This window comes from Clinocottus analis, unplaced genomic scaffold (assembly GCF_023055335.1).
Source record: "Clinocottus analis isolate CAN_PGR_092001 unplaced genomic scaffold, fCliAna1.0.p SCAF_12, whole genome shotgun sequence".
NCBI classification, from domain to species: Eukaryota; Metazoa; Chordata; class Actinopteri; order Perciformes; family Cottidae; genus Clinocottus; species Clinocottus analis.
Genome location: NW_027175843.1, coordinates 9612353 through 9756531, shown reverse-complemented (window position 1 = coordinate 9756531; position 144179 = coordinate 9612353). Strand labels below are relative to the sequence as shown.

Genomic DNA, 144179 nt, shown 5'->3' with positions numbered 1-144179 from the left:
TATGTTATTTGTCTGGCCAACTTATCCAATGAACTTTCACTAAACCTGATCTGGACCAGGTTCGGGGATTTCGAAGTGTTGCTTTGGTGATTTATCTAAACTAGCTTTGTGGAACTGAAAAGCCTGATCTACGTCATCGTATCATGAAAATGATCAAGCTATATCAGTAAACCACGTACGTGGAACAGGGCCCAGGTGTGTCCTGGGGGAACATGATTTAGAGTTAGGGGAAAAGACCCCACTCATACCTTCATTGTTAATATGAAGCTATATTCAACAGACAGTTAGCTTAGCGTAGTATGAAGGCTGGACAAACGGGGGGAACCGTCAAAAGGAAGCAAAATGTATTTTTCAGCCCCACTACTGATGATTACTTCTTTATTCTGTACAAAAAAACTAAAGCCAAGCTAGCAGTTCCCTGTTTCTTTGCGCTACACTTAGCTAACCAGCTGCTGGTGCTAGCTTCATATTGAGCTTGTTCAAGAGTGTAACAATCCTCTCATAACTTGAAAAAGAAAGATGAACACATTTCCCAAAATATCCAACTATTACTTTAACAATACCTCCTAAGCAGGTACACGTGATTAAAGCATAGAATCATAGTTAAGTAGCAGACACATTTTGCTTATAAATATGTAATAATACCTTTTGCAGCTATATCAGGAGGCCCACTTAAACTAAAATGTACCTTAAATGTCACATTTGAATGTCAAGTTGAACAAGAAACACAAAAAGTTTGATGGAAAGAGAGAGACAGACACACAGCGAGAAAGAAGAGAGTCGAGACGGTCCTCTCTTGACTTCTTTGCGATCTCCTACTAGAGCAATATTCAGTTGAGCAGAGCTACACCACAGTATAATTTGCCTCTGATTTCTAATCTTTATAAAAGAATGTGGGGCTAAGTGCCTTCTACAAATGCAGACTATCATGGTATTTCTTCAGGCACATTATGGACCAGAGTGATTAGAGAACTTAAAATGCAAAGGCATCCGTTGAAACTGAATGCATTTACAATCCCATTAAATATGGAATTGTGTCTGTGGGCCAACAGTAAATTTAAAATATCTTTGCCTGGAACAGTTTTTTTTACTTTTTTTCACACACTTTCCATCTGCCACTTGCTTCCTCTGCTCTTTTGGTGAATGTTTGAGGCTGTGAATAAGCTGCTCTCGACACAATTATATAGCATTAATCATAAAAATTGTATCATGATTTTCTAACAGCATCATGTAGGCATTTTTTTATGACTGATGGTTTTGATAGTTGACTGCTTTAACCGAGTAACAACAGTTGAAATAATTGTAACAATGATCATATGTATATTAATACAAAATGTAGCTTGGATTAAAAGCATGCAAAGCAGTATTACATCATCCTGTGGAAATGACTTTGAGCTCATTTATTAAAATAAAGTATTTTTTAAAGCATCAAATTCTGCTCTCTGTGTTGTTTTCATTTTTAAAAGAAATCACTGCTTGTATGAAAATCATCAATGCAGTTTGAAATTTTTAAAAGGCCATGAGCAGAAAATCCATAACTGCAATAACTTTCAATGAATCATTTTTTTTCCCAGCACCTGATAACACCACCATGAAAACAATCATCTGCTAAATAACCTTCCCAACTATAAACAAACATTTGCTTATCATAAATTCACATAAACTCCTGGTGCCCCAGTTTAGCTGTATTGTAGTGTCATAATCTATCTATTATCAGAGCCATTTGACCTCGTTTAATGTAATCTAAGGGAAACCGTCCACACTGAATCTATGATCACCTCTGTTCTCATTAGAGTAAAAATCAGCCTGTAACATGTGGCTCTAAATTATCAAACTGTGCATTAATGAACCACTCCAGCATTGAATCTGACACCATCACTTGTACAAATCACAGCCGTATAGATCTTCCATTGTCATTTTGTTGATAAGGATGATATCAAACCAGCTTTCAAACACAATATAAACTTCCCCATTCAATATTTTAACCTCATAGGGGAGTTGAGTTTGTAATAAATTAGTTTAGCTATTTTGGGCAATGTTATGGTACCATGTTGCCTATGTACACATCCAGCAGACATAGAACATTAGCCTTCACTTTGTGTCGTGTGTGTCCACCCTATAAATATAAGTCCAATATGCACTCTGCTCTTAGCTCTGTCTGATTTTTAACTCCTTATGAAAACAGCTGTCTCTTTTGCTGCTTTACCAGTTACTGTATATGTCCGATGTTGTTGCTTTTGTTGTTGTTGTTGTTTTCTACTCTGGATAGCTGCCTGCAACTGCTGATATGACACTGATGAGAGCATTCAGGCAAAACAGTGAAGTTACACAACAAGGTTAGTTGATAATTATCTGTTGTTGTTTTTTTTTACTGCTCGCAACATTGCACATGTTCATTTGAACCATTGTTACTATTAAAATATGTTCAGTCCTTAGTTATTGTAACCAGTATATTCACAAAATCTCAGTGTGCTGTTAACTCCAATCATTTGAAAAAATTTACCCTTAGTCAAGCACCTCCAAGTTTAAACCTCTTAATGACCTCACAAGTTAAAGAAAATGCCCCCCACTTAATCATGTTTTCTGATATGTTTTCAACACATTTTAAAATCAGAAAACTTGTTTTGGTCCATTTGTATATTTCCCTTGAGTGGGTAGTTTCGACAAAAAAAATGTGCACATTGTGCTTCAATAAATCTTGGCAGACTGTGATACAGATGACTAGAAATATCAATTATTGTCTTTAGTTAGATAAATCGTACTACTGGATATTACCTTATTGATATACATAATCCAAACAGAATGTATTCTCCAAATGTGATAACCTTTGATGAAAGTAAAAAACACAATCTGTCACAGTAGTTTTTTCCATTAGCTGGAAGGCTTGTACTGTGAAATTGCTCACCTCCTTTGTTGTAACTGCAGCTTTTTTCCCCTCTCTATGTCTCTCAGGCTTTTTACAATGTTTCAAATCATTATTGCTATAGTGTTCGCATTGTTTTTCAGATTATTGTTAATGCTTCAACCGTAGCAGACTGTGGACTGTACGCCTGACTAAGAAAGTGTTGTATTAAAAATACACACAAACTGTAAACAACTCTCTTCAACGCTCCATTAGGATACTCTGTAGATGGAGAAGTTAGGAGTAAATAGTCAGAGACAAACTGTGAGCAGAGGCCCTGAACATGTGACTTGCATCCAGATGCTGGGTAGAACAATTATTCTTGGGTTTTTATCCTATGTGGTTTCCACAGCAGACAAAAAGGGCAAGAAACACATAATTATTCTCGAGAGAAAAAACACTCGATCAAATCTAATAAGCTTCGCTAGAGGTTGGACAGAGCATCTAAACAGAAGGGATGAGCGTGAACACGTTTGGTGAAAAAAACACATCCTTAGTGAAGATTTACAGATTTTTTTTAAATATAATCATGGTTTAAAAAAATGAGAAATTAGCTTAACCAGGGTTTACATGAATTGTGCAAAATATAACAAAATGAGAGCATGTGTTTCAATCTGGTAAGCAAAGTAGATCCTGTTGGATTGTGAGGCTGTATAGTATGCTTGTGTATAGTGCTCCACCTTTGCATTAGATGTATAGAACAAAAACATAGAGCATGTGGACCTGAACAAAGACAGAACAATCCAGCATCCTATTGCAACACAAGTGATTGTTGAATATGCAATTCCAAAACCATGGGCGTTAATACATAGAATTTCAAATTTGAGAAATTGTGCATACATCTTTTCTGCAACAATAACTTTAATGGGTTTGGTCCCTTGTGTTAAGCAATAAGTTCTGCAGACATTGTCCAATTTGTCAATATTGATATTTGAATGAAGGTGGTGCAACGGTAAATGGTTCATCAGTATCATGGTATTCTAAATATGAACCTAATATCATGTATGTTTTCAGAGTGTGGGGTTGTAGTCAAACCCCAGGAGATAAATATGTATTAGCTTACACATATTCACATTATCAGGTGAGATGCAGGATGTAAGGTCTACTAATGTATGATTGGAAAGATGAAAAAGCTCTTAATCACATAAATGAGAACATTTTCTCAGTCAGACTCTGGAAAGTGTTGCTTTATTCACTTGATGTTGTATGTGAGATGAAGGTCTTCCTTTTGTAAATGCAAAAGAAATATATAAAACAGATAAAAGTAAAAGTAAGTATGGCAATATACTAAGTAATCGATCAAACATCACTCCTCCCTCAGAAATGCTTTGGGTGCTTTTAATAATGAAGCCGGTTGTTGTTTTGTCGTTGTGTGTTTTGTTCTAATCAGTTACCTTGCGCCGGTCTTGTGAGTGCATAATCGCAAATGAGCGCACACATGCACACATCTGATTGTGCTCAGGCACGCTCAATAGACAATAAAACAAACATTAAAAGAAGAAGAAATAGGCTTTTTCTAAATAAAACCATCATTCGGTGTTGGCTGTAAAAAGACGATAACAAGTGCTGGGACTATCTTCAAGCAATGGCATATCTGTGTGCCCCTTTCTTCTATTTTGCAACTTCCTTCAGCGTACATTCTCAAAAACAGGCTTAGAGGTTTTTTTCACGAGGGGGTATTTTTTAATTCTAGAGCGAGGGATTGGTCACACTTTGTCTCATTAGCATGAGGAGCTGTATAAACCCCGCCACTGCAGAATTGTGAGCTGTGTTGAAGGCGAGGCAACAAGCGTATCTGACTCGCTGCGCGCAAGGACCGAGTAACTTTCACTTCCAGCACAGTTCAGTTCATAAAAGTGGGAGCTGTATGGAGAGCTCACTCCGGAGGTGAACTGGTCTCATCTGTTCAGTACACAATGAGGCTGCTTACCGAGCGACGGATTACTACGAAGATGATGAAGGGCAAATGTATAACTTTTTGGCACCGGTGGATTTTTATATTCTCAATCCATCAATTCTTATTTGCCTCACTGGCTCAGTCCGAAGGAAACACTATTCGGTACCAGACCAATGAGGAGGACGCATCAGGTACAGTCATCGGAAACCTTGCCAAGGACATGTCCTTGAGTCTGTCTCATTCCTCCAAGACCAATTTCAGGATGATGAAACAATTCAACGATTCATTCATCAGGGTGAGAGAAAGCAACGGGGAACTCACTGTCGGGGAACGAATTGACAGAGAAAGAATCTGCAGACACACTCTACAGTGTCTCATCACTTTTGACGTAGTAAATTTCTCCAAAGACCGCTACAGATTGATTCACGTCGAGGTGGAGATAAAGGACATCAATGACAACTCTCCAGAGTTTCCAAACAAAGAGTCTATAGTGGAGATCTCGGAGAACGCGGCAGTGGGCTCTCGCATCCCGCTAGACCCGGCTGCGGACGCCGATGTCGGATCAAACTACATCCAAAGCTATCAAATTTCTGTCAACAGTCATTTTACCATTGATGTGCTCCTGAGAGCGGATGGGGTTAAATATGCGGAATTGGTGCTAATGAAAGAGCTAGACAGGGAGACTCAGTCATCATTCACTGTGGAGCTGGTCGCCACAGACGGAGGAAACCCGTACAGATCTGGGTCAACAAAGATAATTATCAAAGTGACTGACTTTAATGACAATAGTCCCGTTTTTGACCAGAATAGTTTCTCAGTCAATCTGCCAGAGGACGCACCGGTCGGCGCTGTTATACTGGACTTAAATGCAGTTGATGCTGATGAAGGCTTAAACGGAGAGGTCGTCTACGGGTTCGGAAAACAGGTTTCTCATGAGATCCGAGAACTTTTCCAAGTGGATAATAAATCAGGTCGACTGACGCTCAGGAGCACTGTGGATTTTGAGGACAAAAACACGTATGAGCTTGACGTGCAGGCGACTGATCTGGGACCCAACCCGACCCCCTCGGTGTGCAAAATCATAATTCACGTCACAGACGTTAATGACAATGTCCCAGAAATCAGCATCACCCCGATGACCTCCATCACGACAGGCATTGCATACATCAGCGAGGCGGCAGACAAGGACAGTCTGGTGGCGCTGATCAGCACCTTGGACAGAGACTCGGGTGTGAACAGTCAGGTCCACTGCACAGTGTACGGCCACGACCATTTCAAACTCCGACAGGCTTACGAGGACAGCTACATGATAGTTACAGCGGCAGTCCTAGACAGGGAGAGGATTAGTGAGTATAACTTGACAGTCATGGCTGAGGATTTTGGGTCACCTCCGCTGAGAAAGATCACTCAGTACACCATCAGACTTAGCGACGAGAATGACAACGCCCCTCACTTTACCAAAGCTGTCTATGAAGTTTCAGTGGCGGAGAACAACGCCCCCGGGGCTTATATCACTACAGTTGAGGCCAGTGACGTGGATTTGGGCAATAACGGCAAAATTGCATACCGACTCGTGGACAGTGTTATCATGGGGTCCCCAGTAAACACCTTTGTGTCTCTCAATTCAGTGTCTGGCTCTATATATGCACTAAGAAGTTTTAATTATGAAGTGATGAAACTGCTAGACATACACATCCAAGCAAGTGATGGGGGGTCACCACAGCTGCAGGGCACAGCTGTCATCAGACTAAAAATAGTTGATCAGAATGACAACCAGCCTTCTATCATAGAGCCACCCCTTTACAAAGGATCTGCTGAGGTTTTCCTGCCCAAAGATACACCTGCAGGTTATGTGGTAACCCAGATAAAGGCCACAGATGCTGATGAAGGCATAAATGCACAGCTGTCCTATAAAATCACCGAAGGGGGACACCTGGGTTTCTCTATCAACAAAGACACTGGGAAGGTGCATGTGAGCCGACAGCTGACGTATGATCTCACGGACAATGTCAAAGTCACAGTCTCGGTCAGTGACAATGGATCCCCGACACTTACCTCCACAGCTATTATACACTTCAGCTTCATAGAAGGAACTCTACCCAGTATGCCTTCCTTGGCTCAAAATGACAGCGAGGAGCTCTTTGAATGGGACATATCCATAGCCATAATCATTGTCCTGGCAGGGAGCTGCTCTCTCCTCCTGTTGGCTATTATTCTAATCACAACCATTTGCAGCCGCCGGAAAAAAGAAACAAGTGAAGGGGGGTATGATGATAAAGAAGACGCACCGAATGTGGAAAAAGTGGAAAGTGGTCATGTTGATTCATTGATTGCAAACCACAACGGCAAAGTGTTTGATGCCCATCCATTTCCAGAGAACCCTCCAATGGCCAGCAGCAACACAACAGAGACAGGCTGTGAGGATGGCAGGCAGACGGCAGTCATCTTTGACTCAAACAGTAGGATGATGGACGGCAAATTAAAGGTAAGACATTTTTCAGAGATATTTTATTTATTTCACACTAATTGTCATTTTCTGAACCCTGACTCAAAATCTCTTTTGAATGTGTTGTCTCTTCGCAGGGTTACTCAACACTACCGGGATATGGGAAAGAAACAGTCAGACCAATAACAATATGGAAGGGTAATTCATTCACAACAATTTCAGCAAGGGATCCACACATCAGCGGCAAGGACAGTGGAAAAGGGGACAGTGACTTCAATGATAGCGATTCGGACATAAGTGGAGATGTGCATAAAAAAGAGTCGCCGCCAACAAACAGTGAGTGTCAAAAAAACATTATGAGAAATAATAATTAAATGGAAATTCAGAGAAATAAGCAAAATTTGAGGAATTGAAATCATGCAGTGATGTGATATGCTTTCGTTTTGCTTCTTAGAGTGCAGTTTATATTCATTATACAGACTGTACCCTGTTTGAATAATGTGTTTTCTAAAAACTGGATACTCAATGATTGATCCTATACTTGAGCTCACTGGGGGTTTTCAGCACCAAACACCTTCAACCAGGTGTTTCAGCAAATGTATTGGTATACGTCCTGACAGCACTGCTGTTTTCCACAGGTCTCTGGGCATGTACTAGCGAGTGCAAAGTGTTGGGACACTCGGACCGATGCTGGAGCCCTTCGGCTACAAGGCCCAACACCAGCATGGCCTGCGGACCACATCTGTCAACCTTCAACAAGACAGCCTCACTTCCCCGGAACACTGGAAGGGAAAATTATTATCCAGCTCAAATACCCAAAACTAACGGTCTGCAAAGTGTCTACGAAAAAGTTCAACACCGGGAATTTGATTATATTCTCGTCGGTCCATCGACGCCGGCTAGAATACAGGAAGCGGATGAGATGTCCATTCCAGAGTACACAAACTCTTAAACGTCAAACTTTGATCAAAAGGGATCCTATCTTTATACTGTACAGTACTTTTGTCTTAATTGAATCTATGTTGGATTGTTGAAGTGTTTTGTAGTATCATGTGTCTTTTGGCTCATATATGACTGTTTATTGTATCATGTGTAATATGCAAGATTTTGTACATTAATAATATATTTTTCATAATGATTCAATGTATAGAAGAATTTTATGATGAATTTTTGAGAGCATGTGTTACTATTTAAGGGGCATGAGCTATGGACATTAAGGCTTAAAGGGGCCTCTCTCCTGTGAAGAACAATCAATATGAAAGATTACCATGTTTGTGGTAGATTTTGTCACATTGTTGCACAAATAAACAATTACAAAACAGTTTAAAGTGTGAGCTATCTGGGCTTACAGCTCTCAAATGTAATCTCATAGCTAAGTACAACCTTTTTTTCGAAGGAAATATTCACAACAGCACACAGACTAACCTCAATTAGCCAACTGAATGCATTTTTAGTTGCCTTCAGAGCTTATAAACCAGAATAAATGAAATGTGGGTCCTTCAACGATCACAGTTTAATTGACAGAAAGCATAAGCCAATATCATATTCTTTTCACAACAATATAGTTACTAGACTGCCTTACTTTGCATACAAATACTACATTTCAAATCAAATGCTCTTACAATTATACATTTTTGGAAGGTCAAAGAATCCCCTCACCTTTTCTGATTGCCTCACAGCTAACCAATTATCCAAATACGTGGTTCAATCTGTTTCCAAGCAACAACAGCACTGCACATTTGAATTTATTTTCTTACTATCTTTCTTCTTTTTAAGTTAGGATAATGACAGAATAACCTTTGCCACCTTAATCCCATCGTCAAATCAGAAAGTTAACAATTAACAAAGGTTATTTCTGTGTGTGTTGCTCATTGTGTAACACAGCACTGTGTTTCAGCATTTTGTTGGAATATAAAGACGAAAGAGGACTCACTTCTGCATACTGGTTTGACTACATGGATTAGAATCTGCTCATTCCGCACCTGTAACCAGAAAAACATGAAAGAAAATCTGCACTGCAGTATTGACATAAATGATTATCATAATTGACCAACTGTACCAGGTAGGTGAATCAATGAAAGGTGTGATGCATAACTTACTAATAAGTCAGCACTTATAAGTTTTTCACCTAATACTGACTGAAAGATCAGCTGACAACCTTTTTACCAAACATTACATCACTGCCTGTGTGGAACCACAGGATGGCCACCTTGTTGTAGGTGAACTGAACCTACAGGTAACATTCAGACGAAGAATTTAGCTCAAAGAATTTATATCAACTGTGCGTCATTCACACTCAAATGTCAAAAAGCTTCCTGGGTAACCTGTTTCTCCAAAGTGAAGCAACAGCATTAGTGTAAGAATTATAGAGGACATCATAAGAGAGATGGACAAAATCCCAAATGGATCTGGGTGTTTTGAACACTGCATGCCTCCGGTAAGGTACAGGCAAATTCATATTTGATTAGTGATATAATTGACTTCCCAGACTAGTAAATTAATCTGCATATTTTGCAAAGTCTAAAGGTTTTCAGGAACATTGCGGTTGTTACCAATGTGTGTTTGTAATGTCTTACTCTATCTTCTGGACATTGTGAAGGAACAAACCAGCACACCGACTTCTGCTGCGGTCAGTCGCCTCCTGAGATTTGGAGCCGTAGCCCTTGTTGTTGGTGCAGTGTTGATGTTGTGTACATCAATGGCTGCTCTCTACCTGTGGAAAGTCAGCAATCAAAATGTAAGTGTCCACTGAGGATTATGCCTAAGGTATCACAATAATTACCCCTAATAGATCTGTAAGGTGAATGAAAGGGTGCTCTGCGATGCTCTTTTAATAATCATATTCATCTCAATTCAGACTGTGAAATTGCATCTTTAATTATGTTATGACATAAATTGTTCCAATTACTCTGCTCCATCTTATACCAAATAGCGTAATGTTTGTGTGTCCTGTTGAGTTTAGCTGTAGGGCAACCATTCCCATCAAGGTCTGCAACAGCAAGTGTGCTGCTCAATTCTTAGTGTGCTTGAAAATACACAGGATCTCTGTAAGCAACAACAATAATCATTGCACAGTCGGATTGCAGGAGCAGTTGGAAACTTGTTTTTCTGCATCTAATTTTTATTGTGTTGCATAACTTGTCTAATCTGTCATTTTTAATGTCCCACCTTCAATGCTGCCAGGTTTATAATGTTCGTTACAGTATGAACATCAATGGGGAGGTGAGGCAGGGCTCCGTGGAAATTGATTCAGACAACAACCTGGAGAGATTTAAAACTGGAAGTGGAGCTGAGGAAACTGTGGAGATTCATGACTTTCAAAATGTAAGTGAGTTTGTCCTTGTTCTATCTTCCTGAGGTAGTTCAGCTGGGACTTTGTGTGTGCTTAGCGAAGTGGCAAAGCTGTAAGTGTAAACATGGCATCTCTGTGATTTGGTGCAGGGAATAACCGGAATCCGCTTCTTTGGAGAAGAAAAGTGCTATATAAAATCCCAAATCAAAGCCAATCTTCCACACATGGGAGCTCACAACAAAGAGTCGCTGATGTTTGACCTGGTATATGCACTCTACAGAACTTTATAAAGTGGGAAAAAAATAAATGCCAGCGTTGATAGCGAGCATATTCTCATTTCTAATTCAAGGACATTAATAACATTGTGTACTTTTTTTATTTTGATGCTATAGCACTATTTATTTTGTGAGACTTTAAAGCAAGTAGAGCCAGATTGAATTGAATTGAATATTTTTCTTCTTGGCAGACTGAGGAAGTCATTCCAGTGAGTTTTGATGAGGAGTTCCTCATATGGGTTTCTGCAGAACAGCCGCTGAAGGACACCAGCTTTCTGAGCAACAAAATTATAAGTCTTTGCGAGGATCTTCCCATTTACCTGCTCCAACCTATTTATTCCAAAGGTTTCCATCTCTTCATTCTTAATATTATGTATTGCTTCACATCCAGCCCTATCCCACAGGGTCTATACAACTGGCCTGCTTCACAGAGCATGGTCCATTCATTTTCAATTATTATTGTATATTATTTCATAGTTTATTCAAAGCTTGGTTGTGATTGCCCTGCTTATCTGCTGACACACTTGTAAAATGTACAGCCTTGTCTGAGAAGTTGGTGAAACACTTGAACATCTTGAACATACTCCACATTTAGAGTACACCAAAAAAAGCTCTAGTCCTGTATTAAAAAAGAATGATCTTGAAATATGCAAGACTGCTTGAAATCACTGCTGCTAATTCAATTATTCAGGACATCTGAGACAGCCGTAGCTATGTAGGATTGAGCTCCGAGGACATGTATGGTGTCTTGTGGATGTTGACCCAAAACTCTTGCCTCTTGTGGCTGCTGTAACAGATGGGGAGAGAAGAAAGAGAGACACACAGCGAGCCAAACGGCAGTTTAACATAGAGGAGATAGAGACAGCTGCTGAGGAGAAGAACCCAGTGAGTCATGCGGAAGATGACACCTCCAAAGTCGTGGAAGAAGAGGAGGGGGCACACTCTGCTGCGGGGTCAGCATATAATCCTGAAAACCCCTACCATGTGAGTATCCCAACTTCTTCAACAACACTGTTTATAATAAACAACACTCCAGAGCTAGTACATTTTTGATTAACTATCAAGAGGCATATACTCAGCCCTGAAGCAACCCTAAAAGTAACATTAAAAACTAAAGTTTCTCTGTTTTGTCAACACTTTCTCAGATGACTTCATAACAACATGCAAAAAATGCCAGCCTTGTTAAAAAAAATGTATTTTTACAAAAATAGAAGTAGGAAATGGACTAACCTCTGCCAGCTGATGTACTGCTGCGGCGGTTGAGTAGGATAGAGTCATATCATTGCCTATGATTGGAGGTCATTGGGCTAACGGTTGCAAATGTTGATAAAGGTGAAGTTTCGAACTGAAGTGAAAATAACCAATGATTATAAAAATAAATGTGGTAAAAAAAAAAAAACAGTAGTCACATGTTTGGGAGGATGAGAAGTTTTTGAAAATATTTGAATTGCAAATGAGTGCAGATTTAAAGAAAAAAAAAATAACGAAAAAAAAGATTGCTCTTCAAAGTAAACATTGCTTCAAAACTGCAGCGCAGCGGAGAGACCGGAGAGGAGGGTGCCATGACCTTTGACACCATGTTAGACCACCAGGGGATCTGCTGCGCAGAGTGCCAACGCAGCTACACTCACTGTCAGAGAATATGCGAGCCTCTGCGTGGACACTGGCCATGGCCTTACAACCACAGAGGATGCCAGGTAGCGTGCCGGGTCATTATGCCATGTCGCTGGTGGGTGGCACGCATTTTGGGTTTGGTCTAAGAAAACATGCCCCACTCGTGAGAGAACATATTTTTCTTTTTTCTGAAGACCCCGAATGTCTATAAACTTTCAGCTTCCATCCTAAATAACTATTTAGGGTTTTACTCTAAATGCAGCTTGTTAGCATGAATTACAGATTATAATGGTTAGTATGATTATCTATACTATAATGCCTAAACAATGTCACGTTTTCATCTAGACAAAATGTGTTTCATATAAACAGATGCTTTTTATTTGTAGGCTGCTTCTTGTCATACAGTAAAACTGGAGCACACAAATGCTATATTTCTGTTGGCGCCAACAAATTCACAAATGAGCATATCCATTTTTGCATCATGTAATTTCAAAGCTTAATGCGCTGTACTATGTTTAATGGAAGGTATGGGACTGAATCCAAAGGCTCAGCAGATCATGTACCTTTTCTGACTGAATAGGCTTCAATAAATTCTAATTACAGTATACCCTGGCTTTGATGTAGATGTTTTTTATGCCACATCTTGTTTCCATGGTTCCACTGGGTGCTTTTCTGATAAAACTGAAGTGACAGCAACGGTTGCCATAACTTCAATTCACAGCTCAGAATCAGTTTGAGGGCAATGCAATTTGTGCACACTGACATCTGCATTGATGTGAACTAATGTGAAATGAGTGCCATGCCAATGATGGAAAATATGTTCATAAAAGTGACATTTTTATTAAATAAATAAATCCATCATTTTATTTTTATTTTTTCTATGAAAAGAGAAGTGTGTGGATTCTAAGCTACCAAATAACATGATCACAGAGTCAGGCCTTTTTGAGGCTTGTGTTGTAAGGTACTCTGAATACCTCCAAATCAAAAGAAATCTGATTACGATCTTTAAAGCCATATGCCAACTTTCTAAATAATTGAAAGGAGCCATGTTGCGATCAAGACGATTTCACAGAGGGTGATCCAGGCACATCAAATTACAACAGATGTGAAATTGCATCATATCTGCCACTAAAGCCGCATTGAAACTCTGAAGCTGTGTGAGGAAACAACACAAAGAGATGCTTGTCTCTTTGCTTGGAGATCGTTCCTGGTTTCATGGGGGTAGAGGTGCTTATCACATCTGCAGTGCTGATAAGACAGCCTCTGTGCTTCCGTAGGCTATATAATATTAATCCCTCTCCCACGTCTGCAGATGCACTTAAAGGAAGGTGACAAGCATGACATATCCAGGACCTCCTGATGGCTCGTGCTCTGGAGTGCAGCCGCTAAAAGAGCCCCAAGTACCCTCAAGTGATGTAAATTTGCAGGGGGAGTCCAATTTCCATCACAGCACTGTCACTGCCATGGTCATTAAACTAAATCATCCCGCTGTGTGTCACACAGCTCCCATTTTAAAGTCCCCTCAATAATGGAGTTATACTTGGACTGAAGATTGCAGCACAACAGTGAATGTCTGACCTGACAGCAGCTGGAAGAGTCCCCTGCACATTATTTCATCTTTAGAAATCAAAGGCAGACAATGTATATGGACGTATGAGATACCTTCAAGATATTAATTTTAATTGAGAGGCATTTTTATATCTTAGCACCAGCTGTGGTTCAACAGGACTATGCATAATCTCTATACTTAGCCAGTGCAGCTGAAATTCAAATATGATGTGTTATGTGCCTGTTGCTGTCGGCGGTTTCTTTGGGTTTCACTCAGAATATGTTGATACAGCAGCACAAGACAAAGAGCTCTGAGTCTAAGCTAGACAAAAGGAGATGAAAAGCACAAAGCAAAAAGAAGAAGAAAACGTATCACCACAAGCAACAACTCAAAATGGCATTTATTCTAAGACAAAAATACATAGCTCAGAACAACAGTATTTTGCTATCCTGGGGCCCTGTTTCTAAAAAAAAAAAACGTGTTTCCTTTTGCCATTGCTCTCCTAAGAAGAGCAATGTACCCCATTGAGTAGAAAAGACGAATGTGTTGGAGAGCAACTTTAGTGTTTGAGACAGTGGTGCCTTTTTGTTTGTCCCCCCTCTGGAGCCAAGCTTACCCTGGGAGCCCTGCAGGCCAGGGAACAAACAAAGCTTTGTGAGCACTGACCCACTGTGCCCAGCAGCCAGACTGCAAGCCTCCACTCCTGTGCTAATAGGAAACCACAGAAGAGGAGTATGCAGCAGCAGAGGGAGGGGAGCTTTCTCACATCCACCTGTGCTTTCATCATTGCCTATCAAAACAGCCCGAGCCAGGCAGGGGTCTGTGGTACTCTGGTGACCACTGAATCAAAAGTGTTTTCACCAACACCCTCTTGGCACTAACACTCAGCACAATACATTTGGGATACCTTAGCTGGTGATTTATTTTGTGGCATAGATTTGTGCTAATCAAGCCCGTGCACTCACTCGAGCTATAAATATGTCAATAGCCTGTCATAAATTTGCCTGTGGTTGCCCAAGAGGCATTAGAAGTGTGAATAGAAGTGTGAAGTGAACCACTCTAGAAAACGTGTCCTACATTTGATTGCATGTTTTCCATTACATCCAGACATGAATGAAATAAACAGTAGTGACAGTCCATTTTGCACCTAAACCAGAACACAGAAACGCTTTTAGGTAAGCTCATTAGGTTTTTCTGCAAGAAAGCCCTGCGATACATTTATAAATGCTGGTGCCGTGAATAACCTGTAACCTGCAGTTTTGCACTGACAATAACAACCCAGGCACTGAACATTTGTCTTTTTTTTTCTTCTCCTGAATGGCCAGAAATAACATGGCTGGACGAAAGAGAGAGTGAGAGGGAGGGGGATGCTAGTACAAGGCTTAAATGCTTTTTAATCCCATGGTTGAGTGACCACTTGCAGCTCTGCCCAGTAGTCTGACTCTGCCTGCCATTTGTAGGTTTCTCTGAAGTTGCATTGCCATTTGGCTGGAGTGCTCTCTCTCTCTCTCTCTCTCTCTCTCTCTCTCTCTCTCTCTCTCTCTCTCTTTCTCTCTCTCTCTCTCTCTCCCTCTCTGTCGTTCCCTTACCCTGCTTTTTTGTATGCAAGCCCCTAATGGCCATTAATTAAATGCCTGCGAGTATTGTAAGAAAGTCTGTCTTTTTTATTTCACAGAGTTAAAACTGTGAATAGTTTCTACCTGCATTCAGTAAATAATACTTTCTATGTCATCAAACATTAGAGTAATTCTCCTGTGTGACTCAATTACTCTGCACACACAGCAGGGAGTGTTTTTGTGTATTGCACTTGGGTTGCATTGTGTCCTTGTTACACTCAAACAGAAACCTGTAGTGTGGTGTGAGTCTAAATTGGACACAGTGCTACATTTGCGCCATTGTTTTTCTAGGAACACACTGAATGTGACAGCTATGAACACACTGTGTATGTGACAGCTAGTGTTGTGAGGGCAAGAGTTCCTCACATGAGCTGGACAGTCATCTTTACAACACAGCAGGCACAGCAGGTTTTATAACCAACAATGTAAATTATACTTTCTCGCCCATATCATTGTCTTTTACCATTATAGTGAAATTTAATTTGAAAAACCATGCCATGCCTGATGGGATCATTATTAAAAATGTTCTCTATCAAAATATGGCATTTGTCAAAGTCACCGTAGGATGTACCCAGGAACGTACACGTCCTCTGGTGGGGTGCTTAAAAAGAGCTATACATAGCTCAAAGCAGAATCAAATCAAGACTTCAGATCTACAAACTGTGAAAAAAAACAGCTCCTGCACAAAGCAATGTCAAGAGGCTTGCCACATGAAAGCAGAAGTTGTCCAAAGAGTTGTGGGAAGTACTGACAAAGTTTATGAGAATAAAGTAAATGTGTTTTTAATCTTCAGCAGCACATGCAACAATGGGGGAGCCTGAGCCCCACGATATGCCACCCCGGGGGCAGGCTCTATACTTAAGGCTTACAACAGCCTCATTATCTCCCTCAACTCACATCAGATCCTAGCAGCAGTTTGTCACAGGCAGGCTCCTCTCTGCCAGTAGGCATCAGACCAATCCTCCTGCAACACTACTGTACATAATTGCCATATGGACAGCATTTTGAGCCAGACTGAAGACTAAAAAGCCCTGCAGGCAGATTCCCCAGATAACTAAATGAATATTTTATCTCATTTCCATCTAATTTGCACCACATTATTATACAGAACTGAAAATTTTAATTAATTGATAGAACAGATCAAACACAGGTTTACACTTTGATTTTCGGGAGCTGTTATTTTGATAATTTGCATGACTTTTTTCCTATGCCAAGCTTTTTAATCTCAGAGAATTTCCGCATCTCTATATAGCAACAATATAATAAAACATACAGCAAATTAATAACTGTCAGCGCACATGAAATGCTTGTCTTGGTTGTGTGAGCAGTTCCAGTGAGAAGTCCTTTTACCTGCCACCCCACTGATTAATTAATTTCACACTGTTTAATTAAATCCACAGTCTGGGGAGTCTGGGCAGCACCGTGGGGAGCCCTATCTGAGCCTCGTGTGTACAGAGATTACTAAAGAAGGTCTCAGACACCCGCTCTCTCGCTGATGTTGACACTGACATCACCCTTCTCTGGATACCGGAGCTTGATTGTGTCAGTGTCATCTGGCATTTGTGAGCTTTTACTGCTGGGGACATGATAACGCTGCACCATTTGTTAATTATCTGCTGGCATTTACATTAACTGAGGAGAACTGAGTATTTGACAGCATTTGACACAAATTAGTGTCCGACAGAAGCGTCAGATGAAGTGTGCTGCTAAACATAAACCTTGGATTTCCATTAAGTGTGTTAGTTAACAGTACAAATATAAAGCAAAGCCATTTGAAATGCTAATGTAAATTTATTATAAAAGAGAAATTAGTTTAATAAACACACAAACAGGACAGCTTCCAAAATCTGTATGTACATATATGTATATAGACACATAAAATACATGAACTATGTTGTTACAGACCAAAAGTAGTGCAAATTGTCTTCCGTGCAAATGAGCATATTGAACTCCCATATCCTGTCCAACACACTGTTGTCTCCAACAGTCAAAGCCTAAGAGACACAGAGACGCTCTCTTATGTCAGAACAGAGAGAGGTGCACGAGTGTGTAGCGCAGCAGGTAATGTGACTGTGTGGGCTGAGAAGCATGCATGTTACACTCGCTGTTCTCATAAAACATTATTTTTGGCCACAAACATATTTTGAGTTACAACTTTAAAATATTTAGATTTATGGCTAAATATACAATGTTGAGGACTATGCTATACATTATGTAAATTTGAAAGGATTACATTGATTCTTGCTAATCTCTCATAATAACAAATAAACCTGATTCTCACTGCCGTATGCTCAAATATTGTGCTAGTATGTGGAGGAAAGCAAGGATAATCGATTAGGTACATAAAGATGGCAGCCTGCTGGTTTGAAGTGATGTGATGTGGAACCAGCATTTCTTTGTGTTCCGTATTTGATGTGTCAAGAGCTATCAGAGGAACAAACATGTTGTACAAAGTCACAATATTTAACAAAGTTGCCATATGGTTTCAATGCATATTTACGGTTTAATAACATCATTTTATTCCTACGTGATCATGCTACATGTGCTTAAAAAACAAAGACAAGTACCATAGGTTGACAGTTTTATTTGGGCTACATACATAACTTTACTGGAAAGTATCCTCAGGAAACATCACAAGGTCATGTGCTTATTATGCGTCTCTGCATCACAAACATCACACATATTCAAACACTTTTATTCCAACAAACAACTGCATATTTTCAAACAGTTGAGTGTTGTGCTCTTTACTTAGACAAGATAAACTTTTAATAGGCATTGCTGTGCACAGCATCAAGACAGTTTTGCCGACTGATACGGCATTAGTTGAAGAACAGTGCTCTATTTGTGCTTGCCTTGTCCTGTGACAGGAAGACCTATCAGGTGCTCATCTCTACCCCCCACCTCTCCCATCCGTCTCTCCTCCTGACCTCATTCTGTCATCTTCGTTTTCCTTCTTCCCCTCTCTCAGGTCTTTTATAAAGTGTCTCCATGCATTACACATTTAACAATGCATTAAAAATAGGCCACCATCAATCAGTCATTCAGTGGCAGAGAGAAACTACTTGTGGCACCAATTTGAAATGTTTTTCAAGGTTCAAGAATGAAAGGAATGCTATAAACTCTTTGCGTATACGGAAAAACTTACCAGAGATGAAAACGCACATTTATGTGCTAATAATACACCATACCCATGAAACCCATCGTAATAATTTTGAATTCTCATTTGCTTGATTTCCTACGGTATAATGTCTTAACATAATCCAGAAACAGAATGAAAAAAAATACATATGCAGGCGGTAAGCCGTGACAAGATTTGTGTTGATGGGTGCCAGGTTAGCGTCATGCCCAAAATAGTGATTTGAGAACTGTGATGCATGATACAGGATAGGTACTAGGTAAAATCTGATGTAATGGTTGGGAGTGAGTCAAGCCTCGGGGGCAAATAGTCTGACTCCAGGTTGCTCATACCAAAGCAGATGTTCAACTGACAAAAGAACAAAAGGCAATGTGGCATGTTATTCACAGGGTATCATACATTATCTGGACGGTAGTTGCTGAGCTACAGATAGAGCTGTTTTGGTAGCCATATACATATGATATAGAAATACTGTGTATTATTAACACGGTAAAGTGTTCTCAGGTAGAGGTGTGCAAGTTGGTTCGTGAGCTTTGATGTTGCAGCTCTGCTCTGAGGCTTGATCCTGCGTTCTGGACTTCAAAACAGACTCTGCCTCATCATGGGTAACCGCTTGAAGAGGTAAACACCAACTGCACAGACATGCCTGAAGGTCCACACACATGAACATTTGGTCAGAGAACACATATTTACCAGCAGCGTTACGTGGCGATAATGGCACATTACAAAGTGTATCTGTGCGTGTGTGTGTGTGTGTGTGTGTGTGTGTGTGTGTGTGTGTGTTCGTGTGTGTTGTTTTCACAGTATAATCTGAGTAGAATGCAGTTTTTGCCTATTTGTATAAAAAAAATTGTTACTTTGGTACAGAGTGGGCATAATAGAAAGCAATTTTTTTTGTTGCATATAAAAGCAATCTTAAGTTGGATTGTCTTTTAATGAAAGAAAATGGGATATATTAAAAGGAAAAGCCAAAAATAAAAATGGTGATATAAAAAATATTATTGCGGAGGAAGAGTAGTTATTGCGCCACAGTGTGCACACAACCAAAGACAAAAACAAAACAAATCAAAGTGTGTTTTAGGCATGTGCTTCTGAGTTAGAACTACAATAAAGTATTTTAAAGAAAGGTTGTTTTTTTTAAATTGCCTTAAAGCCATGTTTTCATCTTCCTCATAACACATCACTCTGATGCAGTGACAAACTGTCTGCTAGATTGCCAAGTGTCTGTTTTCTTCTGACAAGGTTTTTCCAGACCATTTTCACTTATTACCCCCTCGGGTGATTGCTTGCTCCAGTCTGGGCCTTTTGTAGACATGACTCCATATGTCCCTGATGACACATATGATAGCTCATCCAATGTGGATCACAAAGCTTTTCACCCCCACCAAGTGAATAGTACCCTACATAGGAACAACTAGAAACACAAATGTCCGTGACAGCATATCTTACCTTAAAACATCTGTTAAATCTCTTGCTGACTGTATACAATGCAATAGGGTTGATGCACGAGTTGATTGATGCCATATTAATGCCAAAATAGTCTAGCACAAGAAAGACACTGAAAAAGGATGGTGAACATTAGATAATAATCAGACAAAGGAGTACAGACCAGGTAAAGAACAATGGAAAAATTGTATCTAATTTCACATGCTCACCTTAGTAGCTGACACCGTTTTGGATCTTTCTCATCATATATGGTTGATTTCAAGATTCTGCTGAGGTATAGAGGCAACCAGCAAAGGGCAAATACAATCACCAGGCAAAACACAGTTTTGGCCACTTCTCGTCTCTTAAAAAAAGTAAAATATGATCAATGTCAAGGTGGATGTTATGCAAAAATATGAGCGATGTGAAATAAGAGAATGTTGCAAAATCTGCTCAAAAGTAATAACCTGCTTGGTGTGGTCGCTTAATGTGTTATCAGTATTCCTCAGCATTTTCCTGGTCATGAGTGTGTAGAAGACGGCAGTCCAAGCCAGTGGCATGCAAAAATAGAAGCCAAACAGCCACCAGTCCTTTACTGATTTATAAAACTGTTGATTAAACATGACAGAGGCCCACAGTCAGTCAGTACTACAGATGACATGATGCTCCGTTGTTGCTATGTCACAGCGTGTATAAAACAATGTCAGAGACATAGGTTTACAAGGACATCTACAAGAATATGTGAGCATCTATTGGACAAAGTTATGAGAAGTAATATTAGAGCCATTGTTCATTTCCTTTCCTGTCAACACTTATACATGTTGCTGTATGCTGGCTATGAAAAGACAAATCAAACACATGTTGATCTGTTTGTTTTTTCCTGTTGCGTTGGCTGGAGATTATTACATTACCTGCATGAACGGAGTGGTTTGCATGGGATGAAGCAGACATATTCTCAGATGCTTGTCTTTATAGTCCATTGTTATCATATCAAAGCCGACAACTTCAGGCAGAGCCAGCAGGATAGAAATAACCCATATCAGAGATATTTCTATTGCTGTCCACACTGGAACCCTGATGCCTTTGATTCGATTCCAGGATACTACAGCTCGGTATCTGCAAAATCAATGGGAAAATGTTATGGCTTGGGGGATTTTATGTCTGGAACAATAATTGATTTGTCAGTTAAAGAACATTTCAAGGGCTAATGCTAAACAAATCTGTCTGCTCGATAAAATACAGATAGTAGCCAGCCAACACTACTTCCTTGTCGGGCACAGGGCAGTGCAGCTTACTCCGTACCTGTCAACGCTCAAAGCACATAAGCTCAACACAGTAATTCCAACAGATGTTTTCTGTATGAAGGGAACAAGTTTGCACAGCAACAAACCAAATGGCCAATCTTCTGCCATGAGCTGTAGAAAAAAAGAGAAGAAAAAAACAGACCCACAATCAATTCAAGGTGAGATTGAAGTTTTAAAATGGATAAAGAGAGCAAAGGACAGAATACGGTGCAACATTGTTTTCACATTGCAGTTGTAACACAGCACAAGGTTAAGAGTTAACTCACCCTGTATGCGTTGATTGGAATGTCAATCACAATGTGGATCAGATCCCCCAAAGCGAGACTCGCAATGATAATGTTTGGTCCACTTCTCATGCATTTGTTTACATATATGATCTTCAGTAAGGCTGAATTTCCCACTATTCCAACAACAAAAACAACAGCAGAGACCACAGTATGGACATATTTGAAGGCGTCTCTGATTCCAGCAGACTCCAAGCACATAGGAGGGTGAGGTGTTTTTTGTCCTACTTGAGGTGGATGAATTGAACTGTTGGGTTTCTGCTTTGCTGGAATTAAGAGAGCAGGGGAGGCTGTTTCAGTTAGTTCAAACACAGGGAAAGGTTCTGAATGCTGATCACTGGCCTCCCCTCCCATGAGAATATTTGCCAAACAAAAAATGAGAGCAACAGTCCACATTGTTGATGATTTCCTAAAAACGCTGTGAAATGTTTTTCACCAGTCCTTGAGGGAAAATAAGGAAAAATAATTAGCACAGCATCTCAGCCTTGAGATTTGCATCAAAGTATTCAGGTGAGGTAAAGGATTAATTCCATTTATCGTAAAAAAAAAATTAAAAAAAATGTCATCTTACCTTCAAATGCAAACATACAATACAAATTAGTCTCTGGAATACCAAGAAAGTAGGCTGTGTGTCCAACACAAAGGACTGTTACACTGCTACTTTGTTGTAAATGTAACACCCAGCAGAGGGAAATCAGGGTTTTATAGACTAAGGTATTGTTGTCAGCATTAGTCATCGATCTGTCAGTGGTGACTGTAATTACATCCCTTGCTGCATCATCCTGAATGAAAGGATGGCACTGAAGTGTATTGTCTGTAATCACAGAGTGAGATCATTTTATAGGCTTTCGTAGGCATGTTATGTTACAGTTGTTTCCACTCTTATCACTAACAAGTTGTTTGTTGCAGCTAGTTTAACATAAAACTTCCAAATCTAAATGTTTATTTTTGTGACGAAATGGTTTCCTTTAAGAACACTAACGTTGGGTGATTTTCACCCGAGCGATTGTGGTTACGTAATTTGTATTGTGTTGTTTTTGTCTAAGCCTTGTGTTCACAGATGTTTTTGAAGGTGGGCGTGTCTCTCTGCGCCAATCCCTGTTTGTTTTTTTAACAGACTCGTGTTTGGGTGATTAGTGATAGAGGGTTTTATCAGTAAAGGGAGACTTTTCCTTCACCGGAACGGGTGGAGCAAAGAACTAGTTAATAGCTCCATTACATATATTTTTTTTTTATCAGATTTCATTGACGAGTCCCAAATTTTTCACCCGATTTTGAGCCTTCTTTTTAGGGTCCCCCAATGATACCTGTTTTTTGTTTTGTAAAAAGTACTATAGGATATTATGAAAGAACAGTACTTGAATTAGCCTTATACTGTTGTATTGTGGAATATATATTTTGATAAGAGGTATTTTTTATCAGATACATTATATCAGGTGGAATTATTTTTAACGTTAGTGTTCTAAGGTTAATCTTAGAAGTCATCATTAGTGAATGTAATGGGAACATGAAAAAAGTCTTCAGCAACTATATGACATTTTGGATAAATGAGATGGATGCAAAACTACTTCCAGTCAACTGCACTTGAACAATAACAAAAATGATACAAATGGAGCAGCGCAATGTTCACAGTGTCCTCTAGAGATTTTGCTTCAGTTGACATATCACGTTTTTAAAACATGAGTCAGTCTACATCCTTCCAGAGAGATACTGCCGCTGCATCTCCTGAGAGTCCTAAAGAAGGTGACTTCTCCCCTTGACAGCTTTATGACAACCTGAAGAGCCTGGAGGAGCAGGAGACATGTGACGACCAGAAAGGTCCCCTTGTTAACATCATAACCGACAACTACTCCAGCTCCGCTTTCAACATTCAAATCTGTACTTCGCTAGCGGCAAATGACCTTGGAAAACTTTGTGCTGGCATTCTTCCACAAGAACAACTGATTAAGAAAAGTGGGTTGGTTGACTATGTTGAAAAGTATGACAAACAGCCAGGCTCTTTATCTACTATATTACACCTAGTTTGCCCTTCTAGGTCATTGGAGAGAACCCAGATGCTTCAGTACATCACCTACAGAAAAGGAGCCGTAATTTATAATTCCATGACAAAACATTTTTAACATAACAATAATACAATGTTCTTCTTCAGTGACCGTATCGTTGACCTACAATGTTACACTTTTATCATTTGTAGTATTTTGTTTTGATCTGCAGTAACATTGATCAGAAACCAATCTCGATGCTTTAACCTTGGTCTACCATGTTCTTTGATGGTCAAATAATTATATGTTGCTGGTCTGACTGGTCAAACTGGTAAAAAAAAAAAAAAAAAAAGCTTTTATTTCTGCAGGAGAGAATAAGAAGAAAAAAATATGCTGCCACTGAGATCTGATTTTTTTTGTGTAGTGCTTCCTAAAGCCACCATTACTGCAGGGGCATAGTTAAAGCGAATGCACTTTCTCTTAAATATGAATGGTTGAGTCTACTACAGTAGACAATCACACCCTCCAATGGATAAAGGTGGTCTAAATGGGAATAGTACAGAGTCCTAAATAATATAATGGCATTGGCTTAAGTAGAACAAAAAAAATTGCTATCCATAATGTTATACCCTGTATACACTAAATGTATCTCCTTCAACTTTAGTCTCTTACCTTGTTAGCTAGTTTTAGCTCAGGCAGCACCATACTTCTACCTAGCTAGCCCCAAACAGCAGACTGATAAAGTTAGTGACTGGCTCGCTGCAAAAGAAAGTAAACTGATTTAAGAAGATATGTTCTTAAGAGTTTACAAAGAACAAAACAGAGCTGAAAGGTAAGTTTGTATACTTCCACTCCTCAGGTGACCAGAAACATTACTTTAAGTAACCTGAATTGTTGCTAATGTTGCTCCATGTCTGCGGATTTCTTCACAAAGGGACTGCCAAAACAACTTAATGAGATGTCAGCTCGTGTCAGTAGATTCATTACTTTGTTTAGCACTCAGACCCAGACAGATTGGGAGTGGGTGGAGCAGAGAATCTCTTTCAGCTGTCAAGGTAAGCCATGACATCATTTTGGGTGCAAAGGGGTCACATGTTCGTGCCCCCTTTTGCCTCTCATGACTGAAACATATGTCAAGTTCCCAATTATTTCTCTCTTGTGCAGTTCAAAAGGAAATTGAAGATCCCCAGTTGTTACAGGCAAAAGTGGTGAGAATAGACACCATAACCATAGCATTCTTCAGAGGTAACCTGCTCATGGCAAAATGTGTGTTGTATGCATATGTCAAGTGATAGTAATTGTGTTAATACAACGGAGTAAGTACTGGATTAAACTACTGAACTTTTTACTCTTGTACTTTGTGTGAGTGCTCTGCAGTAACATTATTATTGTCTCAAACACCACACTAAAGACAGAAGTCACTGTTATGTGATCCACCACACACATTACAGCATTTAGCATGGTAGCTAGTGCTAGTATGCGCGTGAAACAACATCCTGTGTGTGACTGATATGGGTCACTAAGCGTGGCGGCTGGGTGGTGCATGCAATCTGAGATTAATTATGGTAAATCCACATTTTACTCAATATATGTCAAGGTACACAACTGCCATGCTATACTCTAAAACACTTTTACAGATGTTTAAACATTGGCCTCCACGGAAAAAACAACTTTGTTTGAGTAAAAATAGTGAATATAATGTGTTTCTTCCAACCCTGCTTTTAAGATCAGAACCACTGTCACACCGCCAATTTCTTAAATTTGTCTGGATAAAGGCCACACAATATTAGCAATGTACAGATTGTAAAAGCCTTTAAAACAAATTTGCGAGGATCCTTTTATGCATTTAGGTTATATGTCGCGTATACCAACGATCTGTGCAGTCTTGGTTTTCTGTATTCACATCAGGATCCAGAAGATGAAATGATACCAAAGGTAGGTCATAAAATGTCTTGTGTGAGTCCACCTCGTCTTATTGCATAAAAGCCGAAGCCAAAACAAACGCCTCATGTTGAAAAGGTACAGTCGAGCTAGTCCTGTCTCAATATTAGTATCGTAGTACCATAGTGCTTGAAAATGATAGCATTTTCATTTTCTCACAGTAGCTTTATAACGAGTGGAGGCTATAATATCAGAGGTGGAGAGGTGATTGTGTCTATTTTCTTGTTGCTGCACTCTAAGTTTCAGAGGTTGAATTGAAACAGGATGTGCACCTTGCTCATTTTGACTCTTGCTAGCAGCTTTGTCAGACCGTCGTACAAAATACACTGCTGGAAAATGAAACAGACTTTGAGGGGGTGAGTGTAGATTGTTTACCTCTAACAATAAATTGAAAATAAAATAATTAGAATTAATGGCTGTTGCGCTAAGATTGACTAAATGATTTCCATTTGTGGTGAGAGAAGGTTCATAGGGGACGAGCACATATAAAATAAATGTTTGTTTGTGTACATTTACTTTTATTCATTTCTTTTGTTGTGAGCAAGCTAAGCAAATGATAAAACTTATATTGGGAGAGACAGAAACTGCACAGAAGGAGTCAGATAGGAAGATTGATGTGATCCCACCTGCCCCTGGCATGAGTGAGGAGGGAAGAAAAGCCTCTAAAGTGTAGTCAAAGGTGAGGTGAGCAACATGCTTGTCTGGATACCTTCCACATTCATTTTATAAGTTGGTAGGATTGAGTGGAAGACTGCCAAGGACATACAATTGTACTGTATGTTTATATTGATTGGACTAGAGTGTTTGCCATTAAAGAGTGGCCTCTCTTTGTGTTGCAGGAGCATGCATTATGAGGTGGTATCTGAATTAGATTTTTATATCCTTAAGGGTTGGGTATTGTATTGTACATGTTTCCTACTTTTGTAGAACATAATTTAAATCTACAATGTAGGTTGAGACATTTGCAACTCAAGAGAAAATCTAAACAAGAACTCCAACGACAACTTTAAGATATGCGAATAAGTATGCAACCTGGGGCCCTTTAAGAAATTAAATTTGCAATATTAAGGGAGGTAAGGGAGTGTTTTGTATCCCTTTAAGAATTGCACAAAGTGGAAGATCAAGGAATTGGTCAAAGTACTTTAACAGAGGGTGCACATTTGTTCCTTTTGATAAAAGATTTGCACAGTGTTAATGAGCCTTAATAGACAAAGTCATCCTTCTAGGAAAGCAGCCATTATAATATCCTCAGCGGAAGCTGCTAACTTCACTTACATCATCTTGGAGGACAAGGATGTAGCTCCCAGCATCAAAGACATTTTCACAAATAAAGGCCACGCCACATGATGTCATCCCAGTGGAATCATGTAGCAATTATTACTCTGTAATAACTGCTGTTATGACAATTTAAACAAAGTGCTTGCTAAAATAAGGCATTAAAGGAACGGCTCCACATTTTGGGAAAGATGCGTATTAGCTTTTTGGCATGGATCTTGATGAGAAGAGTTATACAACTCTCTTTTCTGTATAGTAGCTACAGCCAGCCGCTGTTTAGCTTACCTTAGCATACAGACTAGACACAGGGGACACAGTTAGCCAAGCTGTGTCTGAACCAGTGGCGGGCTGTCAGGGCCTTCTAAGCCTTCTCTTAGGGCCTAAACAGAATCACAAAGTTATAACTATTTTCAAATTAAAAAATAACAATAATACTTTTTATTTATTATAATTAAAAGTTATAGATTTTTTTATTGTAATTGTTTTTCACAAATACACTACATGTATTATATTATGTTTTTTTTTTCTATTTTGTCATTGCACTGTGCAGCTGCCTTTATCTGTTCCTCTGCTCCTTCAGGCCTCTTGTATGGCTTCTTGGGACTTGTTTAACAGCATTTAGCCTGGTTAAAATATATGGAAGAGCCTTCTCGAGACCCTAAACGTGTGATTGGTCACAGGGCCCGCGTGACCATTAACATGCGCTGTGATTGGTCAGTGAAGCTACCATCTCAAACCTCGAAGCTAGAATCTCAGGACTTCCTGACTGACCCCTTTCCCACAGAGGTTTATGTGCGTCTGGTGAGCGAAATACTGATGGGAGGGATGCAGCCCCCTGCTGCCGACGCGACTGTCCAGCGGTGTGCACTGTCCGCCAGGGCGGAGATCGGCCCACGTAAAGGGCGCCAGGGGTCTGTGGCGATGTAGGCAACTCACCCGACCCGTCTTGAAACACGGACCAATCAGGCTAACGCGAGGAGCATATTGCTCACGGCGTCTCTATTTTTTTTTTCTCTCGCCACTCATTGAAGGCCTAGGTGTGAATTCCACAGCCCGCCACTGGTCTGAACGTAGCAAAAGTTGCCAACTTTAATAATTAAATCTTGTTTGTGTGGTCAATACAAAAAACTAAGTGTAGAAATGTCATTTTGCAAGGGGTTATGTGCCAAGCTATTTCTTGCAGCAGTTGCTATGTTAGCTTATCAGTATAGAGCATCTTTGAAGTTAATGGGTAATTGTCATTTTTGGATTGTTTAATATCGAAAAAGGTATATTGTGTTATAAGCTTTATAGGTAACTTTAGAGTTAGCTGTTTTCTTCTGTTTTCAGTCTTTACACTAACTGACTGGCTGCTGCTGGCTGCATAGTTTGAATATGAAAGCTGAATTTAGTGTTATAAAAGAAAATTCTTGCACATTGCATTGTTCACTTGTTTATTACATTTTTGGAGCTGGTCTTCATAAGGCTAAGTGTGTGTGCTGATAATTTGTTTAAGACATTATCTTCTCACGTTCGGCTCAGCACACTCTTGATGTGGCTGCTTCATAGTGGTGGTATCAATGTTCTCATCCAACTCTGAATATGCACATTTCCCAAAATGTCAAATTAGTCCTTCAGTTAATTATGAAGCAAATGTGAGTGTCAAAACCAAATCTAAACTGTATCGTTTGTATCTTAGACACCAACTATCTAAGACCTCTTAGTTTTCTTAAATTACTTTTTGACCAGAGATTTTAACCAGAGGGATTAACCTGCTGCCCTCACGATACAGGTCTATTGCTAATCTCTCTGTGTGACAGGAGCTTTGTGCAGCCACTGGAATTGGTTGTATCGCTGTGACCCGCATGTGTGTAACCTTCCTTTCAAGTCTCTGACTTTTGCCCTGGGCACACACATGTGTGTGTGCATACACCTTCGCACAACAGCAAAACAACATGCACTTCAATGTGGGCTCAAAGCTACACTAGGTATTGATAAATGCACTTAAAATGTGTTTGCAGTGATTTACTGTATCCATTTTTCTTTGTCTTGACATGAAAAATAGGAGCCTCCATGCCAAACTATGCAGCAATAAACAGCAGTCATTAATGACTGCAATACGTGCACAGATTTATTTATTTTTTGACAAGGGACCTCTTGTTTCTTTTTTCTTTTAACGCAGCTCATTTATCCAGAGAGCCATGACAAGCAGGGCAAGATGTTCTGAAGAGATATATCCAAGTAAAGAGCTCAGAGATTCACTCTCTGCTTGGCCAGATGCAGACCTGCATGTCCCACCACTCTTCAAGCGTAAGTAACATTAAGCCACATTACTGTTTCATTGCCCAGACAAATGGGATAGGAGAAGTCATCCGAAAAGATAAAGGCCCATGTAAATTAAAAGAGAAATACAGAATTGGCAAAATCTTATTTTTTTTTGTTGCTATATTACGTTTTATAGCCTTATATTATTTAAAACCTATTGAGTATCTGGTGGTGCTTCTAATCTTTCATGGTTAAATTCAGACTGTAAAGCTTTATAGAAAAAAAGATTTATGGAAGATTTGGTCAATTGGTTTGGAGAACATAAAAACTCTCAGGGAAGAAGCCCAAGGTTGTATACCTTAAACATTATATCTAAAAGATAACCCGTAACACATTCATTTCAACAGATATCATGACCTAGATATTCTGTGATGGATTCAATGCTAAATGTATGCTTTTGAATCGAAGAAAAATGCTACACAGTTATTGCAGCGAGTTTTGAGTTGAACATAGTACATTTGACTTTCAAGGAGCAAAAGAACAGCGAGCAGCACTAGACACTTAACCATAAACCCACAGATTTGAACGTGCATCCCCTCACCCCCCTCTCCATCAACAATATAATACCGCATCTTCCACAATCATCAACATGCGCATTTTCCCAGTTGAAACGCTGTTTTGCTGATCAAATCTAACTAGCAGTTTGTTGGCATGTATGTGGAATCTAGCTACTGACAAACACTGAACAGTAGTTTAAATAACTGATCCTCTGCCCACATGCATGTTATGTTAATGTATTGTAACAAACACATTATATATTGATAATGTGTTTTATTAAATGCATTAGAGAACAATGGTTTTTGTGTACAGCTTACCAGATAAACAGATTCTCAGGGGTAGTATCATTTCCATTTTTTGCAACTTCTTATCATATTGCAGGAGTAACCTTTAATCAACGTAATACTGTTTCAATCAATTGACATTGTTTTTCTCTACCAAAGGTTTGAGGGTTTTATGTCGTTATTTTCTTTCAAAAACAAGCAAAGGCTGTGAGAGACCACAAGGGATAACTCAAGAATTCTCGTGATAATTAAACAACATTAGTGGCATCCCTCATCAAAGCAGAATACACCGTGGTATACTTCACAAAGCTTTTCAATCACCATATTAATGTGTCAAAAGGCACCAACAGTGTGTACATTGAAAACAAATAAACCTAGGTTTAAAACAGCTTTCTGGTCTTTGTTTGTCAATGCATTTTCAATTTACTTATAGCACATGGTAACGTTATTTTACCAATCTAAATTTGCAGACTACTCTAATGATTTACGTCCATTATCTAGTTACTATATATGGCCAACTAGAGGGCTGTTCATTTGCGTTATTCCCAGACTTTTAAATTATTGAGCTCATACAGCAGTTTAATGTGGGTGTGTGGCTAATTAACACTTACACTTAAGATTTTTACAGCAATTGCAGATGGTGATAACACCGTACGGAGATATTTATAATGTTCTCTGTCCCTACTTTTATCAGTCACAATGTACATTTGCTTTATCGGCATGAGTATTATGTACAGTATGGTTTGCAATGGTAATTCAGATGTTATTTAAAGAAAAAACATTACTATGAAAGAAGAAAAGGTAAGTATTTATACGATTATAAAGCATACTGTAAATATGATCAGCAAGGAATCACACATGTATGCCAATTGACATTTGTTTAGGTACGCTGCTCACACTGCATGTGTAGTGCTTGCTTTGTAATTTTAAGTCAAATTGCTCATAGTTTCTATTTTATAGTATACATTTTTATAGTTCAGCCATCATTTTATCTGAAATACTAATTATTTATTTTTTACTTTTCACTATTAAACTGCATTTATTTATGCCTTTTTGCCTGTATTCCTCCCCGGAGGCTCAGTAAAAGGCTTATCTTAAACAATTGAATGTAATAGCAGTGTAGGGAGCTATAAAAGAAAAATAAATCAAATAAAGGAGGAGTTATATGTTGTACAGTTCCTGCCATAGATAGTAGTTACTTAATGTGCTACGGTTGCTATGGTACATTCTAACCCTCTGTTAGAGATGAAGATTTAAACACTTGACTGAGAAAATCAAAATCAACTGAGATGGATTATACAAAAAGTTAATTATGCTTCCAATACAGTAGGCAGTACTTATATCAGTGTTGTATTGGGTTGTATTATATTATGCAGGTGCTTGAACTATTGTGTCTACCCCCTGCCAATTTGTGGGTTTATTAAACTGATTATATAGACCTGGTTCCAGTTAAAACTCAACTGAATATCTAACGATCCTTGCATTTGACCAGAGAATTGTCACTAATGTTATTGGGGATATGGGGAAGTGTAGGTAGTTTCTTCACATATATACACTGTGTATATATATATATATATATATATATATATATATATATATATATATATATATATATATATATATATATATATATATATATATATATATATATATATATTTGTTGTTGTAGCATTTGGAGATAACAAATAATAAATACCCAAACCAAGAAACAGTAAAAGCTTTGAAAAAAATGTAGCGTTGACATCTGAGCAGATGAGTGTGAAGGTGCATTCAATACTGGTAAGAGGATGTTTTACGGCAAGAAACTCAAAATGAGGTGCTCTTCTCCTCTGTCAACTGTAGTGATGATGTCCTTGACAAAGTAAAAGTGTTGTGAGGAGACTCAAGAGCAGGAGAGGCTTCTCTGAACTTGACTGAGTATCTTTGTCGTTTCAAAAACTAACATTTGAAACGCACTTTGCAGAGACCTTAGACAAACGGTGAATTGATGCAATTAGCATATATGAGGCCTTTTGTGTGTTTTAGAGATAATTTTACTATTGCAATAGAAATACTGAAGTTTTCTTTTCCTTGTCTCTGATATTAGACAATATGTAGATGATATGACATGGTATCCAGAGACATGGTTTTGATTTATTCATGAAGCACAAGTTAAAGACCTCAAAGAAGTTAATAAATTATGAAGTGTCTTTGTTTTTTCTCCTCAGAGCGTTCCTAAAAACATGAAGTCTGAGTTGGAGACATCCCCAGATAATTAAGTGTTGGATTCGCTCAGCAAAGAAATTCCCCAAACTCCTGCAACCTGCCAAGGAGAAACTGAGGAGTCTTTAATCTGGACAAGGTATGGAGGAATATGCTCTTTTTAAACTGCTTCTTTTTGCTCTCCTCAATAAATATGACTACATTTGTAACATGCAATTAGTCTGCGTTTGTCTTGTATCAGAACTTGCCTGTCACTGCTGCTTGTTTCAAACCATACTAGACCGTAAAATACTTTTTGAATACCTCATTAACTGGCATGTTTGGATACTATGCATTTGTGACAGTGTCTTTTTGAGAAATGAAATGGGATTTTCTTATTTAAAGAAATAAGTGTCTTCTCCAACAACATTTTCAGATCACATTCTCAAGTGGATGAGAGTCATCAGACTGTATGAAATGTTTGCTTCGAGCACTTCCAGCAGCTGAAGAAACCACCAGTGACCAACAACAGTGTTGTGTTGACCTCTCAATGTCTAGGGCTGTACCAGTTTGATAAAGAATGCAGACATATCTACTGGTTATGCTAATGACTCTACAGAAGTCAATACTAGTAATAATTATAAGCAACAACATTTGTTTATTGGAAAGGTTGGTGTACTTATTGTGCTTACCCTCTGTAATAGTTTTCACACTCTTACAATTCTGCCGATGACATGAAGTCATCTACCAGGGATTATCTGCAAAGTCAATAAAATTAAGCCAAACCAATGAAGACAACAGCCATGTTGAAAAGTTGTTTGTTAGTCAGGCTGTCTGTCGAATGTTTAAGCAAAACGGGCAAGGCTACCACTAGTGCTGCTGCCAAATGCACACCCTGCTGTCATTGGAGCTGATGGAGCCACCTGATTGGTTTAAACTTCCAAAACAGCAACGCAATCCATATTGTTGTGTAGGCAACATTTTGGCGAAACTGTGTTCATGAAATGTAACGAATAACGACACATATTGTAGGAATGTAGTAGAGTAAAAGTATAGATAATAGCTACAAAAATTAACGGAGTAAAAGTAGAAAGTATGCACTATTATTTTTACTTAGGTAAAGTACAGATACATACAAATTTACTTAAGTACAGTAACAAAGTAAAAAAATACTTTGTTACATTATACCAATGGACTTCAGTGCCATCATATGGTTGACGTTTGCGTTTGGACGACCATTGGATGGATTATCAAATTCGGTACAAAAGCCCACGGGTGCAGATTAGATAGATCCTGATGATTTTAATTTTCTTCTGAACTTCAACAAATCAAAGTTTACATTTCTCAAAATACTGTGGTTTATGACATTCAGCCTCAAATTTACATCTTGGTGTTTTTTTCAATGGATCCGATTTTCTTTCAGCATTTCTAGCATCTGAGCTGCCTGAAATAAAAGAGGGAAAAAGATCCTGGGTGGCCCGGTTATTATCTTGTATTTTGTTTTCAAAATTTTACTAATCCAATTTGGGCAATCTGATTATTTGATTAGATCAGAATTTGACTCATTGAACAAATTGAATATTTTTTTGGACTGAATTTGTGAACTATTCGTTCAGTCAAGTTTACTTTTCCAAGAAACAATTGAAATGGCCTACTTTACATCAAGTACATTTAGTATTGTTACAATTCGGCCGTTATGTGATTCCATAAGATAAGAGTAATAATAATAAATATGAATTTAGCATTTTGACATTTACTCTAGTTTTTTTCCATCGCTCCCTTCCTCTCTGCAGTTTTTCTGCTGTGAAAAGGCTCGGAAGTTATCAGAGATTCTGCTGGAGGGTGCAGCGGTTATTACCAAGGATACCGTGACTGACAGGGACCCAGCGATGCAGAAAGATCAAAGGTGAGGATTGCTCTGTTCCATTATTGGCTTTCACCATTAAATGGTTTTCAAATTAAATGTCTATGCCATTGAATTTCTGATGCTACATTTTATACCGCAGGTTGAAAGGTTTGGAATTTAAAAGCAGCTCAGATCGTCAGACCCCTAAAGCAGGTTACACACACAATCTATCACGGACAGATTTCTCACGCAGATTCCTTTTACTCATCTTTCCCTCTTGTTCATGCGTGCCGTTACACATTTAACTACATTTCGAGACACAGACACAAAGCATCTGCCACCCTACACTATTGATTATTAGATGATGCTTGAACTACCGTAGAAATCATGGATTCTGAGAACAGTGGGGCTGGCTGGACAAACGGCATGACGTCCCCCCCCCCCCCCCCCCCCCCCTCAATCCACTAATTCTATTAATCATTAATTACACTTTTCTTTATATTTCCTTGCGGTCACAGTCGAATCACGGCATTAGGTCCAAAGCTACCGGGGCCTGACATGCTTCACAAGTATCTGCAGCAGAAGAGTGCAGAGATCAATGTCCTGCTCCAGAACATCTAGTCCGTCATCACCTATCAAAAGACTGTCAGTCCTCAGAAGGTCAAACCCCGGCAAACCCCCATCTCACAGATGGAAAGATGGCAGCTGCCAATGAAACGGCAACAGTCTGCCAAGAAGACCCCCTAAAACTGACGATGTCCTTGAATGGCAGTTTCTCATTTGTGTGAAGTGACTCATACATTATTGTTGAGAAAATTTGAAATCAATGACAAAGTGCTTTCTAACAATAAATTAGAAGAACATCCATAACCTTTCATTTTTAATCAGTGTTCATAAATAGTACATCATTTTACATGGGACACACTAAAGCAAATGTCACATTGCCATTGTCCTGGTTGTTTCATTTGTTTTAGCTCTTAAGAAGACCATGAGGAAACCAATAAATCATACAGTGCAAAACTGCCAAGGTCAAAGGAGTAAAAGCATATTAGTTGCAATCAACCTATATATATATATTTATAAAAGAATAAAGTATAAACCATTGTATTTTTTTTACATATTTGCAACATAACAAAAACATTCACAAGAAACATATTTAAGAACACAGGACAAATAAAGAACTGAGTGGATTTTGCTATGATCAGAAAGAAAAACCTGTCGGACCTGAGAGTCCTGCAGTTCAGCAGGCCACCAGCGTGCGAGTGAACGTATCAAATGTTACATTTTTAAATAGAGGAATTAACTATTTTGCAGCATATTTCTCTTATCCTTCCAAACAATATAGGGAATTTAGACATCTGAATGAAATCCTTCTTATTGGCCAATAGCTACCGGGCTGATAAAAGACCCTTCAGTGCCTCTATTTGCACACCCAAAGGGTCCTTGTCCTCACTCTGTTTACACATCCCTCACCCATGCCTATGGTGTGCAAATGTGATCACAAATCTACCCTTCAGTTCCAGTCAAAAAAAATCATCATTGTTATTGACTTCAAGATGAATACCTGAACCTCAACACATTACTTAAGCCTCTGAGAATCTTTGGTCTTATCCAGGATTTTTTTTCCCCCGCCATCAATTCAGCAGTCCCGGTCAAGCTTGCCGCTCAGGTGGCGCGTCTCTGGTCATCTTGCATACTCAGCCTCACAGCTCCTGGTCATGGTTGGAGTTGCAATATCCCATTGCTATCCAAAGGGTGTTTTTTACCTGAATTTCCACGCCAAACTTGCACATTACTTATTCACAGACAGCAGCAGGTTAATCTGAAAGAGAGCCGTAAAAAATGATGAGTGCTCACCGTGGCTTAGCTGGCAAACGTTATCTAACGGTTCTCCACTTAAGTTGCTCTCAGCAGTTTTGGATGTTATCATTAAAACTATGTTAGGTGCCTTTGGGCTGTGACAGTCCCACAGTACTGTACCTGCTCCATCGACGGACATGCAATGATTTGAAGGTCTTCTCCGCTGTATTCCTCCTGAAGCGAGGCATGCAGTCTTTGGAATACCTGCTGGATGTTATTCTGTGGGAAAAGCCATCCTATTACCGAGTGCTGGAGAGAAATTAATACTACATTTCCATCTGGCCTATGTCCCCTCACTATCTTGTTTCCATGTCAACCGCAGAATTTAGTTTCCCTCTCATTCAGCTTCACCTGGCACATTGATTAACAGTACACAGGCGGCACAAAGATTTCTCTATTAGCACTTAACCACATAGATAATTTAGAGCTTAAGGAACAATTGTAAAGCCAAATGTAAATAAAAGGGTCAGCCCAACACTGTATGTCTCTCTAAATTGATTGACAGATCTTTCACTACAGTGACTAAGCCTTGCTAATGATAAATATGGATGCTGTGAGAGGTTCGTTTCCATGATTGTCTGCATACAACGCTGCACAACAGACCTACACTTTCAATATCTATGAGGGAAGAAAAAGACAATTGCATTTTTCAGTGATACATTAGAATAACCTCTAATTTACATTATTTCTGAAAATTACTGATTTGACCTTTGAGTGCAAACATGGGATCGCTGCTTTTCAAATATTGTATGGTATAATTGTTTGAGCTTTAACAAGTGCTTGCAAAGAAACTGAACAATCTACAACCTAGCGTTTCCACCACCCACCCGGACCGGCTTGAAAAGGATGAACTCTGTGTCTCTATTGGCCAGGTACAAGGACATGCTCTGTAAAGTGCTTGGCAGCTTGCTCTTCATCACACGGTAGGTAGTCGCCACTATATCGTTGATCTTGGCTGAAAAGAGGAAAAAGGACAAGCAGAAAAAAATCATCGACATACCCTCTAGCATGCGCTATACACGTTTTGATGAATTACAGTATAATACCAGTGGTGTTTGACGAGACAAATCTTACCTGGCTGTGCCCAAGGTTGCTGAGACAGACTGTATGTGGGACCCCCTTGGATAGCCATAGTTTTAAGAGCTGCAACCTAAATGCAGACATTAAAAACAAAACAATCTGAAAGTTCTTAATTGGTGCTGGTGTTACTATTAACCATGCAAAAAAAAAGCACAAGTGAATGTGATCCCAATTTGGTAAATTTAACACAGTATTGAATTCGACAAAGCGTAGTATTTACTTTTCAAATAAATAACTGAGGGAGGCGTGTAGAAATAAAAGACCGGCAACAAATTATTGCCGCACAATTGCGGCATGAAAAGACTTTAGAACAATTAAATATCAACACACACGCACGAGAGAAGTTAAATAAAACAACAGCCGTTTTATCTTCAGTTGTCCTTACTGTACCAAAACTCTCAGTAATTAGTGAATAAGCAAATATTTTTTTATTTATTTACATTATTAAAAAAGTAAAGGCTGAAGAAAAAAATGAAGGTCAGGATGAGCCATCAAAACCTGAGGCAAAGTCTGCCTTTATTTACCTTAGTGAGAAACTCCTCAAGGTTCCCCACAAAGATCTGAGTCTGTTGCTGAATGAACTGCTCACAACTGAACTTCAGGTGTCGGTCCACATCCTTTTTAGAGTCAATGTAGTGCTCCTTTATCTCTGGTGTTCCCTGTGGGCCACATAGACAAAGAGTTTAGTACTATCAAGTGCCGTTTGTCTGAGCAAGGGTGCAATCAAACACAAAGTGTATGGAAGGTTTCATAAAATAAGCACAAAAAAAAACGCTACCTCCAACAGGAATTCAAGGATGGCGTTGTGACTGTTAAGACGGAAGAATTTGGGAACAGCCTTAGGGTTCAGGATTTTGAAGGCAGCATCTTCACACAAAGCAGAGATTAAATCTTGGCTGATGTAGAATTAGAGTGCCCTCTAGTGCTACAAATTTAATATGACCTTGACTGAGATGAGGGGCAATAGAAGGAGCAAATCTGCCCTGTGAGCCATCAGTTAATTTACATTATGGTGTTGGATTACACTGTAATTTCCACATTAATTGTTGCCACCGGTGCATGTGATAGGCAGAAGTTGCTTAATGAGCATGAGAATGTAATGACCGGCTTTATGGAGCTGAACACCAATGTTCCTTCCACCTTTAATTATCTCACCTCGCGTTTTCTTCAGATCCAGTGAGATTTCCTTGATGGCAAAATCGGTGTGAAATGGGGCAATCTGTTCACGCACTATCAGCAGGTGCTTGATCAGGAAAAGTTGCCCGTCTATTTGCGTCTACAGAAAGTGATAGCACACTGTTAAATCCACAATGCAGCCTGCCAACACAAAAGGGCATCTGCTGACTATCCAAGCTACAGAGAACATAGAAAGCATAAGCTCAGAGACGATAAGGAATATGTCTAATTGATAACTGCTGATTAACCAAAGCTGGAAAGGGACTTAACTGACCAAAATAAGGCTTTTTTTAAAAAAATGTATTGCTCAGTTAGCGATTAAAACATTGGGAAACAGACATCATCAACATGGGGTGGGAACGTATCCTCTGAGATTGATGTTGCTGCTTTAATTTGAAGTGTTCGGTTGAAACGGGCCAGTTAGCACAGACAGACAGCAAATTTGAAGGTGAGAGAATCCCATAAATAAAGAATGGTCTGTTGAACAGTCTGTAGAGCATAATAAAGCACCCATTAAAATAAACTTTAAATGACATCCCAGCTGCTTTAGTTAGGGATCTGCTAGCAGAATGGAATTTGAATAACAGAGCACATTTTATTGAAGAGGGAACTGATCTTATTATGACTCAAAAGTAAGGCTTATTTTCAGCTATTCTTAAAATAATACAATTCTGGAACGTTCAGTAAAAATATAAAACCATACTCTGCTCTTAACCATGTGTGCCAACCTTGTTTTTAAGGATGATATCTGAAGCTTTAAGCAGGGACTGGATGCAGGCAGATAAGGCTTCTTGAGATAAACCCTGAAAGACTGCTCTCTGGAAAAAGACCAAGTCACAGTAAGAAACACATGAATAAGAAATGCATTGAAGAAAACAACTATGTCACACATTTTACCATATTCAAGGATGGGAGACTATAAACTAAATAAAAACTGGGCACGCACTCACATCTATACATCTGTAGAGCTTGGAAAGACAAACCAGTGTTCGTCTGACAGTAGGGTACCACATGCCGTGCAGATCAGCAGGAGAGATAGATGTCTGGAGGCGGGATGCTTCTACATTGCCTGTATTTTTTGTACAAAAGGGGAAGAGCGCTATCAGGCAACAATTACACCAAATTACACTATCTATCTATATATCTATATAGATATGTGTGTGTGTATATATATATATATATATATATATATATATATATATATATATATATATATATATATATATATATATATATATATATAGATAGATATAGATATAGATATAGATATATAGATATAGATATGTGTGTATATATCTAGATAGATAGATATGTGTATGTATCTAGATAGATAGATAGATATGTGTGTGTATCTAGATAGATAGATAGATAGATAGATAGATAGATAGATAGATAGATATGTGTATCTAGATAGATAGATATGTGTATCTAGATAAATAGATATGTGTATCTAGATAGATAGATAGATATAACAATAAACTTGAAAAACGAACCAGCATTACTGTTTCTTCTACCATCAGGATCCTCAAGCTGAACATCAGAAAACATGGACTCTTGTGACATCTGCTTCATCTGCTCCTCCTTCAAGCTCTGAGCAATTCTCTATTTGCAAGAGTTAGAAGATAGAATGTGTTAGCTTGTACTTTTCCAATTTAATTCAAGAAAGGAGTAATTAAATATAATTAGAAAATACAACTCAAAAGGTATTTAATAACATGTGCAGATGTTCACAAACCTAAAGACCAAGGCAACAGTTTGCATAATTAATTATGTTCTTCAAGGACCTAGGTAGAAAGTGTTATATGTTGGAAAGTCACTTTGTTTCTTTGCTTCATTAGGACAGCTACAGTTAAAAAAAAGAAGAAAAAAAAAGCCTTTAATAAAATAAAATTGAACTTGCTATAACCAACAAAACCATTTAAAATAATTTGACATTGAGGATATAGGGTACATGAAACACATTTAAGAGTTTTAAAAAAGTTAGTCAAGACGCATAGTTGTCTTTAACCACATGTGGAGACATTCAATATTGACTGTTTTATTATTATTATTATTATTATTATTATTATTAATATAGGCTTAAATTGACTGGAATTTAACTCGCAACATTAAGATAAATGTGCTTGTTACGTCGGACATAACATGCATTTTAACAATGAGGCTCTGGGAACTGTTAACGCAAAATGGCCGATTTGACCACACAAGGGCGGCCATGCGTGTCTTGCGTGCTTGCGTCTCTGTGTAAAACCCGTGTATAAATCAGCCTTAAGAGGCGCTCGGGTCTGAGCTCTCTCTCGCTCCCTCTTTCCCTCTCTCCAAGACGGCAGGTTGGGTTTGGGCACAACGATCAGGTTTGCCTCTGGTTGGTATAACTAAATTAACTATATTTGTTGGCAAATCATTCACTCCTGTGTATTCCCTCCTTTTTGTGATGGCCACACAGCCCGGTTCGTGACAATAGAAAAATGGTCAATACATGAAAAGGTAATATGAATTAGTTGCAGCAGGGTGAGTAGAACTAAAGTACAATTAGTGGAGGTTTCACAAAGAGAAAATAACATCCCTTTCAGCTTATAAAACTCACCTCCATCATTTCTAGTTTCTCGGGATAGGCCAGATCCCCTGGAGCTGGGTTGTAGCCTGTGATATCAGTCTGTATGTAAATGTGAGTCCTGTAGACCAGCCTCTCCTGGACGTCCTCGAGCATCTCCTTCACTACTGCGTCAAAGGCCCCCAACTGAGTAGCTAAATAGAAGAACTCAGGTAAGTTTACAGTTCATCATAAATCAAAATCACAACAAGGTTGTATTGGGTCTTAAGTATAAAAACGATCGATAGTGGATGGTGTGAAGCAAAGTGCTAAACCAAGAAGTCTGTTTCAAAAGGAACAGCATTAGCCTACCAGCACCTCTAAAACTCACTAATTAACATGTTGTACCATGTTTAAGCCAGAGAGCAAATGTAACATCAGAATCAGATCCATTTATTCTCCACATATGTTTGCACTACATATTCCTGTTTTCCTGGAGGTTATGCATCAGACTATACCTTAACCCTATACTTTATACCTAACCCTACTTATTGGGAGTAGTAACTTCTATGGGGTCTCTACTAGCTGCAACCAAGACATAGTCCAGTTCATAACCCTTGTAAAAAAAAAAAAAAAGAAGCAATTTGGTGTTTGTACACTTTGGTTTTTGGACATGTTATACATATTTAGTGATTTCATCATTTTTTTTCCAAAAAAAAGCACAACTTCAAAAGACATGGGGTGTGCATACTTTCTTGGGACTATATTGTTCCCCAAATGCCAGCACAGATGTATCTTAGTAACTCAGAAGTTAAAACTCCATGTGACAAGTGAGACAATTTGAGGAGAACAAAAGCTCCAACCTACCATTGTTATGAACATGGTCCTCCAGCATCTCATTCTTGAGGATACTGCAGAGCTCAGACAGGGTTTCCAGGTGGACGATGTGGATGATTAGAGGCCGTAGGACATCATACAGGGACAAGCATAACTTCTCTAGCAGCTCACTGATGAAGATGAAACACCATTTCATTGCTTGGTACATCTGAGAGAAGTCTAAAATTATACTTTCTGCTCAATTAAAGCATTGACGGTCATTCAAGTTAAGTTAAAGTAATGACTAAAAATAATTGTGCAAACTGTTGAATAAAGTTTTGCTTATAAAATGGTAATACAAATTGCACATGCTGTGTAAATTGCTATTTCAAGCACTCAACATATCAAGCCAAACTTGACACAGCTGTCTGACGCCCAATGTGTTCAGTGATCATGATAGTACGAAGGCGGGTGCTACTCACTCTAGTTTAGGTGAAGGCTTTGAAAAGAACTCATTGTACAGTTGGTGTTCATCCTGGCAGACGTGAACCATAAAGGCACAGCCACTGCGAACCTGTACAAATACACATAATGATCACCGGCATTGGCTGAACTTCAAACAAGCAAACACCTCCTCCCACATGAATGATGCAGGCACCTATTATAGCAATCATTAACAAGATGCATAACCTTTCAAGTTTCATTAAAAGAAAAATCTCGGACAGGTGATGCCGCTGTTATGACGTTTGTTGTATGAAGGTCTGACCTTTAATTGTAGCATCCCCATCAAGCCAATTAGTGAAGTGTTTTTAAATGCCACAACAGCATTAAAAAACACAGCTTGTCTGGGAGCCAAAATGATTTCTGAAATATCAAATTGGAATAAAAATGTTTTACCCCGAATTATTGAGCTAACCGTCAGGTCAGTTATATTTTTAAACACTAGAGGAATACAGCACAATAGTCACTGCTTTATGGATGAGGTTTGACCGAGTATACAAACAACACTGCACAGTAATTTACGTGTGAACAAAACAAGAGTAAGCTGTGGATGCATGCTGTGCACAATCTCAATTATCATGTGCACGGCTTTGAGTGCGCATTAACACTCCAGAAAATATCCCAGCGGGACCATACTGTGCATTCTCTGTAAGCTCAAATGTCACATTATTTCTAAAGGGCAGGTCTGCTTTAAACAAGTCATGCCTTACCAGAGCACAGTGGTCTTTAATGTTTTGGTTGGTCAGGTCAGTAATGGTGGATGCAATGCTGGGACTGAGGAGCAGCTCTCTCTGGTCAAGGTAGCACTGATGGATTTCATCGAGCAGCTGATGGTATCTGCTCACATTAATATACGGAGGAAAGAGTTCATTTAGTACAAGAAGAAATAACAGAAATGCTGCGACTTTAGAAAAGCCAACACTCACTCAGGAATCTTCTCTGCTCGCTGTTCTATCTGTTCAATCAGTGACTGAAAGAAGATCAAAATATTGTTGAGAATGTCTTATTACACAAAATGAGCCATGTATAGTGTTTGTGGGAAATAAAAACAATATACTCACTCTGACTTTCGGTGCAGCTGCTCTATACTTCACATAGTACAGTGTAAAGGCATTATCTGCATTAGTCAAGCCCATCGGATCCTAGGGGAGACAAAACAATTAAATCAATTATTGATATTGGAGCAGGCAAATATACTGTTCAATATATTTGCCTCACTTCCCCATTGTTGGCTTGTAAGAGGAGGAAATGTGACTTTTCCTTACCCTTTTTGTTAACTGGCTTGTGAGATGCTGCATTGTGTTCACAATGTGGATCTTCATGAAGTGCATAGCTTTAGAAAGACATTGTTTGAACTTGGCCAAATAAACTGGATAGTCCTTGAAATTGGGCTGCAATTAATAGATTTGCAAATGTTAAGACAGCTTTAGTTGTGCTCACATATCATGTATTGCATGCATAATCATACAGATTTATCAATTTAACATAATATTGCCATGGTCTTCAATCTAAAACTTCCCACTTTATGTGTGTGTATGTATGCATGTGTGTGTATGTAGGTATATATATATATATATATATATATATATATATATATATATATATATATATATATATATATATATATATATATATATATATATATATAACTGCCTTTTCTAAAAAATTTGGGCTTTTACTTTGAAAGCGATTAATTTAGCCGCGCCGCGTGCTTCCATAGCCTCGCCAGACGATTTGCTGGAGTTGAGCTTGACGCGAAAGCTCGTATTGTTCTGTAGTTTCTGTTCACTTTTGTATAAAGTTAATCAATTGCTGGTCTTTAACATATTTAAGTTAAGCAACAGACTGAACATGGACCAAAGAAGGAGTGGTTTGTCCCTCACTGTGTTAACACCTAACGCGACGTGAATTTGACGTGCGACCAGATTCAATGTGAAGTCAACGCAAAATGCGCTGCGGGGCGAAAAAGCGTTTTTTATCCATCCATCCACCCATCCACCCATCCATCACCCATCCATCAATTACAGAGCATGCATTTAATCATCTAGTGTTTAATTATTCTATATCTTGAAATAAAATTACATTTGTACAAACCAAATTTAATTGAGAGTGCAAGCTACTTACATGTGAAGAAACATATTCAATGCAGTCATCCAATTTTGACAGCATTGGTATAAAGCCTTCACTATTTACAGACAGGGTTGGTGAGTTCAGTTTCTGCAAAGACAAAGAAAAACATTGTTAAATTTGATTTAGCAGTTACCACTGCCAGAAATGTCTGCTTTCTATTTGGAACAAAGCAAAAGTAAAATCTGTTTAAAAAAAACAGTTGTACAGATTTTACTTTGATGTTTGAAAGGATTAGGAGATAAAACATTTAATTTACATAATGATATAGAAAAGGTAGCTGAGAGATAATTGATGATTTTAAGATTCATAGGACAATAAACATAAACATCATCTACAAGGCATGGATTTAGCTATCAAGATGTAGACAACCGAGAAAAGAAACCTACCGTGTTTATGTTTTCTAACTCATTAAAATATGACAGTTTCTGCTGTATGCTCTCTGCCAGGTCAACAAGCTCTGACTGCGAGGGAAAAAAAAAACACAGCCAACATAACAAACGTGACGTTTTAATTTAATTTCAAGTTGAATTCAGTTGAAGTCCCTCGAATGGTCCAATCAATTTATGAACAGAAGCAGCAGCTTTCTGCATTGAAAAAATAAATAAAACTACAGTGCCAATAAGATATGAAATATGTCCCAGCACAGATTTGTTTAATCTCCTGAATGCCTGCAAGCAATTCAGACAAGCTTGTATTTATTCCCACTATTCTGAACTTGATAGGGGACAGCGTTTACAGTCATCTTTGGTGACTTTTTATGGTCTTACCACAGTTATTTTACACAACTTTCTAATTTAGAACAGCTTCAACGTTTAGATCGTACAGGCAGATAATTCTGTAGTTTCTGGGTTTGGGAGTGATGTTAATTTTTGCTCATATTTAGCACTTAGCTTGTCCTAGAAAAGGTACTCACTAAAATTACAATTGAAACCAAGTGTCAGTGATTTGATTCATCGGTGACTTGGGTTAATAGCTGGATACAACAGAGTGCAGCTTACCTGCTCTTTTAAGAGCTGTTCGCAGGCCTCATGTAAGGTGCCAGTCTTATTGGACACAAACAGATACTGTTTCTGAAGAGAATCCAAGTGCTCCAGAGCAGTGCAAACATCTTTCAGGATAGCGTTACATTGTTCCTGGTAACAGTTTAAATCATCTCTGGTTTTCCTGGAGGTGAAAGCAGAAATATCATCAGTTTGCTTTCCAAGATGATGCAGTTAAGCCATGTCCAGGTTTGTAGAGCAAGTTGACAATGTTTTAATACTGAGCAGAAAGCAGATTTAGTCATACACAGTCAGATACACAGTCTTAGGATTTGCCACAACTGTGACTACTTTAATCTTCTTCATTAGGTTATGATTAGTTACATGGTCTGTGTATGTGTGTGTGTGTGTGTGTGTGGAGGGAGGGGGGGGGGGGGGGGGCTCTCAGGGTTTTATTCTAGGAGAAGAGGGAGGGGGGGCTCATGTGTTTCCGATACTTGATGCTAGTGGTCATAATATATTAATATCAATTGTAATAACACGTGTCAAAGTAGGTCGTTTGCAATGAACTCTTTTAAAAGTCCTCTAAAAAAAAGTGCATGGCCAAAACATTCTGCACAGTATCAGATAAAACCACTTAAACAAGCACGCACCTGTATTTTGAGCTCTCGTCCTGGTCCATGTTTGCCTGCAACTTAGCAAACCAGGCAAAAAACTGCAACACAAGTTGTCAGTGTGTTAAAACCATGTACCTTATTGTGATGAGAGTACATCCAACAGGCTGCAGCACTGTTTACTATCACCTGTTGTGCAGTTTCTATCCGGTCATTCCCCATGTCGAGCATCTGGAAACCCTTGAGCAGGACGTCCTCTGTTGACGCAGGCACTGTCGCCAAGAAGGGAGATTGCAAGGAACGCGACGAAAGGCTGCACAAGTCCTCAATAGGCAACTGCAACAACAAAGCGGGGCTCTTTAATCCTGAACGTATACGTTGACGTCGCAGTGCAAGCTTGCAGCTAAACCTACAAGCTAACGTGCTAATTTGTAGCGTTAAGCCTCAATTCTCGGAGAGAGAGAGAGAGAGAGAGAGAGAGAGAGAGAGAGAGAGAGAGAGAGAGAGAGAGAGAGAGAAACATTCAGGTTAGGTCGTCACACTGACGTTAAAGAAAGTAATGTAGCAACCCCTGTTAGCACGCTAGCTGGCTCAGGAGTCACAGCTCACCTCTGACGGGACAGAGAGCGTCTCCGCTGCGGTTCGGATCTCCAGGACAGCGTCCATTTGTTTCTCGGTGAGGGGAGCCATGGCGTCGGTGCGGCGGTCCCAAAACGATAGTTTCTCCCGTGTTTCTTTATCTGTTAGGTCCAGGAGGGACTGGTCCGTGGACGCCATCGTCACTTCGTACAGCGCCAACGTCAGCAGCGAAAAACGCGCAGGTACTTCCTGTTCCGGGAGTGTGGGCGGGGCTTGGAGAAGTAGCTGTCAGTGTAATTCTAAAGTAGTTAAATTTTGTAAAGCGTGTATTTTATTTGAGTACTTTTAGTGAGCTTGACCTGCCGCAGATCATGCAAACAATATAAACTATATGTGTGTGTTAATTGTTTATTGTCTATCTTCAATTTGGCATAACGTTCAGATTCAGATTCAACTTTGTCATTGCATAGTACAAGTACTAGTACAACGAAATGCGGTCTTAGTATTTGACCAGGGTGCAAAAAAAGCAGTAAAAGTGCAGTGCAATGTGCTGGATGACAATGCCAGCCTAAACAGTATGGGACAGTATATACAGTGGATATGAAATGCAGATATAAACAGTAAAATGGAAGTGTGTATTGTCATTGGAGGAAGGCGTGTGTGTGTGTGTGTGTGTGTGTGTGTGTGTGTGTGTGTGTGTGTGTGTGTGTGCGTGCGTGCGTGCGTGCGTGCGTGCGTGCGTGCGTGCGGGAGGGGTTGGTGGTTGTGGTGGTGATGGAGGGTTTGAGGCTATCACCGTGCTGCAGCGTTAAGGACGTAAACTCCGGATACATCCATGTTCGGTATTCATGATATCTATGCTTTTTTTGTAATGTTTTTATTTTAGTTTTTATGTTAGATTGGATATGTGTTTGGTTGTGTCTGTTCTTTTTGTTTCTTTTCTGCAATTATTATTACTCGCACCAATATGTTTTAGGTATGTTGGTTTTAGTGATACTCAAATTATTCTTTCTATTTAAATTACAGAAGGTTACAATTTTAATAGATCCATAAATAAATAAGTAAATTATTAAATTTAGCAGCTGTTGGAACAATATTGTCATTTTACATTAATCTAATTTTGATTGTTCTTGATCATATAAAATGTATTCTGTATTTACAGTGAGTCAAAGTTGCATCAGTTCTCATCTGGATGACACTTGCCTGATGACACACACACACACACACACACACACACACACACACACACATACATCATTCCTTCTTTTTGTTTTGCACCAAGGACCAGGAAAACACAATCATGTCCCTTTATGAGCTGAAATGATGGACAGTCTCTATTATCACTTATTTTCTCTTACCTTCTCTTTTATTTTCTTCTCTTCTCTTATCTCATCTGAGGCTAACTCTATAAGTATTACAAAGCTAACATCAGAAGACAAATAAACCAACATAATAGATTATATTTCTAGATGTGACAGACATGGCATCCAACACAATCGTTTATAATAGAAAATATAAATCCAGCAGGTGGAGCCCCGAGGCACATTTTTTTAAATTTCAAAATGAGATTTTCAAATTCTTGTTCATGTCTGCAAATTTAGATTAAAGCACTTAACGACGACAAAGTGCCTTATCATCACAAATACAGAGCTTAATTTTCATGCCTGCCAAAGACGTTTTTTGTTTCAAACAAAACTTGTGGGTTTTTTTTGTTTCGTTCTAGGTATTTTGTATGCATCATCATGTAAAGCAGACACTGGGCCCCTCTAACAACAGCCCTTTGGATTGGAATTTTTATTTTCCACAATATGCTTAGGATATAATAAAATTATGTGATGTTGAAAAAGTGATGCTGTGATCATATGGCTTTTTTAATCAACACAGCATTGTATTACATGATTGTGATAAAACATAGTAGTTTGGATTTTTTTTCAAATTGTTTTCTTTATGTCACTGTCAAACTGTATGGTTGTTGTTTGCATTTTTTAATAAAAATAAATTGACATAAAGCTTATCTTGGAGCTAAAAAAAACAGACCCACGTATTGATCCATTGTGATCACACAAACAACTTCTAGTATTTCTTTACAAACGTGTACACATCTCAAGATGCTGGTGGCATGTCATGTGGGAGGTATGGTGCTCACGTATTTCAGCTGTCTGCAGGGTGTCTCATAAGGAGGTCACACAGAGTTCAGAATTTTTCTTTTTTGCTCCTGTCTACTTTAGTTGAAAGGGGATGCGGCAGAATTCAAGCCATGTTACTCCAGAACAAAAAGAGATGTCAGAGCAAATCTTGTCAAAAGTTATATTTTGGCTCAGTGTGAGTCAGAGGGGGTCCTGTATAGCAAGACTGACACATTTTTCGATCATGGTGCTGTTGTTTTCTTCTCACTGTGGTGTTGCGAGAGCCTGTTCAAGCTTTAATGAGAGATCAAGTATAAATGAGTGTAAACAACAAATGGACAGCATATTAAATTATCATTTTACTGAGACACATGTTTCGCCTGCAGTACATCTTAAAACCAGAACAAATCACACAGCTAATCAAATTAAGTCACTTTTATTACAGCTTGTCGGAGAGAAACGTAAATGTGAAAATTGTGATTAATTATATCATAATGCTGAACTGCACACATAATAAATATTTGAAAATTACCAATTGATTTCCCATTAGTCTAAAACTCTCTTTTAATCTTTGTGAACTAATCTATTTAGTGCCTTTTTCCTTACGAGACAATGACAAGGAAACAGTGGCATTAAGGTGGCTTAGAAAAACATTGTATAGTGACAACTTCTCAAAGTAATAGGATTTAAAGAATCTTTTAAACACTTAACATTTAAAATAGCCAATAATAACCCTCTAGAAACCTTAACACCAGAGTCTGTTTCTCACTTGCATCTAAAGGTTTATAATCAAACATGAATGGAACGGCATGTAATAAACTTAAGAAATAAAAATAATCTGAAGCCTAATTAAAAATGCTTTTCAAACTGTAAGAAAACCCATAATTCCATCCAGCAGTGTAATGTACATACATATGTGCAAAGCAAAGAAATACATCTACAAATGCTTGTAAATCATTTCTTAAATAATTACAATACATTTCAATTTAGGCTTGATTAGGACTGCACACCTGGGCTATTAATTGCATCTTGTTCAGTTACTGTTGTATTTTTGTTTGTCAAAATGTATGTGGGCATCTAAGTCAATAAGGCGCAGGCAGCCTGATTTCTTTTTGGGTACACAAACAAAATAAAGCAGGACAGGTCTGTCAGTTGTTGTAGTCTGTCCCCTCCAAGTGATCTGGGATGGGCAATCCGGTGAGGACTGTTAAACACCTGTTCCACACATTGAACACTGGGCAGACTGGTTGAGCGAAGGCAATATCGAATGTATGCAAGTGCTGAACGCCGATTGCGTCATAGAAAGACAGCAGTCCAGCATCATAGTCCAAGAGCACTCCAAGACGACGCAGATGGGGTGAGGGCTCAATGGGCATCTCCTTACTGTTGTGACGCACCACCCATGAGTTGTTGCATCGAGACAGGACCCAGGAAGCAGAGTTTTTGCCGACCCACTCATGTTTTGGTGCTGATTTGTATGCAATACCCACTGCAAACCTGCATGCAGAACAAAAAAAACACAGTCTTAAATATCTTGTACATTTCTAGCATTGTAAACCCAACCTATTATTAACAAAGCATGCTTGGGGCTCCGTGAGGCTGGAGGTATGCACAGCAGTGCTTTGAGCTAAATGCATGTTAACAGGCTCACAATGACAATGTTAGCATACTGCTAGGTAGCAGGTATAATGCTTACCATGTTCACCATCTTAGTTTAGCATGTTAGCATGGTCAAATTTGCAAATTAGCAATAAACATGAAGAAAAGTTGAGACTGATGAGAAAACATGTTGCTCTTTGGAGGTATTTGGTCATAAACCAAACCCATTGGACAGATTTCAGATTTTAACCGGAAGTTAAGGGATGATCTAAGTTATCACAATTCCTTCTGTAGGGAACCGGAATGACAACGTGACATGTCATTCAGATTCATCTTCTCGGCAGCATGAATGTTTGAACAAAATGGCTGTAAACAAATAAATTATTTTACCATGAGCTTCCTCCAATCAAAGCTTCCCAGTAATGGCGGCCGCTGTCGATGTAGACGTTTCCTGTGACACCGTAGCTGCTCTGGCTTGTGAAGCGGTCCTGACTGTGGCTCTTCTTGGACGATGTCTCGTCCCTCTCCACCGTTAGGTTGTCATGGGACACTCTCAGCTTCCGGTGAGCTGACTTTGGGTCTAACTTGAATGGTTGACCTTGAAGAAAGGAATGTTAGTTTTTATGAATTACAATCCTCATGTGAAATGAATCGTGGTTTACACTCTCGGCATACTGTTGGTCTTGAGTTTCCCTGGTTCACTGCTGCGGCTTCCAGCCTGGTTTATCGCCTTCACTATGAAAATGTACTTGGTGCCACACTGAAGCCCGTGGACAGTGTAGTGATTTTGCTTGATGTTTGGTACAATCATCCAGCTGTCAGCAGAGTTGCACAAACCTGCAGCCCAAAACAGACAGAGTCACTGACAAAGAACAATACAATTTGGAAGTCTCCTCCTACTGAGATAGAGCCTCATTCAATAGAACAATACAGTGTAATTGTAGTCTTGCAATCTATAGCTGCTGTATTTGACTCATCAAATATAGTCACATTACAACTCATCCAAGTGTGCTTGAGCACTGAGGCAGATGAGAATAGATTGCTTCATCGAGCATTTGTGACCTTGTTAGAGCAATCAATTCAAATAGGCTGCTGCTCATTTCAACCCTGCGATAATAATATTGAGCTTTTGATGGGCATCTCAATGTAATGCAATGTCTGACAAAGCTGTTATTTCCCCCTATATCCCTTACTAGACACTGAGTATTTGGGTAATATCTCATTACCATGAGAGCCAAGACAGAGTTCTCCTCTCCTGCTGCTACAGTACAATATTAAGTGTGGATACTGTAACATGGCCCCCAATTAATTTAAGGTCCTTGAAAGAAATTCCCTTTTAAATCCCTCCATCGTTGTTTCCGACCACAAAATATTAAACTGCACTCCCTCCAGAGAGCTGCATATAGACTTACTGACAACATTGGATTGGCTGGTGAAGATGGCGTACTGAAGTTCATATGATACAACAGAGAATTCATCCTCTGATGTCCAGTGAACTGTGATTGTGTCGTATGAAGCTGTACATAATTCCTCACGGATTATTGGCGGATTTGGTGCTGCAATCAGAAGAAAAAGACAAATGTTTATTCTGAGAAAGAAATATAAGCTGAGTGGATTCAATTCTGCACACAACATAAACACACTCACAATATGATATCACTAACCATCTGTGTTGTTTTACTAACAAGTATCCTGACAAGTGTAATTAAGCTAGGTTGTTCTCCCAGCTATTACAGCTAACAGCCCCCATGCAGAGGTAAATTCACGCTGCATAACGGGCGCTGAGCTCAACTAATCATACCCATTTAATTCAGCAGAAAATTGTAGCCTTACATTTGTTAGCTTTTTAGTTTTCTGCCTCTAAGAGTCACATAGTTGTCCCTGCCAAAGGCTTTTAATTATATGTATAAGCCCGAGAATCAAAAATACCAATATTCATATGGATAATTCTCCAATACTGACTAAAATAGCTGGATACTATTATTTTCAATTCAGTACATTTATATACATGTATTTATTTGTCACTGGATATTAGGATATTTTGAATTCATTGTTTGGATAAAACATAAGCAACAAATCATCCAGTTTCAAGATTTGCAAAGTGAAAAACTACTCAAAAGCTGTACAGTGACTAAACTCATCTGGCAGTGAAAGACCACACTCACATGTGAGGTAATCCAAGCTTTCTAACATTTTCTTCTCCCGTGTGAAGTCCAAAGCAAAAGTATCAAAGGTGTCACTCAGGTTAATTTCTGGTAACAGGATTTGAGAGGAGGCCGTTGCCATGGACACTCTGTAATCGAGAAGTATATTAATAGAAGGTGATGGTTTTGTACACCATAGCTGTTGTCAGTTGACAGTGCTGGTTATTTTTGTTACCCCACCTGTCACAGGTGCTTTTAGCCATTTGGAGGAAGCGAGCTTGGTCTGTCTCCTTGAGAGTGTGGTCGGCCTGAGTGATGAGGGAGGAAGACCTCTCAATGCACTGCTTGCAGCTGGCTATCTGCTGGGCTAGTTTCCTCATCCGAGTGGACTAGACAGGAAAAAGAAGGAAAGGTTGATGATGAAAAGCTTGGTAAATCACCATCCAATGTCCTATTTACTGTCCTTGGCCCCAGCCTGCCAGATGCTAGATTGGTTCTTATCTCACTAATTAGAACACCCTCGTGGGGAAAAATCAGATTTACACCTTTGATTTTTCATTTGTGTAATACCCACAATATTGTGAGCTTCAACCAGTTTTACAAGCTACACTGGCACAAGAGGTGAATTTATAAAACTGCCATAGTAACCAGCCCCTCATATCCTGTATGTGTGCCATATTGCCTTAGTGGTTGAAAGCATAAGCAGGACCTGACACGAGGCACGTGGTGAGGAAGGAAAAAGTCCTCCTCCTCAGAGGGCCATCACAGGAAGCAGGGCTGATCTTACTCTGACACTGAGCATGGCACAGCATGCTACTGCCTCTCTAATGGCATCCAGCATGGGACAAGACATGTAAATCATTCAAGAAGCACAGAATGAGCTTATTAAATGTATGGACACTGTGCCAGAAGTACTCCGGTGTTCAGGGCTGAAGACAAAATACAGCAATAAACTCTGCAGTCTGGTGAATATTTCAGAGCACGTAGTGTACAAAACCACATACTGATCTGAGCACATGTCGCCACCAGCCCCCTGTCTGAGCTTTAAGGTTAGAAAAAGAGGAGGAGTGATTTTAAATTAGCTGACATTCCTTGATTGCATTGTATGTTTTTCTTACCACCAACACAGGTAAAAAAAAACAACAACCAAAAAGCAGAAATACCTGCAGAACAGCAGTAAATAACTTAAAATTAACTGGTTCTTTCAAAGATCAAATAAAATAATATGGGACAAACAGTAGGGTAGCGCAAATTAAGAAAGTGCCAGCATGAGCTACTGTTTATAAAAGTGAGCCTGTCGCAGCAAAACCTTTAACACACTGAATTGAGTAAAAGCATTTCAATTATTAATGGAATTAACATTAAGAACATATTTTGAGTGTCATTGGTTCTCAAAAAGTGACCGTGTTACCTTAAAAACTCATATTTTGATACGTTTTCCACTCAACAACAGTGGTTTTCTGTGGGTAGATTCAAATAAAGAACAACTTAACATATTACAACCTCCTCCAATGTCCTGAAATGGTATACACATCCTGACCCCTAAATGGGCAAGGCCTTTGCATGTTGGCCTTTCCCTGCGCCTTGTTTGAAAACATTTGTATTGATGGAGCATAAATTGCAAACATTTACACAGCTAATAGACATTTTAGTATTACAAAAATAAGTTTGGGTCATTCATTAACCTTAGTTGCCAGATCTCACAGAATCAGACTCACTACCATTTCTGTACTTTCTCTCATATGGGAGGGCAAGGTTGTCAACAGGTCATAAACAAATAAAAGTGTTTCAAGACACAAAAGGTTATAAACAGTACCTTTCCCTCCTTTATCTTGGTTGCTATGAGTTGTCTACGTTGCTGTATGATAGTAATTAGCAGGTCACACTCCTCCAGCAGCTTGTTTTCTTGTCGTGACGCATTTACCTAAACAGGAAAGAAGCATTGATAAGAGACAGTGTCATCAATTGTGGAAGCATTTTTGTGATTCCTTTGCTTTGACAAAATGTTTTGCTGCACTACTGCCGGTTCATTTGATTCAATATTTTATTCATATGTTTTACAGGACAATTAATTTTATCCAAACTCCATGCGATAGGAAAACCACAATAGAGAACAGTTCATACTTTTATCCCAATCACTAAGATGGCAATGGACATATACACAATGTTTTTTTGATTTTAAATATTTTTGAGGATTCACATAATAACTACTTTAAATGTATATTTCAAAGTCCAAAATTCTCAATTTGCAGCACATTGCCTGCATGTTACAGAAATGATTGATCTGTAGGCTGAAGAGCACTTAATCCTGTTCTGATGAAAAGCCACTATCAGATATAGTAATTCTTCACTGTGTTAATAATTTAATGAATTGTTGCCCCATGAAGTGCCACAGAAGCAAACAGGCCGCACCTGAAGGCGAACAGATACACAACCCTCACCTCCACATGTTGGCAGGTTTGGATGAGTTTCCCCATGAGACTTTCCAACTCACTGGTCCTCTTGATTAGACTGTTGAGGTTGGAATCCAAAGCTTGCTGCAAAACAAAATTGAAAATGACCATTTTATTACACGCTGCCCCCTCGTCAAACTGTAAATGCCTGAATACAACTTGGAGGAGAGTTAGGTGAATAGAAACACAAGGAGTGTATCCGGCTGGAGTGTAATGGGCACAGGAAAAGACACACAAGGATATGACTGGCCACATTTGGGCTCTGATCGTGAGGCGGCCCCAGTCCTCTCTGTGTGCCAAAGATCCCATCATACTGCCTGCTGAGGCCACAGAGCTTAGCAGAGCATCTGCCAGTGATTTGAACAACTAAACCCGGCTGTGTTAATCACTGACTCAGATCAAAGGCTTATGTTTCACACTTAATCTCTAACTGTAATTGGGCATGGTGACTGTGTACTGTGGTAATACAAAACATCTCCTGATGTGACGAATTCTTCTTCTAAAATAGAAGATGAATAAATAATTGCATTGTGCTATCAATTAAAACAATTAAAACAAGAGTCCCAATAAACGCAGAGGTGTGCAATATTCTGTCACTCTAATACACACACCAACACCAATCAGCAGAATCTAAATCATTACTCTCAGTAAGAATCCAACACTTTCAATTGATAAAGTTGGACGCAGAAAATACTTAAATGTATTAGCTCAAGCTAGGTCTGGTAATCTTGAGAAACAGCAAAAGTAAGATTGATTTCAAAAGATATGGAACCTCACTGCTTTTCCAAAGAAAGTAGTGAGCTTCAAGAAACACTTTAGTAAAGGACAAAAATATGAACGTGAGACTCGGGCCTGACTTCCCTTGATGAAAAACTAAATACTGAAAATGGTCCAAAGAAGAGAACAAACGGTTAAGAGAGGCATGTAAAGATCCAAAGTTTGTGGTACATACTAGCTAGACCTCTTTTAGCTTTGACGTCTCACATTGTGATTTCATAAGGTGGATGCCTCACTGTGTACTAAAATAGTGAACGCTTTATTTTATCGCTCTTACAAATATGATTTATTTATATGGAAGAGAAGGTGATGAAAGCCTTTACAGATGCTGAGTTGAAGGTACAGGTGAGGGGATATCAAAACTTTTAAAATGGATGCATGAAACATAACATATTTATCAAACCGATGTTGAATATAGCCGGATGTACACGGTTAAAACTTTTCCCCAACAATGGTGTTGTTTGAATATGACAAGTATCACATAAAGCCATGAGGCAAAGCAAATGGAAAAGGCAGAACACACAAGAGATATTTTGGTGTCCTGTATTTCTCACTGTGCCTAAAATACGGCTTCTTTTGCAACATTAATGCTCTTATGCGCGTGTTTAGACAGCTCTAATGGAGGTCTCCTTCCTAGAGCCATTTAGAGCTGATGAGAGGAAAGAATAGCAGCTTCCTTTCATATGTGAATGCTTCTGGTCCCACACCTTTGCTTTGGCCAGTCTCTCTTCCTTCCTCTCATAGTCCTGTCAGGTCACTAACAGGACTTTGAGTTTTATCCTGTGTCAACATTTGAAGTTCTATCCATTGTCAGAGTTTGTCACTTCATCCTGTGAACACCACAAGCCCTGCTAGTTTCTACTTTGTTGGAAGGCTTTTTAGGCTTTCATTCAATCAGAAATGCATATCATAGTGTGTAACTACACACTATTGTCAAGTATACATTAACTCAACGCCAAATGCACTTCATTAAAAGCCAATTTGAAATGTATTTTATGTAAGTATTATAGGTATATTGACATTTATAATCAAATTATTTTCTGCCTATTCTCTTCTGATTATAATTATAAATTAGGAGCCATCTTGAATATTATTAGTAATACCTGTGCTTTACCAAAGTCTAAAAGTCCTTCCATCTGACCCTAAATATGAGTATGTACATTGAGGATTGACAATGATGGATGGATAATAGCATATAATTTCAAACTAGGATCATGTCACATAGTGCCAAAAGCAGACTAAAGGAATTACTGCATTATGCATGCTTGCACACACAAACACACTTGCCAATGTCACAACATCCGTATGTGTGGGAATTTGGGAAAAGTCTGAGGCACTGAGGCTGTAAACATGTGTTAAAACAACCGACAACTATAAACAAGCTCATCTGCGCTCCACCTGGGTCCTGTCCTGCGTGACATGAGAAAAAAAGAGTTCTATCTATGATGGGGATTGCTATTTCCTCTTTTCTCACTTAAGGCTTCGAGCGAAGCAGCTAAGTGCATGTAATACAAGGTCAACAAGATGAAAAGATGAGCAAAAATGATCATATGAAAAAAAAAGGAAATTTTTAGAATATGTGTCATTGCTAAAATGACGTCAAGCAACTGAGAATATTATAGAAGAGAAAGAATCAGAACATAGCTCATAGGTCTTTAAGAAGATAAGGGATAAAGGACTCTACTCACCAACACGGAATGATAAAAACACAAAGCAGCAAGTGTCACATTATTAACCACCAAGGCTACTGTGGCTGACCAGTTGCAATTCTGTTCAACTCCTTGAAAAGCAACATTGTTTTCTTTGTTTTTCTCTGGTAAATAAATCTGTCCCTACATGTGGAATTTAAGAAATGATGCTGATCACCTGGTCTGCCTCCTGGTGTGAATGACCACGCCCCACCACACAGAGAAAGCGGCCAGACGATTTCTGCACAATGACAGCATGATCAAACAAAGGAGACAGGTTAAGACTGGTCCTCTGACCTATCTTTCTGAAAGTGTTTCAAAAGACTGCTTGCATCCCAGTTACACTGTGACTAAGCATTGTGGAAGAGAGGAACAGGCACACAAAAGGGTTTCGAGTGTTACCTGTGATACACACCCCCTTTTGTGTCATGCATGGACACTGTGGATGTTTGTGAAAACAAAGCAGATCCTCATTTATGTTTCATGCAGTGGATGCCATGCAATGTGGAGGATACACTTTCGGTTGAACTTTGACAGAAATGGAAAGCTCAAAACCGTTGTAATATATATTTTTGATGATACATATTTTGATGATTTGAGATTTTACAGACAGTAGGTCAAAGTTGTTATTGCCCAGTCCAAGGCTATACAATTATCCCCTGAGGTTACTGGAGACATGCAAGAAACCAACATTGTGTCGACAAAGCACTGACCTGTGAAGCCGAATTCTTTGTCTTAGGATAAAAGCTGATTCACGTATAATGGAAGGAACGCAGAGCCACCTTTTTATATGCTCCAGCTAACAGCATCTGCTCATGCCTTATTGATATCGCCCCATCCGCTGAAAGTGGGCACTTTCCACTTAACCTAAAAACTGTGAAAGCATTTTCTTGCTGTCATTATATTTAAAAGTGGTCAAGAGAGAAACCACCTCAAACTCACTTTATTTATACTTTTTCTTTAGCGCCTGTGATACATTTGGTCTTAAAGGCCAAGGCTGGCAATATTCTATATTTTTATACCGTAAACAAATCCTGTGAAAAGACTAAAATCAAGCCCCAAGCCCACATTGAAAATGTAAAGCTTTAAAAACAGGATACTTTCCTGAAATACCCGTAGATGTTAAAGGAAGTTTCTCAAACCGATGAAATAATGTCTTTGCCGGGAACCATTTTATTCACAGTAGAAGGACGATTTGTTTGGGATTGATTCAAAACAAACTCAGGGTCCTGTTCATTGTTTTGAGAGAACCCAGTGATGTGGCTCAGGTTTTTGGACAACAATGGAGGTCGAAGGCACAGTTGTATCAGGCACAGACTTGTTAGAGGAACCAATGAATTCCCCATTATGTTGTTAACAATAAGAAACATATTGAATATCACCAGACGCACACATTATTGTAATATATGTGTAATTAAAGTAGGTAATTTTGTATATAGTTATTTCATATATTATATCATATGAAATTAACAGTGTATGATTTTCATATTTGCAATAATACAACGTTTGTTTCACATTTGATTTACTATAATAAACATAAATGCCCCTCACTTGCCATAACGTTGAACAGCATTAACTTGTTTGTACTTGCAAGGAACATCCCATTGTATTTTAGGGGTTAGTTTAACAAAATAATAGAGTTCAAATCCGGTATCAAATTCCCTCGGAATGCGAAGCGGACCAAAAATGGAAAGGACAGTTGAAACTGTAACCTTAAAATAAATAATGATTTAACGAAGCTGCAGAGAAAACAACTAATGACCAATATTACAATGTCAGACTTTACTTTATTTAGTGAAGGAGATGAAACAAGATTTTGAGCATTAATCAGCTTTGAGCTTTGTGGGACTAGAATAAGTCGTAAATTAGTTTTCTCCAGTGCATCATCATCTTACAAGCGTTTCTCAAACTACAGATCATTTCTTACCTTGAGTTTGTCAAATCGGTCTCCAAGGGCAGCGACGTGGTGGTCCCGGTGTCGGCCCACCAGCTTACACAATGCACAGATCAACTGTTCATCTGTCACGCAGTACATGTTGACCTTCTCGTCCTCATGCTCCAGACACATGAGTCCTCGCAGGTGGGAGTCAAGCAAGGGCTCGATTAGACGGTGGCCCGTGAAAGGCTTCTTGTTGGGGTGGGTGGCCTTGAGACACTCGTCACAGTATGACACCTCACAGGTGACGCAGGTCTTGACAGCGTCCTGAGGAGGGTCCTGCTCACAGAACTGACACTGCACCCGGTCACCGGGACAAGTCATGGCTTTGCCGTCGGGGACGGCTCGCTCGCGCCGAGTCTCGTTAGGAGAATTAGGTCCGCTCAGAGAAGCTTTCTGGTAGCGATCGATGATGTTCTGTAATGTAACGTTGCGTTTGAGTCCCTCTAGGCCCCTCTGGTTGAGGGTAATGACATAGCGACAGGTCGGGCACTGAAAGGCGTTGATGGATTGTATTGGCTCGCTGGGCGTGCACTGTGAGACCAGAATACGATGGGCACAGTTGAAACAAAGGCTGTGAGCACAGGGCAAGAGCAGCGGGTCCTCGAAGAGCTCCAGACAGATTGGACAGGTCAGTTCTGACTCCAGCGTTTCCATATTTAGGCAACACAAAGTGAAGTCGGCAGCGAAATCCAGGGAAGCTGATCAGCTATCTGTAAAGATGACACAGAAATGTATTAGAAAATGTATTAGAAAATGGTGATAGCGATGAAAAGAGATACACTGTAGGAAGTTAGAAAGACTTCTTGAATAGGAGTAAATTATCACAGTTTTATTTCGAGCAAAAATACCAAATATTCCTTTATTTCAGTTTGCCTATTGTGGGGATTTTCAGCTTTAGTTTATCTCATCTCATGTGATAGTAAGTTGAATATCTTTGGATTTTAGACTGCCGGTCAGACACAACAAAATATCTTAAGACATCACTTTTGGCCTTAGGTAATTGTAACCAGCCTGTTTTACTACTTAAGGCTCTACACACCGCTTAATAAGGAAAATAATCCTTGCCTAGGTTGAGAAAGGTAGAATAAATAAAGGTAAAATAAATAAAGAATAAAAAAGCATGCATATTCTCTCACTATTTATTATCATAAGTATTTATGATAATATAACCAAAATTATTCATCCCAAGCTTTAGTGTAATTTGATTTCCATTGCAAATGAAATATAAAAGATTACTTTATGTAAATATTTGACAGAGATATCTGACTATGGAAATGAAGCAAATTGGGAAAATAAAACAATCAAATCTCAGACACAAATATTTGTCTGTATTTTACACACGTATCAAACTTCTGTAATGTCTATCTGGCTGAATTTACAACGTTGAGAATAGAGCAGTGGCTCATTTCAATTTGGCACAGGAATAGTTTAGCCTATCCCCGTGTGTCCCTCTCTGTACTGTATCTGTAGGCCAGCAGGCCAGTGAGGACTGACAGCTCAGCCAAGCAGAAGTGTATTGGCCTGCTTGCTGATGGCTGAGGCTCCACACTATCACAGACACTAAGCCTTTGTTCCCGGCCAGTCAGACACCCCAGCTGCGAGTGGACACACTGTGCTCACAGCGTCTAGCTACCTTCACTCATTATGTGTGAAGAAGGCAAAAACTCATTATCAGAACAGCCGGGCACAAGTAGCCTTTTGAAGTTGTGAGGGTACCGCAAGCTACAGACCTGGGTTTGTTCTTTCCATTCTATTCAAATCTTCACAGACATGCAGCCATCCCACTGCACTGTACAAGACAAGAGGTGATTGTTGCACTTGTCTCTAGCGACTATGATGCATCTTTGGGGCTTTGTTCATTTGCGTTTTTGTTCTTTAAAGACAAAGCGGCGAACGTATGTATTGAGAAGTTATTACAGAAGATCAAACACAGCCTCTTTAATATGCGAACCCTTTCACAACATATGGTAAATATCAAGTATTTTGGCACTGATATTGTTTGTATGTTATCATTCATTAACCTTATTCTCTTTTCAAAATTTGCTTTTAAAAGTAGCCTCAAACCAAACCAGTGAGAGTAACCAGACTGTGGAACATGAAACTACTAAACTACATGTATTTAGTTGTTTTTTTGTCTTTTTAGCCTGTTGTTTGACATTTTTTTACTTTGACACACACACAAGACAACAATATATATTTTTAACCAACAATATAGATGTTACTGTACTCGCCAAACAGCTATCCTTAATACAAAATGTATTACAAAGATAATGCAAAGACGCTAGTTCTCTGATGTCATTGCCTGTGGTATAAAATGCCATAAGTTACAAAGAGCTTGTAAAACAACACCATGGCAAAGAGCCACTGCAAACTGCATTACAGCGCCAAGTACATTACACCCTCCTGAAAGCTCTCCCATTCATACACAGTTTACTTTACCCACCGATGGATTTCGCCCCACTTTGCAATGCCGAGACATTTCTGTTGAAGGAAAACTTCTGTCCTAAGTCATGAAAACATATTTATGACAACACATGCACCAGGCATAAACCCCAGCATGCTGTGCAGATGGGCATCCAGAAGTCTTCACTGTCCCAGTAATCCGGCAGCAGAGCTGTCATTAGGCAAGAGATTGAGCAAGAGGTAGAAAACACAACAGGAAAAGTTGCCCGACAATTCCAGGAAAGCCAGCTCCACCTACAGCTGGAGCTCTGGCCAGTACTGGAAGAAGAGAGAGAGAGAGAGAGAGACAGAGAGAGAGAGAGAGAGAGAGAGAGAGAGAGAGAGAGAGAGAGAGAGAGAGAGAGAGCAGACAACAGTAAGAGTGTGTGTGAGAGAAAGAGAGAGCGAAAGAGAGAGAGAGAGAGAGAGAGAGAGAGAGAGAGAGAGAGAGAGAGAGAGAGAGAGAGAGAGAGAGGCAAAATCAGCAAAGCGAAGGCACAGCATTGTGCAGAGCCCCAGCCCATGCCCTCACAGGCAGGTTAGTGTCCTCTCGGCCCTACCCATTCAGAAATTCAAAAGCGTTGGGATCAGTTTCAGGTTTCCTTGTGTGACCGTCCCTCTACCTTCTAGCAGCACAATGCTGTAGATTGGAACTTTTATTGTCTTTGCCACCAGGGACTCGAAGAGCAAAGCTGAAGACAAACACATGAGAGGCAGACTGAGACTTATCTGTAAAATGTGGACCAGAGGTCTGTAACTCGGTCGGCAACTTGCCGTGGAATTACATCACAGTCTGTGTCTTCATAGGCTTGTGTGTATAATTGTAAAAACAAAAAGATTGTATTATTCTAGGACTAAAAAGTTTATAAGTGATACAATAAAAGATCGATGTTTGGCTTTTGTGTATACAATATCGCCGCGCAAAATATCGCGATACTATGATGTATCGTTTTTTTTCTCCCACACCGTGTAATACATATGAGTGCCACAATCTAAAAAAAAACACACATCGCTCAAAATAACTGTAATCAAAACTGTCTATTTTATAAAACCTATATTCAACTTGCTGACAGCAACAGTTGAAAGTCCCTACGCCTCCTCTCTGACAGCTGCAAATGAAGACAAACACCACGAAACATCATCTGCTACGAACAACTCATTCCCAGTTGGCCCTCATGTGGGAATCACCGGTGTACCATCTGCTTAGCATATGCCTCTATTTCTAGACACATCCCCGCTGGGCTCCCTTTGAATTCTCTTGTCATTCAAAAGGAGTCCCCTGAGTGGATATCCTCTCTGACAGACAGACACACACTGTAAATACTATAGACACCCAAAGACAGCGCAATGGGTGGGAGCTACATTGCTTGGGAGATACACATGGGAATGTGGCAGGCATTCCCAGGGAATCACAAATACATATCATGGTGAATAGATAGATAGATAGATAGATAGATAGATAGATAGATAGATAGATAGATAGATAGATAGATATTCACCCCCAGGGGGAAATTATTTTAGCAGCAGCAAGCAAAGTTAGAGTAAACATTAAAGTATAGAAAATACTCAATATATACAATACAATAAAATAGCAGAGCAGAACATATTTCATTTAAGAAAATTAAACAAAAAAGAAAATGTAAAGCATATACAGAGTATCTAAAGTGCATGTAATATATGCAGTGAAATATAATAGGTATTAAATTGTCTAACTAAATGACAAAAGCGGTGGTAGGGTTATTGATATTGCTTTATTTGAAGGAGGATCTAGCCAGAGGTGATTTATTATAAAGATATAATACCCAGAATCACGTATTGAATAGTCCTTCTTTTGGAGTACAAATTGCTTTTTCATTTAACGGTACTATCTCTTTTTTTAAAGAAGAACTATGCTTCAAGATGCTAAATGCTTCATATTCTACATGACAGGTGTGAGACATATGCTCTGAACTGTGTGGCTCTTTGTAAAATTATGAACTTAAGCATCGACTTAACATTTGGAGTTTTATTTGATTAGGAAGTAATGGCTCGTTTAGAGATGAAACAATTACACCGTCTCAGATAGGAAGACAATTTCCGACTGAAGCACTTTCTAATCCTTTTGGTTATGGTCTTTTATCACCTTTAATGATGGCTCTGAACCATGTACTCATCGACTGAGAGAGTGTGATTGCTCTTTGTCTTCTTTCCTGGGGCAGACACCTAACATATTTATCTGTAATCCTGTCTTCACAGCGTGGCTGTGACCAATGTGTGGCCTGTTGCTGCTCCCTAAAGCAGCCAGCTCAGCAGCGGCCCACTCAGGCCTAATGTGATTTTCAACTGTGGCAGCACAAGCCAGTTGATTAGACTGACAAATCTACCTGATCTGCGGCTGCACACATTACTGAGATTAGCTGCATGAAGCCTGGCCCTGACCGACATCCACTTATTACTGATATTTAAAGGATTGTGGAGGCCAAGTTAATTACAAAAACATTTAGGCGACTACATTTAGAACTCATGTGTCAAACAGGATTATAGGAGAAGTGTGGCTGTCTTATGTGCACTCATCTGATGTTAGCAGACATGAAGTTGTTTTGAAAAAAAAGATGACTCGAATCAACTTTCCATTAAGAGTCTCCAACTTCCTGCATGAGTGAACAGGATGTTTTATAATGAAGCTCCAGATGAGGAAATGGCACCAAAAAAATCTATAATGCACATACTGTTCGTAGCTAATGAGTTTCACACAGACTTGAATAGAGGTCTGAAGGTCGACTGAACAAGTTATTTTTTTCCCCTTTCTTTCATTTCTCTGTGTCCCTACTGTCTGGGCTGAACATGTCATCCTGGTCATCCTGGTCAGCGGCGCAGGTTGCATCAAGCTCTCATTTCCTCTCCGTGGCTTGGCAGGTGCCATCGGCGGGAAAACACCGCATCCTTTCCACAACCACAGGAACTTCACGGAATGTGACTTTTCAGGCATGCAACTATGCAGCCTGTAGCTCATTAGTGTGTGATCATTATTGGCCCGAAACTATCCCGAGGAAGAAGTTGGGAAGCATTCAGTCGCACTAATCAGTTCTTAGCACATGTATCTGTCTTACCTGCTGTCTGGATAAGCGGTTTGTAAACGGCATACAACAGTAAAGGTGTTGTATTACCGCGTTAGACATTCAAAGAGCGACACCATGTGGTGGATTTATATAATACAGCAAACACATTTATCTATCATACGTTGACGTTTTTTCTTCTACAGAAATAAATTGTCAAAATATGCAATGACATTTTTCGCAACAATAATGAAAAAAAGTAAATCTAAATTAAGTTCTGTGCATTTTGGCTTACTCATGTTTATGTTAATCAAATTCTACAAGCAAACTAATTGGAACAACAACAACAAACATCTTAACAATTAGTATTCACAGAGCCACCCTCCGATCATGAAACCAATGACACTGTTATTAATGAGGACCACCAAATGTGTTTCCATGGTGACAGCTTGATATATATTTGTCACACTAGCGATCAAAGGCAGCCACTCTGGTGGCAAGATGTATAACATTCCTCCTCACAGGAACAAGATAAGTTACTAATTAATAAGGGAAACAGCAGTGCCCCAGTCCTACTTTTTATTAGCTCCGAGTAAATGACTCCAATGTCGGCCTGTCACAAGCTGGGTCCGGATGTATTGCCAGAGTACACGTGGAGGGGAGAAAAGACAGTGTATTTCATCTCATCAATGGGGTAAATGGTCTTCTTTCGGTCATGATGAGGCTACCAGTTCATGGATGAATGGCAAGGTCTATCGCTCTCAGTGCTGCATCTCTCTGTTTGAGTAAAGTAAATAATATTAAAAAAAAACTTTTATGATGACTCAGAAAATGAAAAGCGAGAAACAAAATTGCAAGCCACACTCAAGTGATTGTTCTTACAAATTGTATTATATCATTTTAGATAGAGCCTGTGCAAAATTCTACAAAGCTTCTACCGAATAACTGCTTTGACACTGGAAACCTACTTCAGCTACTCCCACTCTCATTGATGCGTTTTAATCACAAAAAATTCCCCCCGGCCTTCTTACTTAGTCATCCCACTAGTATTATTCACAGTTCAAAACATGGAGGAATCTGTGAACACAACAAGACCAAACAACCTCAGCAGAACTCTGCCTCGAGGCTTGGAAACATATGATGACTCAATGTTTGGTAGCAAAACATAGAGGAGCAGTAATAATACAGACTTTGAGAATGACCCTCTGACTTACCCGCCACATGATTACATCCAGGAGAGGAAAGAGACACCTTTAAAGTTAGTCTGTGTTGATATTTGGGGTCCGCCAAAGCTGATCCAGTGTGGTGGTCTGAACTTTGAGTATGACTCGTATCTCCTGTTGTCTGTGAGTTTCTGACCCTCTAACCCTTTTCTCTAAGCTCACAGTAAACCAGCAGGAGGATCAAAACTTTCCACCCCCTTCTCTCCTCTCACTGAGCTCTGTACCTATCCCATCTACACACAGTGGGATGCAATTTGTTGCATTGGCCAATCACATGAAAGGGGCAGGACTTCTGCTGGTTTGGTCTATCACTGGAGGCTATAAGAGCATGGAGTGTTGCCATAAACTCTCAACAAAGCCTTTTTTTAATCACCCTCAACTAAACAACATCCACATAGCTGAAGCTGCACGCCACAAAAAACACATTCAGTGCATTGATAACACATTCTCTCTTGATTTATGCCTCAGGCGAGATTCCATGGAGCCAAATGAAGTAGTGCATAAGTAAACACAGGCATCAATAATGACTTTACTCTTCAGGAAGGACAGTGGCGTTTTGTGTCCGAGTCAATGTCCCAGTGCACACGCGAACATGGATGGACAAAGACATATTAACTTTGCCACACAGCAGCCGTGCTCTGCTGGCAGTTGGCATGCTCATTAGCACAGATGGTGATCATGCACACCACATTTAGTTGGAAGTATACATCCAGCAACCTTGTTTCTCAGAGCGATAACACCTCTTTTGTTTTTCCATGTGAATACAGTCACTGAAATGGAAACATGAATGTTTTGTAGATAGTGTTGAAAGTTGTCTCAGATTTGTGGCATCTGTTCACTACTCTTTGGCTATGTGGAGAATGTTCCCAGCACAAACGCATGCTGGCTGACGCTGCTGGCATCCAAACAGCATTGCTGATCACTTAAAGTTTGATCAGATTCTCTGCTCTGGATTTGAGCCTGCGTTCACTGTTTAAAGTTGAGGTATGAGTTATTTAGTTTGAGGCCATTACCTCGAACGACTTTGTCAGCGTCTTCAAGTCTGTTTTTCATACAACATCTTTGTGTATTTTCTTTTGTTATGTTGTAAAACCACAGCACATAAGGCATGTACAGATTTAGATCAGGAATAAGGCAGAGCCCCTGTCAGGACACCTTGTGTTTCAGGTTCGCCTGCAGGGTTCAATCTATAATAGCTTGGAGTTTAAGGTATGTTCAGCCAGCTGCAGACTTAAAGTAACTTACCTATTCAGAAATTATCTTGGTAATTGCATGATACCCAAATGCAAATGCAAAGGTTACGCCACTGTGCACACAATCTGCAATGAAGCCTTAAATATAATTGAATTCAGTTGCAGAGCAAATTAATTTGAAAAAAGACCATAGATGCAACATCTCCAATGATATATTTGTTTTGACTTTTTGTAAATCCAAGTATAATTAATTAATAAAAAGCAACGAATGCTTGCATAATACTGCAAAGATAAATTATTTTTGGCACACCAAAACTTTCTCAAAGTCTAACTTAAAAGTCTAAAAGAGACCAAGAGGGGAACAAGTCACCCATTGGAAATACAGATGGTCTCTTACCTCGCAGTCTGTTAGTCAGTCAACCAGACAGTCCATAGTCCGTGTGACAGATGAATGCAGAAATAAAGCCTTGGAAGAGAATTTTCTAAAAACACCGGCTTTCCTCAGAAGCCTCCCTTTAGCTCCTACTTTCAGTCTGGGCTCTGCTGCTTCGTCTGTCTCACTGCTATCTCTGAAATTCTCCTCACACAACCTCTTCTTCTCTAATCCTTTCTAAAGGAAGCCGAAACTGCTCCAAACGGTTCAACCAGGCACCGACTTCTCGAGCTTTTTCCTTCTTTGTATTATTTTGTTGGCTGGGATCATTAACTTAGTCCCATGAGAACGTAAGGAGGTAAATAACCCCCCTTCTTTTCTGTGGGAGGCTGTCAATCACAAATGATGATGAGATGGTGAAGGGGGGTGCATTTAGCAGCCAAGGAGAAACTGCTGATTGGTCACCGGGGAACAGAGGTGCCCTGCATGACAAATGGGAGCACTGGGATGGATGGGCCTTGTGGAGATGCTCATCTGAAATTGCGTGCACATTTATAATGTACTTCTATGCTCTCTCATTGACATATTATTCAAAAGAAAATAAAGCTATGTATATGAGTGAGTAATCAAAGCTGACAGCAAAATGTCTATTGAACACAGCTGAATTTGTGAAAATTAAATTTGCGCTGCCCAGCTAACTAGCTAAATGCTAGGGCCGACATGAGGAATCACAAGATCTTTAAATGACTCTTTGGTACAATCTGGAAGCTCAGTAGGGGGACTGGGAGGAAAGTATAAAGCTTCAGTTGCTATGGCGGTGTGGCAAGAGCCACGATGCATCTTGGCGTTCGAGCCAAATGCCACTCTAATCTTTTCATTGGCAAACCTTCAACTCTCTCTTCACAGCTTGTTTGTTTCTCAGTCAAGCCTACTGCTGTCTGTCACTCTCCAGTTCCTTCCTGCATCCCATGCCAGTCTGAAGTCATCTGCATTTAGTAAGGAAAAGAAATGTGTAAAGACACTGTTAGCAGGGAAACAATACCTGAGACGGGTCACTTTGCTCCCAGTGACCACAACTAAACTCTTCAGGCTGACAAGTACGAAGAGACTATGGACGAATTAAGCATGACTTCCACTCATTCTACACACATTACCCACACACTAATGGATTTGTAAACAGCACAGCACACATCCATTTCGTCAGTAAAACACACTATTCTCACATCACTCCGCAGTTGTATGCCACCTCTCTAGCAATTTACAACAGGGAGAAAATCTACAAGAGAGCGTTATTGCCACTGCCCAAGGCCACACATTGAAATTGACTTTGTAATAATGACTTTGCCTCTTCCCTCTCTCGCAGTAAGATTCATTTTAGTGCAATAAAATGCCATAAAACTCATGACATTTACATAGACTGTGGAGTCCCACCGACATTTGAGGCCAGTGCATTTTAAAGGTGAAAACTGTTTTACCTCTCCAGGGTCAATTCAAAGCCACGCCCCATTTCTGGACTGCAATAAACATAAAGGGGAAAAATGTCTGTTTCTGTTTTAACCATTCCAAAAAGAAAACTTGTCTGGTCGGCGGTTTAAGTAACTGTTCCCACTCAACCGCTGGAAACCCAATCTGATCCTTGATCCAGGCTAACACACACACACACACACACACACACACACACACACACACACACACACACACACACACACACACACATACACACACACACACATAGACACACGCACACACACAGTTTTTGTGGCTTCCAGTCCGGAAAATGGGAGAAAAACATTTATTTTTGCTTATTCGTGTGCCTCATTGGCAGTTTAACTTCCACAAATCAAAACAAATATGATATTGTTTAACTCCAAATATGTGACATCTACTATGCCATAATATATATTAACTTTGTCAGAAAATAAACTGACTGTTTCTTATGTTTTCTCAAATGTTTTTCATCATAGCCACAATTTAAATCCAGTCCAGACGTTATGAAACTGACATTAATAATTGTTTATGTATTTGAATAAGTAACAATCAAAATAATGAAGTCCCTGGTGTAATCCTATAACATTACTTGCAGAAAATATGTTGAATTATACTATACATAATATTCCCGTATCAATAAGTAACAGCACTGTTAAATAATGATTCAACATGAATGAATATTCATCCCCACTAAATAAGGCCATTTGCTGCCTGAGGCAGTTCTCTTGGTGGCGGTTGGCACATTAAGATGTTTTTATTGGACAAAGACCTGAAAAAGGCCAGAAAACCCCTCCTGAAGGAGAAGATAAGAAGTTCAAACAAAATGTGATGTTACATAAACGTTGATGAGTAAAAAAGAGGAGTCAAGCAAACCTTTATAAACTATTGTTTATACATATACATCATGATGTGAAAAGGTTATGCTTCACCTTGGTGCTCAGCCACTAGCAAGTGCAAACTCATTTTGCACGAAACAAAGGAATCCTGAATTCTGTATGTCATCTTAAATCTGCCCAAATCTTCCTTAAATAGAAAACAAAGCACCAGGAAACTGTTGTATACTGGATTAGTGTCCTATTTAATCAGCTGCAGGATATGAAAACAACATCACCAGAATTGCTCAGTAAAGAAAATCATCCCAAACTTTTCCATTCAATTCAGCAGCCAAACAAGAAGGCAGTTAGCCCTACTTACGCGCTATTGTTGAGTGTGATCCTTTGAAACACAGCAAGAAGATGCAGCTCCCATTGACAGCTCAGCATTCTAGTTCAGTAGCACATGGGTGAACGACTAAACAAAACATACAGTAGCATCCTGGCTAGTCTCTTTCCACACGCCCTCCCTCATTGCTAGAGATCCCCACCCTGCCCCAGCCCCAGCAGTGTGCTCATGCGAGCGTAATACATGCCCAGGAAGCGTCACTTCCACTGGGTCATTTCATGGATATTGTCTCCATTAATGCATGGGTCCATCAAGCCCCCCCGCTGTGCTCTCAAGGGTTGAGCTCTCGCCCCCGGCTCCCCCTCTCAGCAAAAAGACAAAGATGTAGCAAATGCAGAGACAAAGGGGGGTGCGTGAACCTTGGGGAGACCATTTTGATGAGTTTCTGACTACACAACCAGGCCCCGAACAGATGGGATCAGTCTCTAGGGCTCTGCTGCATGGTTGCATTCAATACGCAGCTCCATACATGCTCACAATAAGCGTTGCACTCTGCTGCTCACTAAATGGCACTCATCAGATCATACACCACATACAAACACAAAACTGAATATCTTCATCATGTTATGGTTGCCGTGAAGCCCTCAGAAACTATCAAAGCACGTGCCTGGTTGAGTTAGCACATGATTGTTGTCTTTTTGGACCTTTATCTAAGAATCAGTGATTGTTTTACTTGGACAGTCCGAAACAGCTGCGCCTCCTTTTGCCAGTAAACAATAAGATGAAACCGTAGTCTGTCCTCATCATGGCAAAGGTTCAAGGTTTTAATTGCTCTCATCCGCCAAGGCATACTGCCCATAATAACTAAGCAACACACAATCCAAACATTAAGCAAATAAATGAACACGTTACCACAAAGCCAATTATGACATATTGCAATTTAGCGTTAGCTTTCAACAGAAGTGTTGTTTGGTGCAATTTAAGAGAAAAGTCCCCCCTTTTAATTATTAAAGCTATTTATCACACGGCTGGGCTGAAGTGTGTCTGCTTTGCACATCACTTCAGTCAACGTCTACATGCATTTAATGTGGTTTATGATTAGCTGGCAGAACATATAGGGCTGTGAGCATTGACCTGGAATTAATTATTTTCCTCTGAGTGTGCTGCAGTTTTATTAGTGCTGTGTTTATGATTTTGCCAAGAACCGAATCAAATGTCCATTTAGTTCCTCTCTCTAATACGATGTAGACAAGACATACAATATGTGAACTTAACTGGGGGGATTGAAGTACTATCGGCACACTATTTTACCTTAACATTTTTTAATGGACATGTAAATTATGATAGTTCAGCTTTGATTATCTAAGAGAGCTTTATCAATATTACCCAATAGAATGTCTTCTTAAGGAGACTTTGGTCTACCATTATAGCCTGCTGTGCATCTAAAGTTGTAACATCATTCACCACAAAAAAACAGTTATACTTTGTGGCTGAATGCAACACAATGAAACGCTCCTGTCTGATGTTTTCTCACTGAAATGAAACAATGAAAGAGTTTTTGGGAAAGTATGGTCATGTGTTATGTTTAGTCCACACCACAGCCTTGTTGCCTAAAAGTCTTGGTTTTTTTTGGTTTTTTTTAAAGAATCATTCTTAAAAGGGTGTGGTGAACGCCTGCTGCATTCTGCAATTGCTCCAAGCTTCTGAGGGATCTCCAGGAGAAAACTATCGCATCACGTCTTTATCAAGAATCTCCCTTCAACAACACTAAACCTATCTTATCAGATATGGCAGTAAAGCACTTAATCACTCTCCCAATTACTAACTCTACCTAAAATCCACGCCCAAAATAAATAGCTGTTTCCTTTGCTAATAGCACTAGCATTTAAAGACACAAATACTCTTATATTTAGGACATATACGGCTTTACTTCAACACCTGTGCTGTTCATCCATCCTGCAGTCAGAGACTTCACTATGCTCCTACATCAAGAAATGCTGGAGGAGGACTGAACATCTGCTTTGGTGTGCTGTGTGCATGTGTCCAAGGAGACTGTCAGAGCCAAAGGCAGAAGTCCAGCTGTCAGGATCTGGGTCTGCTGCATCCGGACCAGGGGATGTTTTCAAAAACACTATCTTGGCCAGGATAAGGCACTTTTGACAAAGTTGCCACAGCTGCAGTTAGCTCTACCACTCATAACTACCAGTGTATAGTGCACACAGATACAACAGGCCTGTTTCTGTTGTGTTTCAGATGCTGCAAAGGTTAAGAGGCAGTCAAACTGATCAGTTTTCTGCTTTTGCTCTGAGCCTTGGCTCAGTGTAGCCCAACTATTCTCACTCTACATGTCAACAAAGTATTCCTTCAACACAGCCCAGGACACATTCCTTAATCTAGGCCTGTGACGCACATTCTCCGGAGTTTGAAATGGATTAAACATTTACTTTTCCCACAAGGGTATCACTGATAAAAGCATATTCTTCAGCTGTACAGTGTAGTGAGTCCACACACACACACACACACACACACACACACACACACACACACACACACACACACACACACACACACACACACACACACACACACACACACACACACAAACACACACTCATTTAGCTCATTTCCATCCACACCCTTTGCCTCTGACAATGAGACTGAACCGGCTCCACACTGTCACAACAAGCAGGTCCAGAGAACTCACAGCTGCTCGTTGAGCTGGCACTGCTGATGGAGGCAGTTCTGTTAACATGTTGCATGGACACTTAAGAATCAGAACTTTGTAAAGAGACCAAGAGTAAAATCAATCGCCACACATTGAAAGCACTCAAGGAAATAACAAAACAATTAAAAAGTGTCTTCCCCGACCAGTTTATAAAAGGATAAAAGGATGGTTGAACAATAATAATTCAATTCCGAAGCACAAAAGCTTGATGCCAAGAAAGAATCCTCTACTTTGAGTCTCTTAAAACAGAGGGAACGAGGGCGGTTACGAGCAATAGCAGAACCAGATGCTTGTATGAGGGAAAGTACTGAAAACCAAAACGAATTTACCAGAGTTCCCTATCCACAGTTATTTGGCACGATTACACATGCTGTTCTTTCTTAGAACAACATGGCATTGCTTTAGCTCTCGCCAAAACAAAAGTTAGGGGAATAACGCTACTCATTAAAGATAGTTTCTGTGAAATCTTGGATGACTAAAACAATATTTTTTTTGTTCTGTGCACAGGACATATTACTGTTTTTGCCAGTTCTATCATTTGCCAGGAGTTGTTTAATGAGGAAGCGGATATGTGTATATTCAACTGTCAGCAGATGAGATGCATGTGCAGACAAGACTGAACTTGTTATGTCAACATTACCGTCTCACCTCAAAATGTCATTGACAAACACATAACATGCGTGCTTCTTCTCCTACAAACCTGGTTGTTCACTTGTGTGCATCTATGCATGTGTGTCTCTAATGTACAGTCCTCACTGTGCAGCCTGCATGGTGGTTCTTGTGTCGTAGAAATCAGCATCCATGTATTATAAATAACGTGGAGTGATTTATGTGTAATACTTTCTATTTGAAGATGGAATTCAGCAAGAACCTTTTGCAAATAGTTAGGCCATCACAGTCACCTTGTTCTGATTCAAGACACAAGTGAAAGTAGTTCCTTCAAGTGTCCCAATGCTCACTCTGAGACAGTCAGCATTGCTACTCTGAGCTACAGAAAGTATATCTACGACATAGCGCTCACTCTCTCTCTCTCTCTAACTCTCTTATCCCTTAAAAGTGTTTCTTTCTCAGACCTTACCTGCTTCCCCATGGCTGCAGTGGTATCTGTCTCTCCTTGTGAATACAATCTATGCTAATGCCGAGCTAGTACTTCCCCTGAGGTAAAACAGACAGGAGACAGGAGGTTGAAGGTGTTCTGTCTGCACATACACTCCCCTTCAGGGGGGCGTGTACACACACATACCTAACTGACATACACTTTGCTTCTCATCTGCTCTGCAGGTTCACACAGGAGCATGGAAAGCTCCAGAGAAGAGTACTTAACCCTTACCCAGGCTGGAATAATGAAATGATAAAGGACGACATTCTTATCTCCATACATTACCATACAAATCATACAACAAGTTTTGGAATTCTTTCTTTTTTGCATCAATATCACTAGCACTGGTACAGTTAATGAGTAGCTTTCTACATTTTGTACAGGTAAGAGAAAGAAAAATGAGTGAAACTGTGGATCTGGACCTGGTACTGATACACTGCAAGTCAGCATCAGATAATAGGGATGCCAGGCTTTTCTTCTTTATCGCAGGCAGCTACATTGAGTTACCAGGTAGCGAGAAATAAGGATCAAGCTTCAGGATCCACAGCAGCCAGCAGGCAGAGAAGGACAAAGGCCTTGCTGTTAAAGCAAGAGAGAATTGGTTTTCTCCACCCTAATGAGAATTCATCCTGTGAGATAGATGAGTCAGTGTGAAAACACAATTCCATACTCGTAATAATGAGATCATGTTTGAGGAATTGGGTTTTCATCCCTCAAGTGAAAAAAAGTCAAGGTTACCAATAATTTCAGTGAGGAATTCCCCCTTTTTCAACTCCTAATAAAATAATGGTTGGATATGAAGATGTAGTGTGTCTTCATGAAGTGAACAAATCTCAGACAGATTCAGGTACTTCTCACCTTATTTTCCCCAGTCACAGCACACAAATCCATAAGGTCATTGTGTTGCTGTGTTGTGGCAGAAGCCGTAAACGCTACACTGGATGTCAAATCCTAGTGAACCATGCTGTAAGCAACTTTGGCCAATGTCCCTATACAGGGCAGCTAAAGGCCGGACGGAAGACTATTCATCTAGAAACCAAACCCCTGAATAGTGCTACACTTTTGTTCAACATCAGTGTTTGGGTCATCCTCATAGCTGAATGGTGAACACTGTTTTCCAGATAACGTCAATGTCCCCTTTGTAATCTATTTTGAGCCTTATTCAGTTTAAATCATTCAAGAGAAAATATGGTATCCACATGTTGCGTCTTTTGTTCATAAAGAGTTTGGCACAGCTTCCAAGATGTTGGGCTCTGCCTGAATATCATAGAATTAAAACAGTTTGGGATTAGAGGGACTTTTTACACACCTGTTATGTTGGGATGATTACACCTTTACAGCATGATTCACTCATATGCAGTTTGATGACCTCAGCACATTTCCAGCAAAGCTAACCCAAAGCATCAACCTCAGCAGATGTCTGATGGGTTGGACTGACGTGTGCAGAGCTGTGCCACGTTGACTGTAAATCTGCAGCATCGAATCATGGCCAATAGTCTTAAATGTATTTCTTATAGAGGATTAGTGTGAGTATTATTTTCCCATAAAACAATGTCAGACATGACACTGATGTGAATGCTTTACAATGGTGCATCTGTACTTTGCACTTGTTTTATACTGATATCAAACAGAGGGCTCACTTCGATAATTTGCTTTGAACATCGCGACAAATGTGCCGCCGAGAAGATTGTTGGCACTTTGGCCTTCTGAGAACAAAAAGACAGAGAGAAGGCTTCAGCAAGATGCCAAAAGGTTACAGCTCCATTTAGAAATCACTTCTGAAGCATGTGCTTCATTCTGTTGAGCAACTTCATGCTTTTAGTGCCAGAAATGCTATAAGGATATCACATGGTGTTTCTTGGTTATTTATTGCAAACCCCTTGAGTGTTCACTGCGGTGCTCTCTTGTTTGACATCTGTACAGTGAAGCATCTACCTTTGTATTGGTAAGTTATCTTCATACTTCCACTGGAAAGTCAACCCTCATTAACACGGCTCACACTTGATAAAAAAAAGACAGCTTTTGAACACTGAGCTTTTGAATAGTTGATTATTCCGTGTACACAGACATATTTTCCCTTCCAGTCACTTCCAACAGTTGAGCTCATGTTACTACTAGTTTGATTGCTCTTCATTTCTTTATGAATCATAAAAAACGGACAATACCTTTTACTATTGTATGCGTGTTTTTGCATGTTTGGTTTTTTTTTTAGTGTGTTATCTGAGACTGATATAAAGGAGAGGGAGTGATAGAGCTACACCTAGACAGTTTCCAGTGTGGGTGCCTGATTGGCTGGTTTGCCCATCATTGCAGCAACCTACAAGAAGAGAGAGTGACAAGTATGATGCAGCACATTATGGAAATTGGTCAATCAGCATGTTTCTGAAAACATATCTGTTCTATTAAGACGGGAAAAAAGGCAAAACCAAGATAGCAAGAGGGAAAAACAGTTTCATTTTTTTAATCACTCTGTGATAATTACCTAGGTCGATCCTCTGCTTAAGTATTAACTGCTGGCACTTTCTTTGAAGCTCAAAACAAACATGATTATATGTTTTATGCTTGATTTAATGCTACATGTCTTCTCTTGCGGTCAGCATACATGGGAAAATTTTAAGTTGCTCTCCAAGAAATCAACAACAATTTTTTCTGGTGAATCGCTTGTATTTTACTAAAATATAGATAAACAGAATGAAGAGTTACCAACTTGCCAAGGCATATTTGGAGCAAATTGCACATGATAATGCAGCCTCTTATTGATTGCAAAAAAACATTTTTAAACTTGACACCCTTCTCCGAACACAACAGAAAACACATTTATAAACAACATATGCAAAGTGTATGCTAAATATAAAAGACAGCATCAGTATGTGATCATAGCTGATCCATAAAATACACTTGATGACAATCAGGTTTCAAGAAAAACATCTGGATGCGCAAATTTAGTTGCATGGGAGTTGCATGGAGTCATTGCTTCACCCACGCAATGTGTTTGTTGCGCAAGTTTGTAGGCTGAACCAAACTGCCTGTTGAAAGCTCCCTTTTGGTGGCTGTCCTGAAGAATGATGCCAACACAATCTACACCCCTCCCCACACTCACACACACCACATGCATCCCAACTGAAACGCTTAATCATGTGGACTCAAGGAGAGAAGGGGAAAACTGGCAATATAAGCATACAAGCCGTGGTGTAATTGGGACAGTGCAATGAGCACACACTAACATACTGTTTCATAGTCTTCTTGTACAGCGATCAGTTGAACACAATCATCAAAATAACTAAATCAACACACTTTCAAATATTTTTGGGAACAATATGAGCCTTGTTTCAAAGTGTTGAATATGAATGAAATGTTTCCTGATTGGAGGATGCAGGCAGAGCATATTTTGGGGCTGCACAGCTCTGGTGTTGCTTCACTGAGATAGAAAACAACAAGAGGGAAGAAAATGTTTACTAGCCTGATAATCTGCCAACAGTTATAAATAAATCGAATAAATCGAAATTGAATACAAAATCCCCCCCCCCCCCTTGTTCCACCCCTCGCCCCTTCTCCCCCCCCCAAAAAAAAAGAAAAAAGAAAAAGAAAAGAGAGAAGTGTTGCAGAATTGCACCAATTTACAGAAACTGGTCTTATCAGTGAGACACTTGGTATTTAAAACTTCCCATTTCGTTTATAAGGTGTTGAACTGGACTAAGCTGAGAGACTTAATGCAATAACTGGTAATCCTTTAATCTTGAACATTTCTCTTTCTTGAAATAAACAGACTTACCCTGTCCTGACCGTGACTCCTATAAGCCACAGTTATTGACATGTTGGTCCTGTGTCACTCTTGCATTCATGCATAGTCTGCTAAATATTGTTTTGCACATTTTTCCATTAGTGAAATAATGTGCATTGTGTACACTCATTATTAACATACAATGTCCCTCACTATGGGATTTGGATGCACATTTCTAGATACAATGGAGGAAAAATATAATCATAAATCAGTACACAACAGCTTATTATTTCAACTTAATGTAAATACAACACAGTATCTCAACATTGATGTGATTGACATTGATTGATGGCAATAATTGTATTTGATGTGTTAAAGATACAGATTTTGTTATAAAGTTCAATAAAAATTATGGCCATGGAGTAAATGCTTCAGCACTGAAGATGTCAGGATACATCAGCACATTAAGTAGCTCAGAGTTGATATCCAAAATGACAGAAATAGACTGAAGCTTTGTAACATTGGATTTCAAAGTGTTTTGTGCCATAAGCAACAGCTTAATGAGCCTTCACTCAGCTCTATTTCTTCTTTGTAGAGATGTGTCTATCTATCTCGACCTTGAAACACCAGGGGCGGCGCTCCCTGCTTTCTGGACATCCAGCCTCATTTTGGTTTTGACCTTCCTCTGTCCTCCCTGCAGCTGCTCCTGATGCCAGTGAGCTACTCAGACAGGATGGACCCCCTGTTGGGAACAGTTGCAGCTCTCTGCCAAAGGATCAACTTACATCCACAAATGCTGCAAAGATAAGATGTGAAATTAAATGCTCGATCTTGATTGTTTGCTTTGGGGAGGCAGGTCACAAATGGAGGGGAAAAAAGCATCTCCAGGCTGTTTTTTCCCCCTCAATGCTTGGCCTGATAATGTTTCCATCATTCAATGGGATAGTGAAGGTAAACTGCTACATTTTCAGTGCAGATGCAGAAGAGTAGACACACGGCAGTGATTCTGTAAAACACAACCAGACATCCTGTTCTGTCTCTTCAGTCAGAATGGGATTGTGTGGTGGCCAAATGCAGCTTGGCTCACACAGATGTGGAAACAGATATGGCCTGGAAAGTCTTGGTGTTGAGGAAATCTCCAAGCTTTGTTTAACAAGGGAAGAGTTTTTTATCAGGGACAGGACGCCTATTGTCAAAACATAGTGAGATGACTTACTTTAAAACACAATCTCTTTAATTACAAAATTTCAGTAATCTCAATCATTTCCATCACTTTAAGGCAAATAAACATAATGTTGTATCCTCAAAACTACATTCCCAGATTGTAATAGTATCTGTAATCTGTGCCAGATTGTAATGGTAGCCATTCCCTGCATAATTAAATACTTATTGTGGGTACTTCTTTCAATTCCAGTACTTTAAATGTTTACTTAGTGGTAAATGTTACTGTTATTATCTCAGCTCAGATCTCTCCTTTCTTAGTCACATAAAGCAAGATTACTGTTGATACAAGTAAATGTACTTTTCAATCGTTGCAACAGAAGACAAAAGTGAAAGATGAGATTTTTACAAATATAAGATATCATCCATAACACATGAAATCCCCACCATCTCTATCATAGTGGAATAAGTGTCTCTTAAGAATTGAACTGCACTAATAGCTGTTCAGTGTGGAGTGAGTCATTAAAAAATCCACTGTATACCCACAATGCACAAGGATTACAGTTTGGGAATGAAAGGGAAACTGAAAACCATTTCCTGGTCTTATACTTCCCTCTTGTGGCCATTTCAGGTACTTGTGTCATTGTTGTTTGACTCAAGAGCAGAATCTGTCCTGCTCAGCATAACTAAATAACCATTTGATTGAACTTTATGACAATTCCTTAATTAACTCTGAAGTTAAAGGGTCAAATTTGATTGTTACATTGCACCAGAAAGCAGAGCTCCTTAAAGAAATGTATTATGCGCCTTGCAGATATTTACATTCTTTGGTGATTATATGTTTTACTTTTTTTAGCTGTGGACACTTAAATATATCTATGATATACATAATTACATGTCAATGGTAAAAAAAAAATAATAATCACAAGTGCTTGCAACTTTCCATGAAGGAAGAGTGGTCTTACTGTATTCTTAAGTATATTAGACAAAATATAACTTAAACATGAATGTATGTCCTGACCCACACTACTTTACAATCACTTCTCAATTCATGTTACATTTAGATTGTCTCATAAGATACTATAGAAATTATTCAAATTAATTTTATGCAGCCATTGTCCTTAATTTATGAACATTAGATATACAAATTCCTAAATTCTCATTCTGCAACATTTCCAAAGTTTATGATTGGAACTAGTATCAAGACTACATGTTAAGTAGCTAAAGTATATAATAATACACATCTAAATTTGACAACATAAATAGAAGTTATATCGTTACATTCATCTGAAAAACATTCAATTTAATAACATTCAAGTCTAATTGTGACATTCATTTCAAAATACAAGTTTGTAATGTTTGTATTTTAAATAACCTGTGTCAATAATGACTTATCATTCAAATATTCACCACAAAAATAATTTACATGTAATTACACATGTTAACAGACAACAATATGAATATATAAACAGTTATCATCATCTTCAATGGTGGATGATTTAAAGTCCCATCCCCCTATATATATATTTTTTTTAAAAATATCTTCCATATAACATAGTCACAAGGTGCATCACACCAATGTCTCCGGCAGGGCGTCTGCATTTTCTTTTGACAGTATAGTCCATATATGCCATCTCTCCGTCTGCCAGTTTGGTGTAGCCTTTCCTTGTCCGGGCTCAGAAGCATCTGCAGTATCTACAGTCTGGGAGGCCGGGCTTTGCTGGCACGGCTGTGGGGGTTGGGTGTCAGTCTGATACGTAAAGAGGGAGGGCGTGGAGTAAGAAATATGGGTCTCCCTCAGCTCTCCGGAGTAGTGAGGGGGAGACAAACCGTCCGTCCCAGTCTTAAGCGATGGACATGCTGGCTGTCTTGTCCTTTCTGCTAATGTGTCAGAGCGGACGGCTGCTGATTGGCTGCTCAATCCTTGATGTAATGATGGTTGAGGTTGTCTTTGTTCCCTCTGGTCATGAGGGCCACTGCAGCTGCGAGTCACCGGAGAGTGTGGCCTGATTTCCAGCACGCCCAATGAGGTCTGTGACTGTCTGACGGGCAGCTTTTTGTTACCTTGGTGACTGCTCAGCCCTTCTGAAGATCCATACGACTCACAGTCCGACACGTCTCCGAGGGAGCCTGGGAGAAACCATTTATTAACATCCAGCATTCATCACATGGACCATCTGCAGCAACATGTACAAATTATGTTTTTACCAGTAACATGATGGTCGGTAAACTCCTTGCTGAATAGTCCATGCCAGCTGTCCCAGAAATGATCAGTTGAGGCCTCTAAAAGGAACAAAAAATGGTGACATTGACTAAATGTACGACTTTATCTTCCATTCTTCTTTTTGCCAAATGTCAATAATACATTTGGTGTACTCTTTTGTCTTTGTTAAAATATTTATTATTAAAGAAAGGAAGAAAAACAAATTCATCAGTTGAGTCCAAACTTTTGACCTCCATTTGTGCTGCTGTTTTTATTTAACACACACACACACACACACACACACACACACACACACACACACACACACACACACACACACACACACACACACACACACACACACACACACACACACACACACACACACACACACACCAGTAGTAACAATATTTTCATCTAAATTTCATTACATTTTTATAAACTTTTCCAAAATGTCAACCTATTCTTTTAAGTTATTCTTTATAATACTAAAGTATATTTTGCAATACATTTAGTTCACCTTTATCCGTAGAAAGTGTAAGAGAGGTGCAGCCTGATCTGTCTTCAGAATGGCCACTGATTTTGTACTCCCCAGAAAGTCTGGGGCTCATGTCCGAGAGGGGTCCGCTATCCTCTGGGTAGGTACACAGCAGTCGATCCGACAGGACAGGAGAGTTGTTATCATAGGGAGACACCTCTCCACTAGATGCTTTGATAGACTCATTGGATATGCATCTCTCAGTCAGAGAGAAGGAACCCTCTGCTCTAAGAAGGCCTGGCGCACTGCTGAAACAGAGAACATGCAATAAAGATTATTGATCATCATCAGCGGGAATAATGCATTGCTCCTCTTAAATGTTTGGAGGCTTAGACTGAAGGAGAGTCCACAAGAACACACATACACAATGAGACAACAATGGACACTCACCAGTACGAAGAGGCCTTTTTCCGCAGTAAGTAATCCACAACATCAGGATCAGTTTCTTGCACACTCACCAGCACCTCATTCTGAAGGTCAGCAGGAACCTAGGAGAGTCAAAATACAGTTTCACTGAAGCTCTTAACAAAGGGATAATCATCATAAAACTGTATTATTTATCACATTAATTTCACTGTGCCTAATAATAAACCACACTTTTATTGAATCTCACATATATGATCCCTTCTCAATACTGACTATGGAGAATTGTATATGATGCATCTTTACTACATACAAATGACAGCATTAATGTGTGTCACCAGAGCAGATTGGATTGTTTAAAGCTGCAAAGACATCATGTCTGTATGTTAAAAGGTGAAAAAGATTAACAGCAGTTTAGAAAGGCTGAACTAATGACGCAGAGCAAGTATGTGATGGTCTTTTTTGCCCTCTAGCTTCCTTAAAAGATAATTGTCAGACTCTCAAATTTAGTGCATCTGCACTTAAGTTTCTAGTGAAGAGCAGAAAACATAATGCAGATGAGGATAAGGCCCTCACTCCCAATCTATAAACAAGACAGAGACTTGAATGCCAGATATTGACCTATCCAGAGAGGCTTCTCACTTCCCATGCACTGAAAAGACTATTCCCTGAACTTATTTTTATAAAGTTCACTGTTTTATTGTGACACTACCTTGTTTTATAGGAACCTATAAAGCTAATGTTTACATTTCATTTGGTGGCTCCACTCCGTTGATCTCAAGAATCACTCCCAGGCCTGACCAATCCTTGAGATTGTTCGATTAAGCCCAGGGCTGTCTTGAACTGTTCAGATGCCTTTTGGTTTGCAATAAGGAAGGCTTACCTTAAAAAGTGTATCATATGTATTGATCATCTTTTGGACCACGCTGATGATGGCTGTGCTCTCCTCTGCACGGGCAAAACTCTGGACCGCAAACTCTTTCTCTGAGTTTTTTTGCTTGTGCAAGAGGTTGGGTCCAAAGATGGTTGCTAGATTGAGTGATGTCATCTTGTTTCCTGTGATCTAAACACAACCAAAGACAGAATATATTTGTTCAATTTTGAACCAAAATCTTCAGGTTAAAGCAAACTAATTCAATGCAGCAGCAGTGCTCGTAAACCTCTTACATCACAGCCAAGTTGTTTTATGTGATTATTTTAAAAAGGTGACCCCTGCAATTTCAAGAAATGTGTTCTTGATATAAATAATTTATATGGTAGTTAACAATGGAGCTAAATTACCATTAATTTTTTTTTAATCTGCCTATGTGCTTACACACAAGAATGACGACGTGTACACAGAGTACTGCAATTATGGTTTTAAAAGTCTTTTGTTGTCGATAGACCCTCTTTGTCATCCTTGAAATGTTGAGTATGTGCACATAAAACAGTCCTGCCACCATCAATAGGGCCAGATCTGCCTTCTTTTGTTCAAGGAGACCAAGCGGACCTCCGGTTTAATGTTACAGTACCATGGGAAACAATTCATCTCCACTGTAATGATTAGTATTGAAAAAAATAAATAAGATTTAGGCCCAGACTGGCTTCATGGATTAGGAAAAATGTTTTCTATGGGTGCTAATACACTGCATAACTTTTTTAATTAAATTGTTTCCCTCTATGCTGCAAATTACTTCCACTAGAATTGTTTAAAAAACATAAACTGAAGAGATAAGTTATGAAAAAACAGTATGATGTATGTAGAAGCACAGAAGCAGTGGTGTGTTGTTAGTAACAGTTGTGTATTCCACAATGGATCATCATGCAAAATCACGCAGCACTTTGGCACATCATTTCCTCCAAACTAGAGGCTGCAGGTATTCGTTTTACTGATTTCAGATGGCAGCTGGGATTCTTCTCAATCACATAAACTTGGAAATAATTCCCTTTTGAATCAACAAGTGTCCAAATGTGTGACATACTATGATAGTTTTGGCTGTAAAACCCCCAATGCCATGCCAAAACATTGGCACCACGACCATATCAAAAGGGCATGTATAGTTTCTTTACCTCTTGCCCGTCATTGCGGTCTTCAGCATGTGCAGCCACTGTGGACAGCAAGCAGAGGAGGCGCTGCAGCGTGTCGCTGTTACAGGGAGGAAGCAGAAATATCAGGAGCTGGATGGCGCCCTCTTGGTCTGAATTATCGAGCACTGCAGGGGAAAAAAAGGCCACCACATTGTTGTAAATAAAAATAAATGCAAAACAACTGTCATTAATATGTACCACAAACATGGTGACTTCTTTGTTTGAGTGTATGTGTGTGTTCCTCACACATTGTGTTGATAAAGGCCGTGTAGAGTTCTCTTGTTAGCAGTGGGTCAGGCATGTCTCTTAAGAACTCTTTCAGCAATGCAGCGACGTCATGGACATTGTGCTCCTCATCCAAATGCACCTCCCATCCCTGGTCAAAGTCCTTGCGAAGCTGGATAAAACATTGTGACAATTATTACAGTAAAATGTTGCTCAGGGATGTGCGTTACAGGTGAAATTGTACCTGTCGTACTCTCTTCTTGGAACTTCCAACACGGAAAATTCCAACCGTCTTCAGGCCTGAAAGTAAAGATGACAATAATCAATTCGTTCCAACATTGTGGCGAATATATTTAGCTTTAAAGACATTCAAATTGTATGATTTACATGGTTATGAACACACCAATACTAAATCATAACCTCCCACAAAGATACAGTATGTTAGGTACTTTTTATATCCTATATTAAAACACCAGAGTGTCAAGGTTCAACTTTGATAATGTGTACCATATTTTTCCAGGTGCTGGCAGCAGAGATCCACAACCCTGGGCACCTGCCTATAAATAGGGTTCAGGCTAAGTTTTTTGTCATGTCGCTTCTTCCTGTCGCCAGCTGCCTCCACTGGCAGAGAGAGCTGAAGGGCCTCCAAGAGCCGGGACTGGTTATCATCAAGATCGGTGATGCAATCCACCGATACTCCACCCTGTCAAGCAGATGAGCGACAACCATACAGTCACATTTGTGGTAACATGTGGTGCAGTCATTTAATGGCAACTCACTGAATCAATAACCATCCAAAAAGGTCACAAACTCCCTGAGAAATCTAATGTGCAAGTTTAAGCCGACAGATTCCTTTTGCTGAACAACAGCCTGCGGCTTTATCGACAGGAGAAGCCTACCCTCCTGCGTGTCCGCGGGGCTGTGTCTGGTGTGCTGAGCAGAGGTGATTCATTAGGGGTCTCAGAAGTGGAGCTGAGGGACGAGTTGCTGCTGGAGAGCTCCTTGTTGCCCCTCTTGTAGCTGGAGTTGAAGTGGAGGAAGGACAGCATAAATTCACTGTGCTCTTCCCGCGGGGGATCGTGCCGCTGCTTGTGTGTGCGGTCGTTGGATATGACCTGCGACAGTGGTATGCCAAACGCCTGGGGCATAGTCTCTGTGTGAGGAGAAAGGGCAAGACAGGGAGATTTAAAGTTCATCGTGTTGGCTCCAAGTCAACTGGGAGATGTTGAATTAGATGTGTCAGTCATGTCAGCACATTATATACGTTAACCTTTGGAGCTTTTGATTTTCTGTACTAAGCACCACTAACTTGTCTTTGCGTTCATTCTTTATATTCAACGCTGACCTTTTAAATACATGCTGCCATTTATTGTGTTTGTTTGAATGTCAGCATATAAAAGGGGAACAATCCAATTAAAATATTTGAGGAACAATTGCAAAAATTTTACTCAAAATGAGTAAGAAAAAAATATTAAAAAGAACAGTAGTCTGCAGTGCACACAGTATTCAGAGTCCGAGAGTGCATACTTTCTGAAGTGCTTTTGTAAACAAAAGGGAAAAAGAGGAAAGAGGGGGCTGGCCGTGCTGGAGGATAGGCTGAATGAACCACCACCACTTAAGATTGTTTTTGTTATTTCCCTCGGCTGACAGAGAACATCCCTTTGCTGCCAGATTGTTGCAGCAGGGCGGGGCACCGTTTGGTGGTTGGAGATCACAGTTCCCTCTGGGACTCCTTTACCGGACTGTAGATTATGATCACTCAGCAGCTGAGAATGTCTGCTTCAGTGACTCTATACCGCTTCAGCCTAAAAGGATGAGGAGTGTGTTTTTATGTGTCTAGCTTGGCGGACTAGATTAGAAACTGGAAGGGGAATAAACTGACAGGACTCAGCGGCTCTCCCACAGACCTAAAAAGAACTGTTTATCTTCACTGGTTTGGAAAGACTAACAATAATTTAACTGAGTGTGTTAGACATTCTTATCTCAATACAATTCCCAATGGAGAGCACAAACATTCCTCTTACAGTATGGAGTGTTTCCAGTATATCGCACAATACCTTTGTCTCTACTCTTCTCTTTTGATAATGAATCCAACTTCCGCCTGAGTAACTTCTTGTGCTTGTGGCCATCTGAAGAGAAGCAAAGGTGTCACAGTTAAAAACAGGACCCAGGTAATTATGCCCCTGCTCTTGCTCCACTTGACATTCTTGGACTCATTTCCTAAATGGTGGAGACGCGGAATTTGAAAGTTAACTCATAACCCATTTACAGGTGTGCAACAGCTTCACCACAAACAATAATACCATATATTTAAAACATTCTTTACTTTATGACAATGTAAATTGTGTTGGATGTGAACAAAGTATAGAATGTAACAAAAGACTATATGACCGGAACAAGAGTGTATCTACTAAATAAACAATTTAGTTTACAAAAAAACAGTAGTCTGAGATTACATAAATCATTTCAGTATGTTTAAGGTATACATTATTCCACCGTGAAAAAATAATGTGTAAGCATTATTGTATTCAATAGGGAGCACGACACACTGGTCCGCACAAGGGACAGAGCAGCAGATTGATGAGATGACTAAGGGAGGGGCTATTAGTGTGAGTGTGTGTTTCAATACATTTAGGGATGCTGATGTGGCAGCCCGGGTCACGATTCCGAAGCAATCGTCTGAAGGCCACGTCTTGGAGACGAACCCTCTCCAACTCTGAGAGGCTTTGCAAAGGGACAGGCTTCAGGCCAACGTCACGTCCTGACACGCTGTTCCAGGTAAAGTCACCCTGCAGGCAGACACACACACACACACACACACATCAGGTACATCTATCATTGCTGTAACCTTCCACATTCATGATCTATCCCATCGTTTACAGACCCTTTGCATGACCTGACAAATACCTTTGCTACACTGAAAGTTATGACAACATTGATCAGTTTCCAATGACAAAAACTTACAGCTAAGACTTGATGTCAGATATGTTTAAATGATATTAATTCCTTGATTTTAATCATGCAGCATTTGTGCTGTACTTTTTTTCATAATGAAATATAACACAAACATGTTTTATTTTCTGAATGTAAAGCGAGGACTGTAAGTTGTTGACATTTGTACACTGTCTGGAAAAACTTCTGTGTCCCAGAATTAGGCCAACCGTCTTATCAGAGAAAGGAGCAAAAATACTGATCATGTGGCAAGAACATGCTTATTAATAATGCAAATACTATTTCATAATATCCTAAATATTAAATACCTCATCTTAATTATATCCCTGCTCCACTCAATAAAGTGTGTGACGCTGCACATAATAGCCACTGATTTATGGATAAGGCATCATCAATCTATAACAAAAATATTTTCTTGAAAAAAATAAACACTTTATTAGTAAATTGTACATTGCTGCAATTAAGTCATTCTGAAGATTTAGTACAGTGGGGCAAATCATTGATCTTAAATCCTCAACCTTTGAGCATTTCCACGCTGGAGATTACCGTTCTTTGATCCAGTACGGTCAAGCTAATCATACGAGCCATGCCCCAAAGAGGATTAGTGGCTCGTTATCAGGATCAGGCTTACACTGAAGTGGCTCACTCACATTAAATGAGAATTAGGGCTGTGCTACAGTAGCATACTATGTTCTAGTGCACATACAGCGGGACAAAGTACATCACAGAGGACATGATATTGCAAACAGGCTTTCTTTGGCCTGCTTTCTGTACAAAGACGGCAGTCACTGGCCTGTACTCTGTCTGCATTTGGGAACCAAGAGGCAAATAATCAGCAATAGATCAGCAACTGGTGTCTTCGATCGGGACAGAGACATAAGACAGACACAATACAGCTAGAGAATTGTTATTTGTATAAAAGTTATGTATCATGATATAACTCTTTTTACCTCAAAATCTTTATTTTTTCCTGAACATAGAATATACAGAAGTGCTACCTTTCAGTTTGATTACTCATTTGGCATACAAAATAAAATATTGTATTTCCTCAATACTTAATTCAGTCACATACTGTAACATAATGAAACAGGAAATCCTCACAATCCAGAAGCTGGAACTAAGAAACATTTTTACTTTTACAATTAAACAAGAATGATAATATCCTTGCTCTAAGCAGTGTACAGGCCCTAATCTTTTACTTTAACTGGTTTTCCTGTATAATTAGTCTGACTCACGTAGTCAGACAAAAAAAATAAAAAAATAAACTCTATAATAAAAGGTGTGTATAATAATCCCTGCACTAATGTATAGTCTTACTTAAAATATGTTAAAATGATTTCTATTTCTACGGCTTCGTATTAAGGTGTTTAATTAATAAACTAAAACAGTAACAAAAATCTACTCAAGCCTGACAGATTGGGCACCGGATGGTGGGGCACACACAGCATGAATCTGTCACAACTGTATTACATTATTCCTTTCTTTTGGCCTTTTTTTTTGTTTAGTTCTACCTCATCATTCAAGCATGGCAACAGATGATCAGGATATACATGCACAAGTAGGCACCTTCTACAGCCAAGAATATAAAGAAGTAACAGTGTTCAATGTGTGCCACTCTCTCAATTCTGTAAAATTCCCTGACAAGTGCCATACAGTCATGTTTGCAGTTATCTACCCATTTTGTTCAGACATTCCTCTTGTGTGACTATCTGGGAGTGGAAACTTTGCCCCCATCTAAAGATGGGTGAGCAATGTTCCCACAGTTCCTCTCTGTCAGTGAAGGGACATTCTCAAATGAAAGCTACCATGCATTTTTGGGGGAATTTTAGGAATAAGTTGCCCAGTTATTCCCAGAGACTGCATCGCAAACCACAGGTGTGTCGCGGGAGATTTTATTAGGGTCGTCAAATAATTTTGCTGAATTTCTTGCATTGACTTTCTGCCATTGACTTCTATATCTGCAGCACAAATGAGAGACTCCATCTAAATGCAGTTATTTGGTCTCATTTATGAAGTATTTAATGTGTATGTTTTTATTTATATCACATGCATGAAACAAAGCTGCAATTCGTCAAGTCTATATCTCTTTGAACCCTTTATGTATTTAATATGGGGATGACAGTAAAAATGGCCAGGAACATTTATTTGCACACATATATGCTCTTCTCATAATGAATAGATTGTGAACCTATACAATTGTACTGAATCTATTGTGAACTGGGTGGTGATGTTCCATCATTTTAAAAAAAAAAAGGTCCTCAGAATAAAAGTTTACACTGTTGTGGCCTACTGCAGTTGTATGGAATTCCATAATCATACGGTTGAGTTCATCACTTTGGTACACAATGTAAACTCATTTATATTATATATAGCTTGTGGATAGGCTTTTTACACCACATTTGATAAGTTTTCTGTATTTGTCACCGTGTAAGAAAGTCGGACCCAAACAGCAACTTCAAGCTGTTACAGAATAAGTCATTGTCAAAACTGGATGAAGTTATTGTTTCTCAACACACTAAGCTCACTAATACAACGGTCAATGATGATGCCAATGCTTTATAAACTTAAATTATTTGTATTAATCATTCATCTATACTGTAACAAGTCCAATACAGTAAGCATAGTTATTGAAATATATAACTTTCAACTCATTTCAACACTGCTGTGTAAGTTAATACATATCAAGGCACACGTATTTGCCTGTGCAGTGTCCTAACTTTAATTCAAGACCTTGTTGTAACACATTGGGAAGACTTTTCCATAACAACCCCGAAACTTTTGATTTCAACAGGAAATTATGTATAACGATGAATAAAAACTGTACTGGATTGCAGACATTTGACCCATGCTCTTCTCTTTATTTTCCAACCAATAGTATTGACCAAATCAAAATTACATTTAGGTGTCTTGGAAAGCTTGGAAATGACCAGCACAAACACAAGAACCCATTAAATTACACACATCCTTATTCTTAAAATAAGTCAAATTCATAAATCTACTCTGTTGTACAGCGTAATCCACGGCACATTTGGGCATTTTCCCCGTTTGCTTTTAAGGCAATGTCGACAACTAGCAGTTAATTATTACCAGCAGGAAAACATGAACAAAAGGTCGTTGTAGGAACAATAACACAACGGATGTAGATGCATTGGATATGACATACTGAACATGGGGAGTGGGGGATGGGGGAGATGGAGAACAGTGTGCAGTAACACTGAAAAGCTCAGTCAATGTTTGGAGCCTACTATTCTAATGAACTGCAATCAAAATGCACAGATCACTTCAAAAAAGACCGCAGCACTTTAATGTAAGGGCTTAACCTTTTGATTCCTACCCTGTCTCCTATCTCTGTAAACCATTTCCTCCACTTTTCTAAACTATTTGCGATGCAGGGAAACCTTCAGGAAGCCAACGGAGTCCTCGTGCACACAGTTTCAGCTACTGAGACAAACCGCCGACAGTGTCTACTCACGATACAGGTGATGTGTCGCTGGAGAGCTGGATCCCCCATTGCAGAGAGTCAAGATGGCACCCCTCCCTCAACTGTGTCTGCCACCACTGAACGCCAAATCAACCGACGCCATTTGACTTCGGACTAAACGCCCTGATGAGTCTACATGAGTTCAAAGTGGACCAAGTCCAGCGACTTACTGACATTACGGTGACAGGCGCAGTCCCGGTGAATATTACCTCTGCGTAATGGGGCTGGGAGGGGTTGGAGGAGCGGAGCGGGTCACTGTCGGGCCACAAGTTAACAAAAGAAACCCATCTGAAGAGAAGCAGCAGCATATTCTTGCCTGTGAGGAAGCTGAAGTTAAACATTGTTCATGCAGCACAGTAATATATTTGGGGCCTAAAAGAGTATTTGTGTAGCGACTCAATAGTGTGTGGCAGTTCAAATCATCGCTCAACGAAGTCTGCTAAAAAAAATAATTCGGCTTTCTATCGTTTTAAACACTACAACACCCACGAGCTTCAAACGCGCGAATTAGTGTGACAAACTCTTCTGGAGTGATATTACTAGACTGTACTCTAACTGTCCTGCGTTAGTGTAAAACAATTGTGAAAGTAATTCATAATAAAAACATAAACCAGTAGTGAACATAATTCAGATATTGAATGTTGTGCTGTAAAGCGTTAAGAAGCTGCCATATGTAATTTCCATACATGTATTTTAACTCACTGACTGGATGTTTGTTATCTCAAAACCTTAACTGCCTGCATTAACTACTGACGTCTACACCAATAGAGGGAAGTGAGAAAACTCTTTCCTGGAATTCGGGGTCAACTGTCTCTCCAAACTACTGCTGGTGGTGTCAAACCTCTTCACCACATACATTTGACTATATAACTATAATTGAAAGCAAGACAAGACAACTATAGAGCTATTACTCAGATAACTGTTTATGGATTTCCTATCTTGGTCTGTTCTGTAGGTATAATTCTGGGTTTTAATATTGTAACGGAAGCACAGTTAACAAGAGTTAAAACTGCTGAGAAAGTAAAAGCTATGCTGGGTTACTAAATCCACCAGGCTGGTATTGGTCATGGTTTAGCTTATTGCAGATATATTTAACTGCATATATGTAGGCACATAAGTAGCAAGGAATGGCATTGTCAGTAAAGAACTGTCAAAGGTATGAGCTCTAGTTAATCCACCAGAGAGCACTGAGAAGGTTATTTATTCAACCATAAAATGCCCTGCTCAGTACACATACACATCTTGTTCATGTTGAAGAAGGAATATTGGATGCTGTATGGTTGTATTTCTTTCTTTTTTTTTAACTCTAAAATATTGATAGAAGTGTTAAACAATCCAAACATTTTCCAGCTCTACATACATGATAAGCCCTGCACACCTATGTTTTGAGTGATTCAGTTTGATTACACCTCTCTTGTCAAGTTGAATATCACAGTAAACATTAGGACTTATCATAATGGTTAACACACATGTGTTACTAATAACATTAACAATGCCTCTGTATTCAAGTATCTTCATAAGTCAGGGTGACAGTGAGCAAGCATGCACAGTATCAAGTAACTGAAAGTGAAACAGCTGAAAGGATTTCTACTGTGACATGTTCAAATTGGTAAAATGACCAATTATCAAAAAGTACCTCTAGGGTTCTGTCATGGAAGACATTTAGACATGCCTGGATGTCACTGGTGTAAAAATGAAAGCAATGATGGCTGGATTCTACTTTGGTGCCAATTAGATGAGATGCCAATTAGGCACAGCCTACCTCTGGACCGATCCTGAGAGGAGGTCTGATCAAGCAGCATAAGTGAAAACACCTGTGCAAGTGGACCATAAATTATAATCAGACACTGATGCGGCAGATTAATTGATGTCAAGGGGAGACCAGAACTATAATAGCAGTCATCCCTCCACTAGGGGATTGAGTTTCCTCCCTCTAGAATACATGTAGCCAGCAAACATGAATTGATTTCCTTTAAAATTATCTGTGAGACTAGACAATTGTACAAGTCTGATTTGACATTTCTCTTCTATTGGGCTCTGGAGAAACTTTTAGTGGCTTTCACCACCTGGAGTGCTGGTATGAGGTTGTTAATAGTATGCATGGTGAGGATAAACAGAAAGCAGTATGTCTAACAAAACCAAACAATTTTGAAGGCAATGTTGGGTGGCGAAATCCTCATTAAATGTACTAGTTTTTAGGATTCCAGAAACAGAAAAGCTCAATGACATCTCATTAACAGATACAAAGAATACCACGTATAACCTAATATTAGTATACTAATAGCTTAATGTGTTGGACATTTATATACAGATAGATTATGACCTCTGTCTTGTGCTTTGACAGTACAGTTGACAAAATTGTAAATGCCAAATTCACATGGTTTTGATTCAGGACACAAATAAAACTTAACAGATATTCTTAATCATGCATGTAGTTACATTAGTTTGTATACAAATCTAGAGCATATGAGAACCTTCTTGCGCAGCAGCTGGGTCAGGTGCTCCCTGGATGCTTATGTTATCGTAGCATATATTGCGAGAAGACCAGCAACTGCATATAGCCTGCGGATGGGATTAAATACACGTGCTGTTGACTAAAAATAGCTTCTCAATTAGGAGACAAAACATAAATCAAATTCCACAAAAATATCCATATTTATGAAAATCCTATTTTCCGTTGAACGATTTCCCTTGAAGCATGGATGAGCTCACTAGCATGGACTTTCATTTGAAAAGTTTAGTGTCTGATGGTGGTCTGAATTGTTTCCAGTGCTTCTCTATGGTACTAAAAGGACAATGCTTGAGAACATACTGACAAAGAATAGATTTTGATGGGCCAATATATTTGTTAGTGTCTGCCTTTATTAACTTGAATTGCAGCCCTACTTTTAGCACCGTGTCTGAGTCTCCAAATGTAACATTTTCAGCATAATAAATGGCTCCCTCTAAAGGCTTCAGACATTCCTGCAATTTACTGGCTTCCTGAGACATACCTGAGCCAATGGAAACATATTGTATAGTTACATATCTGTTCTGGTTATTTAGAGTGACTTACAAAGTAATTTATTTGAAGGGATTTGCGTTAGATCAAATGAATAAAGATGATATCACATAGTGCCCACGGTCCTTTCAAAATCACTTTTTTTCACAGACAAGATTTAATGTGGAAAGAAAAGGACATTGAATGACAGTTAATAAGTTATGTTTTTACAAAAGGGATTTAACCAAAATGCAATATTTTACAATATCCCACAAGGTCTCAATTTCTAGTCCAATAACAACCCAAAATGAAAACCAAAATCAACATAAATGAATCCTAAACATAACTGTAACCAATACTGGGCACTTATGTGGATCATAGAAGGGCTCCACTAGTCATATTAAACAGTAATTGACTTGCAATGGGGCAGTCAGGCCTTCTGTCATGGTAATGAAAGGCATCCAAACTCATTCAAGAACAGTTCTAACGTGCATGATGCATCTAAAAAATAAAAACTGCTTCTGTCTCCTCTCCCACAATACAACGTGTCCATTTAATGTAAAACACTGTTGACATATTGATCTTATTTGATGGCCAATTGCATTGTTGAATAACAGGAAGTGTTTTATGCACTGTATGCCAACACTTGTGGAGACACATAATGGATCCTTATTTGAACTATATTATTAGTGCAGGTATCTTGCTACTGAGGCTGGGAATATCATTTGACAAGAAGCTGATTGTAAATGCCTGTTAACATTTGATTTATTTGAATTGACATGAAACATTGATTTATCGTCTATGTTTACATGTGACTCACTGTTTATTTGCCCTCTTATCAGACACAAGGTGGATGCTATGGTGCTTCTGTGTAAAGCCAGTAGGTTTGGTTTCTTGCCATGCAAACGGACAGTCTCCTGTGAGAAGAAATATGTGCCTTAGGGAACGTAGCCAAGGATCAGGTCGTGCTGCTCTACTGTGAGAAATAAGAGTTGAAGCTTCCTTCATCGAAACCAGATGTCTCTGCTTTCCATCTAAGCTCAGACTACCGTGACCCCGAGTGAGTACACTTCTAATAGAGTGATGTTCAACCTATGGAAAATACAAGGACTCTTGTACCATATATCAAAAATACCAATCTGACACTGCTTCTAAATAGGGAATAGGATGTGTTTTTATGCCAAGTTCTTGTTATAATAAATGATCGCTTGATGATCGTTTGAATTATCTCAGACATATACAAGTGCATACCCCTTGATTAGTGGACCAAACACATTTCTATAATGCATTTTCATTGATCATAGACTCATCTTTAGCGCACTGTGACACCAGGTATGTCTTGTACATAACCAGTGGTTGCCTATGTATTTTACTCTTTGCTAAACACAACAAATATACACTGGATGGCATTCAATAAACTAATCCACTAACATTTTCTTTTTAGAAGAGGCCTGGACAGTCTGGGTTATACAAGACATATAATAGTTACTGTTATTGGACAAAGATGCAGCAGAGTTTTGTGCAAAGGGCGAAACACTGTCATACTGACTTTATTAATGCTGTTGTGACTATTGTCCCTGAATTAACTGCTGGCTGAATATTCGCAAACCCAGAAAATGTGACTTTCATTATGGACTTGGAGTGAGGTTTGCTTACAGTGCAAGGCACTTACTCACTGTAGGTTTAAGCTGACAGCTTAGTCATGTGAGTCCCCAGGAAGGATCTTACACCTCAGATCTCAGTTCAACTGGCTGGACTTCTTCCAACTGTTGGAGCTCTAGAAATACAGGAGTAGAGCTCTACTGTCTACAAATACCTTGTATGATATTAGTAGTAAACATTACCACTATGTGTGGGGTTGTTATCTGCAGTGGAGGTAACGTTTACCACTTGAACAATGCTTGACAAAAACCAGGCTGGAGTTCAGCTCTCTGAGCATAACGGTGCGCACAAGCACTCCCCAAACTCATAAATCACATTAAATATCCTCTCTGACACAGAGCTGTCTCCAGTATTAATCATCTTCATTCAGATTTACTGTGATTACATTTTTAAGAGCTCTGGCTGTAGAATCTGGGTTTTTGTTGATGACTATAAGAGCCACCAGATACCTGGTATTCATTACAAGCCTATTATAATGTCAAGTCTGTAATACATTTCCATTATACTAAACACACAGCGTTACCATGAGGACCAACTTAAGCATAGCACTACAGAGTGGCTTGAATTATGATTTACCATGGGAGACAAAGGAGAAGAATACATCTGAAAATATGCATCCTTAACAATAAAAAATATGCAAATGGCCATTGTAATAGATTTGAAATATATGTTAAAACAGTTCCCCTCTTCTTGCTGCTAATTAAATTGTGAGGAACACCCTCATGGAGATAAACATCATCGTAATCTTATTATATGTCCAAGCATCTGATCAACAATTAGGGGATTTGTTCCCTTTGTTAATAAAGAAAGGCTACTATCAAAGAAATGTTACATTTACTGCACTTCTACAGTTGATTGTGGTCATACATACTGAGGCAACTAATAAATACATCCATCAATACATCTATAAAGTTATGTTTTACATTTTTGAACAACACAAGGCCAGTAAAGGTGTCACTTTAAATGGAAACAGGAAACTGTTTTGCCAAGATGGAATGACCATAAGTGTTTTCAGGCTCATTAGGAATTATATAACGGTCCAGAAGGTTATGCACATATTCACAATGCACATATTTGACAATTTGGTATAGTTATAGCATATCCCTGTTTGCCATGCTTTTACTTGTCAGGCTTGACGCTTCACTGCACAGGGACAAAATAAATAAGCTTCTCCCAGACTTTTTTTTCCAGAACCCCACCGCAAAGGTTGAATTATGATGTGAGAAAATCTGCTTTTTTTTTAGTTGCGTTTTGCCAAATGTGACAACATTTTCCAGTCGCACCTCTTTCAACATCAGCAAGTTGGCACAAGCAAATGCTTCAGCTGACATCATTTCACCAAAAGGAATGAGTTGAGTCACATTGTATGTGAACAGTCCACACTTAAAGCTTATTCTTTTCGTCATAGACTGGTAATGGACTTAGTTATGTTGCAATAGTGTCGAAACAAGCTTCTTTTGATACATTTCCCATTTGGGAAAATTAAATAACAGTTGCATGTACTATATGCACAGTAAAACAAGTTTCAAAATGTGTTTAATTTAGATCAAAGGGAATTAACGACACTCCCATAAACTCCGAAATAACTATATCATCCTTAGGAATTTCCAGTCACTTCCGGAATGTGGTTGCAGGCCATGAGCTTAAGTTTTGTTTGCTCTTGATCTCATCCCAAGCCAAATGTTAGGACCCCCTGCCCCCCCCCCCCTCCTCTCTCTCCCCCCTCTCCACCCCACCCTACCCTCCAGAGCTCCAATAACGTGCATAACCCTCATCATCACCACTGCCGTGCGACCCGATGTATCTCCGCTTCAAACATTTGGAAGAAGGTTGAAAAGTCAAGGTATCTTTAGTAACAAGTTGATGGATGCTCTTTGACATTTAAAAAAATCTAATCTGACAACAACTGCGATAGCACCGTGAAGCAATCCCGACCACTAACCTGAACCGACGTCTCCTCGGCGTCGGTACCGTAATGTCTCATCAACGCCGGGTCCAAACTCCTGGTCTGTCTTAGTCTCCGTTTGGAAAGCGTTTTGGGGCTCAGCGAGCAAGAGAACACACTGCTTAGTAAGCCTTGAGCGGACATGTCTCCTTCAGTTGGTCAATTTGTGATTAAAGAGCTGTGAACGAGATGCATATCTGCGCTGCGAGTCCAAACGGAGCGGAGGAGCAGCGGCGTCTCACAGCAGCGGCAAGTCACCAGCGCGTCATGCTGGAGGTTACGAAATCCTCGCCGTAAGTGGAGTCCCAGGACCCCCCCCCCCTCACCCCACCCCACCTCCCACATACTCTGACTCAGTACTTCCTACTTTCATGGTTTTAATAACGACATTAGTATGCTAATCCCAAAACAGACCAAAGCAAACAATGAGGCATACACCGAGACCTTTGAGCAAAACCCTAACCTGTTTAAGTGTGGATGTGGCACAGTTTGCGCGTGTTTATGTAAACTATTAGTTATCATGCACAGCAGTCAATGTGAATAGAAATGTAATTGATGAAAAAGTCGTGCAGTTTATGAAAAAGAAACCTGTAAAAATGACCCACAAAACAGAAAGAAAATTATAATATTAGTAAGTGTATTAGTGTGTATTAGTGTGTATCAAGTGTATTAGTATACACTTGAGACAGGACATTGCAAATGTATATTAAATTTGAATATATCATTTTTAGATTTTTAAATTTTCCCAGTCAGTGTTATTCAATGATTTAATACATACCATTTAAAAGTCACGCACATTTCACAGTTAATATTAACAAAGATGCATATTGTTCAATGTATATAGTGATGCTGCTTTTGGTAATCTTGTTATTTGATATTATCAGTTTCATGGTAAATGAGTCTGTGTTTTTGAAAGTGATAATAACAAAATGCAATAGTAGTAGTATAGTATGCTACATGCAAGTTTCTGATTTGCAAGGATTCACAGCATCCATGTTTTTAGAGGAGTCCTTTCTGAACCAGAATATATCCAACACACTTTTAAAGTATCCTTTTGATTATTCTAATTTGGTTCTCACCTGTATTTAATTGAACGGGACCCTTATAAAGAATATAGACATTAAACAGACCTTGCCCACTGCAGTTGTCTCTTGACCACACCACATGTTTCCTCACCGTAAGGCCGTTGAGCTACTTGGCATGTCGTGCCCTGGGAGCAGACTCTTCCTGTGAGAGCCCGTAGGAAGGGACCTGTGGGATAACATGACATGTGAACCAGCACTGTATGGACACGATAAGGATTCATCAGATGCAGGGTCGAACAAACAGACAGGAGGAAATGATGATAAGAGGGCGGCTTTGCGTTTGATCCACTTCATTTGGTGGTGGCGAGGTTTGGAATGACTCCAAACAGATTCTCATCGGACTTCCCGTTATGTCATTACTCAGGGGCAAACGTGCAGCTTTGGGAGCTCACATCCACTCACTAATTAAAGGATGTCAGAACATAATGTTAATGTGGGCTTTTTGAATAGCTCGCAAAATAGTGTTTGTTTTCTGATTCTTGTGCATTCATACTTCTAATGGAAAATAAAAAAAGTTGATATAATAAGCTTTTATTAAATGTAGTTCATGTGTCTAAATGCAAATGAGAATTGCCCTCTTGATCAGCTTAAGCTCTCTACTGCACAGTGCACATTTTGATAGGAGGAATATAATGAGCTGTACAATGTGCAGACAGAGATGCCGTTAGGACTGCTGTTTCATTGGAACCATATAAGTTTCAGCAATATATTGTAGGTGGGAGGTCATTTTTCATCGTGATGTATAAGGTCAATATATGATGTTGAGGGGAGTACATGCAAAAAAAGCAGCCTCTGTTGGAGTATTTAGATTGTTTTTGAGACTTCTCTACGTGAGGCTAATATGACCACTCTGTTGGTCTACAAAAAAAAGTAGAAAAACAATGTGTAAGAGACATTATGTGAATGATTACATCATAAAAAAAATAATTTCTAAATGTTAAATACAATGTCTGTGGCCACATCAGGCATCATATGGGCAGTTGTACTTTAGGACTTATTGGTTATTCGTGAAGGGCATTAATAGGGAACCTCTGCCTGTGTGTGGTTGGCAGGCTGTGAATGATTGTTTAAGTAAGTATGGCATGAGTTGAGACAGTATCCTCCTTTGGTGATAAACCCACCTCTAGACAATGGGCCACTAGATGGTGGTAGCACACACACATCGCTTTCTAAGCATCAACTGAGTCATATGTTTGGTACTTATGAGTCATTTGGAGAATCTACCTGGGTTGTTGCTGTTATGACTAGATTGAGCTGCTTGGGGTGTCTTGAGCAAACATGAGTCGCTGGTTGCCTGTTAACTCTCTGCTCAACTCCATTGTGCACTGTAACAGTATTGCAATGCAAGTGTATTACGGCCTCGGGTTTGCTGTGTGGTAATTTTATTTAACACAAATTGAATTTGAAATATGCAATTATAAGTACACGTATCATAAAAATGTAAGACTTTGACAGGGCCTCAAAATCAGGTAATAAAGCAGAACCCACCTGAAGGTAAATTTCATGCAAGTGAATATTGAAGTTTAGTGGTGTGTATGATACTCTCATATTCAATGACAAAATTAGAATACTTCATATTGCCACAAACTAATTGCAACGCAGTGAACCGAGGGAAAGGGAGCTTTTTAGGTCTCTGGGCAATATCTGTACAATGCAATGTAATCCTAAACAAAAGCAACACATTCCACCTTTTGTAAGGCATATAATATCTTAACTTAATTTACTGCGACAGATGTAATTGTTCAATGCATGTTTTGCCTCATGGACAAAATAACATGAAAAAAGCCAAAGCTTGAGTCCAATAATAAGAAATCGAATGTAATAAACAAGGCTGCAAATGTATATATCTGCCCTTGTCTGACAAAACAAACAGTGTGTTGTTTTTTTACTAAAGAAATGGAATTGTTTTTGATTTTACTGTAGTAACCCTGTAAGTTAAACATGAATTTTCTAATATGCCATCAAACAAATATATGTATTTGTTTTTGAAAGTCAGGAGCCATTTAAAATCTCTTAAGGTCAAACTCATGTGTCGCAACTATTCTACAACATATAGGCAAGTTCTGCTTAAAGTGCTTTTATAATGATGTCCCTGCATAATATACTGAAACTATGCAAACAATATAATATGAAGGAACATTGCTTTATTAGACTAACTTAATTTAGCCATGGTCAAATGCAGTGCCTCCTTTCTTTCACTTGTCTGTGCTGGTGTACTATCACACACAGACTTAGTGGAGCCCACGGCATCATAGTGTGTTTAATGATACACATTAAAGAGTGAATCAGTGCTAGTAGGCTACCAAAAGAGCCTTTGGAAATGTTGCATTTGCCATTCTATTTATGACACCTATTTCTCTTTCATTAGGTTGCAGATATTGAGGAAAAAAATCTGGATTCTGACTTAAATCATAGCTCTATAGGGAGCGTTTTAATAATATATGGTATGTAGGAGGGAGATCAGTTGCATCATTGTGCTGTATGTCTTCTTTTCTTTATTTAAGCTCTCACCAAAATGGCAGGCTTTACTTTAACACAGCAGAGATACAACATGTTTACTCAGTGAGTCATCACAGACATCCCATCATTTTCGGGGGACTATACAGTCTGAGAATGAGACTGGCTCATGTGTATACCTCCGTGGGGTAGATGTATTCGATGCAGACATGAAAAACACTGCATTCGTCTTCGGAAATCTGAGATGTGAAGACAAAACACATTCCCAACCCCTTTAGTAGAGTGCAGCTATATCAGATAGGTGACTGCTATTTATCATTTGATTACCATCTTACATTTGATAGCACGTCTCCTCGATACTGAAGGGGAAAAATGGCAGTAATGGAGAGATGGAAATGCAATCTGAATGTCAGACAAGCACAAGGTAGCAGATTCTTCAAACATTACTGGCCACAATGTATTGATTTTTCATTCCTCTCAATATCCCCTTGCTGTTAATAGCATTTACACCAGACTATCAATGTTTCAAGGAGGCCTCCCCTCCCCTTACAGTGCTGCCGGGATCTTACAACCCACAAAGAGGCACACTTGATGCTTGCCCTCCATTAGCTCCATTTGTGGCTACCTGCCTGAGAGAGAAGACATGGAAATTGAAAATGTAGGCAAACATGAAATTGGCTTTAGCAGCAGTTTGGACAGAAAAACAGGGCAGCAAAGGTGAGTGTAAAGCTGGGTCACTTCTTTATTTTCCCACGAATTCCAAAATTATTGAAAATGTTTAATGCTGTGCATTTTCCGATATTTAGGATTGAAACATGTTGGTCCCACACCATCTGTTTTTTATTTCATAGAAATTGGCGTAACAAATCTTATCTCTAATCTAACTTCACCATTATAAATTGTGGACCTTAAATTCTGCCTTTAGATTGAAAATGTGACATTCTGACTAAAAATAAATGCATTTCAAAATACATTTATTTTGTTTAAGTATTCTATAAAAACTAAACTACACTATAACTATATTTAACTATAACTACTAAACAAGAATACAGCTAAAAATAGTTTTCTTTTTAAGAACGGGGTATAAATAATTAAAAAAAAAGTTCTGTGAAATGATTTCTATTTAAAAAGATAGTTGTCATATTATTAGATGACTTAAGTTGGACATAATTTACCATTCTAACATGATCACATTCAAAAACCAATTATCTTACATATCGTCAGGCTAATAATTATCGTAATTCATGGCATTACAAATGATGCGTGTTCTCACAGATGCTGGCTGATAGGCTTGGAGCCCAGCCTGCAGCAAGGCAGTGCTTCTGATTCAAGTGGCAATGTCGGTTTGGTGACCTTAGCAGCTTTCCATGGGCACATTGATTTTTCTCCCACATTACAGATAATTGCTGGATGCTGTGAAATATATCCTCCCAGGCCAACAGGGAGGAGCTTCTGCAGTGTGTTGACACAAGAGTAGCTATCTGATTTGAGGAATGTGATATCCTGCAATCTCATTGACTGCCATTGACTTCTGTGTACTTCCTGTCTATGGTATGAGTATAAGTTTTTTTTCATGCCTGTTGGGTGTGTGGTGTGTGTGTGTGTGTGTGTGTGTGTGTGTGGATATATATATATATATATATATATATATATATATATATATATATATATATATATATATATATATATATATATATATATATATATATTGATTCTTTAAGTTTTCCACTTTCATGTGAATGTTTGATTAAAACAGCAAATCTCACTCTCATGAGAATAATTACTTTGTCTATCTGTTTCTTTCCCACTTCCTTAACTAATTACGTAATTGGGATTAATGATCTATTGACTTTTTTTGTGATGGCAAAAAAGATAATTGTTCCGATTCAAATTTGCAGCCAAATTGTCCAAATAACACTGTTGTAATGAATGCGGCGCCTTATACAAGTATGTCTGTAACCTTTAGTGAGAGCTAAGAAGTAGCCTTCATTATTTATATGCGTTGTCCTGTTATGTATGGAGCAAATCTCATCATTCTATGCAAATGACTGCATCTTCTGTTTGTTCTGCTCCATAAAGTAATGAAAAAGTCACTTCCTGCCCGTTATATTGTGAGGCACATATTTGCTTTGATGGACTGAAAATGTACTTGGATCTTTTTTGCATGTAGAAGTAGCTGCATCGTTTTCTTTTTAGTGTCAGACATCATTTATTATTTATTTTAGAGCTTTGGGATGTATTTGTTGTATTTGCCCTGTTTATTTTACTAATTAATCATACATTTATATGGCGTGTTGCTGTCTTATAAGCTGTCGGAAAAATTTGCAAGGAAGCATGCTGCGTCACATTGTTCTTAGGAAACAGATGAGCCGTCACCCACGCACAGTAAACAGCACATTAAATCAGAGGAGTCTAAGAACACACACTGACTATCACCACCATCTTAAGTCATCACTGTTTTGACCCCAATACAACATGCTAAATGTGATTCTCGCTCGTGTGACACTGTGCAGGGTTATTTCACTGTGAACATCCCCTAGCTCCGCTCTAAGTGGTGCGACCTGTGTGTCACGGAAAAACAGGCCACTGATGCAGCGCGCTGGGACCTAGGGGCGAGTGTTAGGCCACATGATTGGATGGATTCATGTGCAATATTTATTCCACAGAAAGGTCTGCTTTTGTCTAACCTCACAGACCGCTCCCTTGCGACCATATGGCCATGTATATGTGCACAGGCTGCACCATGTACAAATGACTGAGACACGTTTATGAATAGCACGTTACTATATATAGTAAGGAATGTTGTGGAGAAAAGCACTGTCTTTGTTGTTACACAAAGCTGAACTTTCAGTTGTCATAGGCATGGGATGTGTTATGCAAGCAGTTCTCCTTGCTTGCAGAGGCAAAGACACGTGCCTTGCTTCATAACTAATGGAAGACTGTGTATGCCATTCATGCATCAGAGAGTCTGCATGGTATAATCCAGCGTGAACTGTCATGATGTTAAAATACCATGGCGTTATGGGAGAATGCTCTCAAAAAAGCAAAAGAAAAAACTTGATACAAATATGAAATACACTATATTTATTGAATTTGAAATACAGAATGACAAGCCGCATTATATGACAATAGATGTGTGCAATTATGAATAATACAAATAATACCTAATGCTACTGTATAACATTTAGGTTAAGGTCTAATTCAGTGGTTTATATAGGATTTAGGTTTGGCTCTGGTAAGGGTGACAGTTGGCAGGCAGCTAGTGATAGAGTTTGGATTACGATTAAAGCTTAATTTTTAAGCTCTTCATGGATGATAAAAACACATGGCATTTCCAAATGCATCGTACAGGGATCAGATTAATATTTCAGATACAGCAATTTGATTGCATACTGAAAGGTTGTAAATAATACCATCGAGATAAAACTCTGATGTTTTAGTTTTGCTGTTGAAAACACTCAAATATGTTTTAACTCCCCTGCTATGACCACAAAATATGAGATATACAAAAAACACAGCAGGTGAATTTCACCAGAACAAAACTCAGTTTTTTTTTGTGTTTTCCACGAGAGCCTTGTTCATTGAGGCAGCCTTTACCAGCACGGCGACCCATTGGAGTCCAGCTGTTTAGCATTGATCCTTCTGTGTTTTCTGATGCACTGGCCCGGAATGTGATGTTATTTCATTACTGAGGCAGAGGCGACAAGCTCGGTCTCCTCCCCCGGGGCATCGGCCACGCACTTGGACAGGCCCACTGTATGCAATCATAACTGAATGACTTAGTCAGACAAGCTCAGTTGCCTATGGAAAGTCCAAATTAAGCAGAGAGAAACTTACAAGTCAGGAGGGAGGACGGGAACACACATCAGTGAAAGAGGCTTGAAAGGCCTGGACAGGAAAAACAGAGACAAGTACACTGCATTAAAGACCTGTCATCAGCAATGGACCCAGATGACAATGAACTCGGCATCTTCACGGTCATTCAGTGAGTAGTGTACTGCGGATTGATGTTCTGTGCTTACTTTATAATACAGTCAGAGCTGATTATATCTCTCAAGATGTTATTGCACAACAATGTTTGATGGTTATGAGCGTCTATGTATTAGAACGTAACAAAGACAGTCAAGTTTTTTACTTTGTTTGCCATTTTGAAGAATTGATATTTGACTCAATTAAGGCTATTGAAAAACTAAGACTTGATTTTGTGTTTGTTGTTGTGACTGACTGCCATGGGTCAGAAGAAGAGGAGTGTTCTAGAGCTGCAACGATTACCTAAGTCAATTAATCAACAGGGGTTCCAAAAACTCCTTTTCAATTTGTATTTTTAAGCAGACTTGGCACATTTAGCTGTTTTTAGCCTCTCAAATATGAAAACAAATCTTGTTTTTCTTTGTTTTGTAAAGTTGTGAATCAAATATTAGACTGTTAGACAAATATTGGACTGTTCAAGGCGACTGGAGCTCAGTGGTAGAGCAAGCTCATCCTTCAATCAGAGGGATTGGTAGTTTGATTACTAGCTCAGCTCGTCTATGTTGATTTGTCCTTGGGCAAGACACTGAACCCTGAACGTCTTCCGTAGCTGTGCCTCAGGTGTGAGAATGTTAGTAACTCCACGTGGGTATGTGGCACCTTGCATGGTAGCCGCTGCAATCAGTGTATGAATGTGAGCAGGTGAATTATGACAGGTAATTGTAAAGCGCTTTTGAGCGATTGTAAGACTAGAGAAGCGCAATCCATGTACAGTCTATTTACCATTTGCCTAACTCTATGCATTGTTCATAATAGTCTGACATGTTTGTGTAAGTGATTTATTGATTAGTCGATGGATTCATTTATAATTAATGAAACATAGTGCTATGATGAACTGGCTAATATCCACAATGTACCCGGCCTTCTACCCAGTGCATGCTGAGAGAGGCTTGAGCCCGGCGCAGCCCTTAACAGGATAAACGGATGAATGCAGGATGAATGTACAGTACCAAACGGGACCTGCCAATAACTCCAATAACATTGTTCTATATCCTTAACTCGCATTTTCGGCACATATAGGTGTCGAAAATCATGGCAGTATCTCACGTCATAGGCTTCTGCCTCCCAGTATTTCTTTAACGTTAGCAGCAGGTATAGGGAAATCAACTCCAAAATATTTTCCAGGCATCGCATAACTTAGCCAGGTAACACTTCACTTCTTCCTCCAATTAGTCACACCACTGAATATTTATGGAGAAAAAAAAACATTAAAATCTTTAAACTTCCCACTAAAGGCTGTTTAATTCACAGAATAAATCAACCGTGGCAGGGGCATAATTAGCGTCGCACTAACAAATTGGGAAAGTTCAGGTACTGAGGTGGCTCATCACGTTGACAAACACAAACAAATGAAATGCGGATAGACATTAAGAGTGGTGTCTGAGGGCAGTTTGCTGTTGTGGCCGCTGACACAACTCTGAAGTCCAGGGGCCACTAATGCTGTGTTGGGATCAGAGAGCAGTAAAAGCTACAAAGACACATAATCTCTTACTGCACTGACGTCTATAATGCAGCCCAATGTTGCATTGTAACACTTTACATGACAACATGATCTCACAGCCCTGTTTCTGTTCACTGTTGTCATGGTTTAGTTTAGAGCATTGACTGCATTGGTGCCCTTGCTATCCAGCATGGTTAGCAATTTATGCAAACGGTTATGCTCTGCTTATTTTAGCTTTTAAAAGCAACGTGATCCAAAGGCAGGACTTGCAAAATTTGAGCACTGCTGGGCTTTAAGTGGTCAAGTGTGCCAGAACGACTGAAATCAGCTGTTTTAAAGGGGACTCGGGGGGAGAGCAGAGTTAGGGATCAGCAGGGCAGCTGGGTTTTATCGGTCAAAGCCTCAGCCATAGTCTCCTTAGATCACGCTTCTTTCTGACCCTAATATCCCCTGCCAGTCATGTTGACCTATGGGCCACAAGCCCAAATGGACAAACATAACAGTCCAGAATACGCTGAGTCTCTCTATCCTCCGCCACAGGACACCACAAATGCATTTCAAGCAAATTGTCAGACATATTCCTCGCTCATCAGCGCATCATTGATGTCTTATGTTTACTACGCAAAAAAGATTGCTTGTTCCCTTCAAGAGATGCATCATCAGCTAAACTGTTTTGGAATGTGATTAACATAATGATTCACCCCCTTTCCCTTTTTTTTTTATAAACAATTGAACGACCCTCTCTTAGCAGGTTCAGAGATTTTAAGTACCTGTCAGAGACAATTGTGAGCTTCACCTTTTTACCCATGTAGTTGCATATTTTATATGGCAGAAAACAAATCTGAGTCTGAGTGGAAGTGACAACATTCTTTATTGCATGTATCACTCTCAGCAAAGGCACATTGACTCACCCTTCAGAGCCTTACAAGTTGTGGCATTTTAATATGGGATGGTTGCTATTCGACTGTGGAAGCAGTAACAGATCGTAGCTTAAAATTCCTCAACTTGTATTTGTATTCTATGTTTTTGTATTTATTTATCTATTTCTGCCTGACATTTTTATTGATTAGAGCGTTTCTTATTCTGTTAGCACCCCAGCAGAGATTAACAATATAAATAGGTGTGGAATATCACATTTCTCTCTTTTTAAGTTGCATTATTTGGACTCTACCGTGTTGTAAATGAACAAGAGGAGTACTGTGTGGTTCCACAGTTTATAGGCATTTTGAGCTATATTTATTGATGACTGTATATCTGTATTCAACCAGCTTTGTCTAGCTGTGTGCTTCATGTATGCACATCACAGAGCAGGATAACAAGGTAAATTGTCTGTATGAAGTTCCTTTTTATCTAAGCTGACTGATCCACCGAAGAAGTAGCAAACCTTCTTGGAGACCGCAGACTAATTGGCTCTTGGTGGGTTTTGATAGAGGTGCCTCACATGTGGTGTTTGATTTATGAAGGGTGATTCTTCCTCTTTGAGATAATAGACGGTTGGGGATTCTTCATCTGGAGATGGGGCTGGAATTGACAGTTACCCTTTGCCAAACTATGTCTGGTTTTAGATTTGCAGGTTCATCTTGCTCATATATCAGTGTACCATTAACCCTGGAATGAAATGGGAACTCCTAAACACATTGAAATGTCCCTAGATTTTGAACTAGATAGAGACATATATGAAAATGTATGCTGTATTCCAATCTAAAATACCAATGAGATTACATTGAAGCATCCATTAACATGAAGCTGACTACTTAAAGCCCCCATCGTCTCACTTCTGGACTTTGATTAATCACACGAATCTTAGTATCTATTATGAAATTCCATAATGCATGTAGCAATCTAACAACCTTATTTTAGCACTGTTGCATCAGCTCTGTTTGTTTGTGTTGGGCGGATTGCTAAAATGTTTGGAGGCCTCTCACGAGTGCCCTCATTGAGGGGAAGCATTTAGCAGCTGAACTGTTTTGAAAGGTCAAAACAAAGTGTACACTATGGGCATCCTAATGTGCAGCTGTAAGGCAGAAACCTCAGCTGGGGAGGGGGACACATTAGGTCCTCCTGTCTCTCCTGCTGCTTTCACTGCCCCTCTGTTGTTTTCACACTTTAGCACATCACGCAGCGTGTCTCGGTTATGTCATCTCTCTTATCCTGTTCACCCTTCTTCCCGCTTGCTGCAAAAACACCACATGGTTGGGGATTGATGAGGCTCGCCTTTGGGGAATTCTTGGGAGCTGGCTGCCTCCTTTAGTAGTAATCTGTGTGGCCCTTGCTGCTATACACATGCTCAAAACCCTCTCGCATTCCTCTTTCCTCTCTCTTCCACTCTCATCTCCCACTACCATCGGCACCCCTGTCTCTCCCTCCCTCTCTCTGCTCCTGGCGCTTTCTGCCTCTCTCCAAAGCTGTTGTTACTGTGCGGCTCCCGCACATCATTCCACCGCGATGGAAATTAAATGAAGGTGGCTTAACGCAGCTAACAGAGGCATGCTTTGAAGGATGTAACCGGGGGAAGCTGCTCTGCCAGATCCTTTTCCATGGGCTGTGGATTTGCGCTGCTGAGGCGAGGACACAGCAATCACTCAGCCATGCAGAAGCCCAGACAACAGGACTAATCTCTCCACCTGACTTGTGGAAGCTCCACTTTTTTTCCTGAATTATTTATTCCTCGCTGCCAAAGACAGTGTGGTACAATGGAGCCGGAGTGAAGTAGATGATAAATGTGTAGCTTTGACTGCAGTCTGCAGCATACATGGATGTGTTCAGCTTTGTGAAAATGCCAAAGCTGTCAGGGTGAGTCCGATGGATGCTGCTATGTATGTTCCTGTCTGTGTATGTGCCTGCTCGTTCTCTGGTGGTGTTTTGTGACGTACAATTTAGAGAGTGACACAGGAATCACATGTGGAGCTGGGTGAATACAAATGCTGAGTTATTGATTGCTCAAGGGAGCAAGTTGTGCAGTCATGTATAATGTGAAAGGAATGAGCAAGTGAGGGAAATGGGAGTGGGGGTGGATGCAGAAGCGGATGCAATTCATGCATCTAAACTGTCTGTATCTAAGTTCATGAATTTATTATACTGCAGACAATAGTCATGGTATCTTGCTTTATGTGGTGTCATGAAACCACACATGTTCTGAAACACTACAAAGATGGACTGCAGTTGTTTTAGATTTTAAATCACTTCTGGGAAAGGGCCACGGGCGATCATTAACAATTCACAGTAGAGGTGCGAGTTATTTTCCAACATCATATTTGGTTGTATAATGACAACATATCTTCTTTACGATTAAGCTTGATCTTGTTTTGGTCATTAGAATGAAGAGGTATTCATGGTAATTTAGTATGAACGGTCAAGTTCACATTCCTATGTCCAGAACAGGAGGATTAACACTTTGACATAGATGTTTGACAATAAAATAGAAGAAGAAAAAAAATCTATGTTGATGTTTACATTCTTATGGCGACTTTGAGTGTAAGAAAGAACTTGAAAATGTGATTTGTGTATTCTTTGTTTCTCTTCACAACATTCGCAATAATTTGGTATATGAAGTATACGTTCAATTAACAATGAGGAATTCCTTCATTACTTGGGCAGACGCCTCACCTTAAGCACCCATGGGTCTGCTAGATTGAGTTGATCTGCCCCAGTGGACAGTAATCTTCCAAGGGAATTTGGCTTCATCAGAAACACTCCAGACCACTGGTGGTGCAAAACAGCTGATCATTAATGGGAATGATTATATTATATACTGTGTGTCACAAGAGTGCCCATTCAGTGCAGTTCATTTCAATTATGAGTCATCAACGGACTGCAATGGCATATTCTTCACGAGGTTTTTTTCTTTTTTGTATTAGAAAGAAAGACCAACAATTACCGGAATTTACTGTAGAATTGAAGCATTATATTGCTTATCAGTATTCAGTTTCTTTCTTGCGCCCTTTTTTTTAAACATTCCTGCAGTAAATCAGGCATGTAACAGGACTGTTGTTTTCCAGTTAGTATCTCTTCACGGCAGCATTCATGATGCAGCTCTCAGTCTACAACCAACGTCACTGACTCTTGTCACTGTTAATAATGCCTCACAACGCTGTCCCTGATTATGAGTTACGATTGCCACACTGGCTTTTTTATGTTGCTTTCTCCCTTAAAGCTGCCAGCAAGAATTCAAGTCAGCCGGATGCTGTTTTGATAAAGCTACAGGGAAACCCACTAATTAGAGATGTACAAGAAAGGGAACGTTTACCCTCATTGTCTCTTGCTCTGCTTCCCAGACATGTGTGCAGAAACAAAAGCATAATCTTGATTTAATTTTCTTCATTGTTTGTTGTTTTTAACTCTGGCAAAGAAAGATAGAAAGCAAACTCATCCTCTGTCTTCATATATCTAAAAAAAAACCCAACAGGTTTCAGTTATTTTACCAAAGTTACAGGGCTCTATTTTGATCTTTGTGTAGAACTTTGACTTAACTTAGCTGGAAGTGCGGTAACTCTTTTAATACTTATGAGCATGAATATCACACATTTATAAAAGAAGTGTCAATTACCACTTAATCATAGTGATTGTCTGACTCAGTAGGGTTGCTAAACTGTACATGTGGAGGTGATTACTAAGCACGGCAAAAAGGTCTGGATTATTTGTTATTGTGTGATGATGACAGCATTATGTAAAAAAGAGCTGTGTTCATTCATATTTGATATTGGAAGCGTTTTCTTGGATGGTGAACAGTTCAAGCTAATTTAGTTGAACTGCGTGACTTCCTTCCTGGCTGTGTTTTTCTTAAAAAATCTATTATGCACGCCTTTATTCGACATGTTTTGACTGTAAACTTTTTGCACAGGAAATCAGTGGTCTGAACACAAATTGATTAGCCTAAATGTTCATCAGAGTACACAAAGACCAAAAGATCTGACATTCTGAGCCGTTCAAACCAGAAACTCTCAGGAATGAGTACATCAGAAATGGCTCAGGGTCAGGAATGGGAGCCAGCTGGCTGGTGGACGAGGTCTCAGGCAACCATTTATTTTGTTCTGTCCTTTAGAGCTTTTAGCATAAAAGCAGCGAGTAACACAATGAGGTGAAGGAGAATCCAAGTCTTGTTCATTGCCCAAAGGGTGAATTCATCACTATATTTGGTTGATGTTTTACACAGCGTACTGCAGAGCAAAGGATGCCTGGGAAAAATGCAGAGTACGAATGAAATAATAACAAAAACACTGATGTCTTGCATTAGTTTTTATGAGAAATGTATTGTGTGTGTTTGGCTGTGTGCATGCAATTACACACAACTCCTTTCTGCACTCGGTGCTGCAGCAGGCTGTATGCTGCTTTTCTGTTTTACAGGTAAACTAGATTCAGGTTGAATGTGAGGTTAACTTGCACGGTAAAGTAGCAGGGGGATCATAGCGGGTGGCCAGCTTCCCAGATGCTATTTCATTCCCACCCTGAGAAGATTAACTAACCAAAACCCTTTTTATATAGAGGCACCAGAGAGCCGCTCAGGATAGTGCAGTTGCCCATGGCAACAATATCAGTGCTCCCAAAGACAAACACAGAAATACAATATTCTGACAAAATAATGGGGAAAATAGACACTCTTATTCTCAAGAGTGTTAGTACTTATTCTAATCACTCAGACTGATTTGTAGTTGAAGGGCTTTCCTGCAATTCAGCTAAACACAGTGTTTCCTTTTCTGATGTCGAATGTAAAGTGGACAAAAAACATTGATATTAGTCACACAATGGGCAAGAACAGTAGCATGAAATTGAGCAATTTACTATTTGTACATGGTCAGAAAAAAAATCTAAATCACTGACAGCACAATGTAAAGGACCAACGCATCTGAGCCAAAAGTGGTGGTTGCAGAAGTCAAGCAGAGGGCAGATGTTTTGTGCAGACTTCTCTGCTCTGCTTCTCCCTGGAGATGGTCATCTCATCTGGTGTCTATTCTCCACAGCTTTCATATCCAAACAGAATTACATTAGCGGCCTATCTATGCATGGGCGTCTCCGTTTAATTCAAAAGAACTGTGAGGCATGTATTTAAAGTCACACTGGAAACCCCTTCACTGTCTTTCACACAAGGAGAGTGAATGATATATGCTTTATTCATATTCAACTTGGTGATAAGTTGGGTGTGTGTTCAGTGGTAATAACGTAGATAGTTGCGTCGAGAGCACCACGATTTTTACTGATTTTATATCCAGAACATGCAGTGTAATAAAGAAATTCACAACAATTTAAATGATTCTTTCTTTAAATTTCTGTGTTATGACAATGTGATTGTATGCGTTTGTTTGTGTTTGTATTCATGCAGAAGAGACATGAAAATAGCCTCTTAATACATTCAATCCTATGGGACTGGGTCTCTTGTTCACACACATGCCAAACTGGCTGCACTGGAAGAGAATAATGAGATGTTTGAATGATGGCATATGCAAAGTAAAAATGTATATTGATATGGCTCTGACCCTGTCCAAGATTTTCCCTCGATTCTCGCCAAGTGCATTCTCGGACGTAAATGTTGAGCATGGTACTCGACCGATGAGCAAGTAAATGTACGTTAAAATGTGGCTACCGCTTACAAATGAGTCAATGACACTATCTCTTCCCAAAGAAATTAACCTTCTGAAAACTTCTTAAAAAATTACACCTATTCAATTCTCAATATGCGTAATGGCAGATATGTGGTACCAGAGTGTGGTTTCATATAGCCCTCATGGAGGTTGTCAATTTAAATTATTTAAACTACTGTCTGTGTTGAATGTGCTCTTCTTTTCTGCAGCTTGTGTATAATGCATAGTTACTCCCTGCTTTAACAGGACCTCAGCCTTTATAACACACCAGAATGCGTCTCATGACTACCGTGTATTCAGAGGGATGAAAGCGAAAGTGAACTCCTGTGATAAACCCGGGATCACATTGTTCATGCAATTTTTATGAAGGACTGAGAAGTCATCATTTCCACATCTTGCAGATACAATTAAACATATCATACTTATTAGTGATACAGTTGGATCACATAATCTTCCACTGTACTGCACAAAATGAAGACTTTTAATGAAATTGTGTGTCGTCTTCTAAATCAGATAATCAAACCATGATGTTATTTGCTGTGGTAAAAAAGGCATCCACAAACTCTCCTATAGTTGCGCTTTACTTTCTTTTTCTTGTTAATCACTGCTAAAGATTAGATTTAAAGAAGTCACTATGTATTTTGTAGTTTCAATGCGATGTCCTGTATCTCTGACTCTTGGGTAACTGATAATGCATTGTGTAACATGGCTTGCCCACTTGGCGCTTGATTACTTAGTCCGATGCGACTGTGCAGGCATGATTTATTAATGCTAGCTAAGGATCAGTTTCGCTGTCCACCAGTACGAACCTTTTCAGCCACTCTTACGTTGGAGTGCTGCGCCTCAATAGCATAATGCACCTCCTGGCTGCAGACAAAAGAAATCAAAGATCACAGTGTTTATGACTGTGCCATTAAAACACATTGTTGCTGAATGACAGAACATGGATTTTGTGGAAATTTTGAGTTCAGAAAGATATTTCAAAGGCACAGCATCTGGAACTGTAAGTACATATGCATCACATATAGACCTTTGGAGAAATGTCATTGCCAAAGGTGTAACTCTGCAGACATACTCTAATTATAGAATGATATTCATATGCTACAGTACTTTGACCTTTTTAATACAAGCAACTCTTGACTTTAATGTGTAAATCTGCAACATCCAACACTGCTCATGTTAACAGACTGTTAGCTTTACCCCAGGGGCTGAAATGGAGGGCACCATAGGACTCATCAATGAGGTGAACTTGGCTCCAAAAATGTCAGACAGTATCCAGCTGTGTCCACACACATCTTTTGAGCTGCAGGAAATGTGTTCTAAATATACACCAGTGCGAGGCCTGCTCCAAGCTAATGTACTGTAGGTCAGATAAATCCATATCCATGTGGAAACACTAATATCCACCAAACACACCACTGTGTTGGGAGAGAAATAAAGATTACTTCCTTTGTTCAAAGCCTAACTTCAAATGTAGTTCACAAAAGAAAAACACAATTTCCAGTAACAGCATAATGCTCTTTTAGGAATTTGTTATAATTTAATGCATCCAGTACCACTTACGTGTGTTTTGTTGAACCCAGAATACACTTCGGCTTAAGTTGCATTATTTTGTAGCCAAGTGCCTCACTCTTGCCCTGAATAGCTTCAGAATAGTTTATAACCTTTCTCTTTGCTCATACATTGTGTCGATGAGTTAGCAATATTTTATTAATACCTTGTGAAATGGGCACGTGCGCCCATACGGAGCGATGTGTTCATGGGTACACCCACGCTAACACACAGTCTCATGCAGATACAAGCGCCCTGCACACAATTTATTATCATCGGTACAGTAACTGGGGAAATGTTTAGAGCGAAAGAAAGAGGAGCTTTGAATAATGAATGTGAAGAGCCCTGTTACACGGCAGACAAGCCTTTGAAGTGACATAACTTACTGCCACCGCTTTCATAGCATCACCAGTGTGCAAGATAAAGGGAAGACAAGAAGGGGGTGCAGACAAAAAGACACAAAACATTTAACCAATTACAGTTCTTCTAAATACCTGCACTCTGCCAACTTGTAGCGCAGGGAAAGGGCTACAAAGAATTGTGGTATGTTGGTACAATGAGAACTTCTTTTTTCTATTAATAAAAGCTTGGCATTTCATACAATAGAGTACAATGATTGTTATAGCTGGTATAGCTTGTATTCTCTGGTAAACTTCGTCAGATTGTTTCAGCATCAATTAAATCAAATGACCAGAACATTCCTTAAATAATATGCTGACATCGAGAAATAAAACCATTTTCATGCCTCATAAAGCACAAGATTGAGGCATGACAACTCTGCCTGTGTGTCGAGCTTACATAATGAATTAGATTTGTATTCACTGAGTGAGCTGCGGCTATGGAGCATTGTTTATCACGCAGGAATCAGACATTCTTTTATCACTTGGGTTGAATCACTTCATATCAGCCCAGGACTCATTTATTTCCACTATGATTTAAATAACTCTATGACAGAAAAAATATTTGGGGATTATTTAAGAGTGAGATTTAGTGATCATCATATAAAGGCCGAGCTTGATAATATAGGTGTTATGCATGGTTTAGTATGAAGTTGATCAATGCTTCATTTCTCATCCCTTTCTTCCTCTACAGCCACAAGACCAAATCCTCAGGCTGGCCGCCCCCTTCAGGGACCTGGAGTGCATCACAGGGACCCCCCAATGGATGGGACATGGGTACCAATAGAGAGGGGCGTGACTGCTACATCAAGTAAGTGCCCTGTGTTTAAAGAAACAGAGGGGGAGTTTCTCTGTCCCAGATGTTTCAGACACTTTGCCAACCTGTGATTATTCCAGCCACGTCACTGCCTCCACACTGTCTCTATCTGTGCCTTCAGAATACTGATTCTCTGTTGCCTCTGCTGCTGCGCACACTCTGCCCCTGCCTACTCTCCCTCTCTCTCTCACACACCCACAACACTCTTCATGCAGCCTCCCAAATGCAGAAGAGGGCTTTTGAGAGTGTGTGCACGCTGCCGCCGAGGAAGAGATTCACCTGTGCAGGGACTTGTTTTGATCTGAGCGTCTGCACGTCCCCCAGAGGATGCTGGGTTGTAGTGTGTCATCAGCCTAATTGATCCTTTGTAATTGGCACTTCTGGATATCTGTACAGGCAGGTAAAAAGAAACTGCACTGGCTGTCTATATGGTTTTGTGCACATATTTTAATGTGACAAGTGAGTGTATTTGCTAGTTTTGTCTGTTCTGTTGATTCAGCTGAGCTTTCCTCTATCTTTCTTATAATGTAATATGCATTTATACTAGAACTAAAAATATTGCTGCACTCACGAACCCATGAGCATACTAGATTTTGTCTGTCCTTTAATTGGTAAACATTAAACATATAATTAATTATAACATGCATTATAATGCAATAATGTGCACTGTATTTTTGTGTCATAGATGCATCTCTCTAATGTGGTTAGGAGGTGAGTACTTGTCACACATGGGTTATAGCATGAGAAGCGTGATGTCAGAGGAGTTATATAAGAAGCAAGGAGCGGTGAAAGTGCTGGATGCAGAGAGTGTGCCTAGATGAGACAGATCACAGAGGCTGTTTTGGCTTCATAGCTTTCTAAATTTGAGGACGACTCATGAATAATCAAATGCTTCTGTGACTGTCCATGGTCATCTGAGTTTGTCAAGGCTCCAGGGTGCTGATACTAAATTGTTATATTTCTCGGAACACATGTGACTGGTGCACATGAATAAAGCAGTAGCTATTTAATATTTACACTGACACAAGACATTCAACATAGATGTATTTTAGTTTAGAGACTTAGAGAGATTGTTCAACAGAGTAGATAAATATTGGGGAAATGACAGACTGAATAGAGACTTCTTCTTTGTTATGACTGAGAATAAGATGGCAAGATGGCAATTTCTTTTCACAGTACACAAAGATGTCAAAGTGAAATGTGTTTCCAGCAGTACTTAAATTGACTACATTAAGCCACATTTATTTGGAAAAACTACATCTCTATTTGGCTGGCTGCCGTGAATTTTCTAAACCTCCCAGTCGCCTGCAAGGAGGAGTGACACAGCAAATAAATATGTCAATGCAAACTGACTGTGATTGTTAAATTTTAAATAAAGATTGCGTTCTATGAAGGACAAATATAACTGCCTCAGCACTAACAAATTGTGAGCTGTGTTAATGCAGCCTTTCAGAAGGAAGAAGCAGAATATTGCTTTTGGTAATGAGCTTACTCCACTTTGTCCCAAATATGCTTTCAGGGAACAACAGTGAAAAGAGTGGTTTTAGTTTGTACAGCCACAGTCATGCCAGCATGTCTTGCTCCTCATTTTCGTTCATCTTGTTAACTGCATAGCTCACAGTGCAGCTTGTGATTGCTGTATAGAGTCTTGTGCAGCTACGCTAGCAGCTAATGAGCATGATTAGGGACCATTAGATGCATGGCTGTCTGCACAATGGGAATCCAGCCATGTTTAGCAGGTGTTGTGTAGGGGAGGAGACGGGACTCTTTCTGAATGCACAGGTCCATATGGTTTTGATTTGTGCACAATCTGTTAAGTTTGTCATTTGAGAGATAAAAGTGACACATAAATCCAAACTAAACGTGTCTTTGAAGGACCTTAAGAAATGTAAAGTGATGAAGTTAATGTAGAAATGTAGCGTTCACTGTGCGCTATCAAGTTGTTGTTTAAATACTGAAGCAAATGCATTGTTTTAATGTTGTGGACACGTGAGGACAACATTAATTTTAAGGAGCATTCAAATTATTACATAAGTAATGGGGGGGTCGTCTTTGTCTCTTTTGTATGTAGTGCCACCGAAAACAATTTGTACTTCCATCTGTAATTATAGAATTAGATATTTAACTGATACGTTTAAAAACTCTTTGGTACATTAAAATGCCTGTTGCATTTAATGATGATACAATGATACAATTACAACGCAATTTTTAAAAATGGGTAATAAATGCATCAATTAAATATCATAAAATGTTCTGGCCGTCTCACTTCAGCTGGCAGAAACTGCCAGTGTTATGCCGGTGTGTTGTTCTGTTATTAATTGAGTTTGTCTCAATGGAAAGTATGCCAAATGTAGTATGCCAAAAATACCAGTATTTTACTGCATCTGGGTGTATTTTGCAGTATGTAAGACAGCATGCTTTTCTGGCTTTTCTGAGCCACAATCCTCTGTGCAGAGGAAGATATGTTGACAGACTGTGATGGCTATATGACCAAGAGGGCCACATTTCATGACAAAATAGTCTGTCCCAATTGTATATATACTGCATGCAACAGTGCATCCTTTTTAAGGGCAGCTACAGTAAGTACTAAAAGTGAAAAGAAAAATATGCGATTTGGAACACAGCCAGTGTTTTCTCCTAGATGACCTCAGGGACAACCCACTCAGCTCATTATTTTCAATTAGCTCCACCTTTTTAGTCTTGTTACTGCAGGGTTTCCACATCCTGCTTTCAGTCGCTCTGCTCACATTGCTTACCACACCACCATGAAATTAGAGGCTTCTGTGTTAATTTGACCAATTGTGAGAATCATTTTTTAATGGGTGTTCCAAATTATTGTTAAATTACTTTCAATTTAACTTTTTGTTACTTCATTTGACTAATATGCCTCTCTTTCAAAACCTGATAGTTATTATAGTAATTATAATTTAAATTGAATCAGAAGCACATTCCTTTTTAGGCATTTGCTTAATGAACATACAGGAGAGATTGTCAGTGGGATTCACAAAAAGATGAATTTGTTGCTGTAAAAACGAACAAGCTTTTCCATGAAGGTTTTTTATTACTTTTTTAAGTAATACACAACTTTAGTCTTTGTATAAGTTACCATTTTTCTCACTGGGAAGGGAGATACAACACATTTCCTTTTAATAGGATGCAGTCAGATTTATCTCAAATGTCTTCATTATGAGAAATCTTCAATACGTACAGTAACAGCTCTTGAAATTAAAGACAATGCCAAGCATCATATGCATCTTTAGTGATGGCCAGTTGTTGTATTACCTTCTATAGATTATGTAGTTCCTCTTATATCAGCATACATGTTTAGCTGGAACAAAAAGAGGAAACTATTTAGTTCATTTTGAGCATCTTTGTACAGTTTGACATACATTGTAGAATAAGATTTAGGTGCATAACTTCAAGCCTGTTCCCACTGTAGCAATGTACTGTAGACCCTTTTTTACCACATGCCAAACAATAAAAGTTTTACAAGAATCGGCAAGTAAAGTCAACGTTTACAGACTGGTGGTAATATTGATCTACCTCTCTAAAAGTTGTACGCTGGTTGTGGAACCCTAATTGAGATCAGGTTCACTTCTTGTTCAGAAAACTACTGACCACAAAAAAAAAGCTTGTCACCCATCGTTGTCTGTTCAGCAGCAGCATTTGGTTATTGGTCGGGGGTTTTCTTCGTGTGTGGTTTAAGCTCTGGGAGAGAATCGTTGAATCGTCCTCCAAAATCTCAGTTGACAATCACTTTGACCATCTTGTGGAACATGTTTTCTTTTTTGTAGTATTGGGATTGCGATTGACAGATCTCTCTGTGTCTTTGTGCCACAGAAGATTAATTGTTAGTATTTAGTGGTGAATAGTACATGTGTCAAGAACAACTGTGAATTACACACTGTCTGCCCACGGCTTTAATTAACCAACGTTGTTGGCACCATATGGAGCTGCTACTGCCTTTGCAGCCAGAGAAAGTGGAGAAATGCTGTAAAACTCTCATCACAGAATGTGAAAGCACATGCAGTGTTGGCATCGTCTTTTGAGGTCAAGGAGAGAATAATAAATGTGTTGGAAGGACATAGGAAAAATGCATTAATCAGGTTAACTTAAATATTTAAATAATGTAGAAAACCTGCAGTCTTTGTTTACAGTCAACAATATAGCAAATCACAAACTCAGGCCGGCAGGAGACTTCCATAGCACACTGCACATCATACCTGTACTGCATCATTAGTGTGGCAAAGCAAAAGGCTTTTCTGTAAAGCATAACAGTATGAATACCACAGAAAATTGCAACTGCTCTTTTGTAAAGCACAGTGGATATCTGCACTGTGAGATACAAACATTGCAGCCTGATTACCATCGCCCACATGTTCTATTTTTGCAGCATTGAACTCTGGCTTTATTTCAAAAAATATCTTGAATCTTGTCTAAACATTTTGAGGGATTTAGGGAAACAACCATGTTAGTTGTGACATCTATTGCTGCCCCCTTTGTTTAAATCTTTTCACATCTGTTTCATTGCTACGCTGCAGTTGTCATCGTCTCTTTAAGATTATGCTTTTTAGTGGTTATATTTAATCTTTAATTTAAGTTACACTATTTTAGAGCTGCTATTAACATTTTCATTAAGCATTTTCATTATATAGGAACATTTTTTCTGAAGTAATTGACTAATCCTCTGTTCTATAAAATATCAGACAATTGTCACAAAAAGAGTTTAAGGGAGTTTATAGGGTTGGAGAATCTTGATTTTCCAAAGCCAATGTCCAATGTTTGGAGTTTTAGCTTTAAAATTTGACTTCAAAATAGTTGTCAAAATACGTTTCTGTCAATCGACTTATCGTTTCACCTACAGCCAAAATGGTTGCATATTGAGATGATAATACTCATGATGAACTCAACTCTAATTGGTTTCAATATATCCCCAACATGTTTACCAATATTACAAATACAACGTATTGCTTTGTGGTGTAAAGACCTTATTCATTTTCAAAACAACATTGCCAATGTCATTTTTAAATTATTATAATATTTAAGTTTATGAAAGTGAGAAGAAAATGTAACATTTCTGTTAACTTGATACACCAACAGCGGCAACACAACACTTCATTAAATAGCATTGCTTTAAAATGTAACAAAAACCACCAGCAGTAATGAAGGGAAATGTGCTTTGTATTCTTCCCTCAGCCACGTCTCCCAGAGCAGCTCTCTGGATGAGGTTCGTCTGGACGGGGACAGGTTTGTGCCACCAGCGCCCCGGAAGGTGGAGATGAGACGAGACCCAGTGCTTGGCTTTGGATTTGTGGCAGGCAGTGAGAAACCTGTAGTGGTCCGCTCAGTCACACCAGGTAAAGTGCCACAGCTGTATAGTGAGCTCTAATACAACAGTGACTCATCCGATCCATGGCCATTATCAACACATTCCCCAAAGCAGATGAAATCCTCCTAAAAAGCAGCCAGAAAGGATGGAGGACAACCCTCTGGCTGTTATTTATGTGGATGATTTGAACAAATATCAATGAGTAAGCATTCACTATAGACTTGAGCCAGGAAACCGAGACATACAAGGAAGATGGCATGACTGTGCACAGTTTGTACCACTTAACTCTTGTTTGGTTCATGTTGACAGGGGGTCCGTCAGAAGGCCGGCTGATCCCGGGAGACGAGATCATGATGATTAATGATGAGCCAGTCAGTTCGGCACCCAGGGAGAGGGTCATTGACCTTGTCAGGTATGACAACACACGAAGGTGAGATGTCGTTTGCCTGCTGTTGAACCTGTTGATAAGTGTATAGTGCCCATGAAAGAACTACATTTTCATCATTTATAGTCTTACAACATTGTGAGAAGTAGATGTAATGTTTTTTACACTGATCAACAGAGAAAAAAAATCCTCAACTCCCAATCCAGAATAATTTGTTTTATTGATTAGCCAAAACTTAACATTTCAGCAGGACAGATATGTTATTAACGTAGCAACCTGTTTCATTCACCATGACTTAGCTGTATGTTGGTGTTGATGTTTTTTTTTTTAGGTGTCTCACTAAAGAAATAACACTAATACAGCTGAGTGGCTGTTTGTGAGTATTTGGCATGACCTGCACACTATTTGTGTGGCCCATCCTTCTCAGCTCTTTTTGGCCTTGAATGAGGTTGACCGCTACAGTAAAAGTTTGCAATACAGAGCTGCCAAGAGCATCACTGGGACAAAATGTTTCTTGTGCTACCATACACCATGATGTCCTAAGAATAAAAATAACTGGAAGAAAACTGCTACATTTTCAGATGTCCCTTAACGACATAATCCTTTTTGTTTCTTGTTGTTTTGGCAGGAGTTGCAAGGAATCCATCGTGTTGAGCGTCGTTCAGCCATACCCAGTAAGTTTCTCACTCCACTATGAGTAAAATAGAGTACATTCCAATTGGCCATTTGTGTGTTTGAAACTGATTATTTTGTTGACTCCATGAAAGCAAGTCATTAATCACGCCATATGCTTTTGTTGGCACAGTTTCTGTATTGCGCTAGCTGAGTGTTACAGTCCCAATTACTGCAGTCATTTCAAGTCTTCTCATGTTGTGACGTCAGATCCTCGCAAGACCTCAGCTGAACCTTCCACATCAACATTTACTGGAGTCAAGGAGCACCAGATGGTTGTGAACAAACAGTGCCAGCAGCATATTTTCGACTTTTGTTTACAGTTCACAAAATAAGTCAGTAGAAATGTGAATTCAGCTTGTATTCCTTCTAAAGATAGATCAAATCATAAGAGCGTGCTCATAGAAAACAACATAGATCATGAAGTGGTTCGGATAAATCTCTGTTCAACATGACAATATTGTTTTTTATACGATTTTCATTTCTCAATACACCCATTCATTGTGCATTTAAATAAATCACTTTTTTTCAGTATCATAGTGTTTAAAGGCTCATCATGAAGATCCACTCAACGTATAACTAAACTTGAAAAAAGGATTTAATTTGCAGAAAAACATAGGAGTAGTATTCCCAAGCAGCTCTTTTAAACCAGCCTGTAATTGTTTCCGTTTACCCGGCATTTTTTTGCCTCAATGACACACTGGCAGTGAGGTGGTCCTCCCTTCATGCCCTTACACAGAGCCTCTAATTGCATCAGCACCGAGTAGAGAAATGAGAGGTTGTCATATTTCAAGAAGAGAACATGTCCTTGAATTGTGTGGAGCTGAAAAAATACATGACTCATCTATAAAAGACCTGATTGTCCTTTAAATCTGCTTTTTCTTCTTCTTTTCCCTCCAAAAGTCCCCCAAATCGGCATTCATCAGCGCAGCCAAAAAGGCCAAGTTAAAGACTAATCCTGTTAAAGTCCGCTTCGCTGAAGAGGTTATCATCAATGGCCAGGTCCCCGTAAGTCACACTGTACACTGATTCATTCGGTACACATCAAGGTTTGAACAGCGGCATACTTGAACTCTAAAATGTTATGTAGATAAGAATAAAAATATCAGATATCCCTAATTGTAAAATAAAGACAAGAAATCCACCTCCACTTATTTCTTTTCATCTCTGGAGTGAAATAGAGACTATGTGGCTTTGATTGACAGAAAAAGGGGCACACTCTCACAGAGAATATTATTTTTATAGAGTAACTAGTAAGAAGCAAAAAGGACAGCATTGTACATGATACCTGAAAGTGACTACTAAAGAAGGTGCATCAGTGAGTTACCTTGTATTACTTTCATTATACTTTTAGTTCAATGAAAAATATGGAAACATACATTTTAAGAAAGAGTTTGACATGGTAATTTTCTTTTGTGCTGAGAGTTGGATGAGAAAATCAATACCACTCACATACAGTATCTGATCATATGAGCTTAGCATTACAAACTGGAAACAGGGGGAACAGTTGGCCTGGATATGTCCAATGGTAATACAACTTTACAAATATGACTTGTAAAACGACAAGTTGTTTTTTTTACAATGGATCATAGGCCAGATAATTTCTTGAATGGGCGCAGTAACTTCCCTGGAGGCCTTTTTGTCACGTTTTGTCTTATTTCATTTCCATTTACTTCTCAGAGTTACTTCAATATGGAGTTTTTGAATGTGCAATCATTTCCTCCCAAGGGTCTTCTAATTACAGCATTTCTCTCTAATGCACTTTAAAGCTGGGGTAGGCAGTTTGCGTTTGGCGTCATCGGGCAATAATTACATTTACAGGCTCACAAGTTTGCAAAGAAAACAATGTTTTGGTTATTCTCATTGAATTGCCGCTCTTTAACGGCATCAGGATCACAGCCATGATCAGGATAATGTTTGATATGAATGACTAGTACTCGGTACTCAGGTTACTGTGTGAAACGTGTGCATATCGTGCTTGTCTGGTGGAAGGGGCTTAGGACACGGAGAGGAGAGCTACAGGATGAGGGCTATATTTCCAAATTCTCAAGTTTTTCATCACAATATGCTAAAATGGAATTTATGGAATCTATGGAATTTTATGGAATTTATGCTAACCTTAGATATAACTACAGCACATAAACATCCATCAATTTTTAAAAAAAAGTGAGATTAGTTGATCAAATGATTCTTATCCTCAGGAAATGGTGAAGGACAACTCCCTTCTCTTTATGCCAAATGTTCTGAAGGTGTACCTGGAGAACGGGCAGACTAAATCATTTAAATTTGACAGCAGCACATCCATTAAGGTAGGTCTCGTGGAGAGCTTCCGTCGTTATGAAATTCTAATGTGAAATTTAGTTTAAATGTTGAATTTTATTCACAGTTGCACTGCACACATTAAAGTGCAAACTCCTCCCTTCACTACAACCTTTAGAACAAAGGTTGTAGTTTTACAACCTTACCTTCACAAAAAACACGATTCAACCAAAAAGCATTTTGAACTGAATTAACTGTGCAGAGAGTGCTTGATCAGCAATTTATATTGTCTTCTTTTTTTTGTATTGCAGTTGAAATGCTGGTGGTGTGTTCAGTTAATGTTTTTGCACATGTTCCGCCGTGAAAATTCCTAATGGTTTGACATTGAGCTGAACATAAACAGGCTTCTGCATCTGCACGGTTCTCATATTGTATTAACTATGATTTTGCATTTGTGAAAGGATGTCATCTTGACCCTGCAAGAAAAGCTATCCATTAAGAGTATCGAGCATTTCTCTCTGATGCTGGAGCAAAGAGCTGAGGGGTCTGCCAGCAAACTCATGCTCCTGCATGAGCAGGAGATGCTAACTCAGGTGAGACAGCTCTCCTCCGCTACTAAACAAGAGAGAGGCAGTTCAATGATAGACTTGACAAAACAGAGGGAGCATACCACCCTCGTCCTCAGTATAAAGTATGTGTACTCATGCTGTCAGACAAAAGGGGAAGAACTGCAGGGTCTTTTACATGTAAATGTTAAATAGTTTAACATTGTGGGAAAAATGCTAACTCACTTTCTTGTCAAGTGTTTTGTAAAAGAGATAAAACATGTTCCATCCCCTTTGGACAGAGCAAGGCTAGCTGCTCTACCCCACTCTTTGCAGTTTTTAAGCATCTCCTGGGTCCAGCTACATATTAATCGGACACATATGGGCGTGGAATAGAACTTCTCATATAACTCTTGAGCGGAAAGCGATGAGCTCATTTCCCAAAATGTCAAACTATTCACTGAATCACTAGGCCTAGTATCAAATGTTGCACGTAATGCTCACCTTTTGCGGATGCAAAAACTTCACCAATAAGACCCTCCTCGTCTTGTGACTTGTGCTCTAGGTGACACAGAGGCCAGGATCACACAAGATGAAATGCTTTTTTCGCATCACATTTGTCCCAAAGGATCCCGTGGACCTGCTGAGAAGAGATGCAGTAGCATTTGAGTACCTCTATGTTCAGGTGAATATCACCAGATTCAAATAACACATAAACATACATTGTGGTTAATGGTGAAAGTTTTAAAAGAATTAGAGTATGCACATCTGAAAACACCTCAGAACTCAAACCTTATTTAGACATTAGTCTATGATAACTGCTTTAACAAACATGTGATTGCTGTAGGAGTGTTGTCGTCTTAAGTTGAAGTGTAACCTGCTCCTTTCTTCTCCCTCTCCGACTCCTCCAGAGCTGTAATGATGTGGTATTGGAGAGATTTGGGTCAGAGCTGAAATACGACACGGCCCTCCATCTGGCTGCCCTGCAAATGTATATTCTAACCATCAATACCAAGCAGTCACAGAAAGTTTCCTTAAAGTATATTGAGTGAGTAGATTGTATTTCACATGGCACCGTGCATATGCAACTAAAGAGTAATTTGTTGTTTGGTTACTTAGTCCAGAATGCTCTGATATATTAAACGGTAAGAATCTCACTGGTGTCGTGTAACTGCACTGCTGGAAGATACATCCCTGCTTAGTTAATGATTCTGGTTGTACCCTGTCAGTTAATCAATGTACCACCTCAGGGTGAAGTGACTCTGTCAGCAGTCAAGAGTGATGACTTGACTGTTTGTCATACTGACTAAGTGACCTCTCTAATCGTGATGAATTGTGGGTCTGCAGGAAGGAGTGGGGTCTGGCATTGTTCCTGCCTCCAGCGGTGCTGTCCAGCATGAAAGAGAAGAACATCAAAAAAGCCCTCACTCACATCCTCAAAACCAATCAGAACCTGGTGCCGCCTGGTAAAAAGGTGGAGTGTGTTATCTCTTACATTATCTTCTCTTTCTCTCTCTGTAGCTGTACATTTCCACATCTTTCACTTCCACAACATCTAAAAAGACTCTTGAATACCACCTAGTGGAGTACTCAGTGGTTGGTGGCTTGAACATATAATGTTGCACCTTTTTTTTTTTTACAACATTACACTCTGCCTTTAACACCTCATGTAAAATCGGTCAGCTTACATTTCATCCTATGTGTCATGTTTCCTCCCCCATTCCAGCTGACTGCCTTGCAGGCAAAGGTCCATTATCTGAAGTATCTCAGCGATTTGAGGCTGTATGGAGGACGGGTTTTTAAATCCACGCTAATAGTGAGTGAAACCATCTCCTAACGTTATGTGCTGTTAGTGTGTGACACGAAAAAAAAATGCCAGGTCAGTTGTATGTGTGCTGACACTCCCTTTCCTTTCACAGCAAGGCGAGAAGCACACTGAAGTGACGTTGCTGGTGGGGCCAAAGTATGGCATCAGCCATGTGATTAACACCAAAACAAACCTGGTGGCACTCCTGGCTGATTTTAGTCATGTCAACCGCATTGAGATGTATACAGAAGATGAGAACCGGGTGAGAGTGGAGCTACATGTTCTGGACGTAAAGGTTAGGAAACCTTCTTCTTTCACCCTCTCAGTACCAAGTTTGTGTAGAATAACATAATTTTACAGCTCTATGATCCCTTTTATTTTGCGCTTATTGACATTTGTTTATCTGCCTCTTTCACAGCCCATCACTCTCTTAATGGAATCTGTTGATGCCATGAATCTGGCCTGTTTGACTGCTGGCTACTACAGATTACTGGTGGACTCTCGGCGCTCCATCTTCAATGTGGCCAAAAACACAGAATCAAGTATGTCTGAAATGATGGCAAGATGACTCATCAGAATTTGTTGTGTTTAAAATAGACCTGTTAAATGTGTTGGATCCTCTTTTCAGGCCATGCAGCAAGAGTAAAACAGACCTACCAGGCCATTGAGTGTACATACAGCACACCCCATAAAGGATTTGAAGACCGAAACAACCAGAGATGCAGCCAAGATTATTCTGACCGGGAGCGTGAATACCTTGAGCACGGGAAATTTGAAGGCCAACCAGTTTACATAACTGAGATCCACCAGGCCCAGCACTCAATTCACATGGCAGAGAGAGCAGAGTGCTGCAGAATCCCTTGCACCCAAACTTACCTCAATGTCCCCAGGCCCAAACCCCAAGACTCCTCCAGGAGTGCAAAGGTCTCTTTTATATTTGGAGATCCTCCCTTTGACAGTGTAAACCCCCAAAATATGGGCTACCAGAGACTGATGGATGAGAGCCCAGAGATTCTAGACAATCATAACCACATGTATCGGCGTCTCGAGGAGGATTATAAGATGATGGATGCCATAGAAGACGGGGACGGTTATCAGTACTCCACCAAAATCTTTGGTCCTACTGAATGCATCGAGGAGCCGCTGCTGCATGATATCTGTTACGCAGAGACAACAGATGAAGCAGAGGACGAGGATGACATCAGCTGTGAGGAGGACATGGTGATGAGTGACATTGACAAGCCTATGTTACTCTCGCTCTCAGGGTCCAGCGATGACATCATTGACTTGACTTCCCTCCCTCCGCCACCGGAGGGTAACGACGAGGAGGACAATGACGTGCTTCTGCACTCGCTTAACCTGGCCATCGCTGCTCCTCCTCCCGGCTTCAGGGACAGCTCTGATGAGGAGGAGCAGCAGGGGTCCGGGACTCGGGCACAGGGAGCCTGCAATGACATCCCGGTGTCTCTCATAGATTCAGTACCCAACCTCGGAGCAGAGGTCCACGGGGAGCCTCTAAACGACGCAGTAGTGTCGACCTTACAGGCACTCGAGGACCTCGCTGCATCTGAGGAACAGAGTCCGGCACAGTCAGAGAGTAGCACAGGTTCTCCTTACACTATTGTAACATTCATCCATTGACATCACACATGTTCCAGCCATTCACTTTTGATTTGTTTTTTTTTCAATAAAGCCCATTTTGTTCGGTTTCCATTTGTGTGAGTATTTCTTCATCCATTTGATCATACAAACAGTTGTGTTCACTCCAGTATTGTTCATTTTGACATGATTTGTTTTTGTTTTATTCATCATTTTATTTATTTTGTTCTCATATAGTAAAATGTAAACAAAACATTTCAAAAAGCAATCCATAATGATTTTTAGTCTCGACTGTTCTCTCGCAATATTTTATGTGATTATGTTTTGATTTATATTTAGTATTTATAATGTATTCATTTAAATTTATTGAAGTAATCATTCACACCTTTTCACCCTACATGCTGAATTACATGTCCTACCACTCTATTTCACTCATATTTTGTAATCTGTGATGTTTCTGGTGTCTCATGAACTTGTTAATGAAGTGTTTTGTCTTTCTGTGGTACACAGGTGTAGAAATATCTCGAGCATTTAGTCCCGAGTCCTCAGATTCTGGCAATGAGACAAATTCCTCTGAGATGACAGAGAGCTCTGAGCTGGCCACTGCTCAAAGACACTCAGAAAACCACCTCAGGATACATGTGCAGATGACAGAAGGATACCACGCCGTGAGCGAGGAAAAGACAGAGGCTGCTGCACCTAGTGGTGGCAGTGTGGGAGCCATGCAGTACACCCAGGAGCATCAGGATGACGAGGCAAAATCATCTGCAGTTGCCTCCTCCCAGATTTGTCACTCGGATGGCGGTGAAATGGAGCCGGAGACAATGGAAATAAAGTCAGTCAGTGAATACTTCACTAAGATGCACCTTGGTTCAGTAATGAGCAGGCAGAGAGGAAAACAGAGGGAGGCAGATGGTAGAATCCAAGGAGATACCTGTGAATCCTCTGACAGATCTCACGTGGCTTCCCATGACTCAGCAAGAGAAGAGCCTCCTCATCTTGTTGGGAAATATAACGCTTTCACTGTGAGAGATTCCTACTACATGAATCAACTTGATCTTGGGCGAACTCACTTTAAAGAGAGGCATCAAAAATGGCAGCAGAGAGCACCCCTAAACAAAATGGCAGAACATCTCTCTCCAGAATGTGTGAATGACTCACCGGCTTCCCACGCAGACAGATTGACAGTCAAGGAAGAGAAACGGGACTCGAGTGAAAGAAGTCAACAGTTAAGTGATCGTCTCCCCTCTCCGATCAAAGGGCCTGTCCTCGCAGGAGGAGATGCCACTTCACAGGACAATGAGCAGCAACAAGTTAAGATTCCACCGTTGGAGCACAACGTCACACAGTCATACGAGTACCACGTGAGCAAGCGCATGTCATCGCTACAGAGTGAAGGCGTTCATTCTCTCCAGAGCTCACAATGTTCCTCTATAGACGCTGGTTGTAGCACAGGCAGCAGCAGCTGTGTCACTCCCATGGATTCTCCTCTTTGTGCCACAGACAATATACATGTACTTTCAGACTCCTCACTCAAGGGGCTGAGTTATGTAACAGCGGAGGAGAAAGCTTTTGGGCCCCCAGGTCAGGGGAGGGCTGGTCATTCCATGGACCCCACCCTGCTGAGGAAGATCCATGCAGCGACCAGTGCTGAGCCTGGGTTCGGGACTACACGAGACGGCAGTCACCGGATGCCCAAGATTAAAGAAACCACAGGTAAAACTAAACAGGAGGGTCTTTTCTCGAATCTGTGACACGGACACGCAGCATGACAGAAACAGAAGGGACATTTAAAGTCAATGCAGGCAGGCAGGCGTATATTTTATATGCTCAGTTTACACAAATAATTTAAATCTTTTATCATCTACCTTGTTATTTTCAGCCATTTATAGATTTTACTAAAAAAAAGAGTCTGTGAGGCTAGACTTAAACTCACAGCTGCTTGCCTGTGAATGTTTTGCCAAAGTTGGCGTACTACTTACATACTTAAACTAACAAGAGTAAGCTAGACTTTAAATACAAAAAGACTCAGGTCAGTGGTGCCAACTATTTTTCAGCGAGCAGCATAGCTTCAAAAGTCACTTAATTTGATTCACGTCTCCCACCAAAGCCATTCTCCTAAAATTTGCATTTCTAACTTAAACGCATAATAAATGTAAATAACCAATATGGCTGTTGTTAGTACTCAGATCTGCCAAGCTAGCATTCAGTGAACGACGTCAGTGATGTTCAATTAGTGCATGTTGTGCATCAGTGTGTGTGTGTAGACAGGCAGTTAGGCCAATCATTTCATCAGGACGCAGAGATTGGAAGCTTAGACAATTCTATGAGCCCCTTTTTTCTTGTTTTTTTTTCAGAGCATGTGATGTTTACATTTGATGGAAATTTTAAAAAATAATAATAGTTTTTGTTTTGGAAAATTACCAAACTATAGCTTCAAGCAGGAATATTTTTTTACCATGTTCATGTTTAGTTCAGCATACATTTTAAACATGATATTTCTGTTGTTTTATGATTTTTCCTTTATTTTATCTTGAAAATATAAAAAATCCTCGACTTCTAAACGTCTTTAAAATGAAAATGACAAGGGGGTTGCAAGCCAAACAAATTATAATTGGGTACCACTACTTGAAACTATATTAATTGTGGAGTTTGCCCCCTTAAGAATGGAAATAAGATATATATTTTTAACAAGTAAATAGAAAAAAAATATGCAAATCATCATCTCTGTCTACATAGTACATATGAAGTATATTTGTGATTATTTACACATGTGAGATGCTTAACAGTTCTCTCTGTTCTCCTACTACCCCTAGTGTAGCTTGCACACAGCTGAAGAAGGTTGGGGAAGAGTCATCTTTAGCTCTCTATAATGAGACCAGTACCACCACTACAGCCACGTTACCATCATCATTAAGAAGTAGTACAGAGTCCAGTGGGCCAACACAGGCCAGCATAGAGCCTGACCCACACGCCCTGGCCTTCCTCTCAAGCGGATCATCATGTGACCCTAAAACAAGCAGCCTCAAGAAGCAAGGCAGGGATTTGATGCTCAGGAGAAGGTGGAGCACCGTAATGCCAGGCTCCGGGAGCTTAGAAGCGCTGTTAGAAAAGACCAGAGCCACTCTTACAAGAAAAAGTGCTGGTCAGAATTTCCAGTCTCAAGATCCCCCAAACGTACAGAGAATATTCTCTGCCAACACCTTGCCTAAGAGCTTGTCCCATAGTTCAGTCGCCTCTAATTCATCCAGTAAAAAGCCACTCAAAGAAGCCTCCCCGTTGCTGCCAGAGTCAACAGCTCCCAGGCTGGATGCACGTAGGCCTATGTGGAGGCGGCGTGTGCCCTTCAGTCACTGCTTCCTGCGAAGAAAGAGAAACACTGGTTGTGTTGATGAAGTCAGAAAGATGCCCTCACATGGTCTGTCGGTTTCTTTCAATCGCAAAGAAAACACAGTCATGAAAACTGACTGTAAAGCAGAGCAGAGTAACGTGGCCTCGGCTGCGAATGATAAAAGCCTCAAAGCAAGGCTCGCTCGTGTAAATTTAATGAAGGGAAAAACCTACAGCCTTCAGATGGGGTTTGCACTTGCACGTAAGGATGCCTTAGAGATGGGCGGCGTGTTGCGTTCCAGCCTCGGCCACTCTTCCAGAGGTGAGAAACGCGAGGTCAACGAGGCTGAAATGGACACGTTCTCCCAGCTGCTCTTCATGCAGGCCAAAGTGCTGAGCAGTGCTTGCAGTCAGATGGCCGTGGAGTACAGCAGCCCAGAGGAGTTACTGCTCACTCTGACGCACAGCTTCCACACACTCTGCTGCCTAACGCAGGCCTGCATGTCACTTGTGGAAGGCCTGAGCAACGAGAACAAGCAGCGTGAGGCGGTCGCCAAGGTAGATGAGGTCGTCATGAACTACGTGTGTCTGCTGAAAGCTGCTGAGGCGGCTTCGGGAAGTTCCCCCAGTGACCAAAGTGTAAATGCATTGACACATCACTCCGCCACCACGTGTGCTATTATAGACACACTAACTCACTTACTGAAAACACTGGTCTAAAAATAAACTGTTTTGTCCTAATTATTGATTTTAAAGCCATACATAAGAGACATGGGTGTTACAACCAATGTGAATTGCTGTGAAAAAGAACTTGCCTTGTATATACAATATTTTATTATGGAAAGTAAAAAATTAAATGATATGAATCAAGTTTTAAATAGATTACATTAAGGCCTCTATAAAGAAACATATGATCCTCCTCTCAAGTATGCTATCTTATAATATATAAAAGGGATTATTTTCAATTATTTATTGGTTATTTTGGGGGCTAAACGTGTAGATTATTTCAACCTTATTGGTACATTATTTATACATTGAAATATATATGTTGGAGAAATGCATAAATTACAGTATATACAGCTTTGGACAAATCATTCCACAGGACAAGACATGTTCAATCAAGTAATGCATAAGACTTGTTTTGATGGATTCACCTTAATTTATTGATTACTTTACACATGAGTACCGAGTCCTTTGCTGTTCTTTTTTGTCAACATCATTAAAAAGATTTAAAAAAAATCTTTAAAAAGGCCTTCTCAAATTATTTACGGCTGTTTGCATGTACAAACACAATAATTACACAACCATTATGTCAACCATTGTTAGATAATCTCTATCTAATGTTGCAGTGGATGCAAATTCATGATCATTAATACACTTTATCTCTGAAGCATTACAACTTTTCTTGATTATACAACTTTGCTCCTAAAACTGCATTATTCATACAGAAAAGTTACTTGACACGTGTTTAGTTTTATAACTATGTTTAATAATTAAGGATTTTACCATATTCTTAAATCTGAGTGGTGGTAATGCTTTTTGCATTAATGATGATAGCCCAATTTCAAGGGGCAAGAGAGAGACTTTGCAACCTGTTATGTATGAGAGGAGCACATGTTGCTCGTCATAATAGAATGTTTTTTAAATTGATTTTATCGTGAAACATTTGTACCTCCTATCTGTTTGTTCAATGTTAGAGATCTCACAATGTACTTGAAGAAGGGAACTTAAACATTTTTACAACAGCAAAAAGAGAGTGCAATATTGTTACTTCTCTACAAAAAATAACTCTGCTGCCAAATAAGAAAACTCTGCTGTGTGAGGCTATACTTTGAGCTTAACACTAGCATGATGTTGTGAAGCAGGATATGCGAGCTTGCCATGCTAAAAAGCCCCCTTTGCCTTTTTACTGAAAGAAGTTAATCAGGGGGATGCTTTTTCTAAAACTACAGTTCCTAATCCTGCAATGGATTTCTAAAATAAAGGGCCAAAGATAAACACATTCTGTCTAGACAGATCATACATGAGAGTAAATAGTATTCCACCATAGCCACAAAGTAGCCAAAGGTAAAGGAAAACATTCTGCCTGCTTCCAGAATAGCGTGTTTACCATAAGTTTCTAAACCTAAACCCAAGCTTCGGTTTCACTTTCTCCTGCAGGTGAACCAGAAATGAAACCTCTTTCCAGCACTGAATAACCCACAACTCATCCAGCTATGTTTTTATACTGTTCTAAGAGCAAGACATTCATCCTTTCAGAAGGAAACATTTGCATAGTAATCTTAGCATGAAGCCTGTTTGCACTTCTGTAACAAACACAATCAGTCGACTGTTATCGAACACACATTGTAAAAGATGGAAGATTTTGATGTGTGTGATTTGTGAAAATAGGGAAGTGACACTGCCTAAATATACACACTATGGGCTAGCCCAGACACCTGTTACTTTCATCACATCACCTTAGAGCTGATTATCAATGTTGAACTTCTTTCAGTACTTCATCAAACTGGACAAGTTGACTCGCAGCAGGACCTCTTTTCAATCTCTTGTGAACAATGTTCTTCCATCTTGTGAGTATCATTAATCTTTGTTCACATTGTGTATTTTATCATGATTGCATTTTGCATCAGTTGTGAAATGGCAAGTTTATTTTGAACAGAATGGCTGTAAACTTCATGGAAAGATTAACAATGAGGAACAAGCTTGTACCAGTTAGGTGTGTTATGAAGAAGCATATTTGTCATCATCTTGTGGTCTTAATGTTCATTTGATCATGCTTTGTATGTGCATTGTGGGTGTTTTCTTAGTTGTATAACTGCATGTTTAGCTTACCACCTGCACATACCTCTTAGTGAACCACTTGTGTTTCTATACAGATGTGTGTGGCACTGCTGGGCTTGTGGTGTGGCCTCTCCATATCAAAAGCTCGCGTTTCTTACCCAAAAACTCTGCCATGTGATGTTGTCGAGGACAAAAGCGACAGCGTGATGGTAGACTGCACTGAGAGAGGCCTCAAAGATATCCCTCGAGGCATCCCAAGGAACACAACCAATCTGACACTCACCATCAACCATATTCCTCAGTTAAACTCTACCTCTTTTATCGGTCTGGAGAACCTGAAGGAAATTGACATGAGGTGCAACTGTGTGCCCATCAAAATCGGGCCCAAGGACCGCATGTGCACCAAGAGCGTGATTATAAAGGAAAACACCTTTACCAGCTTGAGAAACCTGCGAGCGCTGTATCTAGATGGCAATCAGCTCTACTCTATACCGAAAGGCCTCCCACAAAATTTGATCCTGCTGAGTTTGGAAGTGAATCACATTTATAATATTAATAAAGTAAACCTTTCTGAGATTAGAAATATTGAGATGCTGTACCTCAGTCAAAACTGTTATTACCGTAACCCATGTAATGCTTCCTATGCTATAGAGGATGGTGCATTTTTACAGCTAAACAATTTAACATTGCTGTGTCTAAAGTCAAATAACTTATCCTTTATTCCACATCAACTACCCACAACTCTGAAGGAGTTGTACCTCTACAACAACAACATTGAAGTAGTCACTGATGAGGATTTCAAAAACTTGACTAACCTTGAGATTCTAGATATTAGCGGAAACTGTCCTCGATGCTACAACGCTCCTTTCCCATGCATTCCGTGCCCAAATAATTCCCCACTTAATATCAGTAAGACGGCTTTTAAAATGTTGACCAAATTAAAGACGCTGCGCCTGCACAGTAACTCTCTGACAAGTATGCAGTCTGAGTGGTTTGCCAGCACACCAGAGCTCAGAGAGCTTGATCTCTCATCAAACTTTTTAGCGAGGGCAATAGGAGTCACAGACTTCCCACTATTCCTGGGGAAACTGGAAGAATTGGACCTTTCATTTAACTACGAGCTTCAGAAGTACCCTGAAACACTGAAGCTGAGCTGCAGTTTTTCCTCCCTCAAATCCCTTCGAATTCTCAGACTGAAGGGCTTTGTCTTTCAGCAGCTCCAGCCAGACAGCATTGCGCCTTTAAAACCTCTCACAAACTTGGAGGTTTTAGATCTAGGTACAAACTTTATCAAAATGACAAACCTAAGTATTCTGATGGAACTAAAAAGTTTTAAAATAATCAGTTTGTCTGACAACAAGATATCTTCCCCCTCTGACGGCCAAGATGGAGTCGGTTTTTCTGGGGGGGAGCCCTTGAACTGGTCTCCTATGTCGGCTGCAGCTCAGTACCAAAGTGAGGAAGTGAGAGAAATCCATTACTTCAGATATGATGAATATGCACGCAGCTGCAAATACAAAGATAAAGAACTTGGAACGATTGCATCCTTTGTCAACAATAATTGTAGTCAGTTTGGAAAAACCCTGGACGTGAGCAGAAACAACATTTTTTTCTTGCATTCAAGATTTTTAAATCTCGGAGAGCTGCGATGCCTTAATCTATCTGGTAACGCAATGAGTCAAAGTCTGAACGGCTCTGAATTTACATATCTGACTAACTTACAATATCTAGACTTCTCTTCTAATCGCCTTGATCTGCTCTACTCTACTGCGTTTCAAGAGCTGAAAAGTCTGGTCATCTTGGATATAAGTTACAACAACCATTACTTTGAGTCAGAGGGCTTGACTCACATGCTAAATTTTACTAGCAATTTGAAAAATCTCAAGATATTGCTCATGAACCACAACAAGATATCTACTTCTACGAACACAGAGCTGGAGAGTCAATCTCTAGAGAGGTTAGAGTTCAGAGATAACCGGTTAGATATGTTGTGGAGAGACGGGGACACCAGATACGTCAATTATTTCAAGAATTTATTTAATCTGACCGTCCTCGACATCTCTTCTAATAACCTCAATTTCATTCCGCCGGAAGTGTTCAGGGGTTTGCCAGGCAAGCTATCTGAGCTCTACATCAAAAACAACAAACTAAAAGATGAATCCTTAAATTGGGAGAAACTACAGCTTCTACAGTCTTTGGAAGTCCTAGATCTCAGTGGAAACAGTCTGACCACTGTTCCACCAATGTTGTCAATCTGTACCAAATCTCTGAAAAAGCTCCTTTTACATAAAAATCAAATCATAAAACTCACACCTGATTTCCTCAAGGATGCCTACAACTTAAAATACCTGGATCTTAGTTATAATCACATACAGCACATAGAGAAATCCAGCTTTCCAGATGATGTCGTTGAGAAGATGGACATGCTGCTTCTGCACACAAACAGATTTCTGTGCAGTTGCAATGCCACTTGGTTTGTCACATGGCTCAACAGGACCACAGTGACCATCCCCAGACTGGCCACGGATGTTAAATGCGCCAGCCCCGGGGCACAGAGAGGTCATCCAGTGATCTCAGTGGACCTGCTGGCCTGCCAGCACAGCTACTTGTCAATCATCCTCTACACCCTGATGACTTCCCTCGTCCTCAGCTTCCTCACACTGTCAATCTCCAGCCATCTCTTCCTGTGGGACGTCTGGTACATCTACCACTTCTGCAGGGCAAAGCTCAAAGGTTACAGCCGCCTGTACTCCCAAAGCTCTGCCTATGATGCCTTTGTGATATATGACAAGGAGGACTCGGCGGTAACAGAGTGGGTGATGAAGGAAATGTGCGCTCACCTGGAGGAACAAGGAGACCGTCGTCTGACACTGTGTCTGGAGGAACGGGACTGGACCCCCGGATGCCCCCTGATCGACAACCTTTCCCAGAGCATCCACAACAGCAAGAGGACAGTCTTCATTCTCACCAGCAAATACATCAAGAGCGGCAACTTCAAGACAGCTTTTTACATGGCCCACCAAAGGCTAATGGATGAAAAAAATGACGTTATTGTACTGATCTTCTTGGAGAAAGTACCTTGCAATTCAAGGTACCTGAGATTAAGAAAGAGACTGTATAAGCGGTCTGTGCTGGAATGGCCAACAAACCCTCAAGCCCAGCTGTACTTCTGGTTCAGCCTGAGAAGTGTTTTAGCAACTGAAAGTCACAAACAATACAACAATCTATTTAAAGAGACACTGTAAAAAACAATATACTGTGATACTCAGTTCCTCCTTTGATTTAAGATTGGTCTGAATTTACTGTCTGTCTGTTTTGAATTACAATGTTTTACCAACAGCTCACCCTTTAAACCTGATCATACCACTGTCCCTGCACTCCCGAAAGGTTCCCTTTTTCTGTCATATCTCACATGTGCTTCATTCTATCATTCCAAATTTTATTAATGACTTCATATCATTATTTTCTGTTCCTGTTTTATTGTGTGTTTTTTAGATGATGATTTTAAAAACCAATTTACTTATTTGGAGTGGCATACCACAATAGTGTCTCTTTTCCATCCCTGCAGAGAATAATAATAATTTTCACTTCAAGAGAGCAACAAAACTGCAAACATATGTTGAAAAGAGGAACTGGAAACGAGTCACTTCTTCAATTCACATGCCACTTCTTTTTGAGAGCCTTGTTTGTGAGCACCAGCCACTTTGTTGCTTTTGTTTAACTTCAGCAACAAGTTTTTTTTTTTTAAATATATTTTGTATATACATATATGTAATGCTTTACTGATTAGATTTTATACCTTTCGCTGACTTCATGACACACAAGACACGCATAGTTTTTTAACAAATAGTTAATTTTCAATTTTATATGAAAGATTGCAAACTTTTTTCGGATTTTTTAAGTTTGTCATAAGAAGTCAAAAGAGTATATGCACAATGGTGAGTTTTACTGATATTTTCTCTGAACTTTATTTGCATTATTTGCTCGTTGTAAATATGTATATCTACTGAAAGTATACTAAATGTTTTAGTAAAACTTCTTCGTTATCAGGGTGTGTTATGGATTTCCTGGTTGCCTGCCTGTGCTTTTTAATTGGATGTGTAATGTAATCTGTAATGACTTTGTGCTTCTGTGATTTACTTTATGACATTAGATCATATTTGAGTAACTGTGAATACTTTGACTCATTAAACTGTTGAATGGCATTGTTGATAATGATGTGCTCTACAGTAAATAATACATTAAAGTAAAAAAAACAACTATATCCTATCATCTTTTTTTATCAGTACTCATTTGCATTTTTAGATAGTAACAGTTAAGGAGTGGTCTGTCAGTGGACTTGTGATTACAAGGTCCTGCGTTACAGCAGAAAAATGTCCGAAAAAATTACTTCCTTAGTTACATGTCATAATTCAAACTGTCATGAGCAGTTATTCCATTTGAGTGATATTTAACCTGCAGAGTGCTGCCACCTGCTGGGTAAAAGTGGTACCATTCTGAAAAGTAATTTCAAATACTTTAAGGATAGATTTAGTTTAAGTCTGTCCTCACACAAAAGTCGGGTGCCCATATGAACATTGAAAATTATTGTCTCAGCTGTAATCATACCTTATAACTGTTGTGTTAAGGTATTGCAAAACCTATCATTTTAACCAAATGTATGATGTACACTGTATGATATACATGCCTGTTTATATAAATGTTTATGAATTGCTGGATTTCATCAATTCTATTGTTCATCTACAGACCTTCACCCGCTGGATGCACTTGCTGCTGCTCAGTCTGAGTTACCAGTATGATATCCAGCCTGCTGCATGTAAACCTCTGTGGATGACATCGCAGTTCCCTTGTGATGTCACAGCCTACAATACCTCTGAAGTCCTATTTGACTGTAAAGGGCGTCATCTGCATCATGTGCCTTTTGGGATAACCACTAATGCAACTGAACTTATCTTATCAGAGAACTCCATTAAGAATATTTCGGTGGATTCGTTTTCCAACCTGCAGAATCTGACTGGACTGAATCTCAACTGGGCAAACAAGAACAGAGCGGTGATCATTGCTGCGAATGCTTTCAAAAATCTGACAAAACTGCAAGAACTGAGACTAACTGGCAACTGTCTGAAAGAAATTCCTGGCAATCTACCTCTCAGCGTGGAAATCCTCGACCTGAGCAATAACCAGATCATGTTGTTGGATAACAGGAGCCTCGCCGGCTTAACAAACGTAACTCATTTATTGTTATCCAGAAACTGCTACACCTGGAACCCTTGTGGGAGATCTGTTGTGATTATGGAAGACAGTTTTGCTGTAATGAGCAAACTGCGGGTTCTAGACTTGTCTTCTAACAACTTGACAAAAATTCCCAGGGGATTACCCCACTCATTGCGTGTGTTAAAGCTGGGTTCTAACAAAATCCAGGACATATCTGAGGATGATTTTTTGTGGCTACCAAATTTACAAGTCCTAAAAATAGAAGGGAACTGTCCAAGATGTCAAAATGCTCCATTTCCTTGTGTTCCTTGCCAAAACATGTCTCTTGGTATCCATCCTAATGCATTTCAGAATCTAACACAGCTCAAAATACTGAACCTAGGAGGAAACTCCCTCGACCACCTGAATCCCTCCTGGTTCAAGAGGCTGCGCCAGCTTAAACAATTGTTCCTGTCATTCAACTTCTTATTAAAAGCAATTACTGGGGAGGCAACATTTCTAAGATATCTCCAAAAGTTACAAATAATTGATCTCTCTTTTAACTTTGCGCTCAAGCTTTACCCAACGACAGTGAATCTCTCAAAAGAGTTTTCAAATCTGAAATCTCTTAGAACTTTGCATTTGGAGGGTTTGGTCTTCCAGAACCTTGGACCAGACACGCTCAGACCTCTGTACAAGCTTAAACACCTGTCTGCACTCAACTTGGGGACTAACTTCATTATTCACTCTGATTCCACCATATTCGGCAAATTTATCCACCTGAAAATGATATACCTTGCAGAAAACAGGTTGTATCCAATCCCAGTGAGAAGTGCCCTACGTTCAAATGACGGATACGATCAGGGGTCGGACCTCTTTGTTTCCCCGCTCATTAAACCCCATCCGAAAGATTTGGGTTATGAAATATCACACGGCCTTATCAAACAAGAGTGCTTTGACTCTGGACGCGTGCTAATCCTCAGCTCAAACAATATATTTTTCATTTCTCCGAAGCAATTTGAAAGCTATGGAAATATTGCATGCCTCAACCTCTCCGGTAATGGACTTTCATCAGCACTTAATGGAACAGAGTTCTCCTTGTTGCCTAATCTGACATACCTGGACCTGTCATTCAATAGGATTGATCTGGCCTATGACAATGCCTTCAAAGAACTAAAGAAACTACAAGTGCTAGACCTCAGTAACAATGACCACTACTTTAAAGCATTTGGTGTAACGCACAATTTAAATTTTACAAAAAATCTGCCTGCTCTCAGGGTGCTGAATATGAGTCATAATTCCATTTCCACATTGACAACAAAAAGGATGCATAGCAATTCATTAACAGAACTTCAGTTTACAAACAATTTTCTCGGGACTCTTTGGAAACTAAGGGATAGCTCATATAAGATGCTTTTTACTAATCTTACTAATTTGACAATTTTAGATATATCCCACAACAGGATTACAATGATTCCAGACAATGTTTATGAATATTTGCCACCTAACCTCACCACACTACGCATAAATCATAATTTGCTTACTGATTTTAAATGGGGCAAACTCAAGTGTTTCCATCAACTTCAAATTTTAGACTTGAGCTCCAATTCTTTATCCAATGTGACAGTTATAAACACAAACGTCTCTTTGACTTTCCTTGACCTGAGTCATAATCACATCTTCCACCTGGACAATGGGTTTCTGAAGGGTGCAAAAAGCCTTACGACTCTCAGCCTCAATGACAACAAACTGACAATAATTAATCAATCCACCTTCCAACCAAGACCCGAATCTCAGATTCAGACGTTGTTCATGCAGAGAAACCCGTTCCAGTGTACCTGTGATTCATTGGATTTCATCGTGTGGATTGAAAACAGTGACGTGAAGATCCCTAGACTGACTTCCGAGGTGACATGCGCCACACCAGCGAACCAGAAGGGTCAAGCTCTGATCTACTTTGACATCAACCAGTGTGTAAATGACAGTGAGGCGTTCTTGAGCTACACTCTCACAAATTCCTTCATTATTATTTTCATGATTGTGGCAACAGTTGCGCACTTGTTTTACTGGGATGCTTCCTACGTGCTTCACTATATGAAAGCTAAGCTAAAGGGATACAGATCTTTGAACTCACCAGACTGTGTTTACGACGTCTTTGTGACGTACGATACCAGAGATCCACATGTCTCTGAGTGGGTGATGACAAATCTGCGAGTGCAACTAGAAGAGGAAGGCGATAAGCATCTTCCTCTGTGTCTGGAGGAGAGGGACTGGCCCCCTGGAGCCCCACTGGTGGAGAACCTCGCTCAGAGCATCCGGTACAGTCGCAAGACCCTGTTCGTCTTGACCAAGGACTACGTTAGGACCGGGGTTTTCAAGCTGGCGATGTGTCTGGCCCACCAAAGACTGCTTGATGAAAATGTGGATGTGATCGTGCTGCTGATGCTGGAACCCGTCCTGCAGCATTCGCACTTCCTGCGCCTGAGGAGGAGGATGTGTGGGAAAAGTGTCTTGGAGTGGCCAAGAACAGCTGCTGCAGAGCCCTGGTTTTGGCAAACCTTGAGGAATGTTGTCAGAGTGGACAACCAGGCTATATGCAACAAGACTTATTCAAAGTACTTCACAGTCAAGTGAACCAATGGCAATTGTCTATGAGTGCTTTTCCACTAACTTTAAAATATTGACAGTAATATCTGGAGCCTGCGTAAAATGATTGTTTATGTCAACTCTGATGTGGTCCTGCATACTTCTCTGCTTGGGGCTTAATTGAAGCCAAATAAAGGTAATTATATGTTGTTGTTTTTTGTTTAGAGTGATACTGAATGGCTTGTGTACAAAAGAGTATAATAAATATTTAAATTAATTTCAAGCCAATGCCCTTTTGAAATGTTATCTGGTCTCTGTGAGTTCACAAGTTCAGGCAACACAATTTGTTGAAAATGTGCTGTCTTAACCTTTATTTTAAGTTATAAGCCTATATTTAATTTGTCAAGACTCAATGCTGAGAGAGTCAAAAGAAAACTTGTCGAACTTTGTACAACCAAAACTCTCAACAATTATATCAATTCTGAATGTTTAAACTGCAGGTTTAATAAATTCCCCATCTTTCGACACTTCCTGTGATACCTTTGTTTGTCCACAAGAGGTTGCCCCCCGACACACGTTCAATAGGACGCTTTGTGCCGTTAAAACCCAAACCAGTCAACTCCTCATAATCTCAATCTTAAATCCACCTACAACCCACATTTGCACTCACTTGGTGGCACGAATAACAAACCGCTGTGGTGATAAAGACACCTTTATTAATGGCGACTGATGGAGGGATTCCGACCACATAATATATGAACTGATGCATAAGGTTGCAGTTGTTTTCCCTTCACATAAAATCGGCTAAATATGACTACAGTATATTCAGCGTCGGATAATTTTAGTAATTTTAAGCAAATTAAATATTTGTACAAAAGCAGTTTTTCTAGACCGTGGGGGTGACGTGACGTCAGATGACTATTTGCATACTGGCCAGTATTTATACGGCGGTCCCAGCTCCAGTCGTCACTCTGCTACTGAGCAACTGCACGTGCATCCCGTCACTTCTACTATAGTCCAACCAGGTGAGTGCGAGTCCGTTTAAGACGTTATGTGCGCGTTTGTTTTTAAATCGGCTTTAATTGTATCTTTAGAAATGATTCAGTGACGAGTCAGTATGTTGTAACGTTTCTCCTCGTACAATCTCTAGTCTCGCTATCAGTCTGCTGCTCATGATGCGTTAAAAGGCGCTGGAATTAATCGTAAAATGCCTGCTGGTGCGACATATTCAAAGAAATGCTACAGAAGGGCAATGTCTTTGTTTAGTGAATGATGCCAAATAAATGTCGCCCCATTTGTCAGTAAATTAGATAATGTGTCAACACGTTAAACCAAACATTAATTTGGACTACACATGATCTTGGCGTTTTTTGGTTTTAAATCTGGTTTATTGTTCATATTCCAAATGGCTGGTGGGGGTTTCTTGACGTCAGTCTGCACGTCTAGATTAGATTGAAGGGCGGTGGCCTCGTAGATGTTGCGCACGTTCACGAACTGACAAAAGCGTTACACGCACGCACGCACGCACAGGCGTTGTGTTTTACAAAGGCCTCGTAGTTTTTCTCAGCATGAGTTAATAGTTTTGCCGAACGCAGATCATGGCCCTTCAAGATCTGCTGTGCTCCCTAATTAGATGCCCAGGTGTGTTCTGATTGAACTCTCTTGAAGGACAACTCCCTTATGTTTCCATGTCTGTTTAGACCCTCTGCAGAAATGTCTGACAAACCTGACATCACCGAAGTCCAAACCTTCGACAAGACCAAGCTGAAGAAGACTGAAACCGCAGAGAAAAACACCCTGCCAACCAAAGAAAGTATGTGATTCACATGCTGCCTTTTAATCTAAAACATGTATTTTCTATGATTACAACTTTTTGTTCTAATGTGAATTTTTTTTTCTTCTACTTTCAGCCATCGATCAGGAGAAAGCTTCACCATAAAGTGCTGTGCATTTTACATTCCACAAGCCTTACTACTCTTCTGTTCGATGTGTATTCCACTTGAGGTTCTTAAAACATGACTTAAGCCACCACACCACTAACTCTGCTGATGTTGTGCTGTACAGTAGGAAGTGTAGCTTGTCAGCATGGGTTCCTTGTCATCTGTTGCTGTGGGTGATCTCTTGTTTGGAGATGACATGTCAAACTACTGAGGGCCTGACCTGTCGCTATGATTTCTAAATTCTGGCCACTTGTGAATGCTCACGTGGCAAGCAGTCTTTTGTAAAAAAAATCTGGAATGCACAAGCGTGTTAAATATGC

General features: G+C 39.6%; 9 protein-coding genes across 17 annotated transcripts; 5 read left to right on the top strand and 4 right to left on the bottom strand.

Annotated features, from left to right (window-relative positions):
• Positions 1–4689: 4689 nt before the first annotated feature.
• si:ch211-199f5.1 (protocadherin-8) lies at positions 4690–8492 on the top strand. Its single transcript, XM_068572616.1, has 3 exons — positions 4690–7284; positions 7383–7581; positions 7884–8492. Exons 1-3 carry the CDS (start codon positions 4819–4821, stop codon positions 8195–8197), a joined length of 2979 nt encoding a protein of 992 aa, XP_068428717.1. The 5' UTR covers positions 4690–4818; the 3' UTR covers positions 8198–8492.
• Positions 8493–9446: 954 nt separating this feature from the next.
• cnmd (chondromodulin) lies at positions 9447–12572 on the top strand. Its single transcript, XM_068573031.1, has 8 exons — positions 9447–9460; positions 9589–9682; positions 9845–9982; positions 10429–10569; positions 10687–10800; positions 11004–11157; positions 11609–11796; positions 12345–12572. Exons 1-8 carry the CDS (start codon positions 9447–9449, stop codon positions 12570–12572), a joined length of 1071 nt encoding a protein of 356 aa, XP_068429132.1.
• Positions 12573–19208: 6636 nt separating this feature from the next.
• On the bottom strand, positions 19209–22136 carry ednrbb (endothelin receptor type Bb). The gene is made up of 7 exons (XM_068572445.1): positions 21723–22136; positions 21455–21567; positions 21064–21268; positions 20620–20760; positions 20383–20516; positions 20177–20285; positions 19209–19373 (listed from the first exon to the last, which is right to left on the bottom strand). The coding sequence occupies exons 1-7, from the start codon at positions 22134–22136 to the stop codon at positions 19209–19211; spliced, it is 1281 nt and encodes a 426-aa protein (XP_068428546.1).
• A 12794-nt stretch (positions 22137–34930) lies between these two features.
• cog3 (component of oligomeric golgi complex 3) lies at positions 34931–46526 on the bottom strand. Its single transcript, XM_068572993.1, has 23 exons — positions 46348–46526; positions 45928–46074; positions 45778–45839; positions 45143–45308; positions 44531–44605; positions 44139–44231; positions 43280–43405; positions 43076–43156; positions 42941–42984; positions 42725–42851; positions 41996–42087; positions 41565–41704; positions 40752–40912; positions 39661–39769; positions 39118–39236; positions 38896–38985; positions 38147–38267; positions 37770–37858; positions 37516–37650; positions 36986–37061; positions 36739–36866; positions 36032–36130; positions 34931–35873 (listed from the first exon to the last, which is right to left on the bottom strand). The coding sequence occupies exons 1-23, from the start codon at positions 46513–46515 to the stop codon at positions 35844–35846; spliced, it is 2478 nt and encodes an 825-aa protein (XP_068429094.1). The 5' UTR covers positions 46516–46526; the 3' UTR covers positions 34931–35843.
• Positions 46527–48848: 2322 nt separating this feature from the next.
• Positions 48849–70069, bottom strand: mid1 (midline 1). Of its 5 annotated transcripts, none has more exons than XM_068573108.1 (11): positions 69992–70069; positions 59032–59753; positions 57283–57345; positions 54628–54723; positions 54003–54110; positions 52427–52575; positions 52208–52335; positions 51455–51598; positions 50718–50879; positions 50433–50640; positions 48849–49940 (listed from the first exon to the last, which is right to left on the bottom strand). In XM_068573108.1, the coding sequence occupies exons 2-11, from the start codon at positions 59695–59697 to the stop codon at positions 49592–49594; spliced, it is 2073 nt and encodes a 690-aa protein (XP_068429209.1). In that variant the 5' UTR covers positions 59698–59753; positions 69992–70069; the 3' UTR covers positions 48849–49591. The 5 variants fall into 5 exon arrangements, with proteins under 5 accessions (XP_068429209.1, XP_068429210.1, XP_068429207.1 ...); XM_068573109.1 differs by lacking the exon at positions 69992–70069 and adding an exon at positions 67334–67370; XM_068573106.1 differs by lacking the exon at positions 69992–70069 and adding an exon at positions 65735–65942.
• A 10011-nt stretch (positions 70070–80080) lies between these two features.
• On the bottom strand, positions 80081–97290 carry LOC137782889 (rho GTPase-activating protein 6-like). The gene is made up of 13 exons (XM_068572592.1): positions 97078–97290; positions 86690–86849; positions 86118–86189; positions 84960–85213; positions 84568–84763; positions 84305–84360; positions 84082–84232; positions 83818–83960; positions 82652–82831; positions 81796–81893; positions 81388–81653; positions 80873–80947; positions 80081–80794 (listed from the first exon to the last, which is right to left on the bottom strand). The coding sequence occupies exons 1-13, from the start codon at positions 97222–97224 to the stop codon at positions 80235–80237; spliced, it is 2358 nt and encodes a 785-aa protein (XP_068428693.1). The 5' UTR covers positions 97225–97290; the 3' UTR covers positions 80081–80234.
• Positions 97291–101272: 3982 nt separating this feature from the next.
• Positions 101273–132568, top strand: frmpd4 (FERM and PDZ domain containing 4). 5 transcript variants are annotated; one of them, XM_068572788.1, is made up of 17 exons: positions 101273–101339; positions 115311–115427; positions 120630–120790; positions 121072–121192; positions 121776–121821; positions 122723–122827; positions 124021–124128; positions 124540–124671; positions 125189–125308; positions 125535–125671; positions 125971–126097; positions 126350–126439; positions 126543–126725; positions 126849–126972; positions 127059–128036; positions 128540–129745; positions 130851–132568. In XM_068572788.1, the coding sequence occupies exons 2-17, from the start codon at positions 115390–115392 to the stop codon at positions 132077–132079; spliced, it is 4905 nt and encodes a 1634-aa protein (XP_068428889.1). In that variant the 5' UTR covers positions 101273–101339; positions 115311–115389; the 3' UTR covers positions 132080–132568. The 5 variants fall into 5 exon arrangements, with proteins under 5 accessions (XP_068428889.1, XP_068428885.1, XP_068428884.1 ...); XM_068572784.1 differs by lacking the exon at positions 101273–101339 and adding an exon at positions 108473–108885 and having other exon boundaries at positions 121072–121174; XM_068572783.1 differs by lacking the exon at positions 101273–101339 and adding an exon at positions 108473–108885.
• Positions 132569–133887: 1319 nt separating this feature from the next.
• Positions 133888–137673, top strand: tlr7 (toll-like receptor 7). The gene is made up of 2 exons (XM_068572073.1): positions 133888–133929; positions 134236–137673. The coding sequence occupies exons 1-2, from the start codon at positions 133915–133917 to the stop codon at positions 137383–137385; spliced, it is 3165 nt and encodes a 1054-aa protein (XP_068428174.1). The 5' UTR covers positions 133888–133914; the 3' UTR covers positions 137386–137673.
• A 53-nt stretch (positions 137674–137726) lies between these two features.
• On the top strand, positions 137727–143874 carry LOC137783231 (toll-like receptor 7). The gene is made up of 6 exons (XM_068573030.1): positions 137727–138078; positions 138887–141963; positions 142145–142164; positions 142902–142944; positions 143620–143732; positions 143830–143874. The coding sequence occupies exons 1-6, from the start codon at positions 138076–138078 to the stop codon at positions 143856–143858; spliced, it is 3285 nt and encodes a 1094-aa protein (XP_068429131.1). The 5' UTR covers positions 137727–138075; the 3' UTR covers positions 143859–143874.
• Positions 143875–144179: the final 305 nt, after the last annotated feature.

Coding starts and splice junctions, on each gene's coding strand:
- si:ch211-199f5.1 (XM_068572616.1), top strand. CDS start 4,819: ATGAGGCTGCTTACCGAGCGACGGATTACTACGAAGATGATGAAGGGC. Junction 7,285..7,382: donor TGATGGACGGCAAATTAAAG/GTAAGACATTTT, acceptor GTCTCTTCGCAG/GGTTACTCAACACTACCGGG. Junction 7,582..7,883: donor AGAGTCGCCGCCAACAAACA/GTGAGTGTCAAA, acceptor TGTTTTCCACAG/GTCTCTGGGCATGTACTAGC.
- LOC137782889 (XM_068572592.1), bottom strand. CDS start 97,224: ATGTCCGCTCAAGGCTTACTAAGCAGTGTGTTCTCTTGCTCGCTGAGC. Junction 82,832..83,817: donor ACCGCAATGACGGGCAAGAG/GTAAAGAAACTA, acceptor GGTTGTGTTTAG/ATCACAGGAAACAAGATGAC. Junction 81,894..82,651: donor CATATGATACACTTTTTAAG/GTAAGCCTTCCT, acceptor TGACTCTCCTAG/GTTCCTGCTGACCTTCAGAA.
- cog3 (XM_068572993.1), bottom strand. CDS start 46,515: ATGGCGTCCACGGACCAGTCCCTCCTGGACCTAACAGATAAAGAAACA. Junction 42,852..42,940: donor CGAGCAGAGAAGATTCCTGA/GTGAGTGTTGGC, acceptor TAATGTGAGCAG/ATACCATCAGCTGCTCGATG. Junction 36,131..36,738: donor TCCTTTTCAAGCCGGTCCGG/GTGGGTGGTGGA, acceptor CTTTTCCCACAG/AATAACATCCAGCAGGTATT.
- LOC137783231 (XM_068573030.1), top strand. Junction 141,964..142,144: donor TCAAAGTACTTCACAGTCAA/GTGAACCAATGG, acceptor TTTTTTGTTTAG/AGTGATACTGAATGGCTTGT. Junction 142,165..142,901: donor AGTGATACTGAATGGCTTGT/GTACAAAAGAGT, acceptor TCTGCTACTGAG/CAACTGCACGTGCATCCCGT.
- frmpd4 (XM_068572783.1), top strand. CDS start 108,845: ATGGATGTGTTCAGCTTTGTGAAAATGCCAAAGCTGTCAGG. Junction 120,791..121,071: donor GGTCCGCTCAGTCACACCAG/GTAAAGTGCCAC, acceptor TCATGTTGACAG/GGGGTCCGTCAGAAGGCCGG. Junction 126,726..126,848: donor TACATGTTCTGGACGTAAAG/GTTAGGAAACCT, acceptor CCTCTTTCACAG/CCCATCACTCTCTTAATGGA.
- cnmd (XM_068573031.1), top strand. Junction 10,570..10,686: donor AGATTCATGACTTTCAAAAT/GTAAGTGAGTTT, acceptor GATTTGGTGCAG/GGAATAACCGGAATCCGCTT. Junction 11,797..12,344: donor ATCCTGAAAACCCCTACCAT/GTGAGTATCCCA, acceptor TCAAAACTGCAG/CGCAGCGGAGAGACCGGAGA.
- ednrbb (XM_068572445.1), bottom strand. CDS start 22,136: ATGTGGACTGTTGCTCTCATTTTTTGTTTGGCAAATATTCTCATGGGA. Junction 21,568..21,722: donor TTCCAATCAACGCATACAGG/GTGAGTTAACTC, acceptor TTTTTTCTACAG/CTCATGGCAGAAGATTGGCC. Junction 21,269..21,454: donor TGTGCTTTGAGCGTTGACAG/GTACGGAGTAAG, acceptor TTGATTTTGCAG/ATACCGAGCTGTAGTATCCT.
- mid1 (XM_068573108.1), bottom strand. CDS start 59,697: ATGGAAACGCTGGAGTCAGAACTGACCTGTCCAATCTGTCTGGAGCTC. Junction 52,576..54,002: donor CCAAGATAAAGGAGGGAAAG/GTACTGTTTATA, acceptor TTTCCTGTCTAG/TCCACTCGGATGAGGAAACT. Junction 50,880..51,454: donor CAGCCAATCCAATGTTGTCA/GTAAGTCTATAT, acceptor TTTGGGCTGCAG/GTTTGTGCAACTCTGCTGAC.